This window comes from Mirounga leonina, unplaced genomic scaffold, assembly GCF_011800145.1.
Source record: "Mirounga leonina isolate KUSES-001 unplaced genomic scaffold, KU_Mleo_1.0 Mir_165, whole genome shotgun sequence".
Lineage (NCBI taxonomy): Eukaryota > Metazoa > Chordata > Mammalia > Carnivora > Phocidae > Mirounga > Mirounga leonina.
In genome coordinates, this window is record NW_023270415.1 from 65,777,247 (window position 1) to 65,921,425 (window position 144,179).

Here is a 144,179-nt window from a genome sequence, read left to right on the forward strand (position 1 = left end):
TGTCAACACTATCTCTGAAAAAAAAAAAATGGTGCCAGTCTTATCTTTTTTGACCTAAAATCTTAGGACATACGTAACCCTAGAGGAATACCCAACTAAAAAGCAATACTAGAGTGAGAAGATGAAACACTTCACTGTATTTCAAAGTCTTAGCAGAGGGAGTCTACAGCGGCAGCTCTTAAACTTTAATGTGTGTGAAAATGACTGGGAACTTTGTTTAAAATGTAGATTCTCAGACTCTGCTCCTGGGACAGTCGAATTCCGTTGGTCTGGGATGAGGCCATGACTCTGCCAGGCAGCTGGTGACGCTCAGGTAAGTGACCTGTAGGCTTCACTTTGAGAAACCGTGATCTAGAAAAATGCTTATAATCGAGAAAAAAGTGATTGCATTCTTGTAGAACTAAGGGTTACAAGCCATCAAAGGTCATTATCTCTGAGATATCTGTTCCTGAAACTGTCGGTTGGTTGGACATCAACACTGAAAGGGAAATTCTACTTCAGTGTTCCAAGAACTTTTGGACCCATTGCAGACGTCCATCTTCCAGGGAAACTCACATGGTACACTAAATACTGGGCCCTTTAGATATACTGTCTCGTCTTACCGTCCTGGCGTCTCTGTGAAGTAGTTGGTATATGTGCTGCTGAAGTGAGCATTCTGTGAAGTAGTTGGTATCACTTGAAGTTAACATGATGAGGACGCCAAGGTTTGGTTGATCTTGGCTGGACTCACTCATGCATCGTGGTCAGCAGGTGGGTCGTCCGGAGGCTGCCTAGTCCCAGGATAGATTCCTTCGTGTAGCTGGCAGTTGGCTGATGGTCAGTGGATTGTCTAGGTGCTGGCTTATCTAGGATGGCCTTGGTCCTACCTCCAGTGGGTGGCTGGCTATTGATCATAGGGGTGACTGAGCCACTTGTCTCATCTTCCAGTAGAATGTAGCCTGGACTCCTTTACATGCACAGAGTTCTAAGAAATTGAGAAGCGGTGTTTAAGACTTCTTACGGCTAGCCTCAGAACCGACACACTGTCATTCTTGCCACATTCTACTAGTCAAAGCAAGTCACAGGGCTCGCCCAGATGCTGCCTTTTGATGGGAGCAGCTGCAAAGCCACACTGCAAAGGATGAGGATACAGGAAGGGTAAACAATTGTGGCCATTTTTGGTAATCGATTTTCCACAGTAACTATATGACCCAAGGCAGGTTTCTTAACTTCTATTTCTACTCATCTTCAAAATGAAGATAAGATTACAAATGTTGTGCCCTGTCTCCAAGGGTGGATAGTTCATGCAAAGGGCCTGGCTTACCTTAATTTTTCGGAAAATATTGGCCAAGATAATGCTGATGCTGCCCTCTAGGGTCTTCCTAGCCTGAAAGGCTTATGAATCTGCATGACAGAGAGAGGAGGCGGATTTTTTTGGTGACCTGTAGGGCAGGACTTTGGCCCTGATTTTCTCTGTTGATTTCATGCTGTTCCACTTAGCACTCTTCTGGTTGTGGTACAGAAACCCATTCAAGCTAGCTCAATAAAAGAAGCCAAAGCTACTGTTTGTTCCTGCATGTTCACGCCATCCTCTCCTCCTTTGACTCTCCATTTAAGACTCCTCTAGAACATGTCCCAGCCAAGTGGCCTTAGCCCTGGAGTCCAATATGACTGTTCAGCTTTGTTCATTAGAGCTAAATGGCCTGGTTCTCAGTGTCCCAATTCCAAAATCTAAAGAGAGAATCTGCTTGGTCCAACACATCTCTTCTTAAAAGATCAGTTTAGTCTAATCTGCTATGGCAGGAGGGGTGGACAGTCTTGGGGGGAAGGGGCAGCTCTATGTGGGCAACAGAAGCTGTGAGCAAAAGCAGTTCCTTCAGGAGATGGCCGTGAGCCAGCAGACACAATGATTCACATTTCCTGGACACAGGCAGCCTTCTCTAATATTTTAAATTACCTTCCCATCAAACAGTCGAAGTACACAACTTCAAGGACTTTATAAAAATCCACCTCATCTCTGAACAGCTCTTAATGAAGTGGAGGTAGGTGGCTATTTCTCCCACCCACTCACCAAAAACCTACCACAAGTTTTTGCTGTAAGCAGATGTGTATTAGTTTGCTAGCGCTTAATCACGAAGTACCACAGACCATAAAGGACACTGATGTGGCTTACACAACAGAAGTATATTTTTCTCACAGTTGCAGGGGCTACAGATCCAGAGGTCAAGGCAGGATTAGTTCCTTCTGAGGGTTGGAAGAGAGAGATCTGTTCCAGGTTTCCCTTTTCGACTTGTGGATGGCTGTCTTCTCCCAGGGTCTTCACATCATCTTCCCTTTGTACTTGTCTGTGTTCAAATTCCTCTCTTATAAGGACAACAATCATATAGGATGAGGGTCCACCCTAATGCCCTCATTTTACCTAATTCCCTCTGCACAGACTCTATCTCCAAATACAGTCACATTCTGAGTAGGTTAGAACTTCCAACACATGAGTTCTGAGGGAGACAGTAATTCAGCCCATAACAGTGTGAAAACAGTCATTTCTATAAACAATGTAAATGGTATCTGAGCCTGTTCTTTCCATTGCAACATCACTGGGCTTATCTACAGTTCTGCTGATCAGAATGCTCTTCAGTCCCTGAGAGCATCCAGTAACTACTTATTGACTCTTTGTCTGTCATTAAAAATGAGCCTTCTTTAAAACTCCAGCTCTGTGAAAAAGTGGTCATACTGTGTACTTTTTGAAGGTGCTTTTGAAAAAATTCTGTTATCAAATAGCATTTTGTTTATATGTTGCCTAAGAAAATGGTTCTCAACCCTGGGTAGACAATAGAATCATCTGGTGCTTTTATTTTTTATTTATTTATTTATTTTTAAAAGATTTTATTTATTTGACAGAGAGAGACACAGCGAGAGAGGGAACACAAGCAGGGGGCGTGGGAGAGGGAGAAGCAGGCTTCCTGCGGAGCAGGGAGCCCGATGTGGGGCTCAATCCCAGGACCCTGGGATCATGACCTGAGCTGAAGGCAGATGCTTAACGACTGAGCCACCCAGGCGCCCCTCATCTGGTGCTTTTAAAAAACAGACCCCCACCCCTTCACCAGTCCTACCTCTAAAGATTCTGATTATTTGGTTTAGTTTGGGATACAGGCACTGATTTTTTTTTTTTTTAAAGCTTCCCAAATGATTCTAAAGTAAAGTGAGTTTTGAGAACCACTGGCTTCAGATAAAACATAGGGGAGGCAGACAACTCTTATAAAGCACCTCAACCTGCCAGGCCCTGAGCTAGGTGCTTTGCTATGTAATTTAATTTTCAAAAAATCCTATGAATATTAGTACTATGTCCTCCATTTTTCTAGACAAGAAAAATGAGCCTCAAGAAGATTGCCTTACTCAAGTCCCACAAGCTGTAGAGGCAGAAGGTTTATTCAGGTTTAAATATGGGGAAGGAGGAGCCTAAATAGAGCTGGAGGTTGGTCAGGACTTTTCTATTGCGGAGACAATCAGCACAGAAAAACACAACAATTTTTGGCCACTTTTAAAAAAAACAGATCTGGGGGCACCTGGGTGGCTCAGTCAGTTAAGCATCTGCCTTCGGCTCAGGTCATGATCTCAGGGTCCTGAGATCAAGTTCCACTTCGGGCTCCCTGCTCAGCAGGGAGTCTGCTTCTCCCTCTCCCTCCGCCCCCCCCCCATTGTGCTCTCTCTCTCTCAAATAAATAAAAATCTTAAAAAAATAAAATAAAAATTAAAAAAACAGATCTTACTTTCACACTGATTCTTCCATCACAAGCCTCAACAACCATCAAGGGAATATATTCTGTTTGTCAGGACAGACGAGGCTTTGCTGCTGTAACAAACCCACATAAATCTCGGTTTAACATTTCATGATTTATTTCTCATTCAGCAAGTTTTCTCATAGCTCTCAGTGACTCTCTGGGTCAACTCCTACCAAACGGTTACTCGAGGTTCCAGGCTGCTCCCTCATTTTGGCTATACTTTTTGGAATACATGTCTTCTAGGTTGCTCAGGTGGGGTTGTGGGGGGGGGAGATTTCTACCAGCTATCAAATGTTTTGGTTTACGAGTGACACATGGCACTTCTGCGTAGAGCTCTTTGATCAGCCCTAATCACAGGAAATGTGGGGGAGCACGAGGACATTTTGGTGAGCAGCAAATGTCTCTGCCACGTTACCTCAACAAAAGGCATCTTTTTTGGAGAACATGTTCAAGAAGATTGAAACCCATGTTTGACTCCACAGGCCCTCCTTTCCCACTGCACAGGGAAGCCTACAGTCCATTCTTCTGTAAAGGCAAACCTAAATTCTTAACTGAGGTATGAGGCACTTTAGGTGTGTTAACATGTAATTTTGCCATATTATACATTCTTAGGAGACAGAGATCATATCTCATTTTTCTCTCTCCTAATGCATTGTATACAGTAGGTCCTCAATAATAGTATGTATGTACACATATACATATTTTCAGCAAATATTAATTGGACAAGATAGACATAGTTTCTGCTTTCATGACTACCATTAAAATACCCTAATAACAACATATTGGTTTTGTGTCTTGTCATTTGTAATGTACTTTATACCATTATCTTGTTTTAATTATGAATGTCATAAATTAAAAATATAGACACAATTAGCTTGGGCTTCTCATTAATTTCTCAGCTGTTTTGTAGGTCAGATATTTTATTATCTACCTCCTTACACATTTCTTTTCCCCCCGCTTCATAGCTGGATGAGAGGTATGTCATTTATAGCCGGCAAGGTGATACAATGCTATGCTTATGTTATTATGCATGTACTCAGAGGTTACACATCTCTTTTCTGATCATGCAGAGATATGCAGACTCTTAACAACTTTTTTGAGATATACTTGCCCAAAGACAGTTGAGGGACAATATAAAAATTTTTCAGTTTAGATACACAAGAATATTTTTTTTCTGATTTGTGCCTTCCTTTAGATACTTCACAGTTCATAATTAAGAATTATATCTTAAAAGCAACTTAAAAATTTTTATAACATATTTTCATCACCAAAGGAATATAATCACTTTGCAGAAACTTAAAAAAAACCCCAAAATCTGCGGTAGGAACGCATCTACAGGTCTCCCTAACTACTATTAGCATTTTGGTGTATTTCCAGATTAGCTATTTTTAGATGAAAGGAAATATGTTATCTTTGTTTTTTCTCCTGCAAGGTTATTTCATGTAAGAATATTAGAAAACTGTCATTTTGGATAGATATTTCCATTTAGCTAGTATTTTAGTGATTATTATTTCATGCAACAGCTGTGAGGTGAAGGTTTGGAAGAAACCAGGGAATTCATTTGAGTGATGATGGTAAATTACATTTTCTCCCTAGTGGGGTGGGGACGGAGACTTAGGAAAAATTTGAGGAAGAAACAGAAAAGAGACATATGCTGTGGTCCTAAATATAAAACATGTAAATTGAATGAAAAAAATAATTACAGAACATAAGATTAGGGTAACTTATTTTTCTTCCTAAATAATTAAAGCAAAAGCTTGTGTCTTTTTTTAAGACCCTGATTTTCCTAAATATTCACCACAGTAAATAGCTATAATTAAGATTCATCACACGTAATCAGTTTCCAAATTATTTCACGAATACATTATCTCCTGCAACAGGCCCCTCCTTTTCTCCCCCAAGTCAATCTTTAAGCAAGCTGAAGTTTCACAATGGTCCTTTAAACCAATATTTGTAGCTCACAATGTCTGCATGTCCAGAGTGCCCAATGTTTGGCACGCTTTGATCCAGTAAATGTTTTAGTCCCATATATTTTGGATGTTTAAATCACTTTGATTTGGCATGTGGTCTGAAGGTAGTGGTATTCCAAGAGCCCTCTCACTGCATGTTAAGTGCTGTTCTCTGACTCTCAGCCAGAGCTCGGATGTTGGCAGGGTTGATTGCTCAAATGTAGTGATTTCATTTCCAACCTTTGCATACTAAAATTACGTAGCCCAAACATGAAGCTTCCAGATTTTTCCTCTTGAAAACAGAATAAAGACATCATTTAACATTGCTACAAAATAATTAAGACAATCTTTGAAATGGTAATGCATTTGAAAATTGTTAAGCTGTCACAATACTGAGGAACTTAATGCTGGTTTGTGAGGTTCAATAACAGCTGAGAAACCAAACAAAAAAAAGTATAGTTGTTTAGGGAATTTCCTATTTTCCTACTTTTACCTTATAAAGGGAGTGTCATAGATTCGGTTCTCCCTAAAGCAGACCCCGAATACAGGATGTAAGAGCAAGCAGTCATTTGAGACCTGATGCCGAGCAGTACAGGCAGGGGAGAGAAGCGAGACAGGGAAGGAAGCTACTAGCAGAGAGGGAAGTTTCAGGATCGAGGGCCCAACCCCAGCGGAGACTAGAGACAAAGTGTAGAACACACCTCAGGTGCCAGGGAGCTGGGGTGTTATTATCCATCGATGTCACTGGCAGCTATGGGATGTTGTCCTTTGTCACTCCCAGCCTGCATCCAGCATGGCCCACGAAGACACCCTCGGTGGGGTCACGGATACCGGCAGGAGGCTGCCAATGGCACATACCAGAATGTGGAGTGCCAAGACCGAATAAGTAGGGCACCACGGTGTCTGGTTGGGGGAGGTGGTTAAGAACATAGGTTTCAATCACACACACCTAGTAGAGTCCTGCTTTTGCCACTTACGTGTGAAATTGAGTAAATTACTTCATCTATCCGTTTAATTTGTAAAGTGAAAATAATACAGATTTTTACCTCCTAGGGTCTTTGTAAGGATTAAATCAGATACTGGGTATATACTACATACAAGGTGAGAGTTCACCATACGTATCAAAGAACTGACTCAATATGTCAGTCAACTGTGACTTTTTTAACCTCTATGACAGACAGCTCTTGGGGTGGCTTCTTTCGCCCTTCCTTGTAATGGTGATTTTCTTTAACAATGTCTGAATTATGTGACTCTGGCCTCTGGCCATAGCTAGGGGGAACATCAAAACCAATCCAATTCTTTGATGAGGGGGGGACACTTTGTATATGTGCTGTGGAAGCAAGCACGGCGGGGGGTAGGGGGGACACTTTGAAATCTGAAATGGAATTGGGGCACCTGGGTGGCTCAGTCAGTTGAGCATCCGACTCCTGATTTTGGCTCAGGTCATGATCTCAGGGTTGTGGGCTGGGCTCTACACTCAGCAGGGAGTATGCTTCTCCCTCTCCCCCTGCTCATGTTCTCTCTCTTTCTAAAAAATAAGTAAATCTTAAAAAAAAAAAAAAATGGAATCAATGAGCATGGGTGTCATTGTTGTGTTACATTAATAGCAACTATTTTAAAAACTCCTGCAAGAGCTTGGTGCAGCCGTGGTTCTCTCCACTGACTGTTTTTCTGACCATCCATGAGGTAACTTACATCCTTTCAAAAATATGCCCTTTGCTAAAGTTAGCCAAAGAGAATTTCTGTTGCTTGCAACCAAAAGAATCTCAACCAGTAAAATCCATCTGTTTTTTTTTTAAAGATTTTATTTATTTATTTGAGAGAGAGAGAATGAGAGAGAGCACATGAGAGGGGGGAGGGTCAGAGGGAGAAGCAGACTCCCCGCCGAGCAGGGAGCCCGATGTGGGACTCGATCCAGGGACTCCAGGATCATGACCTGAGCCGAAGGCAGTCGCTTAACCAACTGAGCCACCCAGGCACCCTAAAATCCATCTGTTCTTAATTCAACACTTTAACTGATGACTGCTCTCTCATCAATATTTATATATAAACATAATTTAAAAATACATATGAAACAATTTAATTACATATAAATTATATATTTATATTTTATGCATAAACATAACTTTTATTAAATATGTAAATATTATTTTATATATGTAAATATTCCAGAGCTAGTGAAAAACAAAAATGAAAAACCCCACAACCTTCCAGTCTTTCCACAGTCATTGTACTGATGACCTGTATCATCAGTTGCAAAGCTAAGAAACACTCATTAGATGGGTTTCAATTTCATGACAATGCCCAATATATGGACAATTAACTGTTAGCAAACTGAAGTGAAAATCTGTTTTTTTAAAAAACATTTATTTATTCTTGGGGTGCCTGGGTGGCTCATTCAGTTAATCATCTGCCTTCTGCTCAGGTCATGATCCTCGGGGCCCTGGGATTGAGCCTGCATCGGGCTTCCTGCTCCGTGAGGAGTCTGCTTCTCCCTCTCCTCTTGCTCTCTCTTGCTCTCTCTCTCTCAAATAAATAAATAAAATCTTTCAAAGAGAGAGAAAGAGAACCTGTGCAAGTGATGGAGGGGTGGCGGGGGGCGGGGCAGAGGGAGAATGAGAGAATCCTTAAGGAGACTCCCCACCCAGCGGAGAGCCCTACTTGGGCTTGATCCCATGGCCCTGCGATTATGACCCGAGCCAAGAGTCGGGATGTTCAACCAACTGAGCCACGCAGGCACCCCGAAAATCTGTTCTTTTACAGCCTTGGAGCTGTATAAATCTAACAGAAGCAGCTTCTAAAAATATAATCAAGATAATTTTGTATCTTTTTAAAAATTAGATGCTGTTAGCTAGATCCTACTCTTTTTCTGAGGTATGGGCTTCCCTTCACTATAACCCCCATGGACCTCCATTTTCTAAAGTCAACTTTATATCTTCCTATTCTGTTTCTTATCTTCTGATTTCCTTATCTATTACCAGTCATTCGGTCAACTGATATTTATCGTCAACTATGGACATTATGTAAGTGTTGGATCTGTAAACATAAAACAAAACAAAATAGTTCCTGACCTATAATCTCATGGTGAGACAAATGTTAAGTAATCACTATAAAATATATAGTTACAAATTATGAAAAATGTCATGTACGAATATTGGGGATCAAATGAAAGATTAAAATAGGAAATCTCATTTAGATTGAGGGGGCATCAGGAAAACTTCTCTAAAATGATGACTTTTATGCTGAGAAATGGAGGATATAAGTAGGAGTTAGACATGCACTGGTGGAGGGAAGGGCATTCTAGACAAAGGAAATAGCATGTGAAAAAGCACAGAGGTAGGAAAAAATAACTGAAACAAGGCTAAGAGTGGCTGGAGTGTTGTAGGCCAAAAGAGTGGGGAGATGAAGCTGAGGTTGGTAGGAGCCATGAGCATCTGCAAAGGAAGCACTAGGCAGTAAATGGTATCACAGATCTAAGATCCTTAAAGGAATATTTTGACTACTAAATGGAGAATGGATGGTAAAGGAAAGAGGAGAAGGCCAATCAGGAAGCTCTTGCAGTAGTATAGGCATGTGATTGTGCTGAGGTGAGAGAGCTAGTGGAAGAAGGAGAGAGAACTGAGAGGTATGTGGGAGGCAGAAAATCAGGACTTGGTGACAGACTGGAAGTTGAAGGAGAAGGAAGCTTTAGGTTTCTGGCTTCAGCATTTGGATGGATGGTAGTGGCATTTTATTGATAAGAGGAATTCTGAAGGAACAGAAGGTTTCAGGGAAAGATAAAGATATGTTGTTAGTCTGTAGTTCAGGAAAGTGATTATGGACTGGAGACATAAACTTGGGAGTTGCTGAAATACAGGTAGTATTTAAAGCCTTGAGAGCAGGGAACACCATGTAGAGAAAGAGTGTAGAGTGAGAAGAGAGCTCAGGACCAAGCTCTGGAGAACAATATGAAGGTTAAGGATAGAGAAAGACCATCAAAAAGGCAAAAGACAAAATAAATAAAAAAGCAGTCCTGGAATCTGGAGTGCAGGGTTATAGCAGGCAGGGGAAAAAAAAAAACTTACGAGAAAGATATGCTCTATGATAGGAAATGATGCCAAGGGGTAGAGTATGAAGATGACTAAGAAGTCCATATTTGAGTCAGTGAAATGGCAATCATTGGTCCCCTCAGTAAGAGCAGTTAAGTATTTTTGCAACCTGCTATGCCCTATTCCAAATATGCCCTAACCCCTGACCAAAAACCAAAAGAAAACAAAAACTACTCTTTGCTTTGAAACTTATAGCACTCCTCCAAGGCGAGAAATTCCTCTTCCTATAAAATTGATTCAGAACTCCTATTATTTCCTTCCCCATCTTACTTTCATGTGACAGCCTCATTTCCGGAGTAAAACTCCTCTCAAGGAAAGGTTCTTCTCACCACCATTACTTATAGACAATATGTCACCCCTCCAATTCTGAAGGCCAGAAACCCAAAGTCAGTATCATCAGGCCCAAATCAAAATGTTGGCAGGTCTGTATTCCTCTGAAGGAACTAGTGGAGAACCTGTTCCTTGCTTCTTCCAGCTCCTGGAGGTGGGCTGCGAGCATTTCCTTGGCTTGTGGCCGCATGACGCCAATCTTTGACTTGATGGTCATGTTGCCTTCTAAGATCTTCTAAAATCTCCCTCTGTTCTCCCTTCCATACATGATTGCATTTAGGGCTCAACCCAAATGATCCAGGACAATCTCCACATCTCAAGATCCTTAATTACATCTAAAGACCCTCTCCTTTTCTGTTTCAGAGAAGGAAATATTCACAGATTCCACTGATTAGGATGAAGATATCTTTTGGGTGGCTACTTTTCATAAAAGTTATATGACAAGGGTGGACTATAAAGGCTGTATTCCTTTCTGCCTCCTGGCATCCCTATATTACCGGAAAATCAAGATATTTCCAACTGTATTCAACTCATCCCTAAAATCGACAACTCTTCTTTATTATTGTCAATATCCTCAAAAATCCCCTGGGAGTTCATCTTTACAACTACGGAATTATCTTTAATGTGCGCTCTATTAACAAATAAGGTCTATCTGAAAAACAAACTGAGGGTTCTAGAGGGGAGGGGGGTGGGAGGATGGGTTAGCCTGGTGGTGGGTATTGAGGAGGGCACATTCTGCATGGAGCACTGGGTGTTATGCATAAACAATGAATCATGGAACACTTCATCTAAAACTAATGATGTAATGTATGGGGATTAACATAAGAATAAAAAAATTAAAAAAACAAACAAACAAAAACAAATAAGGTCTAAGCCTTCCTTTGCAAAAATGCCTCTGAGGGCTTCTTTTAGACTCTCTTGCCTCTAGGCTGTCACTTTTCTAGACCATCCAAGAAAATCTTTCAAATCCATTTGATCACGCCACCTGTGTATACTCAATGACTCGGTGGCTCTATTTTTTTAGCTTTTACTTCCTATGAACAGCAAGTCCCGAGTAAGACCTTTCAAGACCCTAAGCATTGAAAATATTAATGTCCCTGATTCTCTATGTATCCTATATGCCTTTGTTGGCTAAGAATTGCATTCCATTATCAGTAATAGAGATCCACCTAACAGCAGTTTAAACAAGGAAGTTTCCCTTTGAGTTAAGAAGTCCAGATGTAGTTAAGCATTGGACTCTCAATTCCCTGAAGTTATTAGGAGCCAGGTTCTTTCTTCTTATACTTGTGTGAAGTAGGGCATGGGTTCTATCTTTAAGGTCACCTCATAGTCCAAGACAGCTCTGGAGTTCCAGCCATTATATATATATATATATTCTAGGCAGCAGGTAAAAGAAGCACAGAAAGGCAGAAAGTGTTCTCACCCCCTTCCTTCCCAGCGGGTTTCCTAGAAATTGTGCACACTTCCCTTTGTATCTCCTGTGGTCACACAGTCACATTTTGCTGCAATGGAAGGAAACATAATTTTCCAGGACAGATTGCTCAGGGTATTGTTTTAAGGAATGAGAGAATGGATATTAGGAGTTAAACTGGCTATCTTTTCCTCTATGTCCTAATATAGAGTGAGTTTTTATCCCCCTAATATCCCTCAGCAAGTAGTTGTTACTCAAGGGGTGCCTGGGTGGCTCAGTTGGTTAAGCGACTGCCTTTGGCTCAGGTCATGATCCTGGAGTCCCGGGATCGAGTCCCGCATCAGGCTCCCTGCTCGGCGGGGAGTCTGCTTCTCCCTCTGACCCTCCCCCCTCTCATGCTCTCTCTCTCTCAAATAAATAAATAAAATCTTAAAAAAAAAAAAAGTAGTTACTCAAGTTCTAATAAAGTCCCTTATATTATGGGGCAATCTCTCAATTGCAAAAAAGTACTGTATATGTGTGAGTGGGAGGGTAGTGGGGAGAAGACAAGTAAATCTGAAATACCCTCAATTAATCCCACGGTGCATACCTATCAGGATCCCTGATAAAATAAGATTTAAAAAAAGACAGAAGAGGGAGTAGAAGAGCTTCCCCATGCTTATAAGTAGGCTGTGCATGGTGATCTTCCAAAGTACAGTATTGAAAGCGAAGGAAAAGTGATTTTACAGTGGAGAAACCTGAGAAACGCTATTTCCACCATGTGATCAAGGTCAATCAACAGCCATAAATCACACTGATAGTATGTAATCTGATATAATCACTTTACTTCTGTGATCTTCCTCCCCCAAATCCATAATCTCAGTCGAATCATGAGAAAAACAGACTAATTCCAACAGAGGGCTATCTTCCAAATATCTCAAAGTTGTTCAGTCATCAAAAACATCCCTATCTATTACTGAATTATCTTTTGGTTGTTGAGCTTATTTTTATTTTTTAAAAGATTTTATTTATTTATTTGAGAGAGAGAGACAGTGAGAGAGGGAACACAAGCAGGGGGAGTGGGAGAGGGAGAAACAGGCTCCCGGCTGAGGAGGATCCCGGAACCCTGGGATCATGACCTGAGCCGAAGGCAGACACTTAAGGACTGAGCCACCCAGGCACGCCTGGTTGTTGAGCTTTACTAGCCCTTTGAGATGATAGTATTTATAGAAGAGACATGAGGGGTTTTCATTTTGATGAAGTCTTATTTATCTAATTTTCCTTTTGTTGTTAGTGTTTCTGCCACATTTAAGAAATCATTGCCAAATTCAAGGTCAGAAAGATTTGTTCTCGTTCTAAGAATTTTATAGCTTTAGCTCTTAAATTTAGGTCTTTGATCCATTTGTGTTAATTTTTGTATGTGGTGTGAGGCAGAGGTCCAACCTCATTCTTTCGCATGTAGATATCCAGCTTTCCTAGCACACAATTTGTTGAAGAGACTATTCTTTTCCCATTGAATGGTCTTGGACATTATTTTAGAAAATCAATTGACCACAGATTAATGGATTTATTTCTGGACTCTCTATGCTATTGATCTTATATCTATCCTCTATGCCAATACTACATGGGTTTATTGATGTAACTTTGTGTAACTTTTAGAATTGGGAAGTATGAGTCTTCCAACTTTCTCTTCTTTTTCAAGATTGTTTTGGCTATTCAGGGTCCCTTGCAATTCCATTGTGAATTTTGGGCTGACTTTCCCATTTCTGCAAAAAAAGCCATTGGGATTTTGATAGGTATTACACTGAATCTGTAGATTGCTTTGGTGGATATTACCATTTTGACAACATTAAGTCTTCTAATACATGAATACAGGATGTCTTTTCATTTATTTAGGTCTTTCTTAATTTCTTTCAGCAACATTTTGTACTATCAGTGTATAAGTCCTGTACTTCCTTGGTTAAATTTACTCTAAGATGTTTTATTATCTTAGATGCTATTGTAAATGGAATTGCTCTCTTAATTTTTTTTTTTTTTTAAGATTTTTATTTATTTATTTGACAGAGAGAGACACAGCGAGAGAGGGAACACAAGCAGGGGGGTGGGGGAGAGGGAGAAGCAGGCTTCCCGCAGAGCAGGGAGCCCGATGCGGGGCTCGATCCCAGGACCCTGGGATCATGACCTGAGCCGAAGGCAGACGCTTAACGACTGAGCCACCCAGGCGCCCTGCTCTCTTAATTTTCTTTTTGGATTGTTCATTGCTATTATATAGAAATACAATTGATTTTTATGCTGATTTTATATCCTGCCACTTTGTTGAATTCATTAGTTCTAGCAGATATTTTGTGAATTCTTTAGGATTTTGTACATATAAAATCATGCCATTTGTGATAGCTTTACTTCATCCTTTCCAATCTGGATGCCTTTTATTTCTTCTTCTTGTCTTAATTACTATAGACTGATTGCACTTTTAAGCAAAAAATTATAATGCAATTTCAGCATGATTTTGAAAGTCTACATAGAAAATGTATACATACTACTTCCCATGTCTGTAGACCGTATATCATGAAAAGGACAGGAAGCACACTAGCCTTTGTAGCTAACGAACATATACCATATCAACATTCCAGTGTCAATAGCATTTTAAATTATGCATGGTAATAAAACAGATTTCATACTTGTTTTGCACTGGATTATCTTTAGGATATTTTAAATAATGAAGAAATAGAAACAAGTTTGAGAAGCAATTTTTACCTTTAAAATTTATTACAGAAGCTATACATACAAAATGAAATCCTCTAGATACAAAAGATGTATCTGGAGTTATAATAAGCTTCAATAAAAATGAGTATGTGTGTATACATAAGTGCAAAAACATATACTGCTTTACATTTTTTCAGTGACTGGCATTGCTTTGTGCCTTATATAAGAGGATATCTATTTGTTAAGGGATCTAAATTCCTGGGTTTTATAAGGCTTTAAATACAATATCCAGATAAATCAACAACAAAAGGCAACTCAACTCAGAAACTGTTTTAGAATCCAGAATCTCTCATATGAGATTGTTATCTCCTATTCCCTTGAAGGAAGTTTCCAACTATTTTACAAACTATTATTAGAATGTCTTTGTAAAAAAACAAAACAAGAGAATATGCATGGCAGTGAATGATTTTATTGCTTTAAGAAAGAAATGTATTTTTGGTATCATTAATACAAAATTTATAATATTTATATTTATATAATTGTATATAAAAACTATCTATAGAATATAACCTAATCACAAATTTAGAAAGATATAGAGTTTTCAAATATAAAACCTTTGTGCTATTAAAAAGATATTGAACAAAGTAGATATTAATACATCTGCTGTGTGTATTATCATAAAAATAAACCAAAAAAATATTTAAAATCTTTATTAACCCAAATTAGAATTATAAAAATGTTTATCTAAATTTTGGCATTCAAGTACAGAAGTTGTTCAGGGCCTTCCCACAAATGACCTGAACCCTGGCTTTTAAGTAAATGGGGAGAGAAAGCTAAAGGCAAATAGGAGACAGGCATTGAAAAAAACAAAGAACAAAAGGATGGCAAAGACACGATGGTGAAGTAAGTTTCTAGTCTGATACAAGAAAATATTTTTAGGAAGGAAAAACGTTAAAAGTGCTTAAAACAAAAAAATGTCAATGTCACTAATTACTCTTAAGTGCCATAAAACATTAGTTATCAAAATAACTTTTATTAAGAGTTGGCCATACTTCAACTACTGATACACTACAGAATTACTACTACTACAGTGCCTTGTTCAAATTTCAAATATTTATCAGTTATCTCTGTAATTTATCTTACACATGTACATAAATACCAGAAAAGTTTAAATATTTTTATTTACTATTTTAATCTTTTCCTTAAAGATGCAGGATTTCATCTTGTATCACTTATATGGACATGACAAAAGTGAATTAAATAGCAACTGAATATAAAGAATACTTGATACCATGGCATCATGATCTGGAACAACTGAAGTTTTCTACCTCTTGCTCCATTTTCTAGATAAAGGGTAAAAAGGAAAAATAGTAACTTTCAGTATGAAAAAAGTTAAAGAAACATTACTCTATTGCTATTGTTTTACATCAACCACCTCAAGAATATTATTAACTCATGTATACATCTGAGAGAGAAAATAGGAATTTAGTTCAGTATTAAGACTATCACCTAAACTGATATCACCAATGGGACTTCATTATTTAAATCCCTCTGAAATAAGTCTGAGATGCAGTCATCTTATGTTAAGTTCAAACAGTTATAATCAAGGCACTAGTGTATTTGTAGATACTAATATTCTGTATTTTATAGGTACTAATATTACATACCTATCATACTATGTAGGTACCACAGTATACTTAGTAGATATACTAATTACTATGTGTATTATATATTAGTAGGTACATCAGTATGTACCTCCTAATACATACATTATACTGTAGATACATGGTAAATAGATTTATTATAGATATACTATGTTGTTATAGATATATACTATATTGTTATCATCCAGTATCTATTTTTAAAAATTAGTACTAATGCCCACTATAAAGCAAGATTAAGTAAAGACACATAGGTCTATCTTAAGGCTATCTTGAAAAAGAGCTATGTATCTTCATTAATACACACACAAAATAGAGATTTTTCAATCTACTGATACTACAGTTCCAATGTTTATTGAAGAAACACAAACTAGTGAAGTGCTAGATTTCAAAAAGTACAGAACTCAGTTGTATATAGAAATAATCCATAGTCCATATATTTAAAAATGGTCTTTAAAAATTCTTATAATCTTATAATTTCTTATATAGATTAGCTTACCTGAATAAGTGTTGTTTTGTCATAGTCCATGCGATGCTGATAAATACACTGGCTGATTACTGCATATAAATTTTCCAACTGAAAAATATTGTATTCTTGACTTTTTTTAACAACAGTCTTCAAAAGATTCTAAAAGAAAACATGAGTGTTTACATATGTGAGAGATAAATTCCGTGAGATATTTTAATTTTGAAGATTTGGGGAATTTTTAGCATATAAACCAGAAGAGGGCAGACCAATTACTTGATGAGACATGGTGGCCTCTGAAAGTGGCTCTGATACTTACCGGTGGTTCACTTCACCATCGTTCTAGGATCCTGGCCTCTGCCCTGGGTAACTCCCAACCTAAAAACTATAGCTGAGGAGGTGGCCAATTTTAATTTTAGCCATAAATCTCTATAGACAAATTAAAATATAACCTCAAACTAAATTAATAAGAAAAAAAGCAACATTTTTGCAGGGTATTTTATGGCAATGCAAGTACATTATAATGTGAAACAAGAGATAGTACATAAATGATGAACCACCTCACTACTTCAGTTCTTTTTTTTTTTTTTACGATTTATTTATCTATTTTAGAGGAAGAGAGTGAGAGAGAGAGCGAGTGAGCGAGGGGCACAAGGCAGAGGGAGAGAGTCTTAAGCAGACGCCCCGCTGAGCGCAGAGCCCAATGTGGGGCTCGACGTGGAGCTCGATCTCACAACCCTGAGATCATGTCCTGAGCCGAAACAGAGAGTGGGACACTTAACAGACTGTGCCACCCAGGCATCCCAGTTCTTTTTCTTAATGACTGAAGTGGACTCACTAGATTTCTGTGATTCTTTAAGTCTGGCCCTACAAGGATATGCCATTACCTCTCAGTTAACAAAAACAAACAAACAAACAAACAAAAAGCCATTATGGTTGAATAAAAACCAAATAAATTGGTCACTGATGATGGTCAGAAAACAATGTATATGGGCACCTGGGTGGCTCAGTTGGTTGAGCATCTGACTCCTGGTTTTGGCTCAGGTCAGGATCTCATGGATTGTGAGACTGAGCCCTGTGACGGGCTCCATGCTCAGCGGGGAGTCTGCTTGAGATTCTCTCCCTCTCCCTACCCCCCATGCTTGCCCTCTGTCTCTAAATAAATAAATAAATCTTAAAAAAACCCCAAAATAATGTATAGGATCAATAATGCAGACAAGTATGTTACAAACCAGAATATCAACACATTAGCCATCTCCAAACACTGCTTTTATGAAAGTTATTCTATACCAAGTTCACCCTTTTATAAAAGATCATTATTTATTGCATGAAGTCCATTTTTGGTGGGTTCTGTTACTAATCTGCATACTGAAAGCATTATGATTTCAATTTACATACTTTTAATCGTTCATGGTCCACGACAAGTGAGGGTGTAGGCTGGGAAAGAATTGCCAAAGCCTTTTCAACACTGATGAGCTGCTGTTGTTCTACTTGGGAACGTCTAGCTCGAGTCATTCGCAGAACACACATTTCTAGAATGAAAAGTTAAATAACTATTATGTGGTTCACAGACATTATGTTTAAAAGAAATATTAGGCAGATTAAATAGCAGGACATATTTACTAAAACACAAACACCAACTCTGGTTTATTGGCTCTGCTGTAAGATTAAGATGCTGCCACTCCTACTCTCAAAAAAGAAAGAGAAATACTTCTCAAATGGAGTATTTCAAAGGACCCTCAGCAGGATCCTTTGCACAAGATTACTTCGGCATGAGAGTCCTAGAATGTAAAAGCTGGAAGGGACCTCAGTAATCTAGGAGTTGCAAACTACCACCCATAGGCCCAATCTGCCCTACTGATATAAATAAAGTCTTATTAGAACACAACCATGCCCATTTTACATATGTGTGTCAATGTGGCTTTTCTAACAGAGTTGAGTAGTTGGGACAGAGATTGTACCACTAAATATTTACTTAAGTTCCTTTACAGAAAAAGTTTGCCTATCTCTGATCTAGAATAATCTACTCACTGATAAATAAGAAAAATGAGGCCAAGAGAGGTGAAGGGACTTTTTTCTAAGGTCAACTACCTAACTGTTAAGAGCCAGAACAAGAACCCAAATCTGTTGATATGTAAACAAGTACCTATCCCCCATTAAATAGTGTTCTTTAAAAAAAGATGATAAAAGAAAAATAAAACAATTCTGAACCCAAACAAAACATACTACATTATATAGCCAGAGATTAACATTTAAAATATCCACATTGAAAAGGCTATATCCTAGTCTATCCTGCTATGATTACTCAAACACACTAGAACTCATTTCAAGGAAGTCCTTGAAAAAGATTTGCCTACAGTTTATGACACTGAAAAAACAAAAAACAAAACAAAACAAAAAAGTCTCATGAACATCCTCATTACTTGTTTTTGACCAAAATGAATTTTTTAACTGTTATCCCTCTTTTTGCTTTGTAAGACTAAATAATGTTTGACTTTTCCAAAACCCAAACAAATCTACTGCTAAAGATCCAAGAAGATCCAGATAGAAGACAATTCTAAATGAAAAACTTTGGTGAAAGGATCATTAGAATAAATATAAATAATCTTGGACTTAACCCCTAAGAGAAATAGTGCAATGATAGTAACATTTGTTCTGTATCACTCAGCCAGAATTACAGAAAACTGCTGATTTTGCTTAAAAAGAAGAGGGTATCCTGCCAGTTTCTGAAAACTGTATAGCCAAGCACTTTGCTACGTGCTTTAGATGGATTATTTTATTCAAGTTTCAAAATATTTCATTACCCGACCACTACCTACCCCAATATTGCAGAAGAGAAAAGGGAGACTGACTGGTCAAGACCTTGCCCAAGCTCACAAGTTACTAAGGAGAAGGCTAGGGTTCAAATCCAGGTCTATTTGATGCCACTCTGCTTTTAACAACAGTGATTTACAAGATCAAGTTATTAAGTAAAGAAATTGCTATTTTTCCTAATTAACACCTGCATTCTGAAAGACAAGGAAATGGAATTAAATGAGATGGTAATTAGTCATTTAAAAACTTTGAGTGAGGGCGCCTGGGTGGCTCAGTCGTTAAGCGTTTGCCTTCGGCTCAGGTCATGGTCCCAGGGTCCTGGGATCGAGTCCCGCATCGAGCTCCCTGTTCCGCGGGAAGCCTGCTTCTCCCTCTCCCACTCCCCCTGCTTGTGTTCCCTCTCTCGCTATGTCTCTCTCTGTCAAATAAATAAATAAAATCTTAAAAAAAAAAAAAACAAAAAACTTTGAGTGAAACATTTTTAAACAATGAAGCATGGAACACTACATCAAAAACTAATGTACTGTATGGTGACTAACATAACATACTAATTAATTAATTAATTAAAGATTTATTTATTTGAAGGAGAGAGAGAGAATGCGCAGGGAGGGGCACAGGTAAAGGGAAAGAGAATCCCAAACAGACTTTGAGCTGAGTGCGGAGCCCGATGTGGGGTTCCATCCCACGACCCTGAGATTGCCACCTGGGCTGAAACCAAGAGTCGGACACCCAACCGACTGTGCCACCCAAGTGCCCCAAAACATCTTTTAAAATTAAAATTAGTAAGTTGCTTTAATTGAGAAAGACTTACCTTTTGCTTCATTTTCATCAGAAATATCTATTATCTGACAGCCAGAAGCATCTCCATCGCAAACAATTTTATCTTTCTTCACTTCTGTACATGCTGTGGTCTTCCCAGATTCTTCAAGTTCATTTTCAATACCACAAATACTTGAATTATTATGCCCCAATTCTATTTTGCTTTCAGAGGCATTTTGGTGCTTCTCATTTTCTTCCACTGAGGACTCTCCTGTGTTTCCAGTCTCATTGTGGTCTACACTTGTATCTTGATTTTCCTCTGTATCACTCTCAATTTTGTCATCTGTGACATTCTGGCTCTCATCTTTCACCTGTGAAATCTTCCTTCGTTTTGTTATGGTGCCTAAGTACCACTTTGACTTTTTGCGGATTTTTCTCTTCAACTGAGCTTCAAAGAATTTAAAGAAAAAGGATTAAAAGAACATTCAACAATTTTCTAAAGTCTAAGTGAGTGAAAAATACCTCCTGAGATATAAGAGGGTAGAGAGTTTGAGAAACTGCTGTAGTTTTTTATGGTTGGAACACAGAAACAAGGGTAGAGAGTACTGTGAGAAGAAGCTAGAAAGTGGGCAATAACGTGTCCTTCTAAAGAGTTTGGATTTTATCTTGAATAATTTTAAGGAGGGCAATGGTATGAACTGTATGATGACCCCATAACAACAATCGCTGTGGTGATGAACTGGAGAAAATGGCCTACACTTACTGAGTGCTCACCACGTGGTGGGGACTCTTCTAAGCTCTTTGTGTACTGACCCCCTGAAATTTCACTTTCACCTGATCAGGGTTGCTACCATTATCAACGTTGTTTTACAGATGAAGAAAACTAAGCTATACAGAGCTGAAACATTCTGCCTGGATCAGATACAGAATAACTACACTGTGATATTCTGTTTGGGAGATTCGTCCATACCTTTGCATGTGCTTGAATTTTAGTCATTCTCACTGTTGTATAATAATCCATATTTTCCCATTCTATTGTCGGTGGGCATTTGGGTTGCTCCCAGTTTTGGGCTATTATAAATACTGGTTCTAACAACATTCTTGTTCATGTCTTTCAGTGAACATAATGTATGCAATCCTGCTGGGTGTATAGCTAGGGATGGACTGTTTTAAAGGAGACATTGTCCATGTCCTCAATTTCCATATATATACTTGCCCAAAGCTGATTTGACCAAGAGCCGCTGGTAGTACAGATCTCTTGCTCGTCTGCCTTCTCATCCTCCCTTTCCCAGCTGCCATCTCCCATTTTTACAAAAGAAGGGCTTACTCTACCTATCTCAAATCACTTACCCCAGGATGGACAAGCATGCAATACAATAAGGTAATGTTCCAACCCCCGCAACAAACACACGCACACGCACACAGAATTTTAAAAATTCTGTTTAAAAGCATCTGACATCTAACAAGACACCGAGGAATTATGATACCAGAATCTGGAAAAACAAATGAATAACTGAGAGTCTAAGAAGCTGAGGAGAGTTGGGACATTCATAGGGCTTAAAGAACAAAAACTGGAATTAAGAGCCTGCCAAGGATGGGAGGCCTTGGGAAAACCCATGCGCTCTGGGTTAGTACCCTCTGGAGTTACACCCTAAGAATAAGGAGGAACAGGAAATAGACTAGAATTTATAGAAATGAAAATCAATTTCAAATCAGTCAATCTGCAGTTAGATGAAGGTGAGCTGGGACTGCAAGTGGCATATCATTATAAACCTGGATTTATTTCAAGAATGCAAACTTGCCTTAACATTAACAAAATCAAGGTAATTTACCACATCGATATAGAGGAAACTAAGGAGAAAGTAACTGGCATCAGTAGAAAATAAAGGCTAGTTTTATAAGTAAAAGTTACCCAAGGGCACTTACCAGGAGTACTACAAGCCACAGGAGTACTAGTTGTCTTGAGTTTTTCATTCTGCTCCGGATCTGATCTTTTATCACCAGCAGAGGTGGAATTTTGCTTTGGCATCACATGATAGTAAGATGGGGCATATTTGGACGAGCTACAACCTTATAAATAGACATGGGATATCAAGTCAAATGTCCAGATTTCAAAATTACATGGAGGGTTAATGAAAAGGACTCAATACACTACATCAGAGGCATCTTTTTTCTGATGCTAAATCATTTTCCTACCTCTCTTCTTTCTAGATTCCCGAATTTCTTCACAAAGCTGCTCAAAGTCTTCATCAAGTTCTTCTTTAATTATTGCATAGGCCGTATCTCTTAAAGCACAGGCTCTATGCCTAATAAGACGATCTGAGAAATGAATAAAGAATTCAGTTTTAAAATCTCTCCTTTCAATAATTTACCAAAAATAAGCTCAACATGTTGGGCTAAGATTATAGTCATTAAAATTCCTTTTTTACTTTTACCATGAATAGTAAATGTTACTGGAATTGTATTATTCTGTTTTTGCTATTAATCTAATGTTCTGGACATCCGATTCAATACAGCAGGCTAAACCCAAACAATTTTGTTGCTCTGCCCTATCTAGCTCCCCTTGAAATATCAGGGAAAAAAAAAAAAAATCAATCAATCAACAGCAAGACCATACAACAACATGACAACAACAAAAACAGCAAGGAAGGCTATTGGTGTCGTTAGTGAGCCAGAGATGTAAAAGAATTTTAGAAGATAGAGAGGATGTTATTGCATTGACAGAGAAACTAAACAGACAATTAAATAGCAACATTACACAGGAAACACTGGAAAAGTCCCTATACTCAGAGTCCAAGCACTGTAAACTGGAATATTCTCTGAGGCAGAGGGCAGATAATAAGTGAATGTAAAACTGCTTGAACAACTGGATCAGTTCCCTCACAGGGAGGTAGGCTATAATATTCACACCCAGGTGGGAGTTGGTAGCAATAGCTAGAATATCAGAAGGATTCTTCAGGGGATTTCTAACATGGCATTTGGGCCCAAAGAAGGGCAAAGGCAAAAGCCTAAGCACTGGTTCCCCAAGTGTGGTAGCATCAGTGTCACCTGGAAACTGGTCAGAAATGTAAATTCTCACGTCCTCCCCTACATCTACAGAATCAGGAACCATGGAAACGGGGCCCTGCAAGCGGCATCTTAACAAGCGCTTTAGGAGATGCTGACTGCCCGCTGCAGGCATACCACTGGTCTAAAGTAGTTTTAGATTGTCACCGTGGACAGGAGACGTGGCAGCAGCCTGACTGTAGTGATACAGAAAAAGCCCTCAGCATCCAGGGTAAATGCTTCCTTCTTTCTACAATTAGGGGTGTTCTCAGGTTGGCAGCCTGCTCCCCATGGTTAACCTACAGAACCCTGAACTACAGGTTAAAGGCTAGGGGAGGAGAGGGCAGAGGACTGGAAGCAGAACAGTGAGCTTTTCAATTGTTGAAGAAACTCTCAGTAGGTCCCTATGCTAATCGGTCTAATTTATAAACACTACCAACTAGAAAACAGAAAGCCAGTGTACTGGGGGAGAGAGTTAACATAGCAAACAGGACTATTAAAAAAAATTATCCACTGAGAGAGTTAAGGACACTATCCACAAAACAAAAATAGGAAGCTAGGAAAAAGAAGCACTGAAGGAAAATATTTTTGGGTAAGAGTAAGTTTATATCAAGTTGAATATCATTATATATATGAACAAATATATTATTAAAAAAATCCTTACTTTATAAATTTTATTTTTTATAATAGATTGCATAGGTGAGGACACAATAGGTGTATGTATAGAAAAGGTCTAAAAAGATCCCCAAACTTAACAATGTCCACCTCTGGAGAGAGGAAATGGGGGACTTAGTTTTCATTTTTATTGAAGTGTAGTTGACTTATATTAGTTTCAAGTGGACAACACAGTGATTCAACATTTATATACATTATGAATTGATCACCATAATAAATCTAGAGGGCTTAGTTTTTAAAATATTATTAGCAAGTCGGGGTGCTGGGGTGGCTCAGTTAGTTAAGTGTCCAACTTGGTTTTGGCTCAGGTCATGATCTCAGGGTCCTGGGATGGAACCCCACGTCAGGCTCCAGGCTCTGAGAAAATGTTTTCAAACCTTTTTTATTACAGAATGTTTATTTTCCACTTGGAGAAAGAGCACTGATAAACAAAGGAAAGAAGCTAAGTTGTTATGCAATTCTGTGTCTCGTTAGAGGATACACCAAGGAATTGTAAATACAGGTACGCTGCAGTCAAAGAAACCTGCATTCCAATTCTGCTTCTGCCACTTCCTGGCAGTATGACCCCGAGTATGTTTTTTAACCTCTCTAACTTCATTTTGTTCTAAATGGCCCTGTGAATGTAAAATGTTTATATCACCTGGCATAAAGTCAACCCTCACTAAATGTTAGCAGTCCCTGTCCCCCCCGCCCCCGGGGAGGAAAACAAACCCACTAATGCTCACCTCCAGGATCTCTATCTGGATTGTATTCTAAAGCATTACTACAGATTAGATCAATATCACTCAAATAGTCTTTCACAGTCAGATACTTGTGGAGATCAATTTTACTGATTATAGATGAAAGGTCCATTGGTTGCTTTATCACAGTGACATAATCAGGAACCTAAAATTCAAGCAAATGACCAAATCACTAAATTAACTCTGAACATAAAAAAAATCTGAGTCCAGTTGCTCTGCCAGGCAATATAGGGGAGAGAGAATAAATATATAAGAGATAACGATAATGTATTAATATGAAACCTTTGACTCTGTTTAAAGCTGGTTTTGTTTTGTATTTACTCCTGTTCTTGGGCACCTGTATCTCCAGTAATATCTTAGACCTCTTTCCTTATCCAAATGTCACCCATCCTTCAATGTCAACTTAAGACTTCACACTTCACTCTCCAGGTCACTTTAAACCGTGTAGGTCACAGTATTATGTAGCCTTAAGTCAATCTTAAATTATGTCTAGAATGTCTGGGTTGGCAGACAAAGTTAACTGGCTACTCTTTGGAGGAAAGGAAAATGCATTACATGGCTTTTAAGTCTCCATGTGCTTAGGACACTACTCGGTATATTCTACATAAAGAAAATAAGCTCAGAGTATAGACAGGGAACCACATAAACAATTCAAATATTCTCTAATTCATTATAGTTTAGAACAAATTTGAGCCAAAGATTAAATCAATACCTCATCAGGGTCAACAGGTTTAGTAAATACTCTGAATCGCTTGTCAATAGCAAGCCTATGTGTAACATTTCTCAAGAAAATCCTCAGTTCTCTAAATGTATCTTCTTCTTGTTCTTCTAGTCGTTTCACTTCTTCTACTGTCAGTGGTCTTGGCTCAGGTGGTGGTGCTACAGGGAGGACCTCCAAGGCCTGCAAAACTTCACACGAACGGAAGATTTTAGTTACTACTCTCCCATCATAGCAAGGGTGACAAATGATTCAAGGGCCAGGCTTTCAGGGGTTATCCTCCTTACATCTGCCGGGAATTAGAGGATTTGAAATACTCAAGTGCTACCATAATTTCTATCGCTAGCTCCCCTCCAGCAACAATTGGTAATTTATTTGTAATGTTAATTCCTAAGTCACTACCTCTGTTCCATTTTAAGATCAATTAAGAGGCTATTAAAACTTTCAAAATGCATTATTTCCAGCACAAGAATATTCTATTAAAAAAAGCTTTTTACGAGTTAATTTCTGAACTAATAAAAAACTGTGGTATGTTTCAAATATAATAAGTTTAATTTTGTTTAAACAGATATGCACTGAGTATTCAGGATAAAAAAGGAGTATGAGAGGGCGCCTGGGTGGCTCAGTTGGTTAAGCGACTGCCTTCGGCTCAGGTCATGATCCTGGAGTCCCTGGATTGAGTCCCGCATCGGGTTCCCTGCTCAGCAGGGAGCCTGCTTCTCCCTCTGACCCTCCCCCATCTCATGTGCTCTCTCTCTCATTCTCTCTGTCTCAAATAAATAAATAAAATCTTAAAAAAAAAAAAAAAGGAGTATGAGAGTGATGCCCCAATAAAATGGCAATCTATTAAAGGAGTAAGGGACAATTATCACATCGTTGTAATGTTATATTAGTAGTATGAAAAAAGTACACTGGGTCATAATGGTAGAAAATTAATTTTGCCTAGATATGTTAAGGAGGAAAAAAATGAATTATAGAAGGACAAGTGGTTCCTTAGGCAGAGATAGGCAATGAGGATAGAAGCGTTACTGACAGAGAGCAAGCATAAATGAAATTATGAAAAGACAGGAATATGATGCATGTGGTGTAAAAACAGAGTGTTTGCAAGGAAAGAGATGGGGGAAGGAGGGGAGAACAAAAGTGCCAAAAATGGGCTTGGGAAGACAGGCTGGAGCTTTACAATGAATTCCAGCTGAAATTCTCCATGGACTGGGTCTACAGTAGGAAAGTCCTTGTATGCTTTAAGATCTTTAGTCTACTTTAATGGGAAGCACAGAGATTTGTAAGCAAACCTAACAACTGAGGTTTTGAGTTTGTGTTATTAGAAGATGACAATGCCATTAATATTTTATTCCCACTTTCTCGAAATTATTATATGTTAAACTTTGATAGAGAAACTAACCTGCTTTCTTTTTTGATAAAGGAGGCTTAGCAGCTTGCTTTAGAATTAAATCTTCAAAAAATTTTGTTCGTTCTTCTTTACCAGGTAACTGGACATTGAAAATTTCTCCATAATCACGGATAAATAATTCTTGCACCTTAAAAAAGAAAATACATGCATTATATATGTGTATACATAATACTATGCATATATACCATTCAATGCAACAGTGGGTTATTACACACATATTTTTAATGACCTGAACTGTGTACTAAAGAGATGTTTTTATTAAAACACAGATCTTTTATGTATGCTGGAGTTAGATATAAATCATATATGCAAAAGAGTAGGAGTTAAAAAGTAGGGGATCTTCTTTAAAACTCAAGACTCCAAAGTATAATTCGTGTGGCAAGTGACATGGCAATATTTGATTTCAAGGGTTTTTGGGGATCAATTAACTCATATTCACAACCCAAAGTGAGATAGGATAAGAATAAAGGCTAGGGGGCGCCTGGCTGGCTCAGTTGATAGATCATGCAACTCTTGATCTCGGGGTTGTGAGTTTGAGCCTCACTCTGGGTGTAGAAATTACTTAAAAATGAAATCTTTAAAAAGAAATTAAAAAAATAATAATAAAGGCTAGAAAATAACAGGTGCTGGTGAGGATGTAGAGAAATTAGAACCCCTGAGCTGATAGGAATGTTAAAATGGTACAGCGGCTATGGAAAACACAGAATTACCGTGTAATCTAGTATACAGATCTGAAGAGCTGAAAAAAAACAAAAAACAAACCACCACTCAAACACATACTTGTATACCAATGATCATAGCAGGATTATTCATAGTAGGCAAGAGGTAGAGACAATCCAAATGTTCATCACTAGATGAATGGATAAAAATGTGATATATACATAAAATGGAATATTATTTAACCTTAAAAAGGAGTGAAATTCTAATGCATGCTACAACATGGATGAACTCTGAAAACATGCTAAGAGAAATAAGCCAGTCATAAAAGGACAAATACCATATGAATCCACTTATACAAGGTATGTAAAATAGGTGAATTCACAGAGACAGAAATTTATTGTAACAGAGGTTACTAGAGGTTAGATAAAGGAGGGAATGGGGAGTAATTGTTTAATGGGTATAAAGTTTCTGTTTGGGATGATGAAAAAGTTCTGGAAACAGATAGTGGTGATGGCTGCACAACACTGTGAATATACTCAATGCAATGTACTTGACATCACTGAATCGTACACTTAAAAATGGTTAAAATGGTAAATTTTATGTTATGCATATTTTACTGCCAAAAGAATGGCAAAAGAGATCCCAAAAGGATGTTTCTAAACAACCTCTTAACCTTTTCCACTATTTTTTTAAAAGATTTTATTTATTTGACAGAGAGAGAGAGAGCATGAGCGTACAAGCGGGGGGAGGGGCAGAGGGTGAGGGACAAGCAGACTCCTTGCTGAGCAGTGAGCCGGATGTGGGATGATCCCAGGACCCTGAGATCATGACCTGAGCCGAAAGCAGACTTTTAACCGACTGAGCTACCCAGGTGCCCCTCCCCCCACCCAGTATTATTATTAGAGGATAATAATGTTTATTCCTTGTGTGATGCTTACATACTTTGATTTGGGTATCTTTGATATATAGAAGGTTACATTCATAGCTTCTGCATAACCTGATTTACAGGGTCTTCCATGCTCCCATATATGAAAATGTTCCTAGTATGTTATATGAAGCTTTTCCTATTGCCTCAACATCATTTATGAAATGTCTCTATCTTTGCTAATTCATTTACTAAATTACTATGTAAATAAGAGTCTAATGGATTTTATTATATTAATTTCTCTATGCTGGCCCAAATTCCAGTTTTATTTCTAATTTTGTGGTATGCTTTAATATTTGGTGGGCCAAGAACCTCCTCATAGCTTTTTCAACATTTTTTTGGGAAATTCAAGCACTTTTTCCTTTGACACTGATTTTTAGGATCCTACCTATTTTGCTGGGATTTATACTGGAATTTGTGCCTTTTCCCCCTTCCTGGTGGCCTGGAAGTTATATGCTGTAATTTTTTTATGTTATAAGTTTTAACAGATATATCTAAGCTTTTTCTAGCAAACTGTAACGTTAGTCAATATCTACATATCAGACAAAAATCTGAATGTGCGTTTACTTCCTTATTCTCCTTTGCTATGTCCTTCCTGCCATTATTAAATTCAGACCAAGACCAACTTAGTTTCACATTCCTTAAAAAATTTTTTCTATCACAATTTTGTGACAATAAGTTTACTGTTTTCTTTGTTCACTGCTTCTTATATGCCACTTCTACAAAATAAAAATCCAAGAGAAATAATCGTTTAATAATCAATTCTTTCAGTCAAGGGTTTATGGGTAATAGTTTCTTAGGCATGGCATATTCAAAACTGTCTTTGGGGTGCCTGGGTGGCTCAGTTGGTTAAGCATCTGACTCTTGATTTCGGCTCAGGTCATGATCTCAGGGTTGTGAGATTGAGCCCTGAATCAGACTCTGCGCTAGGCATGGAGCCTGCTTAGGATTCTCTCTTTCCCTCTTCCCCAGCCTCTCTCCCTAAAAATCTTTGTTTTGTTCTCTCACTCAAATGCTTACTTTGTTGAGAAGAAAATCAAAAGTCTAAAATTATTTTCCTTCAAAACTCTGGAAATAGGGGCGCCTGGGTGGCTCAGTCTTTGGGCGTCTGCCTTCGGCTCAGGTCATGGTCCCAGGGTCATGGGATCGAGCCCCGCATTGGGCTCCCTGCTCCGCGGGAGGCCTGCTTCTCCCTCTCCCTCTGCTTGTGTTCCCTCTTTCATTGTGTCTCTCTCTGTCAAATAAATAAATAAAATCTTTAAAAAAAAAAGATTCTCTCCCTCTCCCTCTGCCACTCCCCTCCTCTAAAATAAATGAATAAATCTTAAAAAAAAAAAACAACTCTGAAAATAAATATTGCTCACTTGTCTCCTTAGTAGCTAGTGTTAACAATGGGAAGGTAGAAGCAATTTGATTTTCAGTCCTTCCTGGTAGTATTCTTTCTCTCAGTAGATTTTAAAATTTTCCTCTGTACTTCCGACATCCTGAAATTTTATCTGGATGTGGGCCTTTTTATTTTTTTTAATTTAATTTAATTATGTTATGTTAGTCACCATACATCATTAGTTTTTGATGTAGTGATCCACGATTCATTGTTCTTGTATAACACCCAGTGCTCCATGCAGTACGTGCCCTCCTTAATACCCTTCACTGGGCCAACCCATCCCTCCGCCCCCCTCCCCTCTAAAACTCTGTTTGTTTCTCGGAGTCCATAGTCTCTCATGGTTCATCTCCCCCTCCGATTCCCCCCGCTTCATTCTCTTAATGTCCTCCTTGCGATTCCTTATGTTCCACAAGTAAGTGAAACCATATGATAATTGACTTTCTCTGCTTGACTTATTTCACTTAGCATAATCTCCTCCAGTCCCATCCATGTTGATGTAAAAGCTGGGTACTCATCCTTTCTGATGGCTGAGTAATATTGCATTGTATATATGGACCACATCTTTATCCATTCATCTGTTGAGGGTATCTCGGCTCTTTCCAAGTTTGGCTATTGCAGACATTGCTATGAACATTGGGGTGCATATGGCCCTTCTTTTCACTACATCTGTGTCTTTGGGGTAAATACCCAGGAGTGCAATTGCTGGGTCACAGGGTACCTCTATTTTTAATTTTTTGAGGAAACCCCACACTGTTTTCCAAAGTGGCTGTACCAACAGTGTAAGAGTGTTCCCCTTTCTCCAACCTCTCCAACATTTGTTGTTTCTTGCCTTGTCAATTTTTGCCATTCTAACTGGTGTAAGGTGGTATCTCAATCTAGTTTTGATTTGAATATCCCTGATGTCTAATGATGAACATTTTTTCATGTGTCTGTTAGCCATTTGTATGTCTTCTTTGGAGAAGTGTCTGTTCATGTCTTCTGCCCATTTTTTGACTTATGTTTTTTGGGTGTTGAGTTTGAGTTCTTTATAGATCTTGGAAATCAGCGCTTTGTCTGTAGTGTCATTTGCAAATATCTTCTCCCATTCTGTGGGTTGCCTCTTTGTTTTGTTGACTGTTTCCTTTGCTGTGCAGAAGCTTTTTATCTTGATCAAGTCCCAAGAGTTCATATTTGCTTTTGCTTCACTAGCCTTTGGAGATGTATCTTGAAAGAAGTTGCTGTGGCTGATGTCAAAGAGGTTACTGCTTATGTTCTCCTCTAGGATTTTGATGGATTCCTCTGTCACATTGAGGTCTTTCATCCATTTTGAGTTTATCTCTGCGTGTGGTGTTAGAGAATAGTTGAGTTTCATTCTTCTGTGTATAGCTGTCCAATTTTCCCAGCACCATTTATTGAAGAGACTGTCTTTGTTCCATTGCATATTTTTTCCTGCTTTGTTGAAGATTGTTTGACCACAGAGTTGAGGGTCCATATCTGGGATCTCTATTCTGTTCCATTGGTCTATATGTCTGTTTTTGCGCCAGTACCATGCTGTCTTGGTGATCACTGCTTTGTAATATAGCTTGAAATCAGGTAACGTGATGCCCCCAGCTTTGTTTTTCTTTTTCAACGTTTCCTTGGTGATTCAGGGTCTTTTCTGATTCCATACAAATTTTAGGATTGTTTGTTCCAGCACTTTGAAAAATGTCATTGGAATTTTGATTAGGATGGCATTGGAGGTATAGATTGCTCTGGGTAGCATAGACATTTTAACAATGTTTATTCTTTCGATCCATGAGAATGGAATGTTTTCCCATCTTTTTGTGTCTTCTTCAATTTCTTTCATGAGTGTTCTGTAGTTCCTAGAGTACAGATCCTTTACCTCTTTGGTTAGGCTTATTCCGAGGTATCTTATGGTTTTTGGTGCTATTGTAAATGGAATCGTTTCTCTAATTTCTCTTTCTACAATTGCATTGTTAGTGTATAAGAAAGCAACTGATTTCTGTGCATTGATTTTGTATCCTGCCACATTACTGAATTGCTGGATGAGTTCTAGTAATTTGGGGGTGGAGTCTTTTGGGTTTTCCACCTAAAGTATCATGTCATCTGTGAAGAGAGAGTGTTTGACTTCTTCTTTGCCAATCTGAATACCTTTTATTTCTTTTTGTTGTCTGATTGCTGTTGCTAGGACTTCTAGTACTATGTTGAACAACAGTGGCAAGAGTGGGCATCCTTGACGTGCTCCTGATCTTAAGAGAAAGGCTCTCAGCTTTTCCCCATTAAGGATGATATTCGCTGTGGGTTTTTCATAGATGGATTTTATGAACTTGAGGAATGTTCCCTCTATGCCTATACTCTGAAGAGTTTTAATCAGGAAAGGACGCTGTGTTTTGTCAAATGCTTTTTCTGCATCAATTCAGAGGACCATATGGTTCTTCTCTCTCCTCTTATTAACGTGTTCTATCACACTGATGGATGATCCTTTTAATGTATTGTTGGATCCTATTAGCTAGGATTTTGTTGAGAATTTTGGAATCCATATTCATCAGGGATATTGGTCTGAAATTCTCCTTTTTGATGGGGTCTTTGCCTGGTTTAGGGATTAAGGTAATGCTGGCATCATAGAATGAGTCTGGAAGCTTTCTGTCTGTTTCTGTTTTTTGAAACAGCCTCAGGAGAATAGGTATTATTTCTTCTTTGAATATTTGGTAGAATTCCTCAGGGAATCCATCAGGCCCTGGACTCTTTTTTGGGGGAGGTTTTGGTCACTGCTTCAATCTTGTTACTGGTTATTGGCCTATTCAGGGTGTCAATTTCTTCCTGTTTCAGTCTTGACAGGTTATAGGTTTCCAGGAAGGCATCCATTTCTTCCAGGTTGCTTAATTTATTGGCATATAGTTGTTGATAATAATTTCTAATAATTGTTTCTATTTCCTTGGTGTTAGTTGTGATCTCCCCCCTTTCATTCATAATTTTATTGATTTGGGTCCTTTCTCTTTTCTTTTGGGTAAGTCTGGCCAGTGGTTTATTGATCTTATTCTTTCAAAGAACCAGCTTCTAGTTTCGTTGATCTGATTTACTGTGTTTCTGGTTTCTAATTCATTGATCTCTGCTCTAATCTTAATTATTTCTCTTCTAATGCGTGGCTTAGGCATCATCTGTTGCTTTTTCTCTAGTTCTCTAAGGTGTAAAGTTAGTTGGTGAATTCTGGATTTTTCTATCTTTTTGAGTGAGGCTTGGATGGCTATGTATTTCCCCCTTAGGACCGCCTTTGCAGTATCCCATAGGTTTTGGACCAATATGTTTTCATTCTCATTGGTTTCCATGAATTGTTTAAGTTCTTCTTTGATTTCCTGGTTGACCCAAACATTCTTGAGCAGAGTGGTCTTTAGTTTCCAAGTGTTTGAATTTCTTCCAAATTTTTTCTTGTGATTGAGTTCCAGTTTTTTTTTTAAGATTTTTATTTATTTATTGAGAGAAAGAATAATAGCACGAGAGGGGTGAGAGTCAGAGGGAGAAGGAGACTCCCTGCTGAGCAGGGAGCCCAATGTGGGACTCGATCCCAGGACTCCAGGACCATGAGCCAAAGGCAGTCGCTTAACCAGCTGAGCCACCCAGGCGCCCTGAGTTCTAGTTTTAAAGCATTATGGTCTGAGAATACACAGGGAATAATCTCAATCTTTTGGTATCGTTTGAGACCTGATTTGTGACCCAGTATGTGGTCTATTCTGGAGAAAGTTCCGTGTGCCCGCGAGAAGAATGAGTATTCTGTTGTTTTAGGGCAGAATGTTCTGTATATATATGAGGTCCAGCTGCTCCAGTGTGTCATTCAAAACTCTTGTTTCTTTGTTGATTTTCTGCTTAGATGATCTGTCTATCGCTGAGAGTATTAAGGTCTCCTACAATTAATGTATTATTATCAATATGCTATTTTGGTTAGCAATTGGCTTATGTAGATGGCTGCTCCCATGTTGGGGGCATAGATACTTACAGTTGTTAGATCTTCTTGTTGGATAGACCCTTTAAGAATGATATAGTGTCCTTCTGTGTCTCTAACTACAGTCTTTTTTTTTTTTTTTTTTTTAAGATTTTATTTATTTATTTGACACAGAGAGAGAAAGCACAAGTAGGCAGAGAGGCAGGCAGAGAGAGAGGGAGAAGCAGACTCCCCACTGAGCAGGGAGCCCGATGCGGGGCTTGATCCCAGGACCCAGGGATCATGACCTGAGCCGAAGGCAGCCGCTTAACCGAATGAGCCACCCAGGCGCCCCTCTAACTACAGTCTTTAGCTTAAAATCTAATTTGTCTGATATAAGAATTGCTACCCCAGCTTTCTTTTGAGGTCCGTTGGCATAGAAGATGGGTCTCCATCCCTTCAGTTTCAGTCTGGACCTATCTTCAGGTTCAAAATGAGTCTCTTGTAAACAGCATATGGATGGGCCCTGTCTTTTTATCCAATCTGCAACACTGTGCCGTTTTATGGGAGCATTTAGGCCGTCCACGTTGAGACTGATTATTGAAAGATGAATTTACTGTCATCATGTTGCCTGTTAAGTCCTTGTTATAGTTCTATAGATTGTCTCTGTAGATTTCTGTTCTATATCACTCTTGGGGTCTTTCTCCTTTTATAGAACCCCCCCTTAATGTTTCTTGCAGGGCCGACTTAGGGGTCACATATTCTTTCAGTTTCTGCCGCTCTTGGAAGCTCTGCATCTCTCCATTCTAAATGAGAGCCTTGCTGGATAAAGTATTCTTGGCTGCATGTTCTTCTCGTTTAGTACCCTGAATATGTCTTGCCAGCACCTTCTGGCTTGCCAGGTCTCTGTGGATAGGTTTGACGTTATTCTGATGTTCCTCACTCTGTACGTAAGGAATCTCTTCCCCCTAACTGCCCTTAAAATGGCTTCCTTGGTTCTAAGATTTGTGAGTTTTACTATTACATGCTGGGGCGTTGGCCTGTTTTCCTTGATCTTGGAAGGGGTCCTCTGCCTCTAAGACATGAATGTTTGTTTCATTCCCCAGATTAGGGAAGTTCTCAGCTATGATTTGCTCACTAGTCCTCTCTCTCTCTCCACCTCTTCAGGGATCCCAATAATTCTTACATTGGAATGTTTCATGGTGTCACTTTTTTCTCTGATTCTCTTTTCATGGATCTTGAGTTGTTTCTCCCTGGCCTCCTCTTTATCCTTTTTTTCTATCAATTGGTCTTCTAATTCATTCTTCTGCCTCGCTTACCCTGTTAGATTATCTAGATTAGACTGGATCTCATTGATAGCATTTTTAAGTTCTGCCAGTTCAGCTTTCATTTCTGCCCTTAGAGACTCTTATGTTGCCATTAATCGATTTCTCCATTCTAGCTATTGTCTTCACAACTGCTACTCTGAATTCCATCTCTGACATCTTGGTTATATCTGTAACCATTTGTAAATCTGTGGCAGAAATCACAGTCTCTGAGTCTTTCCTATTTTGTTCCTCCTCCTAGTCATTCTGTTGAGGGGTGGTTGAAGGAATGTACAGAGTCCAAATTATTGACCACAACCCAAGATGCATCTGTTTTATAGGGATCTTAGGGTTGTTGACCTCTTGTTCTCCCAGCCTGTCTTCTGGGGGAGGGGCCTGCGCACTGTTACTCAGGCAACCTTGTTTGGGCAAGAGTTGCCCTGCCCCCTGTGTGGGGGGGGAATGGGCTCAGTGAAAACCGGTTTGGGGGGGCTTTTGTTCTCTGGCAGCTTTCCGCGTCTCTTCTGAGAGAGCAGAAGAGATCGTTTCCAACCCTCTGCCTCAGAGGAGAGATCGCAGTCAGTTCTTCAGTGAGCTCTCCAGGCCACACTATCTCCGTTTCTGTGCAGCCGTCCTGGGTTGGGAGACCCTCAGCAGCGCTTCCAGTCCTTGCCTCCAGGTTGGAGCACTTCTCTGCCCTTTGTGCTTCTAAAACTGCCAGCCACCCCCAGTTGGCATGCATGTCCCCCGCCGCTCCAGGTTTCATTCCGGGGGAGTTGCCCTAAAGTCCTTTCCCCGCCACTACCTGTCTGCGAGTCTCTGCCCCGTTCCCAACACAGGAGGCTTTCACTCACCGGTGTTGCAAGATCCCAACGGCTCCCTCCCCTTTCCGTTTATCTTCCGATATCTGCCCGCAGAATCACAGCTCCCTGCTTCATACCTCGAAACCAAACACCTGCGATATTCTGTTTGTAGGGATCCAGATACATCTTACATCTCAGGCTGATTTCGTGGGTTTTCGGAGTGGTCTGGTAGATATCCAGCTCAATTCTGGGGACCAGCTGGAATAGGGTTCCCTACTCCTCGCCATATTTTCCTCCCTGCTGGGCCTTTTTATATCCATCAATTAGAACACAGAAACTTTTACATCTGAACTTAAGGTATTCTTTAACTCTACAAAAGGTTTTAGAGTATGTGACTATTTTCTCTTCTACATTTATTTTCTCTTCCCATAAGCCCATTAAATAGGTGTTAGACCTGAATTGATCACCTCTATTTTAGCTTTTTTTCCTCCCTTTTCAAATCTCTGTCCTTTTGTATCATATATCATAAGAATTCCTGGTCTCATGATGTTCCATCTCACTAATTGCTCTTCATCTGTGTCTGCTCCTTTTCAAAAGCCTCATGGAGTTTTTTTTTATTGGGGGGGGGGTTATTTCATTCATAGTCTCTCCAATTGGTTCTTTTCTACAACAGTCTGTTGGTAATGCATGAATATAATTATTCATTGAGCAGTCTTTCTCAAATACTTATTTATAAGCTCATCTTTGCCTTTGAATTCTTGACTGCCCATAGATGCTTTTTCTGTTTATTCTAGCTTCTACTTCCAGTGATTATGAAGAAGCTAGTCTATCCTGGAAATAGAATGTACCTGTAATTTGCTTTCTGGGCAACAGGGTCTCCCCATTCTTCCTGATATTGGCAGCCATAGCTAGTTACTGCTCTGACACATTAATCTTTGGGCCCACCCTCACTGCTCTAGCTAAGGATGAACAACTCTGCTGATTGCTGCTTGGCACGGCCAGAAGTGAAGAAAGCCAGTTAACTCAAAGTTGTCCAAGGGCTCTTTCAATTCCTTTCTCGCACTGACTCAGAGCTAGAAACTATTCCCATCTTTCAAAGCAGTCCTCTCATGCACATGCTTTGAACTGCGGTTACCCTCATCAATCTAGTCCCCATTGCTTTTCTTCCATGGATTCATGAAAGTTTCTAATCTATTCATGACCTTCTTTCTCATTTTTCCCATACTGCTGAATTGTTAAGTGCTCATGCATGTAGGTACTCTGATTGCAGTTCTGATATGGACAAACTTTAATGCAGCTAAAAATGGTACACAATGTTCTCATTTATTATATAGAACAATGCTACCTAGACAGTGTCACTGAACCACTAAAAGGCTCAAAGTGGACTTGTTTATTTTTATCCATATAAATTAGATTATTCATTTTTTAAAATAAACAATTCCTGGTCCTGTGCCCCCTCCTCCCTACCATGCAGTATGGTACTGGGATACTTTACCCAATTTACAATTATATGCTTAGGAAATATTACCCTAAGAAAACAGAGAAGCTATTCTTTAAAAAAAGATCTTTGAGTGCAGAATTCCCACATTCTTGATAAAGTTATCTTACATTAAACTGACTGGTTTTTCAACCTCCCTACTTCCATATAAAGAATGCTCAGCTAGGGGCACCTGGGTGGCTCAGTCAGTTAAGCATCCGACTCTTGATTTCAGCTCAACTCATGGTCTCAGGATTGTGAGATGGAGCCCTGTGTCGGGCTCATGTTGGGTGTGAAGCCTGCTTGAGATTCTCTCTCCCCCTTCCCTTTTGCCCTTAGTCCCGACTCACACGTGCTCTCAAAAAAACAAAACAAAACCAGAAAACAAAAAAAACCTCAGCTGGTTTGTCTTGTTATCAAGAGTATAAACTTATTATCTTTGTTTCAAACTTCAGAATGATTAACAAAGTTTTAACTGACTAGGAGTACAATAAGCCCAATGGTATAATGTGGCTACTAAATAGTAATTCTTCTTTACTCTGTTAACCAGAACACTGCTAGAGTAATTTATCCCGAGTACAACTTTTCAAAAGGAATATAAAGACATTCAGGAGAGTGACTAGAATTTTGAAGAAACTAAAAATATGTGTTGTGTGGCAGAGCTTGCTATTATCAAGCCCACGTTCTCTTCTTGGGCACACTGCTCTGTTACACTTCCTAGTCTCCCTTGCTATTAGGTAGAGCCAAAGAGAACGGGACAGGAAATGATACACATCTTTCAGATCAGGCACATGAATGGGCCACTCCTTTCAGTGAGGTGTAATGAAAGCAAGCTGAAAGCTACATGATGAAAACGAGAAAGCTCTCTCAGCCCAAGTGTCTGAAACGACTACATGGGGGAGGACAGACCTGAATGTAGTCACCTGCGTAGTATAGTTAAGTGAGCGAGAAATAAACTTCTGTTTTATTATAACACTAAGGAATATACCGTATCATAGAAGAAATGTTTAGTGTGAAGAAGCCTGGGTCCAAGTGGGGAGATACAAAAAAACATAACAGAGGATTCAAATATACAAAGAGTTGTCGTGATGAAAATAGATTTGACAGGTTCTATATAGTACCTGGAAAACAGAGATTAAGATAAGGAAGCCCTTAAAAATAAGTTGATTTTTTAGGAATCAGGGCTAACAATGAACAGTGAAGAAAGTGTCTCAACAAAGCTGAAATATCCACATAGAGAAGTCAATATAAAGGAAGAGTCCAGAACTAGATTAACTAAACTAGAAGCCTTTGAGTCTGTAACATACACATAATGTTTATTTCCCAGCTTATTCAATGTTCAGTTGAATAATTCACAATCAACTATTAAAACAGAGCCATCAGGGACAACCTGATCTCATTTCCTTCATTCTGCTCTTCACTCACTGTGCTCTGGCCACCCTGGTCTTGCTGTTTCTTCCAACACACCAAACATACTTTTGCTTCACGGTCTTTGCACTTGCTTTTCTTCTGCCAGGAAATTTTGCCCCTCAAATGCCCAACTGGGCTACTCACTGTCTTACTTTTTTCAGGTCTTTCCTTAAAAGTCATCATCTTCTTCTTTTTTTTTTTTTTAAGATTTTATTCATTTATTTGACAGAGACACAGCGAGAGCAGGAACACAAGCAGGGGGAGTGGGAGAGGGAGAAGCAGGCTTCCCGTGGAGCAGGGAGCCCGATGCGGGGCTCGATCCCAGGACCCTGGGATCATGACCTGAGCCGAAGGCAGATGCTTAACGACTGAGCCACAAAAGGCGCCCCAAAGTCATCTTCTTAGTGAGGCCTTACCTAAGACTACTTAACATTGTGACCCTAACACACTCTTTTGGTATTGCTTAGCTAAATTTTTATCCATAGCAATAGGTTATTATGTATTTTATTTAGTTTTCGCTCCCCCCCCCCCAATTAAAATGTATGCCCCTAGGAAGACAGAAATTTTTGTCTATATTTTTCAATGCTATATTCCCAGTATCTAGAACTATGCCTGTCAAAGAATAAGTACCCATTAAATATTTAATAAAATATCTGAATTTATCTTCCTACTCACATTCTTAAAAAAATGCAAACCAATTTTGTCAAAGGTATAGAAAAACTTATTCACACATGGAAGCCGATAATATGCTTATTATGTACTCTGAAAACTGAAAGGTAGGAAAAAAAGTCTTACTTCATGTACTTTATATTCTGCTAGGAGAGAGAAAGGCAAACAAATAATGGAAGGTGGTGATAAGAACAAAGTAGAGTAAGGGAAAAGAGAGTGATGGGCAGAGGAGCTGATCGCTGTAATTGAGAAACTGATCAGGGAAGGCGTCTGAGAGGTGATACCTGGGTAGAGACCTGAGAAAAATAAAGAATCATGCCAGGCAAATATCTAGAAGAGTATTCCAGGCAGAAAAAACATGAACTTCTGTCACTGGTAGTTGCCTAAACAGGCACAAACTTGAAAGACAGTGATTTAGTGCCATTAAAAATTTTAAATGTGCATATTCTTTGATTAAGCTAAGGTTATTATACTTTTAGGAATGGATGCTAGAAAAATACACGAAGTAATGCTCATGTAAAATAAAACTCAAGGATGCTTACTCTAACAGTTCAACAGATAAAAACTAAAACACCACCAAAAGATCTATGAACAAGAATCTGGATAAAGTTTTGGTACATCAAGACAATGGAAAAAGCCATGCTACTTTTTAAAAGGAATGAGACTGTGTCCTGAAAAATACATTATATATATATATAAATACATTTTATATACACACACATAAAGCAAACTGCAAAGTAGTATGCAATAGTATGTGTATATATATATATATACACACACATTATATACACACACACACACACAAAGCAAATTGCAGAATAGTATGCAACACATAACTCCTATTTTTGTAAGAGGAAAAAAAATTTATAATGTAGCCCTACTATACACATACATATATATACATACCATCCTGCCCAACAGGTCTATATACCAGATAGTTAACATGACATTTCTGATAAGAAAACTTTTCCATATCCTATTATTCACCTCTGTAGCATTTGAAATTTTTATAATAAATTCTTAATAAGTCTCTTTCTAAGTATACTGATTTCTCCCCCTCAAATTACCTCTTCTGGGAGAGCAGAATGGGGTTTGTCAGAAGTTGCAAGTAATAAAACTGGAGCAAATGAAGGAATATTCTGTAACAACGTAGTAAATGTGGCTTTGAGTGTTGGTCCAACTATTTCCCACCACAAGTGGATATGAGGAACATACACTATACTTGGTGCTGTTCTCTTAGCTTCACGAATCATCTAGTAGAGAGGAAGAAAAAATATTTAGTTAAAGTCAGTACATTAGTAATGCTCACTTTATCAGTCTGGAACAACATTTAACTTCCTATAATTATCATATAAAGCCCTCAAGTTTTTAAAATGCTTCGCCCAGTCTCACAATCTTATTTTTAAATGTTTTATGAAATTCTCATTTGTAGGAAAACATGGTTGCTTCAAGCAATTAGAAAGAAAACAGCTTAATCAATCTAGAAGACTTGTGTTAAATATAAAAATATAAAACTTCTACATTTGAAAGATTTTAACATGGAAATAGCAAAAACAGAAGCAGCAGAAAATCTGAGCACAAACCACATAGCATTTAGTGTTTTAAGTACTTTATTCACTTAATTCTCACACCAGCTACACAATGTAAGTACTATTATTACTTCCATTTTGCACATGGGAAAACAAAGTAGAGATCTAACAACTTCCCTAAGGTCACACAGATATTAAATGGTGGAAATGTGATTTAAATCCATACTCTTTAATGACTAGGCAATTACATATAGTTCTATTTCATAAACCTGGAGGTAGAAATCAGAACGACAAGAAAAAAATTCAAAAACAATAAGGCAGTTGTAGATTGTGCCTCTGGAAGACTGTGTTCTCTTACAGCTTATTTGGGCAACAATGAATTACCTGGGCACACGTTTCTTCAGGAGATGTAGCACTGACTCCAAAAAGAACAGGAATGTCTAATGTATATACTGCAAATTTTTCCAAAGCATGGATAACAGCTGGTGCCAAATGAGAACCTTGCCCAAAGCCTGGTTCTCCCACTATCAATATTCTTGGTCGAAAAGACATAGGTTGATAACATGCATTTCTGAAAGAAATTAGCTTTATTTTAGAAAAAGCAAAAATTTAAATTTTCCTCCCAAATTATCCATTTTTAACTCTCTTAAGGTAAAAGTTTTGACTATGTGGGTGGTCAATCCATAACAGCATGGTTCACATGGTTTTTGGAAAGTATCGACCTCCATAGATTTTAGGAATACTTCATATATAGTGAAATTTCTACTACAGTGACAACTGTAATGATAAAAATATTTGATGTTTTAACTTAAAAAAAGATCAGTTAGCATCTTTTATCTTTTTCAACCACCATCTTTTAGTTTTAGGGAATTCACACACCAAAAAATTATATATATTCATTTGCAGGAGAAATATATACCTATTCAAATGAAGAAAATTAAAATTTTCTTTTGTCTTAAAGGATTTTTGAGAAAGCCCATTCTCATATACAGATGGAATATCATCATCACTGTATGCCAAGTCACTTTCTAGCAGAGGACATGAAATATCTATAAAACAAAAAAATTGCACATTAGTAACTTTTCTGGATTGCAAAGCAAATGTTTACCTAATGCTTTGGTTAGCAAATCAATGTAAATGAAATGTACAAGAGAATTTTTAAGAATCAAAAATATCTATGTAGATATGAGTAACAAGTAAATATAAAAAGGCCATTTCAAACTTAAAACAGATTTAACTGAAGGCGATCTGTGAATCTGCGAAGTAAATTTCCTTCAAATATCCAGGCAAAGCATGACTAGATTCCTTTCAAGAGGCTCTCTGTATTATTATTATTTACAAGTTTTATTTGCTTATTTTGAGAGAGAGAAAAAAAGAGCGCACGTGGGAGCAGGGTGTAGGCAGAGAGAGAGGGAGAGAAAAACTCAAGCAGACTCCGTGCTGAGTGCGCAGAGCCTGACACAGGACTTGATCCCAAGAACCACCACAAGATCACAACCTAAGCTGCAACCAAGAGTCAGATGCTCAACCGACCACGTCACCCAGGCGCCCTGAAGAGGCTCTTTTCTAAAGAAACATTTCTGGGATGTATAAAACATTTAGCTTTACTGATTATGAAAACTGACTTTAAATGGCCAATCCAGTTGCATACCTGAGTCTAATGATTTATTTGTTCTGATTTCTGCATGTGGAAATACTCTCTGCAGGGCTTCTAAGATCTTGTGAACGGTGCTTTGCAGGAGAGGTTTCACAACAGTGGACAATGCCTGCCCAGGTGATGTCACAGCTCTTTGGGCAGCTGGTATCATCTTTTGCATAGCTACCTCAAAATCCTTAGCCGAGATGTTAATTGAAGAGAGATCCAACTGTAGTTTCTCACTAGTAGTATAGATTTGTGGGTAGCGTCGACGCAGAGCACATAAAGCAGCCTCAGAGCATATCGACTTAATATCTGCACCACAGTATCCTATCCAAGGCAACCAAAACATTTTTAAAATGTAAATCATCACCCTAATAGCATGACCATGGTTGAAAGAAAATTAGAACTTAACCTAGCAATATAGTAGGAAAATATTTAAAATAAGGCTAAAAATCTCTCATTCACCCAGTGAACTTATAATGGTAGTAATAACTATCAACTCTTGCAAGTGAAATGTACAAACACTAAGTATAGCATAGCATTCAAGAACAAGAGTTTTAAAATCAGACTAGGGTCAAATTCTACTTTATCATTTACTACATGTATGACTTTTGGAGAATCATTTATGCTCTCTCAGCCATTTCTACATCTGTAAAATAGGGTTATAATGCTACCTACTTCACAGGACTGATGTGAGAATTTCTTGAAGTGATATATGTAGAATGCTTAACAGAATGACTAGAAAAATGTGATCAGCAAAAGCTGGCTATTATTATTATTGTCTAACTTTGCTTTCAAATTCTGCAACAGCCAATTCATCAAATATCTCTAATATCCAGGATTTTGTAAGAAGAAAACACGCCACAAATAAGAGATTAGAAACAAATATAACCTGTATTTCTTTAAACATAACGTTGCAAGACTACAACTTGCTTCATCTCTGAAATGCATGCATTTTATCTTTTAATGCCTAAAGCAATGTTTACCAACACAGTTTTCTGCTAGTTCTTCTAGAAATACATCCAGTGGTTTAGGATTCCAATCCCTTGTGTGAATCTTAAGAATTTCTTTTCGAGCCTACAAGTAAGAACAATTTAACTTTTTTAATAATAAAGTGTTATTCAGATTTGAATAATTTCAATTTAAAATAATTTTATCTAAAATTATAAAGAAATCAATACCTATTATAATAAAAATATGAAACACTAAAAAAGAAAAGAAAAAGATGTATTTGTAAGCATTTAAGTTTATGTTAAAGAAGATTTGCATTTATAGTGCTCAAGTTCTAGTGCTCACCATAAATGTGTATGAAATTAAATAATAATGAGACTAGTGTTCATTCTGGTACGTATTAAAAATTGTGCTTTTTTTAAAGATTTATTTATTTATTCCAGAGAGAGAGAAGCTGACTCCCCGCTGAGCGCAGAGCCTGATCTCACAACCCTGAGATCATGATCTGAGCTGAAATCGAGTTGGATGCTTAACCAGCAGAGCCACCCAGGCGCCCCAAGAATTGTTTTTAAGAGTACTGACAGCTCTACTCATATTTCCCTGCTTGGTTCTCAAAAGATTAAGCGGCTTTAAAATAACTGGGTAGGATTATAAGGTAGTATCCATGAAAAAACCAATGTTAATAAATTGACTAAGGACTGACTATTCATTAGGCCACATGTTCTGAAGCAAAATAAAGTTGTATGGTAACAACCAAAGGCTATGGTCAAATTGAGAATTTTTTTTTTTTTTTTTTTTTAAAGATTGACTGATTTTAGAAAGAGAGCACAAGAGCACATGAGTGGGGGAAGGCGTAGAGGGAAAAGGGATGAGAGAATATCAAGTTGACTCTGAACTGAGCCCGGAGTCCGTTGCAGGGCTTGATCTCACGACCCTGAGATCATGACCTTAGCCAGAATCAAGAGTCGGATGCTTAACTGACTCTGACTGAGCCACCCAGGTGCCCCTCAAATTGAGAAAATTTTAAGAGTATTTTTAGGGAAAGCATTATTTTATTTAAAAAAAAAAGAATAAAAAAAATCCAACTTCTTTTCTTTAAATAAAATAATGCTTCCCTAAAAATACACACATATATATTTGGATGTTAATCACGTATGACTTTTGCTTCAGAACATACAAAACTCAATCTTCAAATTTTCACTGTGCCAAGATTTGTCTATGATATGGGCAACATATTCTGTCAAAATCTGAATAATGTTAAATTCCTACATCTTTGTCAGGTAGGCTGAAAAGGAATTCTCGGTCAAAGCGACCAGGCCTTCGCAAAGCAGGATCGATAGAATCCAGTCTGTTGGTTGCACCAATGACCACAATTTCTCCTCTGCTGTCCAATCCATCCATAAGAGCTAGCAGGGTGGAAACAATGGAACTAAATGTAAAGATAAGAGAGAAGAGATTAAACATATGATGCTAAATATATATTTTTTCTTCTTTTGCTAAGATTTAATAAACATGTGAATAAATTTTCTCAGAGCATGCCATTACTTCCAATAGATTTAAAAACTGTAAAATAACACACTAAATGGCATAGAGATTAAAATCAATGAAAAACATAAATGGCCTTTAGAATGCCACAAATGGATCCTGGAAGACATTTCGTAAAGCATAACTTCACATAGGAACTTGAGAGTTCCCAAAAAAGGATACAACATTAAAAAAAAAAAAATAGTAGACAAACTGTATCTAAAAAATGGTCCATTGTATACACATTATCAAAGAACTCCCAAATAAAATAGAATATACATAAAGCATAAAAAACAGAACTTTAATTACATTTTAATTATGGATAGAGAATAAAACAATCTCCACATCTTCATCACCCACTTTCTTTCCTTTTTTTTATTTATTTATTTGTCTCTACACCCAACATGGAGCTCGAACTCATGACCCCAAAATCAAGAGTCATGTGCTCTTCCGACTCAGTGTCCTTTTTTCTAACTTAATCCAATAGTTTTTTGAGAAAGAAAACCCAAAAAACCTCATACAGATCATTTAATCCATACACATTTCATATTAAATACTTAATGTATTTATATCTGAGATAAGGGCTTTGCAAAACTCCACAGTACTAGGACATCAATGGAAATGACAATAATCCCTTAATATCACCTAATACTTAATTTTCCTGATTGTTTCAGAATATCTTTTTCCATTTCATTCTTTTTTTTTTAGAAGATTTTATTTATTTATTTATTTGACAGAGAGAGAGACAGCGAGAGAGGGAACACAAGCAGGGGGAGTGGGAGTGGGAGAGGGAGAGGCAGGCTTCCCACAGAGCAGGGAACCTGATGCGGGGCTCGATCCCAGGACCCTGGGATCATGACCTGAGCCGAAGGCAGACGCTTAACAACTGAGCCACACAGGTGCCCCATTTTACATTTCATTTTTTAAGCCAAGACCCACACACTGCACTTGGTCAAATGTCGCTCAAATCCTTAACGGTTCCCATCGAATCTTCCTTTCTTTTTATTCCTTCATGCCATTTATTTGTTGAAGAAACTGGGTCATTTGCCTTGTAAAATCTCCTTTCTACATTCTGGATTGGGCTGCTTGCTTCCTGATAGGATCCTTTAACCTGTCCTCTATCTCTCCTATTTCCTATGAACTGGCAGTTAGATCTAGAAGCTTAACAGATGCAGGCTGAACTACTTGGGATAGCATATATCATAGGAATATATCATGTACTTGCAATATTGTATATGCAAGAGGCACATAATGCCAGTTTTTCCTTTAAGATTAGGGGACTGGGTTTAGGTGAGGTGTTATCAGTTTATTACATTCATCATTAACTTCACTATCAACCTTTTTACCAGTTTTTGCAGCTGCTGATAATTATTGCTTAGATCAGGGTTTCTCAATCTTGGCACAATTAACATTTGGGTCAGATAACTCTCTTTGTTGTACACAGCTGTCCTTGGCACCGTAGGATGTTTAACAGCGCCTGTGGTCCTCACCTACTAGATGCCAGTAGTGGATGGCCCACCTCCTCTAATTTGTGACAATCAAAAATGGCTCCAGACATTTGTCCCATGTGGGGGGAGGGGCAAAATCCACTCCCAGTTGGAAACCACAGGTCTAGATCCACTATTTGCGAAATGGTGATTTTTCTATTTCAATAATTTTCCTTGCATTTATAAACTATGATTTTCCTATAAAGAACAATGTTATTCCTTCAATTATTAAATTACTCTGAATCATGGCCTGAATCATAGTTACAGGACAGGAAAAAGAAATGCTTGATGCATTTTCTTTATCAATTTTCAGAGTAATGAGTCACTGTTTTAGCATCCTCTCTAGTGACCAATTAGGTTTTTATTTAAAAAAAATCATTAAAAACTGACAGTTTTTATGTATTTGATGCATTTCACTCTGTTGTAGTCATTATTTTTGATGCTCAAATTACCCCATCTTGGCCAACAGAAACTCCTTCAAAACTGACTGTCATTCTGATGCGACTCCGGCAGTTTCTGATTGCTCCCTTGCTTCCAGGCATTACACGATATTCCAGGCTTGTCTTGCTTATTTCCAGACTTATTTCCACTATCCACCATCTCTCCTAAGAGCCCTAGTATTTAGAGAACACATTTTGGTTGCCAGGGGTATGAATTTAATTGGATTGTAATAGCTTCTAGGCCTTTTAAAGTATCCAGAGCTAGAAACTATTTTTTCTTTAAAAAAATTCATTGTGAGTTCATACTGATACTACCAATTCAAAGTAAAGATTTTAAGGTTTTGATATATTTTTTAAGATTTTATTTATTTATTTGACAGAGAGAGAAATAGCGACAGCAGGAATATAAGCAGGGGGAGTGGGAGAGGGAGAAGCAGGCTTCCCTTGGAGCAGGGAGCCCAATGCGGGGCTCGATCCCAGGACCCTGGGATCATGACCTGAGCCGAAGGCAGATGCTTAACAACTGAGCCACCCAGGACCCCCAAGATTTTAAGGTTTTAATTTAACTTATTTTATATTTATATCCTCTTTCTCTTAGGCTAAAAATCGTATTTCTAAGGCATTCACAAACTTGCTTATTTGCATTATCTTACCGTATTATTACTAACAAATAAAAAACACAGTTTAATCATGTAACTTTTAAAAATGCTTAATTTAACAAAAATGTTTATGCTCAGATTGTTTAAGTCTTTGGTTAAAAAAAACCCAAACCAAAACTTGCATACACTAAGTTTCACACATACATACATATATATATATATATGTATATATGAATGAAAGTAGCAACCTGGTTTTCCTAATACCATTTATTGAAGAGACTGTCTATCCTATATTCTTACATACAGTTAGTCTCCACTGCATATTTCTGCCTCCTCTGTCACAGATTAATTGACCCTATAGCGTGGGTTTATTTCTGGGCTCTCTATCCTGTTCTGTTCATCTATTTTTGTGCCAGTGCCATACTGTTCTGATTACCATAGCTTTGTAGCATATTCTGAAATCTGGGACTGTGATACCTCCAAACTTTGCTCTTTCTCAGGACTGCTTTGGCAAACTTTGAAACTGGACCACTTTCTTACACCATTCACAAAAATAAACTCAAATGGAAAAAAGACCTAAGTGTGAAACCAGAAACCATAAAACTCCTTAAAGAAAACATAGGGAGTAATTTCTTGGATGTCAGCCTTAGCAATATTTTTCTAGATTTGTCTCCTCAGCCGAAAGAAACCAAAGCAAAATTGAACTATTGGGAATACACCAAAATAAAAAGATTTGGAAAGCAAAGGAAGCCATCAACAAAACAAAAAGGCAACCCACTGAATAGAAAAACGATATTTCCAAATGATATATCTGATAAGGTGTTAATATCCAAAACATATAAAGAACTATACAACTCAACACCAAAAAAATCCAAATAATCTGGTTAAAAAATGGGAAGAGCACATTCTTTTGAAAGAATAGACATTTTCCCTAAGAAGACATACAGATAGCCGACACATGAAAATATGGTCAACATCACTAATCATCAGGGAAATGCAAATCAAAACCACAATGAGATATCATCTTATTCCTGTCAGAATGGCTAATATCAAAAGACAAGAAATAGTAAGTGTTGGCAAGGATGTGGAGAAAAGAAAACCCTCATGCACTGTAACTTAGAATGTAAACTGGTTCAGCCACTATGGAAAACAGTACAGAGGTTCCACAAAAAGTTAAAAAATAGGGGCGCCTGGGTGGCTCAGTCATTAAGCATCTGCCTTCAGCTCAGGTCATGATCCCGGGGTCCTGGGATCGAGCCCCGCATCGGGCTCCCTGCTTGGCGGGAAGCTTGTTTCTCCCCCTCTCACTCCGTCTGCTTGTGTTCCCTCTCTCGCTGTGTCTCTGTCAAATAAATAAAATCTTTAAAAAAAAAAAAAAGGTTAAAAAATAAAAATACCCCCCCATTTAATCCAATAATTCCACTATTGGTTATTTACCCTCCCCAAAATCCCACTAATTCAAAAATATATATGTACCTCTATGTTTATTACAGCATTATTTACAATAGCCAAAGTATGAAAGCAACCTAACTGTGCATCAATAGATGATGGACGGGTAAAGAAGAGGTGCTATATACGTATACAATGGAGTATTACTCAGCCATAAAAAAGAATGGGATCTTGCCACTTGCCACAACATAGATTGACCTAGAGAAGTAAGTCAGATAAAGGCAACTACCATGATTTCAGTTATATGTGGAATCTAAAAACAAAACAAACAAAAAACCAGAAACGGAACCATAAATACAGAGAATAAACTGGTCGTTGCCAGAGGGAAGGGGGTTGGGCGATGAGCAAGATGGGTGAAGGAGATTAAGAGGCACAAACTTACAGTTATAAAATAAGTCATGAGGATGAAAAGTACAGCATGGGGAATATAGTCAATATTGTAATAATGTTGTATGGTGACAGATGGTAAATACACTTATCCTGGTATGAGCACAGCTTAATGTACAGAATTGCTGAATCATTATGTTTTACACCTTAAACAAATAACACTGTATGTCAACCATCCTTCAATAAAAAATATATGTATGTATTTAAGATGGCGTGTGCTTCCCAAATTGTGCTATCATTTTCTCCAATTCCTTTTAGAACTATTCCAAAACACAGTCAGCACTCAATTAGTTTAACACAATGAATACAGTATGGCTGATGATGACATGTGCCATGTATAAAAAGTTTGTATGATTACTGGTAGGGTATTACAGACGCAACTATTTTTACCATAGCATTTAACATCTTAATTTACTGAGAGCAACAAATGAAATTGCGTAGCATCAAGTCAAAGAAGGCCACCAGACTACAGTAAATATTGTTAGGTATTAGAAAAATAAAAACCTATCTATCACTCACATTATTATGTCTTGTTTCTCTTTATATTATTCACAATAAAAAAACTATACTGGCATATATGAAGGCATGTAAACATCTGCTTTAGGGTATCCCAATTAAGCAATTATGGATAATACATGAGACCAACTGAAAAGAAGTTTTGAAAAACTGAAGAGGAATGAGGATTAAAAGTAATTTAGATTCAAGCTGAGGCAGCGGCAAGTGCCCCACCTTGGGCAGTCAGCTTGTCACAGAGGAGGTGCAAATTTCCCATCTTAAAAATGGAAAAGTTGGCCTAATCTTTGAATCTCAAACTAGTAGTCATGCACTAAGACATATTTTGTTTGGTCAAGGCAGTGTCTTAAAAATACCTGAATTAGTTGGCAACGTTTAAAAGATACTTAACACAAAAATTTGAACATAACATTTAAGAAAGAGAACAAATTCATTTTTCAAGTCTGAGTCAGCTTCTGCACTTCAGTTAACAGGTTGGGGCTAAAAACAACTGGCTGCACTCTTAGGATTAGCCGCTCAACCACATTCCCAACCTTGGCCCCACTCTACCTATAGGCCTGCCTCACTCATTTCATTTGCCTTATACCTCATTGGCCAGTGGGCTTTTAAGTTTGTTTCATGAATTAAACCTGTAACCAATATTTTGATACTGTGCTTGTGAACACCTTGCCATGCAGAACAGGTCCATTTTTTCTTTTTGTACTATATATTAGGGTTCTACCAAAATAAGGAAACTATTGGTTTGTAAAGTATCTTTCACTATTTAACATTCTATTCCTCATGCCATATCAATACAGCTCAGAGTACAAGAAGAAAGGCAGAAGTGCCATCAAGCAAGGTTTACCTGTGAATTTGATCCTGCCTGCTTGATCGTACTGGTGCCAGACCATCGATTTCATCGAAAAAAATAATGGATGGGCGCATCTGATAAGCCTAGAAAACAGGTCCAGTGTTTGTATGTTATCATGAGTAACTTCAAATATATAGACTTAATATGAGCCATTTTAATACATTTTCATTCCAACTTGCTTACAAGAATTTATTAATAATTTATAAATCTAAATGTAAATCCAAGAACTATATTTTGAGGATCCAAACTAAAATATTAATATAAACAATTTAATTTTATTTGCATTCTCAATTGGAAATATTCAAAATGCTGGTCATATACCTTAGGTTTCATGTAACTATAGTTATTGGGACACATAAAATTATCTATTCAAGACCAACTGTTGAAACAAGAGGAAGACCAGAAGACAATGACATAGCCTTCCTCCCGGTCAGGATGGGAAAACATTTAGCAAGATGCCATAGTTTTGTTTTTTTTTAAAAAGTCTATTTCAATAAAGTCAAAGAAACTCAGTGAGTTCTATAAAGCGATTTAAAAGCATTTGCAGCAATATGCCTCAGTAGATCAGAATGTATTATCTCACAATGTGCTGTCAATACAATCTGGGATATGAAAATGAAAGTCACTCTAGGGCAGAACTTATTTTCAACTCACATAATGAGACAATTCACTACTGCTAAGTATGAGAGTTCAGTCTCTCTCTAGATATGAGACCTACGACTCCAAAGAACTTAGATCCAATTATTCCTTTGTCTTTTTCCTATAAAACTGTTCATCATAGGTCAGTATTATCTTGACATACAAAGGAAAATAATCCATAAAGAGTATGTATTTGTTCTAATTCTTCAGAGTTTATTTCTATGAAACATGATTAAATACAAGACTTATCTAATCCTTACATACTTACATCTACATTGATTATAGGTCTGTATAGGTAATTTTAATATCATACCTGATCAAATAGTAATCGTAGTTGTCTTTCAGACTCTCCTACCCATTTACTCAGACAATCAGCACCTTTCCTCATGAAGAATGCTACTCTTTTATCCCCTTGACTGCACTCATTGGCAAGTGCTCTGGCAACCAGAGTTTTTCCAGTTCCAGGTGGACCATAAAACAAACAACCTCTATAAAAGAATAAGTATTATTTTAGACTACATTAAAAAGTAGACTATTTAAACAAAATTAGAAACCAATTTCATGAATGCAGTTAATTAGTGAATAAAAAAGTAAATAAGACAACTGAAATATCGTTTCAATCCAGAGTACAATTTAAAACCTGAAAATATCAATACTACAAAACTGAAACTAATAAAACCCTTTATTTGAAACCTATTTTCTTTTATTCACTCATCATGCTCATCATATTACTTTACCTTGCATAAAAATAAGTCACTCTTAAAAACCCTTGATAGTTTACTTTTGTAACATATCAGGGGGAAGAATAGCAGATTTCATCTACAACCTCTGGTTTCACTGCCAGTAACACAGCACCAGAAGTTTTGTAAGAAAACATGACGGGAATGAATAGAAAAGAAAGTTAAGATAAGAGAGCTTAAATAACTGGTGTTTGGGTGGCAGGGACTAGGACAATGTAAATAATTTGAAATCATTCTTGGTGACATCACTGTAATGGGGTAATCTATAGTTTTATACATATTTCCCAAGTTATTCATTGCTCTTTGGCTAGAATTCCAAAAAAAAAAAAAAAAAGGACTGTACTCATCATTTTTATTAGAAATGTAAAAAGGGTACAGAAACAGAACACGTCAGGGATTAAGTGCTACCAAAGTAACATGAAATAATCAATTTCAGATCATCATATAAAAGTAACATTAAAGAAGATTCCAGAAAAGCAAAAATGACAAAATAAGAATTGTGGGAAAAAATTCACAGTAATAGATGAAATCTATCAAAAGAATAATATATAAAAGAAAAATTAGAAATGGACATGATCAAATGCAGATAGAAAAAAACAAAGCAACTGCTACAATAACAATACACTAATGGAATAAATAAATGAAAATTTCAACCTACAAAGGCCAAGGCAGGAAGAGATTTTTAAAAATGTATCTATTGAGCCAACAATGTCATTTGTGAGGCTACATCCTAAAGAAGGAATTAAGGAAGGATTCACACAAAGAGGAAGCAATGAGATATTCATTGTGATAATAATTTAAAAAAACCTAAATAGCCAGAAATAGCAGAATTGATTTAAAAAAAAAGGGATACATCCATATAATGGTATATTATTCAGCCATTAAAACAGAAAGAAAACACACCATATGAAACCAGTAGGTTAACACAATCATATATTTGATTTATTGTAAGGGGGAAATGTATGTTATAAGGAAGAGGAGATGAGAAAAAATCGGGAGTTCTTTTTAAATTTACTAATTACTTTTTTTTACAGTAATGTAGTATTTTATTCTGTCCATTAATAACTAATATTTGAGAACATTTATAATATTCATGGAACTTTAAGAGAAATTCTACTTTTTTTACATTTCAGTATTGGGTATTATAAAAAAGTCAAAATATAGGGGTGCCTTGGTGGCGCAGTTGGTTGAGAGTCCAACTCTTGGTTTTGGCTCAGGTTGTGTCCTCAGGTTTGTGAGATTGAGCCCTGTGTCAGGCTCCATGCTCAGGGTAGAGTCTGCTTAAAACTCTCTCTCCCTCTGCCCCTCCCTCCTGCTCTCACTCTTTCTCCCTCAAATAAATAAATCTGTAAAACAAAAACAAAATATGGCCAAAATTATTAGGTTAAAAACCTTATAATTAATGCTTGGTGTTAGTCTACATACTGTTCAGTTTTTGGCATAAAGTTCTTTCGCTACAAGAAAGAACATTTTGGTTTACTTCACTAATAAATAAAACAGGAATATCTGTTTAATGCTGGGATGGCCTCTTTTTGGTATCTCTTCTGCTACTGATTTTTAGCATAATTATGTGTGGTTGTATGAATGGACTTGAGTGGACAGAGGTACTCACCATGTTTATTCCAAATAAGAGTAAATGACTGATCACGTTAGTAATGAGGAGATAGAGAGGCAATGCAACTGCCCTATATTTTTGAGGCCCATAGGTTTAGCCTAAGGAGGTTAGCCAAAACTCAGGAATAAAAGCCCACACAAAAATGTAGTATGGAGCCAAATTGGGAGCTTAAGAAAAGAACAAAGCCATAGCTTCTTCTGCTGCTCCTGGTGCTGCTTGTGTGCTCATTCAGTGTGGACCTGGTACCTCTTTTGTGAAGCGGCAGCTGAGGGACTCCAGCGCTCGCCGCGGCCGATGAAAAACCCAAGGAAGGCATCAAGACTGAGAACAACGATCATATTAATTTTAAGGCGGCGGGGCAGGATGGTTCTGCGGTGCAGTTTATGATTAAGAGGCACACACCACTTAGTAATCTAATGAAAGCCTATTGTGAACGACAGGGTTTGTCAATGAGTCAGATCAGATTCCGATTTGATGGGCAGCCAATCAATGAAACAGACACACCTGCACAGTTGGAAATGGAGGATGAAGATATAATTGATGTGTCCCAGCAGCAGATAGGTGTCTACTAAAAGGGGAACCTGCTACTTTATTCCAGAACTCTGTTCCTCCAGACCAAGAAGACATTCTCAATTAGAAAGCAGCTATTTGGTTCCACCACATCCTGACTACTGCAGTATAGTTTCCTCTATTCTTTCATTTTCCCCTTCCCCATTCCTTTATTGTACATAAAGTAACTGTGTACGTGCACAAGCATATCGCATTTTTTTTTTTTTAACTAAATGGCCAATGGTATGTTTTGATCAACATCAAATGGAGATGGGATGGGGGAAAATACTGCTTCTGTGAAAATATCCCCTCTCTTCGTTAGTGGCATGCTCAGTCAGCTCTTATCTTCATATTCCAGTAAGTTATTTTCCTCTGTTTAACAAAAAAAAGAACATAAAAATCCTTGCATACCTTGTTTGATTGGAAAATTTTAATGTTTTTCATTTATCATTGTAAAACCAAGGACAATTTTATTTTGTATGTAGCTGTTACATGTAGGGCAATCTGTCTTTAAGTAGGGATAAATTACTCTAAAAGAAATGAATCCTAGATAGTTTTCCCTTCAAGTTAAGCGTTTTGTTGTTTAAATAAACTTGTTTAAAAAAAAAAAAAAGAACAAAGCCATAAATTGCTTTTTGAGGCAATGAGGATGGTGAATTTTCCACCATTTTCTTTGTGGCTTTGGGCAATCTTGGGTCCTTGAAATGCCCACTTGTGCCCCTCCTGACAGCTCTGCCACCTCAGCAGCAAACCACAGCAGGGGCAGAGAGGGAAAACTGAGGGAAAGACCAGGTCGTGACGGCAACGCCCCCGACCCAATTTACTAAATTACTTTAACTAAGACTTCTAATACTTCTTATAAGCAGCAAGGGTCATTATGTAATATTAATATCTTTCTAGGTAAAGAAATTAATTCACCAATGTCTAACTGTGATTGAGGTATGGTATATAACTTTTTTATAATGGAAAAGGGAAAAAGCTTACTAATTTAAAAAGTTTACTTAAATCTAAGTTTCTATACAGGATGACTCAGGAAGAAAAGTTTCAGAAGGAAAAAGGAATCAGGGACTAGGGTTTAAATATGGGTTAATAAGGTATAAAAACTAGAAGAAAAAGGAAAAAGATAAAAAAGTGTGGTGATATGACAGCTAAAATAAAGCTCCCAATAAGAAAGCTAATTTGTGGGGTGTCTGGGTGGCTCAGTCCATTAAGCGTCCGGCTCTTGATTTTGGCTCAGGTCATGATCTTGGTCGTGACATTGAGCCTGGGGTCGGGCTCCATGCCAGGCATGGAGACTGCTTAAGATTCTCTCTCTTCCTCTCCCTCCGCACGGCTCCCCCCACCGCCCCCTCTCTTTAAAAAAAAAAAAAAAAAAAAAAGCTAATTTGCAAAACACCTCTTGAAATTTAGAGGTAATATATCTCAAGGCAGGAGAGAAGGGTTGGGTTGAAAATTGAGGAGGATGGCATAAGACATTATTAAAAAACAGTGAGACCACCCCTTTTTACTACTCTGTGCAGGCAAACTGCTTGGATAGTTTACTTTCTGATACAGGACAAGATGAGATGTGCTGCAGAAGTTAATTTCAAAACTCCATGCTCAACAGTGTAGACTACTGACCCTTGTTCAGGCCTACTGCTAAAATGCTGGCAGCCAGGCTCATAAGCTTCAGACAGAAAACTGGAGGATTTGTCTCCAGTGGGGAAAAACACGCCTAGATACTGACTTTGTGGATTTCTGGTAAAAGAATCACCACCCACCAATCACCCTAAGGTGAGGCCTACAAATTAACAACTCTACAAGTGAGCTTTTAAAAACATGCTCCATTCTTGGGGCACCTGATTGGCTCAGTCAGTTGAATTCCTGAGAGGAGACGAAATCCAGGTCTCCTACTCCTCCGCCATCTTGCTCTGCCGTGGCTCAGTCAGTTGAGCGACTTGACTTTTGATTTCGGCTCAGGTCATGGTCTCAGGGTTGGAGATTAAGCCCCATGGGGGTGCTCAGCATTCTGCTGGAGATCATCTCCCTCTGTCCCTGTGCATGCCTGTGTGTGCACTCTCGCTCTCAAATAAATAAATAAATCTTTTAAAAAAAACCACCTTCACCCTTGAATATTAATAGAGAGCCAAGGATCAGTAGACACTTAAGGAAATCCCCACTAGACACTTAAGGAAAAAAGATCAAAAGAGATAAAAACAAGAAAAAAAAGTAGATTAATCTAGAAAGTCCAACATTCAATTGACATGAATTGAGGGAAAAGAAAACATGGAGTGGAAAAATTACTGAAGAAGTGACACAAAAAAACTTTCCCAGAAATCAAAGGACACATTTCCACATTGTAAAGGCAGAGGTCACATACTGCATGGAGCACTGGGTGTTATACGAAAACAATGAATCATGGATCACTGCATCAAAAACTAATGATATATTGTATAGTGACTAACATAACGTAATAAAATTAAATTAAATTAAAAAAAAGTGGGAGGGGAAAAAGACACATCAATAGACTGTGGTTCAATGACCATTCTCAAAAAGAAAATAAAAACCTCTCGTGCATTCTTTATTCTCGGGATATTGCTAGAATGTACTCCATCAAAACACAGCTGTAAAAAAAGATCTTAGGGGCACCTGGCTGGCTCAGTTGGTTGAGCGTGAGACTCCTGATCTTGGGGTTGTGGGTTCAAGCCCTATGTCAGGTGTGGAGATTACTTAAAAAACAAAAAAGGTCTTAGTCGATTCCAGGAAGCAGGGAATCCAGCACTGAAAGATGAAGGAAATCCCACTGAGGGTGATGAGAAGTCCCAAAGCTTAGTTGTGCTTCAAGACTAAGAAGAGCCAATCTGGATGGAAGCAAGAGAACAAAGCTTCAAGATGTGTCTAGAAAAATAAGGAGGAGTCAATAAATTATTCGGTATGTTTAACTGTACTGAAGAGTTTTATCTCTAGCAAAGACTCTGTGCATGAACTGAAAAGTACACATAAAACTAATTACAAAAAAATCCTAAAGAACAACAACAACAAAAAACCCCACCCACAGGCAAACAGTATTAAAGCTGAGGGGAAAGAGCAGAGTTGTAAAAGAGAGAAAATGTAGTCATAATATACTTTATATGGCTCAGCTGTAAAAAATATTTACATAACCATAAAGCACACACTGAAAATTGATTCAACAATTTTATATGTGCATAAAGAAGCTACCAGGAGCATATAAGGACGGGGAAGAAAATGTATATATGGGGGGTGGGGAAAGCAAAAGAGCCTGTTCATGTTAGAAGTCAATTGATTCTAAAACAGACCAAAAATTACAGTATGAGCATATTTTTTTTCTTTTTAAAGATTTTATTTATTTATTTTTATTTATTTATTTATTTATTTAAAGATTTTATTTATTTATTTGAGAGAGAGAATGAGAGAGAGCCCATGAGAGGGGGGAGGGTCAGAGGGAAAAGCAGACCCCCTGCTGAGCAGGGAGCCCGATGCGGGACTTGATCCCGGGACTCCAGGATCATGACCTGAGCCAAAGGCAGTCGCTTAACCAACTGAGCCACCCAGGCGCCCAAGATTTTATTTATTTGACAGAGAGAGAGTTAGCGAGAGCAGGAACACAATCAGGGGGAGTGGGAGAGGGAGAAGCAGGCTTCCCGCTGAGCAGGGAGCCGATGCGGGCCGATCCGGACCCTGGGATCAAGACCTGAGGAGAAGGCAGATGCTTAACGACTGAGCCACCCAGGCGCCCCCAGTATAAGCATATTATATAAATATGTATTTAAGTAGATAAACAGGAGTTAGAAGTAGCTGGCTCTGGAAAGTGGGAGGAGGAAGAGTAGAGAAGAGACTACTATCATTTTTTCCTTTGTGAGACTGATAGTACAATGTGACTTTTAAAATTATGTACATGGTATAAATCTGAAACTAAATTATGAAAGTGAAAAAAAGTAAACAATATGTATGGGAAGAATTTCACTAAATGTAGGAAAAGCCTTGGAAATTATTTTTCTTTTCATAATCCATTTTGAAACCATTTTTCAAGCTAAACATTAAGAAGGTAAAAATATTCAAAGTACCCAAAGCATAATAAATTACTATAGGCCTGAAAAATTTCAACAGAAAAGTGTTATCTTTCTGGACAATAGTAGCATAGCCTCGATTCTGGCTAAAATAAAATGTACAATTAAATTACCTTGGAGGTTGAATTTTGAATTTTTCAAAGACTTCTGGATAAAGTAATGGAAACACCACCATCTCTTTTAGAGCTGCAATATGATTAGACAGGCCACCAACGCTATCAAATCGTACCTGATAATGGAAGGGAAACACGGATATTCTCAGATTTGGAGTCAAAGTTAAAATGTCATTCCATCCCTAAACTATACTCAACCCATACACAGTCAAATGAGTAACAGCATTTTAGTCGTAGCCTGAAGATTTGAAAAAAAGAAAAAAAAAAAGTCTGTAAAATTTCTGATTTATAGAAAATTGGTTTATTTAACTTTAATTAAAGCAAACAGTATGTATGTTCAAGCATACATTTCAAGATAGTACTCACTGAAGAATCTAGTTGCATTGGATCAACATCTGCAAGACTTGCTCCAATCTTCATTCTATCTTTATAAATTCCTTTTAATTCATCTTTCCGAAAATTTAGCGGGAGGCACCTATTTAGAAAAGATTTAAAAAAAACACCCCATTAGTTCACTTTTCTCCCCCAAATTCCATGTTAAAATATGGATATTTTCCTTTTTAAAAAGGTTAAATTTCAATCACAGCCACTGTGAAAATATGTATTTCAACTTCCTCATTTTCTTTGTAGGTTGAGAACTTCAATGTTAGAAATCTCTGAAGTTTTATTATTAAAGATATACAGTCAAATGAAATACCACTGTTCAAGATGCCACAGCACCATAAAACAATTCATGTTTGGGAATCCAGTCTGTATCAATATACCTTATAATGACTGTGCTTAACATATACAGAATATTTACTATTTGCCAAGCTGTTTTAGGGGGCTTTACAGGCAATTATTCATTAAGTCCTCATAACAGTCTTATGGAGTAGGCATTATTATTTCCCCTATTTTAAAAGAAAACTGAGGCATAAAAAGGTTAACTAAAATGCCCAAAGTCACACAAAGTGGCAGATCCAGGACTCAGACCAAAGCAGTGTGTCTCCAGACCTGCAACAACTCTGCTACAATACCTCTCAGCAAAACATTCACAGTCCACCGAGCATTTGGATCCACATCAATCCTCTCAAGCAAGAATGAATCACTGCTTTCCTAACTACTTTCAAAAACAGTTATGGTAGATTACACAGAATACACCTAGAAGAACCTGCTTGTTTCATAGATGGAGAATGCAAACTGCTCATGCTCGAGGCTGAGAGCACCTAAGCAAAGAAAGATGCTGCAGCTGAACACAAGTAAGAGCACTCCAGACCCACCCTGAGTGCCAGGTCCTGCTAGCACCAGACTCCACAAGGAATTTACGCTGTGAAATCAGAGATGGACACGTTTTAACTGTGGCTTTGTAATAAAAGGTATTTCCTAAATAATCCTTAACAGAAATATAACTGCATGCTATAAAATCCACAGGATTAGATGCACATTTCTAGGAATGAAGGCAAAGAAAAATCCAAGTAGTCTAAATAATACAAGTTGTGGATGATCTAACACATTGCTGCCAACAGAAATGAAATGCAAGTCAAAATGTAATTTAAAATTTTGTTTAGACACACTAAAACAAAAAAGTAAAACTAATTTTAACAATATATTTTACTTATCTAAAACATACCATTTCAATATGCAAAATAAATATTTACAAAATTGGGATATTTTACATTCTTTCTTGTACTAAATCTTTGAAATCCAAGAGTATATTTTTTACAAAAATTTATATTTCTCAATTCAAATTAGCTACATTTCAAGTGCCTAATAGCCACACGTAACGAGTGACTACCACATTAGGGCAGATCTAATGTTATAAAAGAACAGAGTTTAGGATACAAAGAATGGTTGGTTTGCAAATCCCTTCAATTATTATATTCTGTTTCATCAAACATTACTTTCTACTCTATAAAAATATTATTTTATTAGGATACAAGCACTGCATTTTTCACTCACCCACCCACATCTGTAAAATGGGAATAATCCTTGCTGTGAACTTACATACGAACTTACGAACGTACATGAACTTACACTACAGAATAATGAAATGAGTAAACTCCTTAATTTTCCTAAAGAGTTCTACAATAAGAATGTACTATTGAATTATTATAAACAGAAAATACATTTAAAATGAAAAAAAAAACTTTATTTCTTCACGTCAGTGTTTACCAAGCACCATTTTGAGCTATACAATGGTTGTGTCAGAAAACATATGTTCTAATCTATTACTAGTTTCACATACAGGTATTTCAAACAAGATGGCATTCCGGTTTATACATTAACCTCTTACTTAATTCTTAAATTTGATCAAGCTGTACCTATTCCCAAATTATTCAGCCTTCTCAGCACTTAAAAAAAAATAGCTTGTAGTTTTAAAAGGCATCAGTATGACACTTACCTGTTGATAGCTCTATTACGGCTCCTTTTTCTTCGCCTCTCAAAGTGTTGTTCATCTTCAGAAGAGGAAGATGAAGTAGAGTCACTACTGTGGATTGCATGCCTTCGCCTAAAGTAAAGAGGAAAACTGAAATGATGATGAAGGAGGGCAGGAAAAACAGAGGCGTAAGATGCAAACATCAGAAATACCTAAGGATCCAAAAAGGTTTATCATAAAATCAATGTTTGCTGAACCAATGAAGTAGGCTTTGTTGGTTGAATTTTTTTGAAAGGAATAAAAGAGTTGGATAACAAGAGGAAGGGAAAAAAAAAGATAGGAAGCTGGGGTAAAGCTGACAACCATATGTTCGTTATGATAGGACATGGTTCAGGCAGAATGACTTCTTAGTCTTGATATAAATCAGTTTTCCTCAAAGAGAAAGGTGGGAAAAAGAGGGTTTTAGACTCTTTGGGACTGTAATTTCAGAAAGTATTTTCAATATTATACTATATATAATTTCACATCTGGAAGGGAATCACCTTTTGAAATGTCAACCTTAAAAGGAAAACACTCGGGCGCCTGGGTGGCTCAGTTGGTTAAGCGACTGCCTTCGGCTCAGGTCATGATCCTGGAGTCCCGGGATCGAGTCCCGCATCGAGTCCCGCATCGGGCTCCCTGCTCGGCAGGGAGTCTGCTTCTCCCTCTGACCCTCCTCCCTCTCATGCTCTCTGTCTCTCATGCTCTCTCTCTCAAATAAATAAATAAAATCTTTTAAAAAAAAAAAAAAGGAGGACACTAGAGTTTTTATGTAAACCAGAAAGGATCAAGAAGTTCAAATACAAGGAAACCAGTGAGAAATAAGATGGCCTTTTCTCTACAGATCATCAACTATAAATTCACAACTGCCACTTAACAGCTGTGTAAATGTGGATGAGTTACCTAAACCATATAAGCCTTAATTTTCTCACTTACAAAAATGGGATAAGAATATAATCAAATTCTTAGGCTAGTTGGTAGTATTAAATAAGATGCCAAGTGCTACAAATACTGAAAAAAGTTTTAAATCACTTATACCTTTGCATTGTTGCAAAAGACCCACAGGAAAGACAAAGAATCTAGCTGGGAAAGCCTTAATTGTTCTATTGCCTCAGGGTTTAGAGCTTTTCCTGAATTAGAGTGCAATCATAGTAAGTAGGTATTTCCAAAAATATAAAAGGTTCACAATCTATTATCTGCATAATGTAGGTCCAGCATCTTGTACATGGAAAACAAGTTTCTCCACTATTCACATAGCAGGATCTGACATGTCATAAAGGCAATTCATAGTCTCTATTTGTCCCACTTACAATGATTATTCTTATGTTCTGCTATAGAACACATCTGACTAGGCGTTACTGGCTCAGACACTCCTAGAGATGTTAATGTTGCACATTACCTTTGTGACTCCCCCCTGCCCTCCAACCTGAATTCTGAAACACAAATGGCCCCAAGAGTTTTGGCTAGGGGTTACAGAAACACAGACATAAATGAGAAAGTGATCCTCCACTGTCCACCTTTCAAACATGCCCAAGACCATTTTTGTGATCAGCCTGAAACTAAAACTATCTAGCACAAGTCTGCAATTTTATATGAAAGACGAATTTAATATTCCCATTAATATTACAAAAAGACTAACTTGTAAGCACATAATTCATATAACTGTGTGAATTCAGTATATATTCACATAATTAAGACCAACTTCACAATTAATAAAAAGGACTAACGATTATTAAGTGCTTCTTGTACCAGTTAGTAGACATATTATCTCATTTAATCTTAATCTTTGGACAAGTACATATGGCATGCTCATTTAGAGTTGAGGCCAATGTGGCTGGCTCACAGTTTAGACAACTTGCTCAAAATGAACGAATGAGACGATGATGGTGTCTGAATTCAAACCGTTGTCTTTCTATTCCAAAAATCCACATTCTATATATACTGATTTCCAGTTGTTGATTTCACAAACCAAAAGAGTTAAAGTATTGTTAAAATAACAAAAACATACAGCAATCAATGAGCCAAATAGTATCTTAAATGCTTTACATGCATTAACTCATCTAATTCTCACAATACTGTGAGAGAGATAATATTGTCCTCCTCATTCTATGGGTCCAAAAACTGACACAAGAGACGGTAAGTAACTTGCTAAAGGTCACTAATAAATGGAACAACTGGGCTTGCAATCTGGGCAGTCATAGTCATGGGTCCAGGTTCTTCATAACTATACTGTAGAAAGGCCATTATTTCAGTTTTAAAAAGATTCTAAACACACATTCACTTATTTTTTTTTCCACTTTGCTTTTTAAAAACATCTGAACTTCTGGCATGGATAAACACTGGGTCAGCGCTGTGAGTCTAACCAGTGTCTAGAGCTGCCAGTCCCGGCACCTTGACAACAGGTAAGGAATACTCTGGAATACTATTATGTTACCTTCGCGTTCAAAGGGACTAGGCTTGTTCCAGAAACTGCAGACTGAAGCTAAAGAATAAACCTTAGATGAGTAGAGGTTAGCAATCATAAGAAAGAAAATCCTGCTTAGAGGCAGCATTCCTGAAGCTCGGCTATTAAGTATGCCAAAGACCCTTGGAAGGTCCTCCTCTGTGGGTGCAAGGTTTCTGGACCACTTGCCATGGATACTAAGAGCAATGTTCAAACGATTCTTTGGATGTGTGCTTTGTTTCCATGCCTAAGTAGGTGAAGTAGGACATGAACTATAAACAAGCTGGTCTCTTTAATAAAAAGTAAAAAGGCTGAGCAAAATTACCATGAAGGTTGTTAAAGGGGGAAGAGATGTTTACACAGCCTTGGCAAGAGTGTTACAAAAAAAGGGGGGGCTTAAAGGGCTACATTCAAAAGGTCAGATAATAATAAGTGTTAGTTAAGATGTGGAGAAATTGGAACTCTCATACATTCCTTGTGGGAATGTAAAATAAAGCAGCCATTCTGGAAAATAATCTGATAATTCCTTGAAACAGTAAATATAGTTAGCATTTGATCTAGCAATTCCACTTCTAGGTACATACTTAAGAGAAGTGAAAACATAAGTCCACACAAAAAGTTGTTCACAAATGTTCATGATAGTATTCACAGTAGCCAAAAAGTAGAAACAACCCAAATGTTTATCAACTGATAAATGGATAAACTAAATATGGTATATTTATACAATGGAATCTTATTTGGTATTAAAAAAAAGTAGTACTATACATGCTAAATGTGGATGAACCTTGAAAATGTTGTACCAAGTGAAAGAAGCCACTCACAAAAGAGTGCACATAAACGGAATACCCAGAATAGGCAAATCTTGAGAGACAGAAAATATATTACTGGTTGCTTAGGGTTGGGGGTGGGGGCTGGAGGGATTGGAGATAACTAAAGAATACAGGGTTTCTTTCTGAGACAAGAAAAATGTTCTAAAATTGTGGTGAGAGCTGCACAACTGTGAAAATACTAAAAGTCCTTGAATTGTACACTTTAAATGGGTGACCTATATGGTATGTGAATTATATCTCAATAAAACTGTTATCAAAAAGCAAAAATCTTTACAAAGCTATCAAAACCAAAACCAAAATCATTAAGTCAAATAATGTTGACTCAGGGTCAACATTTTAAATCTCTTAGTTCATACTTTAAATGTGTCAGGATGGATAAACAAACATAAAGCAGATCAGACCTATAAATACAGAGAACTGCTGGTTGCGAGACAGGGGGTTGTGAGGGGCGGTGGGCAAAATGGGTGACCAGGAGTGGGAGATACAGGCTTCCAATAATGGAATGATGAAATTACAGGAGTTAAAGGTACAGCATAGGGAATACTGTCAATAGTATTTTAATAGCATTGTTATAGTGACAGATGATAGCTCCACTTGTAGTGACCACTGCATAACATACAGTTGCTGAATCACTATGTTGTATAACTGAAACTCATGTAACACGTGTGTCAACTACAGTCAAATAATAAATAAATAAAATACACAAATAAAAAATATAAAATAAATGTGTCAGAATCTTCCACTAGTCAATGTGATCCAAGGGCAGGAATCCTGACTTAGTCATTTTTATATCCATAGTGCTTAGCACATGGTAGTACTCAAACATTTGTTAAATAATTGTAGTGGGAAAAAAAAATCCCGTACCCAAAGAGCTATGAGACACTTTCCATAAAGGGTAGACTCTGTAAACCAGATATGGGAACTTGAGCACCAAACAGGCAAAAAAACCCAAAAAAACATCCTACCTGTTGCAAGATAACATAGTAGGTGGTGATTATAGAGGCAGTCAGTCATTAAGTAAGTTACTTTCAGAAACATATATCCATTAAAAGAAAAGAAACTAAATCTCAAAGTAAGTGCCAGCCTTTCACTTCTGTTGGATCTAATAGAGGTTTGTCCTTTGAGTCAGGCAACCAAGACAGCTGCCCTGGGCCTTATGCTTGGTGGGATTCCAGGGAACATTATGCCTTATCCTGATTTTCTGAAGATCATTAGATTTCACCACCAAAATACTGGTCTTTAACATTTTTAGAGGCCTATGAAAAGTAATGACAGTGTGGCCTCCTTTCAGTGCAACTTATCTTGGGCAGCCCTGACAGGTTACCCTCCTGGTCCTCCATCCTTCTGGGCTCTGATTGTATGAAAAGGGATGACGAAACAGGAAATCTAGAATGTACACTTTTGATTTTTGACACTCTGATAATGAAATTAAAAGAGCCAGGGACACAAGTAGTATTTCATATTTTTCCTAGAAGAGAAGAATTTGTCAGCACCTATGAAAGTGTTGCTTTCTGTGATTAGATAGTTTGCTTCTATGAGGAGACTTTCAAGAACTGTGTGAATAGTTGAAGTCTTGAAGGATTTGTCTCACCTCTGAGAAAATTAGTATTAGGAAAAAGTACCATTTCCCTATCAATGTGCTTTTTTTTTTTTTTTTTTTGCCTTCTTTAGTCTTCACCAACAAACTCTCTCATTCATGAATTACTATAATGTTACTATTACCCAAAAAGTTCTAGTGAATCAGAAAACCTTTTATTACTTGGGAGAATGAGAAAATAACAAGAATTACCTCTTTGGACTTAATTATGACATACAACCAACAAATGTTAGGATGTAGAAGGGGAAAAAAACCTACAAGTAATTTGAAATGTCAAAGAAAAAATGCTTCCTACTATATGAAAGAAATGAATTTTTAAAAAGTGGAAATAAAACCTGGAAAAAAGGGGCGCCTGGGTGGCTCAGTTGGTTAAGCGACTGCCTTCGGCTCAGGTCATGATCCCAAGGTCCTGGGATCGAGTCCCACATCGGGCTCCCTGCTCTGCGGGAAGCCTGCTTCTCCCTCTCCCACTCCCCCTGCTTGTGTTCCCTCTCTCGCTGTGTCTCTCTCTGTCAAATAAATAAAAAAAATAAAAAATAAAATAAAATAAAAAAACACCTGGAAAAAAAACAGATCTAGAAAAGGATGGTATCATGAAAAGTCTAGAAAGTTATGTAACCTAGAATGTTTGTCATAGTGAGAAAATATGTCTGTGATACTATGAGAAGACAAGACTACACCTATACTCAAACAATGTGAAGATTAAATGAAACAGCCTATGTAAGATGCTTAACACCAAGCCAGGAATACAGTAAACACTGAAGCAAAGGTAGCCTCTATTATTAAAGTGTGGAACAATGGAATAAACTACTTTACCATGGTAGTTATTAACAATTCCTATTAATGGAAGCAAAAGCAAAAACCAGTCAGTGGTAGTAAGGGTAAGAGCATTATAGGAAAAGAGCTAACTCTCCCAAATATATGGTTCTAGAATTCTATTTGGATACACTCAATCCTAAGACTCTAGAATCCTACCCTAACATAGCCATAATTATGTTGTCATAAATCAATCACTACTTCAGAACCAAACCTGTTCATTCGTTTACAATAAGGACTTCTTGGTCCAGCAGAAGATAATCTGTATCTTGGTCTTGCAGGAGAAGCTGGGCCACTATAAAATATGTTGGGCTTTCTCTGGTGACGAGGTTCTAAAAAGAAGAATTATAAGTATGTAATATATAAATACGTATGAAAATAATTTTGCTCTTCATTTAAATACTCAAAAAGGTGCTGCCTTCCGTGAAAATACTAGTACATACCTTCTACAGACTGTTTTACTGTTCACATTTTAAATCTTTTATATCTGCAGGGTTGCTTTTGAAAATATGTATAGCACAGACACCAACCAACCAAAACATACACTGGCCATAAACAACCATTACGATTATACTGATGCATAACAGCTGGTTATCAGCCCTGCATATATATATGCTCATAAGTACTGAGGTATAACTTTAAAATAAATCAAAAAAGGTCCTATTTACACAAAGTGGCAAAATAACCTAAGTAGAAAGCTGTAAAATCTAAATAAATAAATAAATCTAAAATAATTAAACACAGACATGAAATTTCAAAACGGCCCATTTGCTTTGGTCAAGGCTAATATCTAACTTTCTTGAAGAAATGATTTCTTGCACATTTAGCACAGTTTATGAAAGACAACAGCCATGAGTATTCTGTAAAATGAAAACATGAAAAATAAGAGAGAAAAGGCAGTAAAGATAAAGGTAATATAATTACAGCTTCTCCTGGAAAAAATATATATAGCACTTACTTTCCAGTGGAGCCTGGTAGTACACAGTAGCTTTTCTCTGTCTAAGATAATATCGTTTCTGATTATCTTCTTCCCCATCCTCTTCATCTTCATCATCATCATCATCATCATCTTCATCATCTTCACCATCATCTTCATCTTCTTGGTCTTCACCCTCTTCAGATGATTCTACAGTTAAGAAACATTTACTTTCAAGATAGTCACTAAAATGTTAATGATTTTTAACACAGTGGAATTCAGGGAGAAAGAGACCCTCCTCTAAAAATTTATTTGCTTCTAAATTGTTCATAGAAATGATCTGTAATTCTTTTGCAGCCTATAAATGAAGATTTTTACAAATGAAGTAAATTGTAGAATTAAAAATAACTAGGGGAAGGAAAAAGGAAGCAGGGAAAGAAGTTTAAAGGCTATTGTCAGTAGTACCAAACTAAAGGTTATGGTATTGCTGCTAATTTTATTAATATAAGTGACTATACTTAAGTTTCTAAGTTAATTTAACATGTTGACAAATTAGAGTATCTTCTCACTTAGCTTTTGCCTTTCATATTTAAGTTTTAAATTCCATCCAGCCCTTCTGGCTGTCACTGAATTACATGGAGTGTTAACTCAAATAATCTGCTTGTGAAATTGTGAAACACCCTCACCAAATATTTAAAATGCATTTCAGAAAACCGGTTTTCACTCAAGAGAAGTTCTAATAAATTATAGCAGCAATTTCTAAACAGAAGAGCTAAACTTAATTTTTATCATCTTTTAACAGAGACGTGTTGTCTGCAGATATACTATACAAGCAAACCGGGTTTATTTGCTTTAGATTTGTTGATTTCAAGTATTTTCCCAAATAAGACATACTATTCTTTTAAGCTCTTCCCTGTCCTCACTTTTCAATCATGACCAATCCTTTGATCTCTCACAAACTACCATAAATGTCACAACTTCTGAATAAAAAAGCTATCTTCTACTAAATAAAAAGTGCTGAAATTCAAACCCAGGAGTAGAACAAAAGACTAACCCACACTGCCTTCTTGATTGTCAGTTGTTTCCTCATCCGTTCTTTGAATACCTTTTTGTTTTCCTCTTGTGTACATATTAAGATTCTCCTAAAAATGTTTAAACAAAAGCCATTAACATTGAGTATATTAAAAAAATTCAGTAGGATCTTCCTATCCTGCTTAAAATGCAGGTATTTACAGCTATAAACTCTTAAACTATAGCAGTAACTAGTGACTGATCAAACAAATGCTGGACAGTTTAAAAATGTTGAAAATGATGAATAATTTAACCAAAAAATGGATAGGTACCATAGAAAAAAGGTATCATTAAATTATCCCCTAAATGGATCATTAAATTATCATTAAATTATCCCCTAAATGGAAGGAGATCATTAAATTATCCCCTAAATTATCCCCTAAATGGAAGGAGATATATGTACATATTCTTTTTTATTGAAGTGTAGTTGACACACAATGTTACACTAGTTTCAGGGCTGAGGAAGGATATATTTACTTCTTCTGTTTCATTGAACACTCCCAAGTCTTCAAGTTCCCTCATTCGCTGTCTACGCATCTTCTTCATGTCATCCATTTTCTGAAGTACAGCTTCGGCAGTGCTTTAAGAAAATTGACATAATATAAGCTAAAATTGTAAAAGAGTAGCACATTATTAAAAACTTTATTTTTTTTTCCACTGTATTTTTTGAGTGCTGGGATTTTAAATATCTCTATACAAGGCGTTGATTCACTTGTGCAACAATATTCTAAAATTTCTTTCCAAGAATTTATTTTTTTAAGATTTTATTTATTTATTTGACAGAAAGAGAGACCAAAGCAGGGGGAGTGGCAGGCAGAAGGAGAGGCTCAAACCCAGGACCACAGGATCATGACCTGAGCCGAAGGAAGACGCTTAACTGACTGAGCCACCCAGGTGCCCCTCTTTCCAAGAATTTAAATACATATATAGGACCATTACAAAGCCCTCTAATAATCATTCTCTTTTATGCTTTACACAGCTTAACATATTAAATATTTAAGCTAGTTGAAATTTATGATCCTTCCCCAACAAAAAATTTTGCCAGCTAAATCATCTTGATCTAAATAATTTTTACTTACTTTGTTATAAGTTTGTCAAACAGCACAGACTGGTTCACACTACTATAGCGACTTCTAATCCTGCAACTGCGGCGAACTTCAACGTCACCATTCTCTTCATGCAAGTGTTCTTTAGTTTGAACAATGTTTCTAGTCCTCAATGACCGAGTAACTGGAATCACTTTGTCTTCAAGATGTGTACATAAAAATGGAATGATTTTAAATAACGGCATTTATAAAACAATTCTAAAATGAACAACTGAATAGCTATACTTTCATAGAACAAAATCACAGTATCTTGAACTTACCGTTCTTAAAAATAATAGAAAACAAAAATAAAGTTACAACATACACTTACCATATGACTTAGCCATTCTGCTTTCCAGAGAAAAGGAAAGATATGTAATACAAAAATTTGTATACAAACGTTCAAATGTGATAGCCCCAAACTGGAAACAACCCAAATGTCCACCAAAAGAGGAATAAACAAATTATGGGAAACAACCTAAGTATCCCTCAATGGATGAATGGATGAAGATGTAAAATATACATACACAACAGAATACCATTCAGCCATGAGAAAGAATATCCTGCCGTTTGCAATAACATGGATGGACCTTGAGGGCATTATGCTAAGTGAAAGAAGTCTGAGAAAGACAAATATTGTGTAATATCATTTAAATGTGGAATCTAAAAAAAGCCAAACTCATAGAAACAGACTAGGATGTTAGTTACCAAGGACTGGCTGGTGAGGGAAAAGGAGAGCTGTTGGTCAGAATATAAATTTCCAGCTATAAGACATATAAATTCTGAGGATTTAATGTACAGCATAGAGATTATAGTTAGTAATACTGTATTACACACTTCAAAGTTGCTAAGAGAGTGTATCTTAAATGTTCTCACCACGAAAAAGAAATGGAAATTATGTGACAGGATGCTGGTGTTAGCTAAAGCTATGATAATCATTTTGCAATATATAAATGTACCAAATCAACATTTATTGTACACTTTAAACATGCACAATGTTATATGTCAATTATATCAATAGAACTGGGCGGGGGACAAACTGTGGTATATCCATATAATGGAATACTTGGCAAGAATATGAAACAATGTGGATGATACTGAAAGTAATTATGCTGAGAGAAAGAAAGCCAGACAAAAAGAATGCGACTGCATAATTTCATTTACATAAAACTCTAAAAAATGAAAACTAAATTATAGTGATAGAAAGCAGATTGGTGATTGCTCAGGAATCTTGGTGTGTGGAAGGCCTGGAGAGGAGTAGGGGGAGTGATTATAAAGAGGTCTGAGGGAGTTTCTGGCAGTGATAGTTATCTTCACTATCTTATTGCAGTGGTGGCTTCACGGCATACACTTAAAACAAACCAAACAAATTGTAAACTTTAAATATGTACAGTTTATTTTATGTACCTCAATACATCTGTAAACAAAATATGAATTACATGTTTTCAATCTGAAATGCCTTTAACATTACTTACCTTCTTTGCACTCTTCTTTTTTCTTATCAGCCTGCTGTCTGGCCAACTGCCTATATGAAAAAATATATTATTCAAAATAATTGACATAATTTTAAATCCTATATTTCATAATACTACAAAGTAGGGTAAAAAGGTGTATCAGCTTAGAGAGTAAATACTCATAGGTACCTAAAAGCCTAAAAACCACTGAAAAATAAAAAGCTTTAGAATATCTATGCTTATGTCAGTTATGGCTAAACAAAGTCTGAGAATCCTGTTGTGAAATGCAATGATATATGTATTAACTCTTAAACAGAATTAATCAAATCAAAGTGTTACTTAAAACAAGAAATTATATCCTTAGCCTAAGTATTTAGGTATAGTTGAACTGTAATTATTGAGCATAAGACAGTGTGTTTTATACCACAGGGATATAGTGATCCCACATCCTTGAGATATTTATAACTATAAACAGAACTAATGTCCCTTAGCAATATGTTAATTTCCTTCTAAAAACATTTGCTGGCTACAATCTCTATATGACATGCATTATCATTCACATGCAGAAACAGTCCCATTTGTGAATCAGATATTTCACTTAAAAAACTGGCAGGCAGTACTGAAATTGGAAAGAATACTTTCCAAGGTTTTAAAAACACAAGTACCCTCCCCCCATATTTTTTCAAAAGCCACTGAGCAAACAAAACAGTATGTCTCATTAACTTATTTTTAGGGACTCAATTTTCCATACTTGGATAGCTACATCTATTAATCAACCTATGTGTCAAGCTATTTCCAAGTGGGCTGGTTATACACATGGGATTTCAAATGTGACACTTTAAAATAAAATGGAACCATCTTATCCAGAAGAGTCAAATCATGTATTCTCACAATGTAAGTCATCATTAATTCATTATCTCTTTTGTTAAGAACCAAGAACAAAATAAAAACATTTGAGCAATCTATCCACAGGTCAAGGCCTAGTTTGTTCATAGGCTCATAGACATTCCTCATAAAGGATCCCCTCCCTCCATACCATGTAGGTCTATACTTCTATAAACAAGGCCCCTATTAAATGCTAGGGACATAATGATTAAAGCAATGTTCGTTCTTTCTTTCTCTCTTTTTCTTTCTCTCTCTCTCTGCCCTTCCTTCTTTTTCTCTCTTTCCTTCTTGCCTGTAGGGGAATGGGAGCACCTTTCCCCTTACAGGGGTTGATAAACTTTTCCTTAAACGGGTGGGTAGCAAACACTTAGGCTTGTGAGTCATACAGTCTCTGGTCACACACAGCTTTAACACTGAAGCAGGGAAACAGCCATAGGCAGAATGATGGGTATGGCTGTGCTCCAGGGAAACTATTTACAAAAACAGGTGCCTGGACTTTTGTCAACCTCTGCAAATCTGATAAAAGCTATGGATCTTTTCTACCTAGAAAACTGCATACAGGGCGCCTGGGTGGCTCAGACGGTTAAGCGTCTGCCTTCGGCTCAGGTCATGATCCCAGGATCCTGGGATCGAGTCCCGCATCGGGCTCCCTGCTCCTTGGGAGCCTGCTTCTCCCTCTGCCTCTCTCTCTCTCTCTCTCTGTCTCTCATGAATAAATAAAATCTTAAAAAAAAAAAAAAAAGAAAACTGCATACACACATACAAGTTTATACGTTATTTCAGAGGTTTCATGAGCTCCCTGAAAACTATGATTACTGGACCCTAGTTAGGAACTCCAGAACCAAAGAAATATAGATCCTGCCCTCAGGTACAGTTACTCAGATCTTTCTGTATTATTCTAACAGTTTTGATCTCCTGGTCTTTGAGCCTCAGATAGAAAACAAAACGGATGGAGGGACACAGAAAGGAAGTAAGTAGAGATTACTATAGTCAGGCAAACTAGCAACGGCGAAAAGGGTCACCCTGATAAGTAGCAGGAAACTACGTCAAGCAAAATTCAATAATACTGAGGGCTAGTTTATCTAAGTCTTATACAAACAGATCCTAATGTCATCACTATGTAAAATAAGTCTTTGTAATAATGATCTGAATACACAGATTATTTTTTAAGATAGAAGTTCTTCTCCACAGAAGACATATAAATGGCCAATAAGCACACGAAAAGATATTCTATGCTATTAACCATCAAGGAAATGTAAATCAGAACCACAAGGGATACTCTTACACCCATTAAATGGCTAAAACCAAAAAGACTATGACAAGTGTTGATGAGGATGTGGAGAAATAGGAACCCTCATGAGCTGCTAATGGGAATGTAAAATGGTACAGCTGCCTTAGCCAACTATTCAGCAGTTCCTCAATGTTAAAAGTTACCATCTGACCCAGCAATTCACTCCTAGGTATATACCCCCAATCAAAACCCTATGTCCACACAAAATTTGAACACCAATGTTCACAATATCATTCAAAATAGCCACAAAGTAGAAACAATCCAAATGTCCATCAACTAATGAGTGGATAAACAAAACATGATATATTTATGCAATGGATTCTTATTCAGCAAAAAAAGAATGAAGTGCTGATAGGTACTACAATAAAATGAACCTTCAAAACATCACACTGAGTGAAAGAAGCCAGATACAAAAGGCCATAAATGTGATTCCATTTATATAAAATGTCCAGAATAGCCAAATCCATAGAGACAGAAAGTAGATTAGTGGTTTCCAAGGGGCCAGTGGGGAGGGAGAAGGAGGTGGGAGATAATATAACAAGGTTTCTTTCTGGGGTGATGAAAATGTTCTGAAATTGGATAGTAGTGATGGTAGCACAATACTGTGAATATTCTAAAACCACTGTTCACCACTGTGAACTATTCTAAAATTGTGAATCTTATGGTATGTGAATTATATCTCTGTAAAGTTATTTAAAAACAACTGGGTGAATCAGTTGGTTAAGTATCTGACTATTGATTTCAGCTCAGGTCATGATCTCAGGGTTGTGAGATCAAGCCTGGTGTCAGGCTCCTCACTCAGGGTGGAGTCTGCTTAAGATCCTCTTTCTCCCTCTCCTTCTAATAAAAATAAAAATTAAAAAAAAATTTTAAAAGACAGCAATGCAATGTATTTTATTTTTTTTTAATGTTTTATTTATTTATTCATGAGTCAGAGAGAGAGAGAGAGAGGCAGAGGGAGAAGCAGGCTTCCCGCCCAGCAGGGAACCCGATGCGGGACTCGATCCCAGAACCCTGGGATCATGACCTGAGCTGAAGGCAGACGCTTGACCGACTGAGCCACCCAGGCGCCCCGCAACTCAATATATTTTAAAAGGAATCAAATTTAAAAATACCATGTCACTCATCTTTAATTCTAGATTGAAAAAGCACTTAACACTCCTCTAATAGCTTTTGAGCATAAAGGCCAACACAATGTTTCATAAACTTAAGGTACATATACTTTTAAAGGTAAAGACTTGAAGGACTTCCAACATTAAATTTTTAACAGTTCTTTTTTAAAAAAAGATTTATTTATTTGAGAGAGAGAGTGCATGTGAGAGTGAAAAGGGGGAAGAGCTGAGGGAGAGAATCCTTAAGGAGACTACCTGCTGAGTGCAGAGCCCAACATGGTGCTTAGATACCAGGACCCCAGATCATGACCTGAGCGGAGATCAAGAGTCCAATGCTTAACTGAATGAGCCACCCAGGTGCCCCCCCAAACATTAAACTTCTTATGACTATGTACAAGCCAAACTAGAGAGAGATTCATTTACATTTTATACAAATAAAATAAACCCAACAAAACCACTAACAAAAATATTAACATATGAGGTTTTGCTGAAATAAAATAGCCATTTGCTGTGTGAATGTGGTACAGACTGCTATCAGTTTCTCTTCAGTTTGGTATATTGTACATCATGTTTGTTGTGTATCATGACTTAATTCATCCATTTCTCTGTATTTCAAGTGCTTCAAACCTTCATTTGAACAGCATGTCATGACATCACATCCATGGCTTCCTCTTCAAAGCATCATTTATGTATCCAGGTCAGACTCAGTTTTTATCTCATGAACCTGAGCTAACTCAAGCAGTACTAGCTGGGACCAACTTAGTTGTAAACACCAATGTAGGGCCTGAAATTTTATGACTGTTCTCTAGAAGGTAGCAATTTAGATGATCCAGAATGTTTACTTTTTCTTGAGATCATGAAATAAAGTTTAAAATTCTCACAGAGAATCCATAGGCCACTTTCCCCACCCCAAAAAGACTTCAAGTTTCAGAAATATTGGGGTAGCTTAAATTATATTTCATCAATTCTGTAAGTTGTACATTTCCCTCCATCTTAACATCTCTAATATTGGGATGTTTTAAAACTGATGGAATGTCTTAGTTTAACTTTCAGTGGTTTTTTTTTACCGTCTCATAAAACAATGAGTGTTTCAATTGCTGCTATCTTGGATCCCATGAAATACAGTAGTAAACACACCATAAATAATGGATGAAATGATGCAAATTTTAAAATATATAATGAAAGACTATTTAAATAACAAAAAACAAACTTAAAAGGGCATGATGTCACTTATCTGGAAAACCTGCTACACAAAATAATCAAAGTCTACTTAAGAATAGGAGGGCCCTAGGGGTTTTTGGCTGGCTTGGACAGTGAAGCGTGTGACTCTTGATCTTGGGGTCATGAGTTTGAGCCCCACACTGGGTGTAGAGATTACTTAAATAAGTCTTTAAAAAAAAAAAGAGGAGGGTTCTAGTCTTGTTACTATGATGAGAAGAATTAATGTATAGAGCAATTATTTCATCAAAGAAATTTTATTCTAATTGGCACCCCCCGCATTTATGTCAGGCCCACCAAAGTGGGTGGAAAAGTCAAGGTTTTTTGCTAATTAGATTTAAATCTGCCCCAAACCAAAGAAATCCAAGTTCCCTGAGTTATCTAACTACCTAATTCACTAAAAATAATTCCTGGAGTATTAAAGTGGAATTCTGAGGGTTCTTGAGAAATGAAATTTAAATATGTATAAATCATCTAGTCCCCTTAGACAAGTAAAAAAAAAAACCCATGTTCCACTTCCTATGTGAAGACTGCTTTTAGAAGTGCACCAACACACAAATTCATAAATGACTCAGAATTGATGAAATACTTGATAATGAGAATACTTGAAAATGATGAGAAAAATAACTATTTTGAATAAAGGCTTTGTATTAAGTATGAAGCAGAACCACATATCACAAGCAAGTTAAAATCACAAAGTCACACACTCAAGTAGTTACCAAGCAGCTTTGTCAGCTGCACTCACACATACCACAAATATTGTCTTTGAACAAGAAAATAAAAACAAACTGGATACATATTAAAATTTTAATTCAATAATATTTATTTGTGGCAATTTCATTTCAAATTACATTTTGCGACCCTGGAATCTTGATGATTGGGCAAGAATACACTTAAAAATTAAATGCAAATCCTAAATTACTTTAAAACTATTTTAAATTAGCATTCAACCATCTTGTTTTACCTTGTAAAATGCCTTCCATTAGCATGTTTTTCTGTTATTTCCATATTCTTATCAAAACTAGAATCTGAAGAATTCTGTGCATTTTTTCTCAAAGACCTTAAAGCACGTGTCCGGTGGTAGGTTTCAACTTCTTTAACTGAAGACCCATCCTTTAAGAAAAATGAGAAAGTGATCTAAGTTTTTCTTCAGTTAAAATCCCCAAGTTAAACTCCTCCTGAGAGTTTTCTTTGATTACAAGTTTGTAATAACTGCTTTTTGGGCAGCATCATTCTGTATCTCCCCAAGAAACAACAACAGTATTGAAACTAAATAATCATTTTATGATAAACACATTATCAGCAATGTCTATGAAATGGCTAATGTAAGATTTATTGATGTTTTATAGCTCTATTTCATAGCAAGTGGTCTAGTAAAGTTTTCCACCAATGACAAAAACTTGTAACAGTTCATAATACTAAATACTCCTTTATTTTAAGGCTACAGAAATTAGAAAAATACACAAACCATTGCCTGCCATGCAACCACTGGCAGCAACTGTAAAATAACTGGACCATCAGAATTGTAATTTGGGCTTGGATGATACAAAGGAATTACTACCATCTATTTCACAGTTTCACCCAGATGATGCAACACTTGAATTCAAAGGTTGTTTATGTATGTTAATCTGTAAAAACCACAGTGCTCTATGTGACTTTATTATTGCTCAACAGACTAGAGTTTCTGTTAGTGGCTTCTTTACGAGCTACAGAGGTTCTGTCATAAAGTATCTAAAAGTTCATACACATCTCTCTGAAATCATATAAAGGCTACTTTCACATAAAAAGAGAAGGTAAAAGTACCTAACAACTCTCTAATTACATGTCAAACTACTCTGAAAATTGACAATTTTTGAAAAACAGGGAGTATTTTTAAAAACCTGCCACATTAGTATACCCTCCCCCTAACTTAGTCTGGCTTTATACATTCATTTCATTTTGTGTTATCAGGACATTTTGTCATTTAATTTTGCTTTGAGCAGAATATTTCACTGGTTCACAAGTAAAATAAGGATATTTAATCCACAAGGATTTGTGTTAAGAATTGGAGAGGTATTTCATAAAATATCAGTGATATGTATGGTTTGTTAATCACTTTTATCAGTGTACCTATATGTAAGGATATTTGAAAAGGGATTATCTACACTTTTAGGTAGGTGTATTATTTTTAAAATGAACACCTACATCTTAGATAGGTGTAGTATAACAAGACTTTCCAAGAAAAATTTTATGGGAATCTATTTCCAGATTCTTAACTTCCCTATGTACTTTTTCTTAAAACTGATTTGCCTGAGAAGGCATCCTCATTCATTTACCTTTCTCTTATTTTACAAAAGAAAGTCACCTCTCCCACCCATTCTGAATCTTACTATTGTGGACTGACTCAAGGCTTTAAAAACCTTCCTAAAGCCAAACAAAGAAAAACACTAGTGTTAGGTGTTAAGAAACTGAATGACAAAGCTAGGCAACAAATCCTTTCCTTTGTGAGGTGGTTTCTAATTCTCTGCTTTCAACAAAATTGAAAGGAGACCTAATCAAGCAAAGAGACCATGAAAAATAATTTTGGCAAGTGTTTTTTGGCATATAACCCAGAAAAACTGAGTGGCACTGCTAAACTCCTTTCATTACTGTCTACTTATTTATATGAACAATGTTTCTTGGTGCTTACATTTATAAAACAATGGAACTGATGCCAAACACTGTCTTCAGCAATAAGATTCTTCCACAGATATATGAACTAATTGGGTGGGGGTGGGGGATTTCAATCACATGAAATCCCAATGAAATCTTACTGTTTCAGCATTTTTAATCAAAATAAGTATGCTTTTGTTGTTTGCATCAATTGAACATTATGTTATATTTTCTTAGAGCCTTGTGATCACAGAAAAGTGTAAAAAAAATCAAATTTTGTTTTACAAGTATGAAAGGATACTTAATAAATTACTTTTAAGTATAAAAATATATCAAGATAAAATGCTGAGGTTTACGTGATTTGGAAATACAAAGTAAAAGAGGAAAAAAAAGAACCAAGATAAAATTTCTGACTGCTAAAGGAGCATGTTTGTGTATTATGTTTTTAATGTTCCAAGACAGGTATCAAGTAACTATGGCTTTTCAATTCCAGGGGATAAAAAGACTGATGCAATAGTTTTATTTTTTAATGTCAACACTAAAGGATGACTGAAATGATCTCTTTTCTAACTATTTAAACCAATGGGGATGGGGTAAACCTTAGATAGCAAAATCGTTTTAAGGAAAACCTTAAAAATGTACCAGAGAATACAGAGCTAAAAATTTAGACACTCTTAGAAGAAAACATAGGGGAAAACTTTCATTACATTGGATTTGGCAAAGATTTCTTAGATATGATACTGAAAGCACAGATAATGAAAGAAAAAATAGATAAGCTGGACTTTATCAAAATTATAAACTTTTGTGCCAGGGACACTATTCACAGAGTGAAATGGAAACCCATGGAATAGAAAACATTTACAAATCATATATCTGACAAAGGATTGATATCCATAATATATAAAGAACTCCTATATTTTAGCAACAAAAAATGGGCAGAAGACTTGAATAGACACTTCTTCAAATAATATATACAAATGGCCAATAAACACACGAAAAGATGCCCAACATAACTAGTCATAGAGAAATACAAAATCAAACCCACAAATGAGATGTCACTTCACACTGTTAGGATGGCTATTATAAAAAAGAGAAAATAAGCGTTGGCCAAGGGTGTGGAGAAACTGGAACCCTTGTACATTGCTGGTGGGAATGCAAAATGGTACAGCCACTATGAAAAATGATATGGCAATTCCTCAAAAAATTAAACAGAATTACCGTATGATCCAGCAAACCTACTTTTGGGTATATACTCAAAAGAAATGAAAGCAGACATTTGTATACTCCTATTCATAGCAGCATTATTTACAATGGCCAAAGGCAGATGCAATCCCAATATTCGATAGATGAATGGATTAAAAAACTGTGGTACTTACAGTAGAGTATTATCCAGCCTTAAAAAGGAAGTAAATTTTAACACACTAATACAACAAATATGAAACTGAAGACATTATGCTAAGTGAAATAAGCCAGTTATAAAAGGACAAATATTGTATGTTTCCTCTTATATGAGGGTCGAGGGTAGTCAAATTCATAAAGACAGAAAGAAAGGTAGTTGTTAGGTGCTAGGAGGAGGGAAAAATGGGGAATTATTTAATGGGTACAGAGTTTCAGTTTTGGAACATAAAAATTCTGGAGATGGACAGTGATGATGGTTGCAGAACAAAATGAATGTACTTCATGCTATAGAACTGTACACTTAAAAATGGTTAAAATGGTACATTTTATATTATCTACAATTAATTATTACAATAAAAAAAGAAAGTAAATGTCACCATATTCCTGGGGATAATAAAAAAGGTTTGTCTACAAGGGAAAAAAAAAGGGGTGCTAACTATCGGGAAAAAAAATTCCCTGGAAAATCTTGGAAGATTTAATTATATAAGTGGTATGAGTGAATCTTTGATTTGCATAGTGAGTGGCTTCGTTCATACTCTCTAAATTAGTACTAGGCATCAAGAAAAGCTTTCCTTAACTGTGTGGACAAAAAACAAAACAAAACAGGTTTGTTGGGAATCACCTATATAGAGGTACACAATGGGAAGTTTTAAAATAACAACTTTCAAAAATATTTCTTATAAATGCAATATAAAAATAAAAGCAATACATACCCATTATAATTGGAAAAATGAAGAAATGCACAACGATGAAAATGTCACTCTTAACTCCAGCTACCCATGACAACCACTGTTAACCTTTTGGTACATAAACTATTCTTTTCCTATGCAATCATATTCCCATGACTTTTAAATTGGGATATTATTTATGTTTTGTAACTTTTTTCTAGTAATACAAAACATTTCCCCATGCCATCAAATCTTCTAAAAATCTTTTAAAATGAATGACTAGGGGTGTCTGAGTGGCTCAGTCGGTTAAGTGGCTGACTCTTGGTTTAGGCTCAGGTCATGATCTCAGGGTTGTGGGATTAAGCCCCACCCCCCATGGGCTCTACACTCAGCAGGGAGTCTGCTTGGGATTCTCTCTCTCTCTCTCCCTCTGCCCCTCCCCCTGCCCACTCACTCTCTCAAAATAAGTAAATGAATTGTTTTAAAAATAAAATGAGGGGCGCGTGGATGGCTCAGTCGTTAAGCATCTGCCTTCGGCTTTAAGAATAAATTAAATTTATTATTAATTTAATAAATTAAAAAATAAATAAATAAATAAATAAAATGAATGGCTACTATTCGTTACTACATGAATCAATTTAATAAATTGCTTAATGTATATTTAAATTATCTGTAATTTTTTTGTGTTATAATACCTCTAGATGAATTATCCTGTATACATCTGATTTCGTAAGGAAACTAGCACAGTTATTAAAACAAAGTCACATTTTAATAGCTTTTCTTTTTTTTTTTTTTAAAGATTTTATTTATTTATTTGACAGAGAGACAGCGAGAGAGGGTACACAAACAGGGGGAGTGGGAAAGGGAGAAGCAGGCTTCCTGCTGAGCAGGGAGCCCAATGCGGGGCTTAATCCCAGGACCCTGAGACCATAACCTGAGCCGAAGGCAGTCGCTTAACCGACTGAGCCACCCAGGCGCCCCTTAATATAGCTTTTCAAAATAATTCTCAAGAGGTTAAGTTAAATGTCAACTGGTAACAGTAATTAACACTGGATGACAGAAATGAGGACTTTCACTTTCTATTTTTTACATTTTTTCAACATGCATTACTAGAAAGAATTTTCCTAAGAAGTAAAAAACAAAAGAGAAAAGATACTTAATCTGAAAACTAAACCTGGAGATGTAGTGTCCTCATTTATTCTTTTGCTAAAATCTACTTAAATATTGAGAGCACTGACAGTTCTTCAAAAGTGGAGTTTTAAAAGAGGAAAAAATATATTTTGTTAGATTTTTAAGTCTCTTATAATCTTTCAGAATCAGTAAGTTAGTAGACAAGAAGCAACTAGAGTACAAAAGCTTTTCCCCAAAGTAGACACAATTATATAATAGAAATATACTAATACATTGTTTTCCCACAAAAAACCAAGCTTATCGGGCACCTGGGTGGCTCAGTTGGTTAAGCAACTGCCTTCAGCTCAGGTCATGATCCTGGAGTCCCTGGATCGAGTCCCGCATCAGGCTCCCTGCTCGGCAGGGAGTCTGCTTCTCCCTCTGACCCTCCCCCCTCTCATGTGCTTGCTCTCTCTCAAATAAATAAATAAATAAATCTTTAAAAAAACAAAACAAACAAACAAAAAACCCACCAAGCTTATCGAAGCTTTAAATTCATTAAAAAAAAATATGTATGTGGGTCAACTGGTTGAATCAATTCAAGTATCAATCCAACATATGAGGTGTAAACAGGATATTTTAAATCACAGTTAAATATGCATCCAGACATACGGTTCCTTGAAAACTTGATCAGAATATTCTAACCCAGTATAAGCTGTGATACCTCTCCTTAGCTTCATCTTTAAACATAGGTGAGGTCAAGTCTTCACCATGGATCTATTCCACAAGCTTCAGCAATTTGATTTGTACCTCTACAGCTCTTACAATAGCCCCAAAACTATCTCCCAAAAGTGAAATCCAACGGCCTCTGCTCTACCTCATTGATTGCTATGCAGCTGATCACTCCCTTCTTTAAATGCTTTGATCCTTTGGTTCACATGATACTTTGATACTTTTTTTTTTTTGGTTTGGGCATTTTATTTGGAAGTAGTGTTTCAAAACAACTCCCCAAAACTTATTTAACTCATGTGATAACATGGTAGAGTTTTGTATAAAAAGGAGAGAACCACCATGTCATACTTACTAAGGCTTGCACACAGCTCAGTGTTGATGCAAGCATACTGGGCATAGTGATGTGAGATACGCATTTTCCTTTCAAATACTCACATGATACTTTTTAAAAAACATAATTCATCCTTAAAATATAGCCATTACATCAGATCTTTTTTTTTCTTTTTGTTTAAAGATTTTATTTATTTGACAGAGAGAGACACAGCGAGAGAGGGAACACAAGCAGGGGGAGTGGGAGAGGGAGAAGCAGGCCTCCCGCTGAGCAGGGAGCCTGATGCAGGGCTTGATCTCAGGACCCAGGGATCATGACCTGAGCCAAAGGCAGACGCTTAACACCTGAGCCACCCAGGCACCCCTACCTCTGATCTTCTTAAATATATTTGTGTTATGTTTTCTATTCACCTTCAAGAATTCACCTACCAGTTTTATATAGGTGACTCCCAAAGATATATAGTCCTAATCTCTCACCAAACTCTGGCATATTCCTAATGGTCTACTGCTCACCTCTTTAGCTGGAAACAACACTGCCTTCCCTCTCTCGTATCTAAACAACTCTCAGACCCCTTGCAATATTATTTGGCATTTTTTTCTCTGTTCCTTCTAGAATCACTTTAAGTTAGCCTCTAGTTTTCTCTACTTTGGTCTATTGAGATAATAGTGTACCAATTAAGAGCCCAAACTCTTAACGACAGACTGCCTTGGATTGATTCTTGGCATGTCAAGAATCATGTAGAGCTGTACAATCCTGTCCAAGTTACATAAAGTCTCTGTGCCTTGACTTCCATATCTGCAGTGAGGATAATAATAATAGTTACTTAAGGGGTGCCTGGGTGGCTCAGTCATTGAGAATCTGCCTTCAGCTCAGGTCATGATCCCAGGTTCCAGGGACTGAGCCCCACATCGGGCTCCCTGCTCAGCAGGAAGTCTGCTTCTCCCTCTCCCACTCCCCCTGCTTGTGTTCCTGCTCTCGCTAACTCTCTCTCTCTGTCAAATAAATAAATAAAATCTTAAAAAAAAAAAACAATAGTTACTTAATAAGGCAAATGTGTTATGTGTACATTAGGTACCATGCCTGGTACACAGCAAGTGCTATATAATTGGTAGCTATCAATATTATAATCTTTTAACTGGTCTTCCAAGCTCTACATTTGTTGACTATAATCCATTTTAAACACTATTTCGTCAGATCCCTATTCTAAAAGTTGCAACTTCTAAGCATAAAATCAACGGCCGGTCTTTAACACAAACTGACAAAAATGGACTACTTATTATTACATAAAAACAAGTACACACTTGAATTCAGAGCAGCCATGTCACTCAACTTCGGATGCAACAGTCACAGCAATATGTCAAAATATCCCTATTTATGCTTTGTGATAATTTACTAAGTTGGACACTTCTCATTTTTCTGTGTTGTGTTACACACCAAGTTTTAAAGAATCTCCCATATGTTGTACATTTCAGTGTCATTTACAGTACTTTTCAAACTTTTAAAGTAGACAACTTAAAAAAGTACCTTCTACATACCACAGCATATTTTATTTTACCTAATATATAGAAAAGTAAAAATGTATGTAAACACAACGTAAAAGTAATGTACACTCATCATCCCACTACTATCCATGAGACACTATTCCGTACTATTAGCATGAGAACAACCCTAAATTTAATGAATCAAAGAACAGCACAGAAATAGGCAATGGCTAGTCTGACTCTCGAAGAAAAAGAACCACAGAAGAGGCATCTGAATGGATGAAAATGCTAGATCTTGTGATCCAATTAGGATGAAAATAAAAGTTTAAGAAACAAACAAACAAAAAACAAATTTAAAACAAAACTTCAGGGAACCCATACAAATTAGGAGGAAAAAACAAAAAACAAAAACAAGTAAATCCTTAAGCCCAGCTGATTGAGAACATATTCAAAATGTAAAGGTAGAAAGAGGTTAATAAATACGTGACTATAAGTACCTTCAGAAATCGAATATAGGGTCAGCTTCCCAGATGAGATAAAGAAAAATCCAAGTTAACAAATTAATATGAATAAATTTAACCATCTTTAAAAGTAACTTACCCTAAAAAATTATCTGTCAATAAATATATAGCTGAGGAGATAAGAATACCTAAATACAATCAGGGTGATGAGGAGTTAAGTTTCTGAAGTGCATGACTGATGTAAAAAGCAAGCTGTAATTAAATCAAATGTATTGAATGTAAGTCCCCAAATTAGAAAATATTCCAATCACAAAGGTATGTTTCATTTTTGGTATTGGTGGGCTTTGACAGCATGAATACATTACCCCTCAGGGCTATCCGTTTCTTTTGATCCAATCCAATGCTAAGTAACCCTTTGATTATAATTTGGTCTATGGAGAATTTATAGAAGACAGAAGTACTAGGTCTCAAAAAGTTATAATCCCTACTGGAAATCCTAGCCTGGGGAAAAAAAAAAATCCCTTTCACCCTACAAAATCCATCTTAGTGCTAACTGCTCAGCCACCACATACCCCTGATATGGCAAGAATGGCAACTAGTCTCAGTATTTTGACATGTTAATTCTCTGCTAGACTAAGTCCCTTTCGCGCAAGAATAGTTAACAACGAATATTTATTATACACCTATTAAACTCTAGGCTCTATTCTAGGTCCTAGAAATACAATACCGAACAAAAGGTCAAAATCCAGAATAGAGAGTTACATTCTGACTTAGGGAGAGAGAAAATATTTAAAAAGTAGGAATTTAATAGAACATGTAAGAAGGTGATAAGTAATAAGGAAGCACAAAGCAGAGTAAAGAGGCATGTCAATGAGAATGATCTGTAATTTTAAATAAGGTGGTTAGGGTAAGCATCACTGAAAAGGTGAAGTTTTAGCAGACTTGAAAGAGACAGATTCCTAGGTTCTCCTAGGTAGAACCTGGAGCTCTATCACTTATTATAAAGGTAAATTTGAGCACGTTATTTAGGTCTCCATGTCTCAGTTCCCTCACCTGCAAAACAAAGATGATCATATCTACCTCATAAGATTAGGAGGATTAATAATTATGAAATTCTCGGAAAATGTTACATACTATGAGTTCTGAGATTTTATAAAACTTAAAAATGTAGGGGCGCCTGGGTGGCTCAGTCGTTAAGTGTCTGCCTTCGGCTCAGGTCATGGTCCCAGGGTCCTTGGATCGAGCCCCACATCGGGCTCCCTGCTCGTCGGAGAGCCTGCTTCTCCCTCTCCTACTCCCCCTGTTTGTGTTCCCTCTCTCAGTCAAATAAATAAAATCTTTAAAAAAAAAATTTTAAATGTAAAAGGTAAATAGGAATGAATCATGCAGATATTCAGGGGAAGAGTATTCCCAACAGAGGGGAGAAAAGTACAAAGGCCCTGGTATTCAAGCAGCAGCTAGACCAATACAGCTGGAATAGACTAGGTTTTGCAAAAGGGAAAATGGAAGAGGATGTCATCATAAAGAGAAAGGGGCATAGGGCTACTCCCAAACTTTTCAACTTTTACTCAGAGATTTTTGAGCAGAGGAGTGATCAACTGTTCCTGACTTTTATAAAGATCTCTGTAAGCTATACTGAAAACTGACGGTTGTGGGAGGGGATCATTATATAGAAGGGTGGAAAACCAGGAGGCCAGTCAAGAATCCGTTTTAACAACCTAGGGAAGAGATTATGGCTTAGACCAGCATGGCAACAATGGAGGATCTGAAAAGTGGTCAGATTCCAAATATACTTTGAAAGTAGAGCCAAGAGGGGCGCCTGGGAGCCAAGAGGGGCGCCTGGGTGGCTCAGTTGGTTAGGCGGCTGCCTTCCGCTCAGGTCATCATCCCAGGGTCCTGGGATCGAGCCCCGTGTCAGGCTCCCTGCTCAGTGGAGAGCCTGCTTCTCCCTCTGCCTGCTGCTCTGCCTACTTGTGCGCGCTCTCTCTCTCTGTCAAATAAATAAATAAATAAATAAATAAATCTTAAAAAAAAAAAAAAGGTAGAGCCAACAGAATTTGCTAATACGAAATGAGAGAAGAGTCAGGACGACTCTCAGGTTTTTGGCCTGAAGAAATGGAAAGATGCGACTGGGCATTAAAACTGACTGTGGTCTTAACTGCTGACAATGACTGAGTCCTAACTATATGCCAAGTGTTCAGGTCATCTCCTTACATGCATGATCACATTTAATCCTCACTACACATGTGGTATCACCTCTTTTAACAACTGTAGATTATTGGTAAGCTGAGATTCAAAACTAAGAGTTGTTTTAAGCGCCTATGTTACTTAATCAGTGCTCAATACATCATTATAGTCATAGGATCTAGCACTGTCCAGAAGGTAATAAATATTCAATAAATATTTATTGACATAATTAGATTTTCTGAACATAGGTTGTTAGTAAGTCAAGGGACCTGAGTTCAGTGCAGAAGTGTCTGGCCTCCTCAGATCTCAATCTCAACATGTGATCCTGAAAGTCAGGAAATTATTATTTTTTCAATTCAGAATCACAATTGCAGAGATCAAACAGACTTTTTCACTCCCTTCAGTAGAAGAGCAACTAGTACAGGGTGCCTACAAAAGATACATACAACTAATTTCATATAGTGATCACTCCCTGAACTGTTTCGTCACTCTTTCCCCCTTGGCCTCTCATTCTGACTTCCCACTTCCTAACCCTCTCCCCGGTCCTATTTTTCTCAGCCCCATGCCTACCCTCAAAGAGAACTAGACTACTTCCTGCTGCCTTAACTTTTCTAGTGTTGCTTCAACTTCTCCAGCCTTTTGTTAACGCTGTCTCCTCCACCTGTGCCCCTTTCAGCAGCTGCGGTAGGGAGGTGGAGGGACTCCCCCCGCCCCGCCCGCCAACCTCCCGGCCTTAACTATACAATCAAAAAATCCAATCTGTACTTCAGACCTAGAAAGAGAAGCAATTCTTTCAAGACTTTACTGCTCCACCCCCTTGGAAACTTCCCCTATAGACATTGTTTATAATTAAAGCATGATATAAGAGAAAGGGAAAGGTTTTGGAGGCAGAGGATCCAAGTTCCAATTTTAGATCTAGCCCTCACTGGCTACTTTGAGTCCATTTTTTCGTCTGTAACATAGATATCATAACTATCTACTCTCATGGAACTATTAACGAGGCTTAAGTGAAGAAGGTGTACGTGAAATGTTAGTCTCCATCTCTCCACATTATGCAACCTGGTATTATTCACGGCGCTCTTATTACCGAACCTCTCTGGATCGCAAATGAAGGTCAGGGAACCTGAATTACAACCTTTCTATTCCCGTGGCTCCTAAAACATCTATCTCGCATCCAGTAGGGAGTCAGTAAACGTGGGCTGCTCTCGATAGATGCGAACCTAGGACAGGAGCCTGGGAGATAGGGAGGTGTGTGAGATGGGGGTGGGGCAGCCGACAAACCAAGATTCCAGAGGGCTTCGGTTTGCTCTTGCGTGAAACGAGGTAGTAACGAACTGCCTAGCCCTCTTCCAGACTGACTACCTGATCTCTTGCCCCCACCCACACCCCTTTGGGCTCCGATCTTAGGAAACCTTCCATCTTACTTGTCCTCGACAACACTCCTCCCAACCTCCCCCCACCCCCACCCCCCACCAACTGTCACCCGGACCGCACCGCCCACCCTCAGGCCCCACCCGGCCAACACGCCGCGGGCAGTCCCGCAGGCCCGGCCCGAGGGGCCCGCCCCAGGCCGGTACTCACGCCCGCGGCGGCTACGGTGACGGCGGACTGCTCAGCGACACGGGCCGAGCGGAGCCGCCTCCGGCCGATCTGCTCCAGGCTGAGGAACTCGTTGGACAGGTCCAGAGGGTCCGTGGCCGAGGAGGCGGAGTGGCTGTGTAGCTCCAGGCTGCTGCGGAGGACCACCATCTTCCCTGCCTCCTCGCCCGGCGTCCGCGGCGGGAGACGGGCTCGAGTACGACCGACAGCCGCTCAGGCTCTTCCGCGCTCCGAATTCTGGCGCCACTAGCTCCGCGCCAGCGGCCGCAGCGCGCGCACCCGGAATCCCTCCGCCGCCTGTCCCGCCCACGCCGCGTCCCTACAACGGCCGGCTCGAAACTTTTCGCCCTTCTGCCGGGCGAAGGACTTCGGGTTGAAGTTGACGAGGACCTGCATCGACAGTGACCAGGACCTGAGCGGACAGTGGCGGGAGAACGCTGACTTCTTTTTCTTATATAGTTCCGGCTCGCTGAACTCGGCGGAGGGAGACGATGGGTAGCGAGAAGAGGTCCCGTTTGGAATTTTGGCGCGTGGCTGTCGGGGGGGGGGGGGCAGGGAGGCTCCTGCCTGCTCTGATTGGCTGGCGGGGGCCTGGCGCCTCCTCCCAGCCCCGCCCGTCACCTGCCTTCAGCTTCCCGCCACGCAGGATTCAAATGCAAAATGCTGAGTCCTTGACTGGAGCGGGATAAAGCACTTGGCTTTAGGCAGGTTTTGACTTTGATCCTTAAGAGCTTTTCACGGATAGCTTAACCAAAACAATTTACCTATCAAAAGAAAACAGAAAGGGACCTAAAAGTGACCCTGCAGAGTACCATAGTTAAGGGTTCTGTACCCATCGCTGCCGTATCCGTGTATACGATCCTGAGCAAATTACTCACCTTACCCGGTCTTAATTTCCTCATCTGTAAATTAACTGTAATAATAATAATAATCCGAATACCTACGGCTCCAAGATATTATACCTTAGAACCGTGTCTGCACATAGTAAGAGCTCAATAAGTGTTTGCTACTATTAAAGAATTACAGGAAATGGCTTCTCTAAGATACAGCAGTTACTTGACTACTTTGAAATAGATAACATGCTGAATGATCAGAATGTGAGGGGAGTTCTAGTGAAACTGAAATAAGCTTTATTGATTTGGATAACTACATTTCCTTAATTCGACATTTATTAAATATTTATTGAGCATCTATTATGTGCCAGGCAGTATTCTCAACACTGGGGATACAGCAGTGAATAAGAACAAAGTGCCCTTATGGAACTTAAATTCTGGTGGAAGGAAAAAGACAATAAATGAAAGAAATGTTTATTATCATAAGTGTTGAAGAGAAATATAAAGTAGGGAAGGGGAGAGGGAAGCCTGCAATTTTAAACAGGATGATTAGGGAAGGTCTCTCAGATAAATGTAAGCAAAGACCTAAAGATGTTAGGTATATATGGGATAAGAAAGAAGCAAGCAGAGGGAAGGGGAGGACAGGGAGGCTAATGAGACCAACAAGGAAAGAGCTTCTAGGAGTAGATCCTGCAGGGCTGTGGGCCTCAGCTTTAAGGTTTTCTGCTTTTTAAAAAAATTTAAATTCAATTAATTAACATATAGTGTATTATTAGTTTCAGAGGTAGAGTTTACTGATTCATTAGTTGCATATCACACTCGGTGCTCATTACCAAGTGCCCTCCTTAATGCCCATCACCCAGTTACCCCATCCCCCTACCCACCTTCCTTCCAGCAACCCTGTTTGTTTCCTAGAGTTAAGTCTCTGATGTTTTGTCTCCCTCTCTGATTTCCTCTTATTTTTCTCACCCTTCCCCTATGATCCTCTGTTTTGTTTCTTAAATTCCACATATGAGTGAGATCATATGATAATTGTCTTTCTCTGATTTACTTATTTGGTTAGCATAATCCCCCTATTTCCATCCAGACCGTTACAAATGGTTAAGATTTCATTCTTTTCTTTCTTTTTTTTAAAGATTTTATTTATTCATTAGAGAGAGACAGAGAGAGCACAAGTTGGGGAGAGGCAGAGCTCAAGGGAGAAGCAGGCTCCCTGCTGAGCAGGGAGATGGATGCGGAGCTCGATCCCAGGACCCTGGGATCATGACCTGAGCCGAAGGCAGATGCTTAACCAACTGAGCCACCCAGGCGCCCCAGATTTCATTCTTTTCGATGGCTTGAATAATATTCATTATTCATTTTATATATATATGGTCATCTCGGCTCTTTCCATATTTGGCTATTGTGGACATTGCTGCTATAAACATTGGGGTGCAGGTGCCCCTTCGAATCACTATGTTTGTATCCTTTGGTTAAATACCTAGGAGTGCAATTGCTGGGTTGTAGGGTAGCTCTATTTTTAACTTTTTGAGGAACCACCACACTGTTTTCCAGAGGGGCTGCACCAGCTTGCGTTCCTGCCAACAGTGTAGGATTCTTCCCCTTTCTCCTCAACATGTTGTTTCCTGACTTGTTAATTTCAGCCATTCTGACTACTTTTTATTAGAACTGAGGTGAAAAGACAGCACAGGGTTTTGAATAGACGAGTGACTCTTTCTGGGTGACTTCTTCAAAGAATCCCTCTGGCCGCTTCATGGAGAATGCAGTATTTGGGCTTATATATACTAAAAAATAATCTTGTTTATCTTAACTTCAATTTCAACTGGGTGTCTTTGTATTTTTATTTGCTAAATTTGGCAACCCTAGTTAGGAGGCCACTGCTGTTGTTCAGGCAATAGATGATGGTGACATGGGCCAGTGTTCGAGCACTGGAGGAAATAAATGGTTGAATTCTGGATGTATTTGGAAGAAAGAGCCAAGTGAATTTGCTGATTATTTGGATTAGGTGTGAAAGAAAGAGAGCATCAAGGATGACTCTATTTTATTTTACTTTTTTTTTTTTTTTTTTTGCTTGAGCTAATGGAAAGGGACGCTGCATTTAACTGGGATGGAGAAGGTTATGGCCATAGCAAGTTTGGAGGGAATGTGAGGAATTCTTTTCGACACACATTTAAGATACACAAGTTATTATATGTGTCTGTACTTCAAATTTGGCCTTTTAAAAGGTTTTCAAACATGTATGCAGTATTGTATTACCGCAGTGGTATTTGTAATATCAAAAAACTGAAAACAACTTGAATGTTCCTCAGTGAGGCTTCACTTAAGAAGGATACTATACAGGGGCGCCTGGCTGGCTCAGGCGATGGAGCATGCAACTCTTGATCTCAGTTCGAGCCCCACATTGGGTGTAGAGATGACTTAAAAAAATAAAATCTTAAAAGAAGGATGCTATACAGTCATTAAAAATTATGATGTAACTGTGTTAATTTAATTATATAAAAAATTGGGCCCAATGCATCATAACTTAAGAAACTACAAAGAAATAAGTATCATACCATTCCATCTTTGTTTTTAAAAAAATACATGTGTATACTCATATTGGAAAAAACCCAGACTAGACTATAACAAAACGTTGATGGTTAATTTCTAGCTGGTAATACTATGGTTGTTGTGTCATTTCTTTGTACTTGTCTCAATTTTTCTGATTTTTTTTGCATTAAATATGTGTCATGTTTACAGTAGGAAAAAAAAAGCTTTAAAGTGATTGTTTACCTAATATAAGTGGAAAAGGAAAGAACAATATTTAGGTTAGCATAGTCTACCCTTATGATATGTGCACTTTTCTTTATGCATGTTATACTTCAAAAAAATTATAAAAAGAACTTCTACCCAAAAGGCATATGCATTTGTGATTTTGTTAGATATTACCAGATTGACCTCCACAGAAGTTATAGCAGTCATTTTAGTTCTTTTAAAATAAGAAAAGACAAAGAAATTTTAGACCACCAAGGGACAGAGACAGCCAAAGGGTTTTCTTTGTTCCTTTATTCTCTCTCCAACAATATTAAGAATAACCACACTGGCTTCAGCCTTTGGTTGATATGGTGGGTTGAATTGTGTATCCTGACGGGATATGTCCAAGTCCTAAACTCTGACACCTGTAAATGTGACCTTATTTGGAAACAGGGTCTTTGCAGGTGTAATTAAAGACTTTGAAATGAGATCATCCTGGATTTATGGTAGACCCTAAACACAATGACTAGTGTCCATATAAGAGAAAGGAGAGGGGTGTTTGACACATAAAGAGATACAGAGAAGAAGGGAATGTGAAGATGGAGGCAGAAATTGGAATGATGCATCTCTAAGCCAATGAATGCCAAGGATTGCTGGCAACCTCCAGAAGCTAGGAGAAAGATACAGAACAGATTCCCTCAGAGCCTCTGGAAGGAACCAACCCTGCTGACACCTTGATTTCAGACTTCTGGCCTCCTGAGAATAAATTCCTGGGTTTTCTTTCTTTCTTTTTTATTTTTAAAGTCGCTTAGTTTGTAGTAATTTGTTACAGCAGCCTTAGGAAACATGGGTTGGTGTGGAATTGGTCTTTGGCAGGTATTTCTTTCCTTTTAGTTTTAGCTATTGTAGATAGGAATTACTTGATTTAGGAAAAAAGGAGCAGAGGAAACTGAGGTTCTTTCCCATAGTCCCAGACTGCTTACAGAGGATCAAGTGTTTTTACCTCAGGTGTGACAGAAAAGAGGGCTGAGGTAAGAGTTAAGCGTAATTCCATTACCTCATTTGAATGAGGTTATAGGTGGGTCCCTTTCTGTTCTTTGGTAACAAGTATAGAAAGTAAACATCAACTTGGACAGGGATTTCTTTCAGGAATGTTGTAATTGTGACCTTACTTAAATACAATAGCTAATCTCATTGATCTCTGTCAAAAGAAAAAAAACCCCTTAATCACATGGAAGTTGGGGGGGTCATAGTTGCCATTTGCCGTTTTTTTAACTACTCTGAATTTAAACAGACACCTCTCCTATTTGAGAGATTTTCTTTTTGACTGGGTTTGGGTTAAGCAGGGTCCTACCTCCTTTGATGGAGTCCTACAGGGACAGACTTTATTTCCCTGTTAACATGGTAACCAGGACTCAGGCACGTGACCTCAGCTCAGTCAGTGGACTGCTCCCACCTCAAACATTCATTGCCTCTTGAAGGAGTGACCCAAAGATGCAGGGGCAGAGGTTATTCATGGAGGCAGCAGCAGATGGTACAGAGGTAGTGGGTGGCATCGATGGTGAAATTCTAGCCAGCTGATTCTTGGAATTTTGGAGAATTAGATCAGTGTGACCTGGCTGTGCTTCCTCTCCTCCAAGCCCTGCCCAACCTTCCTCCTTCCTCTCCGTCCAGTAAATTTGATTTCCTGTTTAAGTTAGTCAGAGATGGTTTCAGTTGTTTGCAACCAAGAATTCTGCCTGGTATAGAGGCTTCAGGTCAGAGGGAAAATTTTACCGATGGCTTCCTAGAATGGACATTGACAAAAAGAATGTTGGGGGGCATGTGAGACAGATACCCCTCTCAGATCAGGATGGAGGGTTGGGAGAGAGGGTATGTGGGCACAGGAAGTGAGCTGGGAAGAGATGCCATAATTTTGTGATGTGGTTTTCAGACTTTCTCTCTTTATCAGCCTCCCCTGAATATACTTCAATTTCTCAGTTCTTCCATGTAAGGTATGGTACACAGCCCTGAGTCTAATACCACAGATACAGGGTCTCCCATACAGAGGGCCCACCCCATTCTAAGTAAGATGAGTAATAACATTATTACATTCCAACCTAGCCCAGCTTCTCACCTCTAATGGCAAGGTGCCCCCCTGCAACCAGTTCCCATTGTATATTGCTATCTTAGCACTTTATATTGAAATTATCCCTTTAGGGGCACCTGGGGAGCTCAGTCTGTTGAGCATCTGACTCTTGATTTCAGCTCCGGTCATGATCTCAGGGTCCTGGCATTGAGCCCCACATCAGGCTCCATGCTCCCTGCACCCTCCCCCCCCCCCATGCTCTTTCTCTCTCTCTCTCAAATAAATAAATTAATAAATAAATCTTTTTAAAAAAGAAGTTATCCTTTTAACACAGGAAAGTAGTAATCAGACAAATGCAAATTAAAATAATAATGGGAATGCTAGAGTGGGTTTTTTTTTGCCTAGTTTTTGTTTTTTAATAATAACAATGTGATATTGAGGTATAGGCCCATTTCTTTTTTTTTTTTAAGATTTTATTTATTTGACAGAGAGAGAGACAGCAAGAGAGGGAACACAAGCAGGGAGAGTGGGAAAGGAAGAAGCAGGCTTCCCGCCAAGCAGGGAGCCCGATGCGGGGCTCCATCCCAGGACCCCGGGGTCATGACCTGAGCCGAAGGCAGACGATTAACGACTGAGCCACCCAGGCACCCCTAGGCCCATTTCTTAAAAGCAATATAGCAACAAGTATCAAGAGACCTGGAAAATATTTAAAACAATTGGCTCAGGAATTCCACTTCTAGGACTCTACCCTAACATAATAATCAGCAGCATGGACCAAGATTTACATACAAAATGTTAACTGCAGCTTTATTTATAATAGTAGGATCTGAAAACTAAATATACAAAAGTAGGGGAAAAGTTAAGTGAACCATAGTCTGTCCATGCAGCTCTTTATATTAGTGTTGACAAATTTGATTTTTAAAGAATTTTTTTATTTAAAAAATTTGTTATTAGAAAGTCATACAGTTGACCCTTGAATAACATGGAGCTCTGGGACGCTAATACCCGTGCTGTCTAAAACCTGCATATAATTTTTGACTCCCCCAAAATATAACTACTAATAGCCTAGTATTGACCGGACACCTTACTGATAACATTAACAGTCAATTAACACTTATTTTGTACGTTGTATGTATTATATACTATACACCATATTCTTACAATAAAATAAGCTAGAGAAAAGAAAATGTTATTAAGAAAACCAGAAGAGAAAATGCATTTATAGTACTGTAAAAAAAAAAATGTGTGTAAGTAGACCCACGCAGTTCAAACCTGTGCTGTTCAAGGGTCAACTGTAAGTGTAAAAAAGGCAGTACAGAAACATAAAAAATAAAGGTACAAGTTGCTCTGTGTGATTGCTATAGAAAAGGGAGTTTTCTCTTTCCACTGGGGTTGCCAAGCCTGGAAAATATGAATATGGGGCTGCCAACGGCCATCCTCCCCACAGCAGGAAGTGAAGTCATCTCTGGATGAAGCCAAGCACTGAGAAGCAGTCTGAGAGCTGGGGAGAAAGAAGGCCTGGGGAAGTGGGTTCTGCTTCTGGTCCCTTGAGATCCCGGGTTCTGCAGCTCATCTTTTGATTCTGAGAGCCACTTCAGCGTCTTTCCCATTAAACGAGCTAATAAACAGCCTTTCTGCCTTGACTTCTAATTGAATGAGTCATGACTAATACCAGGCCAGCTGCTTTGTTGGAATCAAATTATAGTGCTTGTGCTATAATTCTATTCTAATGATCAATTAATTCTTCCAACAACATGAAATGAGGTCCATGTGGCATGAAATGGGTTTGGTAAACCGCTAAAGGTCCCTAAATAATCACCTTTCTTCATGGCCACAAATCATCCTGGGAATAGGCATCAAGTTCACAGAGTATAGTGTCTGGAATACATATTTTTCGTTTTTATGAAACTCAAGACAGCAAGTATTCATATTTAGTCTTAAGTCATCTCCTCCAACATATTTTCTCAAAGATCCATAATAAAGGCTTTGGGGTCATAATCTACAGCACTTTCAGTATGTTGGGATATAACTCATCTGGGTCTGAAGATTTTTAACCCGTTTAAGGAAAATTGGTGCTTTCTAGCACTGCACCTATTTTGGCTTTAATTCCCTCTCCCTGCTGTTTCCCTTATTCTTTACAGCCTGAGGATCATTTTCTTTGATAGAGAAAAGAGAAAACACAATCAAAATAGACATCGGGTATTTGTTTCTTTCACTTATATAGTCCCTTACCACATATCATATGGTCCCAAGCGATGGGATTATCTCTTTCTTTTTTCTTCCAGCTCTTAACACTGAGCATTAAAAATACCTCCTCCCCCAATTAAAAAAAAAAAAACCCTTTTGTGGTTAAACCTCAGTGTATTACGTGCTGCCTACTTCTTGATCTCCCCTTTCACATCTGTGATCCTCTTTTATACTTTCTTTGTTCTGTGCCCTTTAACATCCTGATTTCATTGGGTTTGGGGTTCTTTGAGTGCACTCTTATTTCTTCCTCAACCAGATCTTTGGAGTTTATAGGTCAGAATCTGTTTCTAAGCATTAGAACCTTATTCCTCTGAAACCATATCCCTTTTTATAGTCTCTACTATGAAATCACATGAATGTAAAAAATACAATCTATTTTTGTTTGTTAAAAAAATTCCTACTTATGAGAAAGTCTGAAGCATAAAGAAGCATAAAGAAAGTACATAATGGCAGAGACTGCTGGCCCTCCTCTACCCCCGTCTCTGTTGTTTGCCCAGCAACTTCAGACCACCTCTAGACTGGGTAAACCAGTGAACTTCTCTGGGGTCGGGTAGGCAACTCATGCCTTCTCCAACCAGGTGCAAACTCCTTTCAAATTTATCCTTGAGTACTTGTCCTCAGCCCTAGATGTATCTTTTGGTTACACTTTTATCAGAGCTAATTCTTGACATTCAACTTCCCTTAAGCAAGGTAGAGAAGGGGGCAGAGGGGAGCAATCACCAACCAGTGGCATGGGGATGCCTTAGTAGTCTAGGAGCCAGCTGGAGTAGAAGGCTCTCGGAATGCCAAGGGGAGAATGGTGGGGTTGGGGGAGGAGGGGAAGGCTTGGTGAGGGAATGACTGCTCAGTGTGTGTGACCCTGCTGGCCACAGGTAACTGCCTGCCACTGAAGGGCTTGCCAAAGAAGTATGGGCAGGTGGCTGCCTGCTGGCCTCACAAGACTCTGGTTTCTGGGTTAAGAGGGCTGCAGGAAGGTTATTGCCAAACAAAAGCTGTACGGTCACAGAGGAATTGGGTTTGAGCCTGTGGCTGGAGCAGACCCCACTGGATGTTCTCAGGACCAGACTCCCAACTCTTGTACCACCCCAGAAACTGCAGGAAGCTTTTTCTTCCAGCACACTTTACTGAGAAGGCTTAACTTGGTGCCCACTTTGAAGGAGAAATGCTTAAAGGAATTCTGTTATTTATCATAGAGCCTATATTGAAGTGTGTGTCAGAGCCGAGAGGCAATACATTGATAACTGACACAAGGACTTATGTTTGAAGTCTTTAGGATTTACAAAGAGGGTTTCCAACTCCTGACTGCAGATGGCCTATAAACCAACTAAGAATTTCAGTTTTTATAATGGGAAGTACCCCGATCAGTTATATATGTTCATTACAAATACAAGACAATTCAGAAGGCTAATAAGTATAAAGTGAAAGTCCTTCATACCATTCATTCATCAGAGATAAACAGTTTTAATAATTTGGTTCCTTCCAGACTGCTGGCAAATATATGATTAACACAAAACGGATGCCATGGGGACTCTTTTTAAACTTTTTTAAAACTTACTCTATCAAGGGAGCCTGGGTGGCTCAGTCGTTAAGCATCTGCCTTCGGCTCAGGTCATGATCCCAGGGTCCTGGGATCCAGTCCTGCATCGGGCTCCCTGCTCAGCGGGGAGCCTGCTTGTCCCTCTACCTCTCTGTCTCTTATAAATAAATAAATAAAATCTTAAAAAAAACCCCTTACTCTATCAAGGAATCACTGTATCTTTCTGAGTCAACACACACAATTCTATTAAAGACATGTTACAACATGGTGAGATTTGGGGTTGCTATCCCTCTATAAAACCGTCCGATGCGGACGTATTTGGAATTAACTCCCCCCTTGCCCTGGGTTCTAGGGGCCTCTAGGATAAAACTGCTAAAGCTTCTTTTTTCACATACAAGATTCTCTCATTTCACTTGCACAAGTCGAGTCTTCCGCGTCCCGTCTGGTTCCTCCACAGCCAGCAACCCCAGCCCTGGCTTTGAAGAGGGTCTCAGACGCCTCCGGGAGACTCCCGAAGCGCCGTTCAGGGTCGGGCGGTTTACCAATTCCACGCCCTCCCGGGACTCCTTTAAGCCACCTGCGGGTGACCTCTGCCCTCCCCACCCTAACCCCGTCCTCGCGCTTACCGCCGCCCAGAGCATGCCCGGCCCCGCCCCAGCGGACTCGAGCTCCGCCAACACCGCCCCGCCATGGCCCCACCCACCTGCCTGGGTCCCGCCTACCCGGAATTACGCAATCCCCCTCGTCCAAGGCTCCGCCCGCTGGAAGCCCACGACGCTCACCGCTCCTCCCCCCCACACCACCCGCCCCCTTCGCCCTGGCTCCGGAACCCGCACGGCGCTTCCCGCCCGGGCTCCGCCCACCGGAATCTGCCAAAGCCGCGCAGCCCGGGCTCCATCCAGCCGGAACTTGCACCGCCCTCCTGGGCTCCGCGCGCCCGGAACCTGCGTCGTTCGCTCCGCCCAGACCCCGCCTACCCGGTCCCTGGCTCCAGCGCCCGGGAACTGCACCCGCTGCCCGGGCTCCGCCCCGAGGACCCTCGCGGCCCGCCGAGCGCCGGCTCCTCCCCCGAAGCCTGCCCGCGGGACTGGTGCAGTCGCTTCGCCTCAGGCCCGTGCCCTGGCCCAAGCCAGCCCGCCATGGAGGGGGATGCCCCCGCCGCTGCAGCCGCCCGCTACCAGCCGGCCAGCCCCCCGCGGGACGCCTGTGTCTACAACAGCTGCTACTGGTGAGGGGCGCGGGTGCAGCCCCCGGCATCTCCCTGGCTCCCTGGGTCTCGGCGTCGCAGCCGGGCCCCGCCTCTTCTCAGCCCCTCCCTGGGGGCGCTCTGGGCCTCCACTGGCGGGTTTTCCCGCTTGTGGGATGAGGGAGCGGGAATGGCAGCCCTCGTCTCTTGAGTGGAGCGTAGGCATTTGGAGAGGGGGGGGAGGGGCGGAATTCCCAGGAATGCTAGGGTCGGTGGTGCATTACTAATGCCCGGCGCTTTTCGCTTGGACATTTCTCAGCAGATCTCAGTGCTTGGGGGCCGGGAAGGGGAGTTGGAGGCGGAGGGTGGAGCGCGGAGAACCTCTGCAAATTACTCTGCTGGAGCCTTTGCGGTTTCACACTCATTTTAATTTTGAAAGAGAATGGAGGAACGGAGATTTTGCAAATAACTTTCCCAAGGTCATCAGCTAATAGCGACCAGGAATCCATTTCAGGCCTTCTTGTACCAGAAACCATCTTGAACCACCATGTTGTCATTATCATGCCCATTACATTTACATAGCACTTGCTGTGTGCCAAACATTGTTTTGATTCGCTTGTGTAAACGAATTCATTTGAGCCCCACAATTACCCTAGGAGGTAGGTGTTTTTGTTATCCCCGTTTTTAAAGATGAGAACACTGAGGCACAGAGGGGTGCAACTAAGGCCCTGTGTTGGGCTCCACGCTGGGCATGGAGCCTACTTAAAAGGGGGGGGTGGGGGGCGCTTATACTTGGAAATGCTGGCCTTAAGGCCACATATCTTGTGAATGAAGAAATGGGGATTTACCTGTAGAGAGTTTGGCTCTGAAGTCTACACACTATACCCCTGTCCCAGGCCACCTGTGTGGCCAAATCACCCCTTCTGGAACCTTGGTCTTTTTCACTCCCACACCCGAGTAATGACTTCTTCCCCAACTTCCAGTTGCAAAAGAAACCTCAGGCCCATCTAAAACTTCCTCCTTTAGCTGGTCATCAAACCAGTGTCACCAAGAATTTAACATTTGTTCAGCTCTGCCTGCCTGTTAGGGCAAGTGCCGAGTGTTTCCATCCATGGCTCGGAGATAGGTTCTATCATTTACCTCATTTTATTAGTGAAAAGAGGGAGCCACAGAGAGGCTGCATTTAAGATCACACATCTAGCAAGAGGTGGTGCTGAAATTGGAACTTCTGTAGTATAGGAGTCCATGATTCTTAATGACTGCACTTTATTTCTGTCTTACCTCTCAAGTAAATCCCCTTAGTTCTTGTCCCTAATGTCCATTCATTGTTTTATTTATTCATTCGATAAATGTTTATGAGGCACTTGGACTGTGTGGTGCAAATTGTAGGCACTTTGGGATACAACACAGGGTAGACAAATTCCCTATAAGATCTCGTGGTTCATATGTTTTGGTTCAGGGAAAACAGGCAAAACCAAGTAAACCATGTTTGGTGTTAAGTGTTATGAGAAAATAAAGCAAGGTAAGGGATGGTGACTCATTTTTTCATGATGGATATTTAAGGAAGGCATGGTTGATAAAGTGGTAGTTGAGCAGAGATCTGAATAAAAAAGGGTGGGAGCCTTGTAGATATTGGAGGAAGATCATTCTAGGCAGGGGAGCAGTGGTGCAAAGGCTCTGAGAAGGAAGTGTGCAGGAGTATTCTAGGAACAAGGTAGCTGGGAGAGCTAGAGTGGAGTCATCTGGTGGAAGCATGGTAGGGAATAGACATCTCTTCAATAGATGGTCTCCTTTAAGTTCCTTCAGCCATGGGCCAGGCCCTCCTTGGCTGTCAGTGGCCTGTTGCAGTCCTTCCTTACAGGCCTCTGCCCAGATCTCTCCTATCCCCTCAGGTCCTGAACCTTAGCTGGCTTCACACTGCTGAAAGCCGTTCTAAATTCAAATGAGCCCTAGAATCACCTGGGAGCTTGTAAAGCATGCAGATCTTAGGGTCCCACTCCACAGAGTCTGGATGTGTGAACAGTGCAGTGGAGGAGTCTTAGGCTCGTCCATTTATCACATTTTCAGGAATACAGTCACAGACAGTGAAGTCTGTCTCCTGAGCATAGCAGGTCCTTTCAGATCTGGTCACCATGTGTTTCTCCAATCTCATTCTGAACCTGCCTTCTGTTCTAACCCAGGGCTTCTCCAGCCATGGCTTTGTTGACATTTTGAGCATGCTAATGTTGTGGGAGGCTGTCCTGTGTATTGTAGGGCGTGTAGCAGCATCCCTTGCCTCTACTCACTAGATGCCTGTAGCATCCTCACCCAATTTGTGACAACCAAAAATGTCACCAGATAGTGCCAAATGTTCCCTGGGGGGCAAAATCGCCTCTAGTTGAGAACCAGTGTTCTGCCCTGTCTTAATCTATCAGGTACGTGCACCTTACTACGCTTGCTCCTGCAGGTTCTTATAACTTGAAATAAATGCCTCTTTTCTGCTTCTTTAGTCGGATGTTATTTATCTGTTCAGATCTAGCTGAAAGATAATAGTGGTAACCGGTATTTGTGTGGCACTAGGTGGTTTGCAGAGCATGTCTAATTCAATTGTAATTGTTTGTATTCTTTGAACAGTTGAGCACCTGCTGTGTGTCAGGGATCCTTCCTTTCTGCATGCTTCTCTGACCTCAGCCCATCACCAGTAACCCTTGCAGAATCTTGACCTTAATGCTGCTTTGTTAGTCTTTCTGCTACAAAATAATCAACCAGTAGGTTGGAACATTATTATTACAATCCCCCTCTTTTTTAAAGAGGTGCTAGGACTCACACCAAATCTGAGGGTCTTCCTATCCCAACAGTAACTCCCAGCATTTCCAAGTATAAGCGCCCCCCACCTCCCCTTTTAAGTAGGCTCCATGCCCAGCGTGGAGCCCAACACAGGGCTTGAACCTCACGATCCTGAGATCAAGACCTGAGCTGAGATCAAGATTTGGATGCTTAACTGAGTCACCCAGGTGCCCCAAGGCCCCCCTTTTTTAAACATCAAATGTTTCTTGAGATCCTCCTATATGATATTAATTGTACTTGTAAAAAATTGATAAAAAAGGACTACAGATTCAGTGACGCCTATGTTTAAGTTTTTTTTTTCTCTTTGTAACATTCACACATACTTGAAAAATAATAGACAAAGTTTGTCCATCCACATATGTACTCAGCTTGCCAACAGTATTTGTGGTACACTCGGATTCTCAAACTCTTCGTTAACTCTGTGCTCATCCTTGGGACTGGAGGAGGGGAACAAACAATGAGAAGCCACTGACCTATACCTCCTCCATCCTCCTGTGTCCTTCAAAATTAATGGCTCTCTCTTCTATGCATCTTTTATGGCCTTCTCTGATGCTTGCTTATTTATGGATCTGTATGTCTCCTCTCACTGTCTGTGAACTCTAATTTATCATTACATCCTCCGAGCACTTAGCATAGTGCTTTTACATCATAAGCTCTTGAAGATGTCTTCGATCAACTCCAGAATGTCTGCAGGCTGGACAGAAAAATGTCTTCTGAAAACTTGGTCTTAGAACATCCAGGTTCCATGTTTGGAAATTAGGCTTTGACAGATTGAGTCACGAGTACGAGCAGAGTGTTGATGCAGCTCATTTTGAACAAAGGTGAGGTGTGGCTCTTTAGAAAAAGATAAGAATCCAGAAGCTGAGCTATGAATACTGCCAGCAATGGTTGATTTTGCCTGTGTGGGACTGTGCCTGTGGCTACCAGTGTGGCTTGGTTTGATGCACTGGGCATTGCTTTGCTTAGGTGATTCTGACTACTGCTTTAAATACCTAAAGGCATGTCATAGAGAAAAGGAGATTCATCTGGGGTAGAAGTATAGGAAGATGGATTTCAGTTCAGTATGAGAAAGGACTTCCTAAAAGTCAGAACCTCTTTTGTACCAGAGGGATGCAGGGAATCCTACTTAGAGTCTCCCTCCAAAAGAATTCCTCGGCATATCATGTAACTGCTCCCCGGTCCTTTCCAGCCAGAAGCCCTGCTCCCCAACACACTCATCCTGCCCCATTCCTAAGGGGAGCAGTGAACCAATATTAACTAAGATTTGTCAAGTATTTGATTATCCCCATTTTACGCATTGATTATCCCCATTGATTTGTCAAGTATATGATTATCCCCATTTTACGCATGAGAAAAGCAGATAATCAGGTCAGGATGTTCAAAGCTTCTTACCTCGTAAGTGGCTGAGTTGGAATTCCAGCTGTATCTCAAGTCCCTGGATCCAAAACTTAGGGAGTATTGATGTAGCATCTTATCAGTTATAAAATGCCTCCATGTGCAAGCACTGCTGGGGCAGGTAGCGAGCATTCTGTTTGGAGAGAGGTCGGCACACAGTATAAATTGGGTCACACCTTGTTGGGGATGTTTTAGAAGAGGGTCAAACATCAGTCAGTTATTCGATGAGGTGGTGTTTAAAATCTCTTCCAACTTTTTTATGTCTTCATCAGTCTTCTGTTCAAATTTGAAAGACACAGAGCACTATTGCTTAATTGTGCTGATTAAACTATTATTTTATTTCAGTGAAGAAAATATTTGGAAGCTCTGTGAATACATCAAAAACCATGATCAGTATCCTTTAGAAGAGTGTTATGCTGTCTTCATATCTAATGAGAGGAAGATGGTAAGTTGGTGAGTGATTGCAGAAAGAGAACGAGACTTATGGTGACAATAGGAACTAAATATAGTATGGGGTCAGCACTGTCCCAAAATGTGCTTTATAAAATACAGCAACATTTTAAAGTTTATTTTTGAATGAGTTTTTTTTTTTTTTTTTTTTTTCCTTTCAGGGCACAGTTGGGTTAGAAAAGTTTAGTCCCTTATTTGTAGGTCAAGAAATAGATGACGGGGAGCGCCTGGGTGGCTCAGTCGTTAAGCGTCTGCCTTCGGCTCAGGTCATGATCCCAGAGTCCTGGGATCGAGTCCCTCATCGGGCTCCCTGCTCCACGGGAAGCCTGCCTCCCTCTCCCACTCCCCCTGCTTGCCTTTCCTCTCTCGCTGTGTCTCTCTATGTCAAATAAATAAATAAAATCTTTAAAAAAAAAAAAAAAGAAATAGATGACGGTATACACAGATTAAGTCCCCTCTCTTTAGGTATTAAGTTAGAGCTTTTTAAATTGCTTAGGCTAGAGCCACATACTCTCAGGTTTGAAGTAAAGATGTTTTTGTCTCTGGAGTTTAAATAAAATTATGGTAAATTTACATGAAGTATTAAAAAAGCAAGCCTTTAAAAAAAAGTAAGCCCTTAATATTTTGTAAAGCACTTTAAAAAAATATTTAAAGATTCATATTTTTAAGTAATCCCTACATCCAGTGTGGGGCTTGAACTCACAACCCCAAGGTCAAGAGTCACATATGCTACCAAATGAGCCAGCCTGGCACCCTGGGAAGCACTTTTGTAAGCATCATTTCATTTGATGCTAATGGAAACACAGTAAAGTAGGCAGGCTTCAGACAACTATCTCCATTTTATAGATGAATAGAGGCTCAGGGAGGTCCCACAAATAATGTAGGAAAGCAAGACTTGAACCTTCCAGGCCTTCTGATTCCCTGTTGAGCTCTCTGTCTACTCTCCAAAGAACATCAGATAATTTTTGCATTTTCATTGTTAAGAACACTTCGAAGGATTTAGATTTCTTCTTCATTCACCTGATTGTTGGTTGCTTAGAAATATTTTATATTTTTGTATTGCTTTAAAGAATGTAGTAGTGGTATAACTGAAGTTGTGTCTTATGAAATTGATTATATTTTGTAGATACCTATCTGGAAACAACAGGCAAGACCTGGAGATGGACCTGTGATCTGGGTAAGTTGGTCAATTCAGAGAGCTTCTGGTGCATTAGTACTTGTAATTCCTGAGTAGTCTCTATGTTTTGTTAAAGCAGAAGTGGTTAGAGCAGTAGAGAAAGGCTATGATAATTATTGATAATTGACCTCTTGGGAATAGATGTTATTTTGTCTAGGGTAGTACTTACAGACACGTTTTCATTTAATTTTATTATTACAGGAGAGATTTTATTTTTTTAATTATTATTTTTTTTTAGTGAGCTCTACGCCCAATGTGGGGTTCGAACTCATGACCCCAGAATCAAGCTTTACATGCTCTACCGACTGATCCAGCCAGGTGCCCCATATAGGAAAGATTTTAAATAGCTGATGTGGCAGATATATTTGTGATCTCCTAGGCTGTTATCCATTTAACACTGGAAGGAACTTCAGCAATATCTAGTCCAGCTGCAATTAGAATTATCTGGATATCATGTTAAAAGTATAGGTTTCTGATTTAGTTGATTTAGAGAAGGTTCAGGAGTTAGTGTTCTTAGCACACTTGTGAGTGACCATGACTAGCATTTGAAAAACCTGGATCTACTGCAGCCCTTCCATTTTTCAGGTGAAGAAACAAGCCCTGAAGAAGAGTGAGAAGCTCGAAGTTATCTAGCAGATCAGTGGCAGGACTGGGTCTCAGCCTGGGGTCCTTTCTAGTACACATCTAGGTGTCGCCTTAACCTGTCCCCCTGAAGAACTGTTTATGCTAATAACATGAAGATAAAGTAAAAGAAAAACTCCATACCAGCATCTATTTCTGATACTTGTTTAAAATAAGGTATCATTTGAATTGGTTTCATCCATTTATTTAACCTATATTTAAATAGACTAAAATCCCTGGCCTCACAGAGCTCACATTCTTGCCTCCTTTACCAGCAGGTGATTTGCTGTGCTAATATTAAAGCCCAAACCCAGTTTTGGAGTTAAGTCCCAGTCCCCCCATTGGTGGCTTTATGAACTGGACATGTTATTTATCTTCTTACCTTCAGTGTCCTCCTCTGGCCAGTTGCGAGTCTTAAGTGACATAATGCGTGGGAGGCATTATTCTGGTACCTGGTACATTGTTTGGTACTGGTGCTCAAGCTTTTCTTGTTAGCAACAATTGCTACGTAACCCTTGTTGCAGACTGTCCACGTGCCCTAGAAGTCATCCCTGTTGCTGAACCACTCAGCTGACTTTGAGTCATGGTCTTTCTTCTCGTTTTAGAGAAACTTGCAGGGAAAGGACCTGTAGTCATGTCCCCCTTAAACAGCATCTCATGGCACCCCAGAATGAGATTCCTGTTACGAGAAGTCCCCCCACACCCTCCGGCAAATGTATCTTTGCCTCACTGCTGTCCTGTTGTAGGAAATCAGTACCCCGAGTGGGTAGAGACACCCAGTCCCAAGAAGCTGATCGCCTTCTAGGTGGGTTTCCCTCCCCTAGCCCAGCTTGGTCTCGTCCAGGCATCTGGGCAGGTGCTGAACCCAACTCAGAGAGCGAGGCTGCCGTTGATCTGTATTCCCTGACTCCACATCTGTGCTATAAAGGCGCCTTGGAGTGGAGGCCTGCTTTCCCTCTCCAGTTCGCCAGCCATCTGGGATGTGGGGGTATGGACCCAAACTAACTGGGAGGTTGTGGGTATTCATTACTTACGCGTTTTCCACAAGTTGTGCTTTCTTCCCAGAACACACTCCCCTCAGGCAGGACTCAGCCGTGGCAGCCTTTCCTCAGTGACATGTTCCTTGGCTTTTGGGCCCCACTCCCCTCCCTTTCTGGGTTGGCTTTTAAAAAGTGTTTCCGTAGGTAATCTCCTTAATTGTCCCAGCAGCAGTCTGCGGGAAGGGGAGGGGCCGAGGTTTGACCTGAAGGCCCTCACCTGTAGCCTCCTGCTCTTTGCCACCCTCACGCTGTCCGCAGCACTTGACTGGTTCCCACTCTCTGCTCCGCGAGCTCCTCGAGGGTCAGGACTTTCCTTTCTCATCTTTGCATCTTTACTTCAGTTACACAGTTTCTCACAGACAATAGAGAATATGCACTTCAAAGCCACTGGAATAGGAGGGAGATGATGTCAAGAGAGAAACAGGTTTTGGATGAGGCAGAGACTGGAGACTCCTGGAGAGAGCCAGCACGCAAGGGATGGTTGCGGCGGGGGGAGAGGTGGAAAGCTTGCTGCGGAAGGACGGGAATAACACGGACGCACCCAGTGGAAGGGGGGCCGCTCTCACTTTATTTATCTGGAGGGTAGCATGCATTAAGGGAAGTGCAGGGCATAACCATCCATTTCTGATGCTATTTCTGCCTTACGAAGATAGCACTGGAGCCAAACGAAGCTCTTTAGGCTTTGATGGCAGAGCATCTCCAGTCTTAATTAATCACCTTCCTCCCATCGTAGGGTCGATGAAACAACGTTTGAGAAAGTGCTCTATAAGCCCTGAAGTACTAGAACTATAACGTGGTGGGACTAATGCGGTACTATGAGCCTTTTATCTCCCAGTCCTGTTCTCTGTGAGAGCGCCTTTCTTCCGAGGGACTCAGAGCATTTGACTGCCCTCATGCCCCTTCATAACTTCCCTCCCGTCCCTTCTAGCCATTAGCTGGTGTTGGGCAGTGCCCAGCGTCGGGGACTGAGTGGTGCGTCCCAGCCGAGCCGCACAGGGGACACTGTCTTCATCTTTCCTCCTTAATGGCTACAGACTGGGGTTGGCCTGTTTAACAGCAACAACACTTTAAAGTTCTTCTTTCACATTGCAGGCTCGCCCAAGCAATCCCCTTTGTTAATACTTGGAGGGTATCCTTGCACCTTTTGCTCTGTATTCATATGCATGCATGTGTACTTTAGAATGCACATGTGTGTCTTTGTATACACATAGCTTTTAAAAAACTAATGTACATATTTTGCAATTTACTTTTCCCATCTGACTATGTAACATATCCATTTTCCCATTTTCTGCATAAATTTACCTAAGTTTTTTTTTTTTTTTTTTGGTGGCTGCATTGTGGTTTATTTCTCTCATGGTGGGCTTTTGGTTGTTTCTGAATTTTCACTATTGTAACCAGTGCTGCAGAGATTTTCTTTGTATATATATATACCTTTACATGCGTATGGCCATTTTTTTTCTGTAGGATGGGTTCCTAGAGGTAAGATTGCTAGGTCAAAGGGTATACATTTAATGTATATGAACATTTCCACTACTTATTTAAGTGTTCCCTGTCACTGGACATTTAGTCTTTTTGGGGGGTTTTGTGTTTGCTTTGTTTTATTTTGCTATTTTAAGAAGGGTTGTATTAGTCTTGTATTCATTGTTAATGATTATATATGAGTTATTACTGTGACCTTGGAATTCACCATCATGAAGTAACTTGGTTAACCTCAGCAACTTTTACTTCTAGGATTACCATGTTGTCCTGCTTCATGTTTCAAGTGGAGGACAGAGCTTCATTTATGATCTTGACACTGTGCTGCCATTTCCCTGTCCATTTGACACTTACGTGGAAGATGCCTTTAAGTCTGACGAGGACATCCATCCACAGTTTAGAAGGTGAGGAGATTCAGGATGGATTTACCTACTTTCTGAAGTTAGACCTTGACAGTTATACAGAGAGTTTGTGTGAGTGTGTCTGTATGTGATTTTCTATTTCTTTGGCATTTGTTTTGCAAAGATCACTTGATTTGGCATCGCCATTGAGTTGATATTTAAAAATGATGTGCTATACAGAAGATTCAAAATGTTTTGAAGTTTTAAGAGTTGTCCAACATATAAAAGGTTGGCATTCTTTTAAAAATGTGTGTGATGAGATCCCAAATGTTTTCTGAAAGCCATTTTGGGGATTTCTGTCATACATGTGTATGTGGGTGGGTGGGTGGGTGTGTGGGTTGTGACCTTAATGATGAGAAAATTGAGGGGTCTGTGATGGCAGGACCTGAACATTATGCCCTTTACGCTTGAAACACAATTGAGTAAAGAAAGGCACCTGGATATATTTCTGTTCCTGTGTAGTTTTGGATTTCAGCTGATCCTTTCTCAAGGTTTCTTTAACAGGTGATAAAGCTCCATAGATATTTGTGTATTACTAATAGTACAAAAATGCCTGGGTACTTTTGTGTATGTCATAGAAAATGAGTCTGTATAAAAATTGAGTGGGAATTTTACTATGAAACCTTCCTAATGTAAATGAATGTTGCCTTATCTGCAGGAAATTTAGAGTGATCCGTGCAGATTCGTATTTGAAGAACTTTGCTTCTGACCGATCTCACATGAAAGATTCCAGTGGGAACTGGAGAGAACCTCCTCCATCATATCCCTGCATTGAAACTGGAGGTGAGCCAAAGATGCCTTCTCATAGAGGTTTCTGATCACCGTGCAGATCAGCATTGCCTCTTAACCAGGGACAAGAAGTGTGTGTTATTCTTTGTATGAAACTCCCTGAGTCGTAAGAGGGTAAGAGGGAGCACAGATGTGCATATTTATTAGGTTCAGAAATTGAGGCACAGAGAACAGGACTGGAAAGCGTAAGAGCTTGCAGGGAGGGGAGGTGTTCAGGAGCAGACCCACGAGAGCTGCACGCCGCCTTGCACCCTGCCGGGGTGTTGTGCCTCCTGCTGGGACACGGCCTCAGGAGGTCTGCGCGCTTGGGTCATTTAACAGTGGGACAAGTAGCACCTTGCCATGGTGGGGTTTCACGTGAGGGTGAAAGTCCCTAGGGCATCCTTGCGATATGTGAAATATCATTTCCCTGGCTCTGTGATAAAATCTGCATTAGAAGGAAGTGAGATCTAGCAGGTTTTATTGTACCACTCATCACATTTATGTGCTTTTAGATATCAGTCCAATTAATTTCTGAGATTTAAGTAGATAAAGAGTTCTTCACCCTATTACTATTGTTTGGCATTCACACGAGCTTGAAACGTTATTGATGATTGTAAGTAATTCTCAACGTTTGCCATTTCTTGGTGAGGTCATCCCGTCGTGGGGATGGGACCTTCTGTATGAAAGTGCTCTGTAAGCTATACAACATACCAGAAAAATAGGACAGTGGCATTCAGAGTTGAGCAAGGAAGAAAATAAATATATTTGGTGTATTTGAAAACTGAAAGAGGATTCAAACTGATTTTTGAGGCTCTCTCTGAAAAACTGTCTCTCATGATTTTAAACATTTATATTGGAGTTGCTTTTGGGTCTGCCAGCCTGCTTGCTAGCCTCAGCGTTAGCACTGGGGACAGCTCCTAGGTTAGGAGGGGGTGTCATAGATCTTCCTTTTAGTCTCAGGCAACCTGCCGTATAGGGTGTGGCCTGGGACAGTGTGCCTTCAGCCACCCGCCATTTCTCTTTCAGACGTGAGCACCCAGCACAGAGCCTAGCACGTAGTAAGCACTCAGTAAACACCAGCCTGTCAGCCCGGATCCTCTTTGAGTCATTCCTTTTGGTTTTGATGACTAATGCCCAGTAGATGCTATTTTGTGCCAGGCTTTGGTGCCAGCCACTTTACATAGTAGTTTAATAGAATTTTTACCACAGCTCAGGCAAGCGTTATTTTCCACATTTGATAGATGTGTAAAGTGAGGTGCATGAAGGTTAAGCCCTTTGCCTCGGATGCACAGCTAGGCAGGATGAAGAGGGGGCATGGTGGTGGTGGTTTCTGCCTTGTGTGTGGTTTAGTTCATCAGGGACCTCCTGAACTTAGATCGAAACTAAAAGGAATCTGCTCTGAAGTGTGGGGTGAACATATGGGTCTCCCATGTCATAATTTAACGACACTGTAATGTTCTCTCATGTGGTAAACTCAGTACTTCAAATGCTGTGTTTATCAAAGGAATGTATTTGAAGTTAGGATAAGTGAGAGTTACTTTTAGCTAATTAGTAGTGTTTTACAAAAAAATAAAAAAGGTTAAAAAAAAATGGTTCAAGAAAAATATTGAACCCTAATGCCTGTTTCAGGTACTTTAATAGCACTTCCCTCCATCCCCTGCATTCAGTGGTGGGATTGACTCTTAGGGCTTGAATTTAGTACATTTGATATGTTGACCATTAGGATTATATGATTAATAATTTTGGTGGCCATATGTCTGCAAGACCACTCTTTTCAGTTCAGCATTTAGTGTATTTTATTTTTATTTTTTTAAAGATTTTATTTATTTATTTGACAGAGAGAATGAGAGAGAGAGCACATGAGAGGGGGGAGGGTCAGAGGGAGAAGCAGACTCCCTGCCGAGCAGGGAGCCCGATGCGGGACTCGATCCAGGGACTCCAGGATCATGACCTGAGCCGAAGGCAGTCGCTTAACCAACTGAGCCACCCAGGCGCTCAGCATTTAATGTATTTTAAAGAAAGGAACTATTTTTTTTCCCCCAATGAGAAGGAAACTGAAATTTATAGTCGTATCACCTTGCCCTGAAGAGTCAGTTCCAGCACTAGCCACTGATGGCTCAGTTTTTAAAGACACTTCCTAAGTCTTGGGCTGAATTATAGAGCACACCAAATTTCCCCCTCTTTCTGAGTCCTTTCCTGCCTCTTGTCCGCATATACCTCCGATCTTCTTGCTTCCTAATGTCTAGTAACACTGGCTAATTTGAGCCAAGCTGGAGGATCAGTGTTAGGTAAACAGAAATGTTATAGTGCCTCATGGGGGAGATTAGAAGAGACAGATGTTTATTTATTATACCTTGATCTCTAAAAAAAATTTTCTTTATATTTTGTGTTTAATACATTGATCTTTTTACATAATGAATGGCTACAGATAGTAATCAGTTTTTATTTAATTACATTAAAGAGTCTTAACAAAACAGAAAAGGGGGGTGCCTTAGAAAACAAATATTGTTACTTCAAAAGCTGAGATTTCTTTTAAAAGCAGTTTGTTAAAAATTTTTGCAGACTTTTACTGGCCTCTGTAGAGTCTGGCATCCACCCACCCAGGTCAGTAGGAACTGCCACCCCATCTTTCCTGACAGGTGCCTGTCTTCCCTTTATTTCCGGTTATGTGGTAATCCAGCATTCCCAGCTCTCTGATGACTTCAACTAAAGTTCTGTGTTTGCTGATTACCTAGCCTTTTTGTTAGAAGGGTGTTAGCAACTCTGTTTCTAGTTTTCTACATTTTCTGTGCTTATCTGCATTTTTGAAAGATACAGTTGTGGGGTCACGGTCTCGGAAGCTAGGCTTACGTGGTTTTGCTTTCAGTTGTTTAAAGGCGTCTCTCGTTTTCTGCTTGGGTGGGCTCTGATCTTGTATTTGTTTCTCTGAATGCTTTCCACTCTCAATATTTTTAAAGGTTTTTTTCTTTGTCACTAGTTCTTAGCATTTTGATTAGGATGGATTGTAGTGTAGTTTCCTTTAGGTTTATTCCACTTGAGGCTTGTTAAGATCCTGAGATTGGTGGATTTATAGTTTTCATCAAATTTGAAAACTTTTGGCCATTATTTCCTTGCACATTTTTTTCTGACCACCAACCCTCTTTTAAATTCTTGTCCTTCAGCTACACATGTGTTAGATGGCTTGATATTATTCCTGTAGGTCAGTGATGTTCTTCTTTTTTTTCAGACTTTTTCTGTACATGCTTAATTTTGAATAATTTTTTTTTTTTTTAAGATTGTATTTCTTTATTTGACAGAGAGAGAGACAGCGAGAGAGGGAACACAAGCAGGGGAGTGGGAGAGGGAGAAGCAGGCTTCCCACGGAGCAGGGAGCCCGATGTGGGGTTTGATCCCAGGACCCTGGGATCATGACCTGAGCCGAAGGCAGACGCTTAATGACTGAGCCACCCAGGCACCCTGAATAATTCTTTTATCTTGTCTGTAAATTCCATCGCTTTCGTCTTCTGCATTCACTAATTTGTTGTTAATCTCATCCAGCACATTTTTTTAAATTTTATATATTTTATTTTTTATGTCTAGAAATTCCATTTTGGACTGATTTAATGTCTTTCATTTCTCTCTCTCTTCATCATGCTCATGTTTTTCTCTACCCTTTTGAACATATGGGGCGTGTTTATAATAGCTGCTCCTTGTCTGCTAGTTCCATTATTTCTGTCATTTTAGTCCATTTCTGTTGATTGAAATTTCCCCTGGTTTTGGGTCATATTTCCTGTTTCTTTGTGTGATTTGTAAAATTTGGTTGGAGGCTGGACTTTGAATTTATGTTGTCAGTTGCTGGGTCTTGAGGTGCTTTTTAAAAACAGTGTTGGCATGCAGTTAAATTACTGGGAGTCAGCTGGGTCCTTTCAGGGCTTGTTTTTAAGCTTTTTTAGTGCAGGTCCAGAGCAGCCTTTCATCTAGTGTTAATTTAGCCACAGTGCTCTGGTGCAGCCCTTCTAAGGACTCTACCAAATGCTCGTGCCTTACAAGTTCTCCCTCCCTTGGCTGGGGGGTGGGGGGGGGACTGTGGAAGTTCTGGCAGTTATTAGATCGACTACATTCTGGTGCTTCTTTCCTGGCCCCGGGAGGTCAGTCCCAGCCAAAGACTTGGGTGTGTGTTGTGGTCAGGGTGGGTGGGGAAAGGTGTGGGGGGGTCCGCTCTGCACCCCCCTCTCCTGTACTCTGCCTCCTAGGTCCAGCTGCCCGGGCCCTCCCGAACTTAGATGTTTGTCTTCTCACCTCAGGAAGACTGCCACGCTGGGTGTGTTCCCCTCTGTGTGCTGGGCTCTGGACACAGCCCCCGAGGCCAGTAAGCTGGAGGGATCCAAGGGCTTCCCTTATTTGTTTCTGCTTTCTTAGGAATCCCAGGTGTGTGCTGCTTATTGTCCCAACGTCTGGAAAGAGTTGCTAAATATATTTGCACGGTTTTCTATAGGTTTATGGTGGAAGTGCAGTTTCTGTAACAATTTTTTGATGGGCAGATACAACAATATGTACATACTTAAAAATTTTTTTTAGTGTGGAGAATTTAAATCATATACCAAACTAGACAAAATAGTATGTCAGACTTTCAACAGTTATCAGTTCATGGCCAGTCAATTCATTTGTATCCCATCCACTTTCCCCCTTCTCTTATTATTATTATTATTTTTAAAGATTTTATTTATTTATTTGACAGAGAGACACAGCGAGAGAGGGAACACAAGCAGGGGGAGTGGGAGAGGGAGAAGCAGGCTTCCAGCTGAGCAGGGAGCCTGATGCAGGGCTTGATCCCAGGACCCTGGGATCATGACCTGAGCCGAAGGCAGACACTTAACGACTGAGCCACCCAGGCGCCCCTTGTATTATTTTGAAGCCAATCCCAGATACTATGTTATTTCAACTCTTAATATTTCAGTATGGATCTCCAAAATATAAGGCTTTCTTTTTTTTTTTTTTTTTTAAAATATGACCATTGTACCATTATTACATCTAAAAAAAGTTAACAGTAATTCTTTAAAATCATCATATAGCTCTCTAGCCAGTGTTCACATTCACAGTTGTAAAGTCATAAAGTCGGGGCACCTGGGTGGCTCAGTTGTTAAGCGTCTGCCTTTGGCTCAGGTCATGATCCCAGCGTCCTGGGATCGAGCCCCACATCGGGCTCCTTGCTCAGCGGGAAGCCTGCTTCTCCCTCTCCCACTCCCCCTGCTTGTGTTCCTGCTTTCACTGTGTCTCTCTCTGTCAAATAAATAAATAAAATCTTAAAAAAAGAAAAAAAGTCATAAAGTCATCATGCTTTTTTTTTTAAAAGACTTTATTTTTAAGTAATCTCTACACCCAGCATGGGGCTCGAACTCATGACCCTGAGATCAAGAGCCACATGCTCTACTGACTGAGCCAGCCAGGTGCCCCCATATCATCTTTTTTTTTTGTACAGTTTGTTTTTTTGAGTCGGTGTCCAAATGAAAGCCCTACATTGTGTTTGGTTATGTCTCCTAAGAGTCTTTTTTAATATATAGATTCCTTGCCCAACTCTTTTTTTCTTATGTATTTGTTGAAGAAACTGGGTCTGGGAGAAGCAGTCTGGATTTTGCTGATTGTATCTCTTTTGTAGCCTCTGAATTTCCTGTAATTGGCAGTTGAATCCAATAAATTGGCAGTTTGATTATTCATGCTTTTTTTTTGTTTTTAAAAATTTTATTTAGAATCAATTAATTAACATATAATGTATTATTAGGTTCAGAGGTAGAGTTTAGTGATTCATTAGTTGCATATAATACCCACTGCTCATTCCATCAAGTGCCCTCCTTCATGCATTTTTAAGTTTTTATTTTGAAATAATTTTAGACTTCTGAGAAATTCGCTAAAACACTATTGAGCATTCCCATATACCTTTTACTCAGATTCCACTAATGTTGAATTTTATATAACCATAGTGTAATTATTGAAACCAAGAAAATGCTGTACTTGATATAAATATATTGATCCAGGGCACCTGGGTGGCTCAATCAGTTAAGCGTCTGCCTTCGGCTCGGTCATGATCCCAGGGTCCTGGGATCGAGTCCTGCATCGGGCTCCCTGCTTGGCGGGGAGTCTGCTTCTCCCTCTGCCTGCCGGTCCCCCTGCTTGTGCTCTGTCTGTGTCAAATAAATAAATAAATATTAAAAAAATATATATATTGATCCAGTACTGTTGACTTACAGACCTTACTTAACTTTTCCAAGTCTTCCCACTAATTTCTTTTCTCTGGTCCAGAATCTACCCCACGACATTACATTTAGTTGTCCTGTCTCCTCAGTCCCCCTGCAATCTCTGACAATTTCTTTTTTTTCCCTTTTCTTTTATAACTTTTACAGTTTTGAAGAGTACCGGTCAGTTATTTTGTAGAGTGTCCCCCCCAGTTTGGGTTTGTGTGATGTTTTGTCATGATTAGATTGAGTTACATGTTTGAGACAAGAACACTGCAGAAGTGATATTGAACCCTTCTCCACTTGAATACTTTTCCCTACTTTTGGTCTCTGGGTTGTTTTATTGTGTTTTCAATGGACATTTCTTTCATGAATTTTTTAGATTCCAAAATGAACCTGAATGATTTTATCAGTATGGATCCTGAGGTAGGATGGGGAGCTGTCTACTCCCTATCTGAATTCGTACATCGGTTTGGCAGTCAAAACTACTGAACTTGACATCTGGATGTAGAACCATGGAGAAATTCTAGGACACGAACAGTTCATCCCTTCACTGGGGACAGCAAACACTATGGTACATTTGGCTTGGAATTATATTTTCCTCTTTTAATTCAGTTGAGTTGAAACATGAGTGAACAAAAAAATTAAAAAAAAAAAACCCATGGTTTTTTTTTTTGGATATGTTAGGTTGAAACTTGATGTAGTGTATATTTGCTAAGATATTTCCAACACTCATTTGTTAAAACATGTGATAACTTATGCCAGTAATTGCTTTTGTTATGATAAATGTGTGGACTTTGTGTCTGTTCTGGATGTTTTGTTTTTCTCCAGCTACACTGTAAGCTCCTTGAGGGCAAGGCTGTGGCTCATTTCTCTGTGACTCATGCGCCTCAAAGTTGCCCATAAAATGCGTGCTGGTGATTGTACTGCTGCTTGAAGAGGGCTGGTACTGTGAGCTGAATCAGCAATAAGTATTAGTCTTTCTGGACTATTATGTTCTTAAGAAAAGATTGCAGCCCTCTCAGGCTTGAGTGTTATTTGGCCTATTTATATATGTTTTTTAAATAAAATTGATTTAAAAGTAATTTTGTTTTGAAGATTTTGTGTCACCCTTGATGATCTGAGATACCCAAGAATATCTTACTTGTAGATGGGAACATTACTTTAAAATACATGTATCGATCTTCCTTCTTGAAGATGTTTTGGAAATTTGGCTTTCGTCATATAATTCCAAATAAAAGATGTTTGGCACGAAACCGGCATATACAGCGTTAACTCTCACGCATGTCTTCATGATTCTCCTGTAACAGCAATTTCTGAAAGCAAGGTTGTCCAGGCTTTTGATCTTAGATGAGTTTTCAGCTTATTGAGAAACTTTCATTTAATGTAGATACTCTGTCTTGTGCTATGGAGGGACACCTGCAGTCATTACTCAAGAATCAAGGGAGATGTCATATATCCGTTTGGTTCAGCTGACCAGGAGACTTCTGGGAGAAAGTGAATGAACCTTTGGTAAGAGGAACACAAACACCACCTCTTAAGTTATTTTATAATTTAGAACTAATTATAGAACTCATACTTGCATATCTTTGTTGACTTTTAGATAGTCATTTAAAAAGCATGCGGCTAAAATGAAGAAGATAAATTTTGGCAGGCTGTAGTACGGAAATGCTTTGTCTTGAGCAGAAAGTTTCAGAGGGACCAAAAGATTGTAATCTGATTTACAAACTGCATTTTTGGAGAGTCTTTTTTTGTTTTGCCAATTTATGAGCAGGTTTCCAATCTGGTATTCATAATTGTGTCTAGTACAGAGGAATCAGACAGTGTGTGTGTGTAAGTTTGAACTTTGCAGCCAACTTGTCTTGAAATTGAAGACCCCTTCTTGCCAGTGTAGGGAGCAAGGTTTAAAGTTTTAAGCCTGTTAAAATGTCCAGTGGTCACAATCTTGAGTTAGAAGCAAAAGAGGCCATTTGTTGTTTTTTTCTACCTACCAGTCCCCACTCCTACAGCTCCTTCTGGGAACCTCTTCTTTGCACATTTCGTGTAGTCCTGGTGGCCTGTATGGAAAGGCATTTGGCCTAAGCTGGGCCAGGCTTGGAGCCAGCCCCTGGACAAGTCTAAGAATGACCTGTCACAAAGTCCTCTGGATTTGCTGTATTGACATTTAAGGAGAAAAAAAAAAAATCTCGGGCGCCTGGGTGGCTCAGTTGGTTAAGCGACTGCCTTCGGCTCAGGTCATGATCCTGGAGTCCCTGGATCGAGTCCCGCGTCGGGCTTCCTGCTCGGCAGGGAGTCTGCCTCTCTCTCTGACCTTCCCCCCCTCTCATGCTCTCTATCTCATTCTCTCTCTCAAATAAAAAAAAAAAAAAAAAATCTCTCCATGAGGAATGCTAAACTAGGGTCCTGGGAGTTCGGGGCTCATGGTGGGCATCCTGACTGCCACGGAAGGGCCCATTGCAGAATGCCGCCTGGCAGAGCTGAGAGCAGAGCAAAAACCCTGAAGGCATTTCTGAGAGCCTGGATCTTTTTGTAGCTTCAAGCCAGCAGCAACTTTGGAACTTCCCAGTTACATAAACCAGTGGATTCCTTTTTCTCTGCAGCTTGTGTGAGTTGGATTGCTGTCATTTTTAACTGAAAGGTAGGTTCCCTTGCAAGATTTTTCTTGAAAGTTGTTTATTAGGAACTGTACTTTTGTCTTTTTTTTTTTTTTTAAGATTTTTTTTATTTATTTGACACAGAGAGAACAAGCACAAGCAGGGGGAACAGCAGGCAGAGGGAGAGGGAGAGGCAGACTCCCCGCCGAGCAGGGAGCCCGATGCGGGACTCGATCCTGGGACTCCGGGATCATGACCTGAGCCGAAGGCAGTCGCTTAACCAACTGAGCCACCCAGGCGCCCTGTACTTTTGTCTTTCTATGCTTAATTTTTCTCTGGGGTCAGAGTTGCTTCTCTTTATACTCAACATGCGTGAGAGAACTGAATAAATACTGATAAATGCTGTCTGTTTGGAAAGAGGAACTTTCAAGAAAAGCAGGGGACTAAAATAGAATTTGTAAGTTGACTATGAAAATAAGAGAAATGAGGTATCTCTGAGAATCTGACACATGATGGAGTGGGGAAGCAAATTCCACAGTGTAAAATGGTTCCCAGGTCAGTAGAACTGACTATCTGATGGGAGATACTACCATGGCTTGTAAGAAGGGTTATGTCTTTCAGAAGAGGGGTTGGTTAGCAATGAAAGTAAAGGCAAACTGTTTTGTGTACATGGTTTTTTGAGTTTAATTTTTAATTATTTTAAAAATAGGTGGTACATGCAGAGTATGCAAATTCAAAATACATAAAAGTATATGGTAAAAAGTCCTCCGTCCTTCCATTTTTTGATTTCTCTATCCAGAAACAATCTGTCTTCAGTTTCTTTTATGTCCTTCCAGGAATTTTTATGCCCATGTTAGCATATAGGTATTATATATTAAGTTCTGTTTTTTTTTTTCACCCCCACAAGTGGTAACATTCTAAACATTGTTCTGCATTTTACTTTTTAAAGTTAAAATACTTGGATATTTTCTAATCAGTACATGTTGAACTTCCTCATTCTTTTTAAGGGTTACATTGTATTCTGTGGTATGCATGGTCCATAATTTCACAGTCCTTTTTAAGTTGTTTTTAGTCTTTCGGTATGACAAAACTGCTTGAAGGAACATTTTTGTCTATGTGTCTTTCTAACAGTTTCCGAGATAAATTTTGAAAGTATAGACTGCCAGTTGTCCCATCGAATGCATGCTTTTTTTTTTCCTAAAAAAGGGAATCGCAGATGTTCTCTATAAAGGGCCAGATAGTAAATACTTTAGGCTTTGCATGCCATAAGGTCTTTGCCATAACTGCTCAACTCTGCATGAATGTATGGCTGTGCTCCTGGAAAACTTTGTTTATAAAATCCGGGGACTCGAGGTTTGACCGTGAGGCTATAATTTGCTGTCCCTTGTTCTAGAGTAAGAGTTGTAGCTGATGTGTGGCTGTTCTGCCAGGGACTACAGTTCCCAGCCTCCAGCGAGGTGTGACCATGTGACCAGGTTCTCACCGTTGGAATGTAAGGGGCTGACGGTGAAACACAGCCTACCCAGTCCTTTACACCCCCTTGCCTACTGATGGAGCAGTTGAGGACTAGAATGACCTCGGAAGCTGCCCACTGAAGATAGCAGAGCCACCATCAGCCTAGACTCCCGAATGACCCTATGGAGCCGAGTCTTATATGTGGAACTGATCCTCAGAGACAACCTTGTGTATTTCTTTAAGTCACAGAATTATTGGGTGAGTCTTGACTTAGCAGCTTGGCCCTCCCTAAATAATAATAGTGCCCATTCAGGCTCTTGTGACAGGGTATTTTTGGACTGGGTCAGAAATTGTGATATTCCTTGTGGAGTCAAATCCTCTGTGTGCTTGTGCAAGCCACCCCCTCGGTGTCCTACAATGTTGGTGGAATTATTGCCCTTCACAGAATGTTCAGGAACACTGAAAAACAGATGCCCATTATGCCCATTAATACCTCTTGTTTTGCATGAGGTGAGGAGCCTTGTGGGAAAGATGCCAAATGAGCCCTGTTTTCATTTATGGTTCATACATGTTCAGGCCTATCTGATGGCCTAGGAGTCCTGAAAGCAGTCCTTGCTAGATGAGAGAAAAACACGTTCCTGAGAGAAAATGACACCCGAGTTGGGGAGACGTGGCCGAGTGGTTCAGGCCAATCGATGACTGGAGATTAGAGGGACTGCAGGTGGCAGTTACAGTGTGAGGTGTGCCTCCCCGTTGCTCCCCCTTCGCAGTGCACTCTGGCCTCACCTCCTCCACGTTCGTGAAAGCCCCGTCTTCCGGGAATGAAAGGAAGGAACTGTCAGTCAGGGCTCAGCATGGCTCTGTGGGAACCTTGGAGGGAGCTGGTCTTGGGCAGGAGGAGATCAGCATTCTGACAAAGGTTGGAGTTCTGGTGGTGGAGATCGGCATTCTGACAAAGGCTGGAGTTCTGGTGGTGGAGTGGTTGACTCAGAGCAACAGAGCAGGAGCGTGATGAAGCCTGAAGGCTGTGGCTCTGATTCTCTGTGAACCCATTTCATCACGACTTTGAAGTAGAAAATGACCTTTAATGGGACGCGCAAGCTGGTGGGAACTTGAGTACAGTCAGCTTGTAGTAATGAGCACCCCTGATGCTTCGCAGAAACTTTTGGTGGAGAATGCTTTTCTAAAAAGCTGGACTTGGTGAAGGTGTGCTTAAATCATCAAGATTTGGGATTACTATAAATGTGATAGGTTTGTACTTACTAGTGGCTGGAAGCCTGGGACATACCAGATACATACCATTAAGGGAAGAGGAAGCCGTACTCATTTGCCTTGAATAAATTTTGGAGAACAGAGGTAGAAGTTACAAGGAGGTAATTTTCCTACTTCTGTCCCTCCCTCCTCCTCCCCATCTTCCCTTCCTCCATCATCCATCCACCCTATGTCTATTGCATGCCTACCACTTGCAGAGTTAGGCCATGATGAGCAAGGCAGAACTGTATAAAAGAAGGTAGATGCAGAGTGCTCAGGTTTAAGGGACAGCGGGCTGCCACATCACTCTCATTAGCAAGTAAGCAGAAAGCTAGCCTTGGCAGAGCCTGCTCTACAGAAATCTTTTGATAAAAAATTGGCACTTAAAAGAGTACACTTTGAACAAACATGTAAGCCCAACTGAAGAACTGTCCTGTAATTATTTAAAAAGGCCTTGGAGGAAGGAAGTGACTATTGTAGTACAGAAGGTATAGAACCAGAAAATGGGGAAATATATGAAGATCCCGAGGAACAGAAAGGAAAGTCCAGCCTGAACCAGAATTACTCACTTAGCTGCCCTGTTCAGGGGTGACCATCAGCTCTCTAGTGAGGGCTTGCTGGAGACTCATATCGGCACCTGCTGCCTGCGTGTGTTGGTGCAGGTGAACATGTTGGAGTTAATGACAGTCTCTGCAACAAGTCCTGTCACCTTCACAGAACACTGAGGTAAAGAGGCTGTCCAGTTACAATGGCAGTGAGTATCCAGGCCGAGTGCTGGAGCAATTACAGTCCAGCATCCGATGCTCGCAGGGACAAAAGGGGCTGAGTCGTCCCCCATAGGACATTCTCTTGCAGTGTGAGGTGCATGGAGGATGCTCAATAAACATTTGCTGAAGGAATGAATGTATGTTGATGAGGTTCTCTAGATGCGCTTCTGTTAGCGGTGTTAATTATAAAATCAATGAAATGGTTTGTGGCTGTGCGCCTAAGGGCTGTAGCCGGTTGATGGGATTGAATTTGGTTGTGGGACACACGACTGACATCACCAGAGTCATTTTGCTCTTGGTGAAGAAATGACAAGAATGCTCTGTGGGAGGACTTCTCTTTGGGTCTTCTTTTGCCCCTTGTCTCACTGTGCTCCCTCCCAGTCTTGTTGACACATTGTCTGTGCCAGTTCCGAGAGCATTCACACGTATCTCCAACTAATTAGAAAATTCTGTCAAGAGATCTACTTCCATGTGTGCCATGGCTGAAGACCACGGAGGGGACGATATCCCCGTGTTTCATACTTGTAGAAACCACAGTGTAGGTTTAGCCTGTTGTAATATAGCAAGGATGCTGTGGTCTGAATGTTTGTGTCCCTCTCCCTCTCCCAAATCCATATGTCGAAATCCTAACCCACAGAGGTGATGGTATTAGGAGGTGGGGGCCTTTGGCAGGTGATTAGTTCCTGAGGGTGGCGCCCTCATGGATGGGGTTAACACTGTCCTGAAAGAGATCCCAGAAGTCTCCCTAGCCCCTTCCCATGTGAGGACACAATGATAAGTGTGCAGCCCACGACCTCAGCTGGCCATGTGGGTGCCCTGACTGGACTTTCAGCATCGAGAACTGTGAGCAATAACTTCCTGTTGTTTTTAAGCCACTCAGTCTGTGGTATTTTGTTAGGGCAGCCTGAAAGGTTTAAGACCAAGAATTCCTAACCTGCAGTCCCAGCACACATTGTGTATGGTGATATGAGCACATTTTTCTGGAGCAAGGACCCATCATAGCTTGTATTATCTATTTATTCATTTTAAAATATTACTATTTTTATTTACGGAAGGGCTCCTCTGTGCCAGGCTCCAGGTTAGATGCTGGTAACCAGAGTAGCACCTGCCCTCCTGTGGGTTACGGGCTGACGGTAGAGACTGACGTCAATCAAAGAATCATGCCAATGACCACACAATGGCACTGTGCACCCTGCTATCAAGGAGAGGTAACAACTCCGTGAGGCGGAAGGACAATCTGGTTAAAGGGGTGGGGAGGCTTCCTGGAGGAGGTGTTTCATCTGTCCGACAGCTCCCACTCTGTGCCAAGCACTGTTCCTGCCCCAGTGATTGAGCGGTGGAGAAAACAAAGCCCCTGTGCTCATAGAGCCTACATTCTGGTGGAGTGGATGGACAGTGAACATGTACGATGTGTAAAAAGGTGATTGCTATTTACTGAGTTGGGGAAAGATTGTGGGTGGAGCCTTTTGGGGGAGGAAGAGCAGGAGTTTCATTCTGGACATGTTAAATCTGAGATGCCAGTTGCATGTCTTAGATGAGATGTCCAATGGGAGTTGGATAAAGGAGTCTGGGATTCAGGGATGAGGTTCAGGCTGGGAATATACAATGGGGGACATCAGCTAGTGTTTGAAGGCACAGGGCTCTAGGAGATTACGGGGATGCTGGGTGTAGATGGGGAAGAGGTCTGGGGAGGAAGCATACTGCTTGCTCTGGCTTGCCCCTCGCTTCCCGTATCTTCTCTGGGCTGACCGCTCCCTGACATTTAGGTCCCAGCTCCAAGTCCGCTAATCCAAGATGCCCGACCAGGCGAGGTCACGTCACTTCGTCACTTCTTTCCTTCATAGCAGTTGTCACTGATGGAAATGACCTTGTGTATGGATTTATTTAAGAGCCTGTTTGCTGTCTCCCTTCACCAGACCAAGGGCACTGGCTCTGCCTTACGCTAGCGGTGTCTGGCCCTGTAGGGACTCAGCAAGTATTCCTCGACTGTTTCATGAAGGAACAATTCTGTCGCCAGCAGAGTCTGGAAGATCAAGTCTCCCAACCACTGGATCTCTGGATAATGCCGGAAAAATGCTGTTCAATTCTTGCCCCTTGGATTCCTCGCTCCGATGAGGTTCTGTTCCGTTTTAGATCGTGCTGGCCTTGCCCACGCAGCTTTCTTCCACAGACTCTCAGGCCTCTGCTCTTTCACCTCTCGGTCTGGAGGGCACATCACAGATGAATTCTGCAGATGGCCAGGATCGTCGCAAGGTGATTTTATTAGCGTCACCCACACTCTCAGTGGGCTCCCCACTCCACAAACGTACCCGGAAAACACCTTGTCCTGTGTCGAACTGTGACGGTGGGGCTCAGGGGATGTCCCCCTTTCCTCCAAGCGGACCACATAGCCTGGCACCGAATGGACTATCTCTTGCCTTCTCAGCCATGGAGAGCGTGGCTTTGGCCGTGAGTTACAGCAGGCGTCTGCTGGGGCCAGGCTTTTAATAACACCCATTTGTTAACAAGCGAGCAGTCAGCTGAATTTCGCTTAGAGTCAACAGGCAGGCTTTCCTGAGGTTTCCATGGGGACCTAGAGTTTTAGAGCAATTTCTGGGAAGACATTGGAAAGAAATTGAGGGGCAAAATGTTAATACAGTCACACCGTGCTGGCACACACTGTTTCTAGAATCGTGGGTGATGGATGAGTCACTTCCCACTCAAGGTCCATAGGGTGCAGAGCTGTTGTGATCTCTAAGGCCAGGTGTGGAGGAGGCCTAGTTCTGCACTCAGAATACAAGAAAAATCAGGTGTCAGTCCTTAGTCACCATTACAGCTATGCTTTTTGTTCACCACGTGCTGTGTTACCTTGGGGAAATCACCTAACCTCTCTGGGCCTTGGTTGTTTCACTTAAGGTTATTTTGAGATTCTGTGTGTGTGTGTGTGTGTGTGTGTGTGTGTGTGTGTGAGAGAGAGAGAGAGAGAGAGAGAGAGAGGTTTTCATACTCTGAAAGGTAAAGTGTTTTAAATTGTTAACACTCATTTCATGCATAATATGTGCCATATCTTTTTTATTTTATTTTATTTTTTTATTTTTTTTATTTTTATTTTTTTATTTTTTAAAGATTTTATTTATTTATTTGAACCGGAGAGAATGAGAGAGAGCACATGAGAGGGGGGAGGGTCAGAGGGAGAAGCAGGCTCCCTGCCGAGCAGGGAGCCGGATGCGGGACTCGATCCCGGGACTCCAGGATCATGACCTGAGCCGAAGGCAGTCGCTTAACCAACTGAGCCACCCAGGCGCCCTGCCATATCTTTTTTAAATGTCATTTTAAAGTGATCCTTTTGCTTTCCCATCCTCTTAGTTCTGTCACTTAAATGACTTTGTCACCTGTTGGACTTCTAGGCATCTTGGAAACTTAAAAACAAACCAATTTGGCTCAACCTCTATGGAGGGTAACCCAGATATTTTTCTTTTAAAATGACCTATAAAAATACTCTTTGAGGGCGCCTGGGTGGCTCAGTTGGTTAAGCGACTGCCTTCGGCTCAGGTCATGATCCTGGAGTCCCTGGATCGAGTCCCACATCAGGCTCCCTGCTTGGCAGGGAGTCTGCTTCTCCCTCTGACCCTGCCCCCTCTCATGTGCTCTCTCTCATTCTCTCTCTCTCAAATAAATAAATAAAATCTTTAAAAAAAAAAAATACTCTTTGACTTAGTCATTCCCAACGTAGGAATTTGTCTTCCAGATCTACTGCACGTATGTAAGATACAGATAAACAAGTTATTCACTGTAGCATGGGGATAACAACGCAGGATTGGAAACCATGTAGGCCCATTCACTGGGGCCTGATGTGATGAACTGTAATCCACCTGTAGAGGAAAATATTATGAAGCTGTGAAAATAAATGAGCCAGGTTGTTCCTTAAGCTGAGTGGTGATGTTTTCATTCTTTTGTGGTAACTTATGTTATATTCTTTTGTATCAGGTATTTAGTAAAGTTTAAAAAGCATGTGAAACAGTGTGTATTAAAAGAGAAAAATAACATATATATTGGCTTGTATTTGGACAGAATATCTAAAAGAATATCCAATATCCAACAGAAACTGGTAATTTTGGTTGCCTCTGGGGAGGAGAACCAGGTGGCTGGGGTTGGGAAGGGAGGGAAACTTCATTGTGTACCCTTTTCTGTTTTTAAGAGTTGTGATATCTGTGAATATATTACTTGTTAGAAATAGATTTAAAATAAAAAAAAAACCCAAATAAACCACGTTTTCCATCACTTACACATTTACCCACATACCTTTTTTTTTTTTTTTTTTAAACACACAACTTTTAACAGGTCAGCTTCAGGCACGCTGTTGTGAAAATCGCTTTGACCAACAGCAGGAAAAGTCAGGGTGTGTGAGGCACACTTAACAGAACTTTGACATCATGTTCCCGTGGTGAGAGCCTGCGGAATGAGGAAACATGCCCCCAGTTGTTCTTCCATTATACTGCTCTTAGCCTCGTGTTCAACAGCTCTAACCTGTGATTTTGCTGCTGGGAGTGAAGGTGAGACCTCTGAGCAGCAGAGGTATGGTTTGTGTGCTGGTAAAGGATGTGTTCCCGTGCTGCATAGGGCTTTGAGCTGCACTTTGGGTGCAGAAAGGCTCAGGAGGCCCATGAGCTCATGCAAAGAGACTAACCCTTCTTAGTAGATTCCTCTTGTTTTAAGAATCTTTACACCTCGAGGGAACCCGTAATGACAGCTCACATTTATTGGGTACTTGTTTTGTACCCGGCATTGCTCAAAGCTACTTTCTGTGTATAAAATTATTATCCTTGCAACAACCCGATGGAGTAGGAATTAGTATTATCCCCATTTTTCAGATGAGGAAACAGGCCTGGGCAACAGCCAAAGGAGCACAGTTAATACATAGAGGAATGTGATTTGAACCTGGGTCTGACTCCAGAATTAATACTATCTCACAGAATGAAGATGCAGGCATGTTGAAATAAATCCAAAGGCAAAATTAGGGCATTGTTCTCTGAGAGCAGGGTGGATCATAGAAGTGAGAACCTGGGGGAAGTAATGGGGTGGCCTGTCTCGAACCACAAGATGAGATTTAGGGCTTAATCTCGTAGGAGAAAAGGGGCTCTGGTGGCAAGCTCTTAAACAGCGGAGGGCTGTGGGAAGACTAGTACTTTACAGAGTGTCCTTTGACTGGGGTTGGCAGGTTGGGGTCAGCAAAGGGGGAATGGGGGAGACCAGGGGGAAGGGCCTCCACATGCAAACCGATGGGGTCAGGACTAGGGAGGGTGCCATGGACATGGAAGGATGGATCTGGGTGATTTCTCTCCAAGGATTTGGTAGGGTTTGTACCAGTTGAAGGCTGAAAAGGAAGCCAGTAGAGAACAACATGGTTAGCATACTCTGTCATGCAGGGATAGGTCACTGAGGAGGTATTTCATCCTGCTTGTACATTCTGGTGCATTTAATGCTTCTGCCAGCTACTCTGCTCAAGGCTTTCATGTCTGCCAAAACAGTTCTTCCAGAAGGTGCAGCAGATGCTGTCAATCCCCACCTCCCTGATAGTTCCCATCTTCCCTTACTCTTCCTCACCTAAGTGAAGCCGTTGTGTGTCCATGAGAGGCTCTCCCTGGTCTGACGTGCTTGGCTGGACACGTGGAAGAGTTAATCCGCCCTGGAGCTGTCTTCAGCAGCTGATGCTCAGGGACTGGAGGGTGAATGCTTCAGCTTTCTTGTTCCTCAGAGGGTATAACTCTTGAGGGAGGTGCTACAGGTCTCCTGGTATCCCAAGCAGGGTTGGTCCCCCACTGTCCACACGGCACACCTGCTTGGCACCTGCTCAGTAACCTGCTTCCTTGCCTCTCCTGACTCACCCGCCCCCATGCTGGTGCTTCCCAGGATCCCCTCTCAGGTAAACTACCTGTACCCCAGTCCCTGTCTCAAGTCGACTTTGGGGGAACCCAACCTAAGGCAGTTTACAGATGATACTCTCTAGGCCCAGAGAGGTGATTTCACTTGTTCAAGCTCACAAATCCAGTCTGTAGCAAATGTAGGATTTTAATCCAGGTCTCCTGAGCCCAGTGGGTTCCTGATGTTGTTTTCTGCTAGACCATGTTTAGTATCTGTTATAATGCCTCCCTGGGTCTTTTTACATGTCTGGGTTTCCTACAAGAGTCTAACTCTAATATAAGCTCATAAAAGGCAGGAACTATTGTCTTAATAATTTTGTACCCAAGACCAGCAAGAACTGTGTCTTGTTCTCATGAAGAATCGATGCTCCATGAGGATTTGTTGAAAGGAAGAGACAGAGCGAGAGGAAGAGGGCAGAAGGAGGAAGTGTAGGCAGTTGGGTGCATGACCTTGGGGAGCATGAAAGAGATTCTCCAGGCATCTTGACATGGGACATGAGAGTGACTTGCCTTGGAGGAGACCATGATTAGAGTGTCAAAAGCAGACGACCCAGAGGAGGCATAATGGTGAGCAGAAAAATTGGCGGACGACTCAAAATGTCCATTTTCTTGGAAATCACTTATGAGGAAAGATCACTATTGAAATAGTCCTAATATTTAGTGCAAGTACCCCCGAAAGGGAGTTTTTAAAAAAATTATTTCTTGTTTTCAGTATAATATTAGTAAGCATAGTTTTCTAGGAAAAAAAAAATGGGATGGATTCTCACCAAAGATTAAAGTCTATAAATCAGATACTCCAGGGCAGTGTTTTTCAAACTATGCTCTACAAGACAGTAGGACTTCCAAGGAACTCTCTTGGAAGTCTCCTCGAGAAGAGGTTAATAGATCATAATAATGATTAATGTATACTGGACTCTAACTCTTAAGTGGTGAGCCATGCCCTAGGCTATGTCTTGGTCTGCATTATCTCATTTAGTCCTCCCAGTTACCCTTTGATAATAAGTGCTATTATCACCCCTTCTTCACAGACAAGGAAGCTAATGCTCAACAGAGGTCACTCAGCTAGGAAGTGGACAAAGTGGGATTCATTCCCAGGAGTATTTGATTCTAGAGCCCATGCCCTTCACAGACAAGACTATAGGTACCCTCCTACCCCCCTTGCTGACTATGCCTTCCCTCCACCAGAAGTGAAACTCCCAATTTTGACACCATGGAGAGCAAGCTGGGGGACAGGAACTACACTGTTGGTTGCAGGTCGGGAAGGAGTATACTAAAACGTGCCATCCTTTGATTGCCTTCTCTAAAAGTCTTAGGGTCTTGCTTTTCCATTACACAGAGGAGGTTTAAAGTGCATTTTGATGAATGCATTCTGCTCTCTTGGTACACAAGGGGGAGCATTTAGCACAGGAACGGGACTAAGATCACTGCAGAGAGTATTCTTGCTCTTTGCAGGAAAAGAGTCTCTTTCTCTCTCTTGGTCACAATTGTTTGCTGAACCCTTTGAAAGCAAGTTGCAGATATCAAGAGACTGGCTATAAATATAACAGCAGGATTTCCTAAGAAAGTCATTTTTCTGCATAATCACAATATTATTTTCATGTCTAGGATATTTAACAGTGATGCAATGATATTATATAATACACATTCTATATTGAAATTTTTCCAAATATTCCGAAGATGTCCTTTAGTGCCTTTTCCCTCCAAGTCCAGAATTAATATTGTATTCTCTTAATATTAGAATGTGGTCATTTTTCCAGAGTATTTTGCTGCAAAATATTCATAATTTTTACTGGCTATTTAATATTTCATGGAGCTGATTTGCCATGATTTATTAATAAATGTCTCTTTGGTTTTTCCTATGGTGTTAAGTGGGGCTTTTCCTTTTTCACTTTTGACTCAGGCACCAATTCAATAGATAGCAGATTCCAAAGTGAGGGTGAGGCTGACCATCATATATGGAGTTCACCAAGTGTCAAAGGTCAGGTTCCCCAGGAAGGACTCTGTGATGGAGATTTGTGTATAGGAGGTTCACTGGGCAGTGCTTGGGGATCAACGCCTGTGGGGGAATAAAAGAAGCAGGACTGGGCAGAGGGAGTATTTGCTCTTTGATACGATCACTGCAAAGGCCTCAGCTGCCCCTCCACTAGCTCTGAAGCTGAGATGGTCTTGCAGAGGTGTCCCCTGTTGAAGCAAGGAGGCCGGCTCTTTATGCCTCTATGTGGACCAGTCATTGGGTGCAGATTGCCCCTGGGAAGGGGACATGACCTTGGGTGAGATAGCTCTCTTCAACTTAGAGCAGTTTTCAGAGAGACTCAGGGTGGGAATGAGGGCCTTAGTCCTGAGAGGAGGTCTGGGCAGAGGCTAGAGCATCCACTATGCCAGGGGAATTCTCACTGACCTGTAGTCCAAGCCCGTGACCTCTGCAGCCAGACTGAATATGCAAGCAGTCAGCTTAGTGAGGGTGCATGCATGCTGTGACTCCTCCCTCACTCCCCAGGGGAAAGGCTTTCTTCGAAAGTGTATGATGGGGGCTTCCTTAGGACCACATAGAGCTTGAAATATACTTTCTACAGCTGAGGGCAAAGAGAACCCAGAGGGCGAGGTTTGGTCCTGCCCTCCCAGGCTCTGTTGGGGCAAAGGATGAGAGAATGTTTCCTGGGGCTCAAAGGTGGGCCCCCCTGGGAAGAGAAAACTGGGCCAGAGCCATTTAAAAAAACTTAAAATTATTTAAGATTCACAAGTTGCAAAAATAGAGAGTTCCCATGTGCCCTTCACCCTGCTTTCCCCAGTGATACCATCTTATGTAACCATAGTACATTTTCAAAACTAGGGAATTGACATTGACATTGGTATGATATTAAGTTACAGACTTTGTTTGGGTTTCATTAATGTTTACATGTACTTGTGTGTGTGTTACTATGTAATTTTATCACATGTATAGATTTGTGGATTTGTGTAATCATCACCGCAATCAGGGTGCATAATTGCTCCATTACTATGAAGAAACTCCCTAACGGGGGCGCCTGGGTGGCTCGGTCGTTAAGCGTCTGCCTTCAGCTCGGGTCATGATCCCGGGGTCCTGGGATCGAGCCCCGCATCGGGCTCCCTGCTCGGCGGGAAGCCTGCTTCTCCCTCCCCCACTCCCCCTGCTTGTGTTCCCTCTCTCGCTGTGTCTCTGTCTGTCAAATAAAGAAATAAAATGTTAAGAAAAAAAAAGAACTCCGTAATGCCACAGCTATACACCCACCCGCACCGCCCATAACCACCAGTCTATTATTCGCCATCACTATAATCTTATCATTTCAAGGGTGTTATATAATGGCATCGTGCAGTATGTGGCTTTTTGAGATTGACTTTTTCCACTGGGCATAACATCCTTAAGCTCCATCCATGTTGTTGCATGTGTCAGTAGTTCATTCTCTTTTGTATCTTAGGATATGCCCTTGTATACTCACACACAGTTTGTTTATCCGTCATTTAATGGAGTCAGTTAAGTTCTGGCCAAGAGGACCCTCTGGGAGGGTGAGGACTTGCAACGATGAAGTCCGAGTGGAGAGGCATGCTAGGGACCAGGGCGAGGAGGCAGTGACCGCTGGGATGGACTGCTTCTCCGTGGTTCATCACCAGCCAGTTAGAGTGTTTCCAGACCTAACCACTTACCTCTTTGCCTTCCGTCCATTTTGACATGGCATGCAAAACAGCAACTAGTGAGTTGGGGAGGAAATGTGAAGGGGTGCTGGGAGAGAGAAGTTGACTGCCTATGAGCCCCCGCTTTCTCTCGCCGCTCTCACTGAACCGGATGGCTCTAGCGAGAAGTGGGAGAAATCTTTGGAATGAAACCGGAATTGTTGCTTTAACATGATGAACATCATAACACATCGAATATACTCTATTAAGACCACGTTTGTGGGGCGCCTGGGTGGCTCAGTCGTTAAGTGTCTGTCTTTGGCTCTGGTCATGATCCCAGCGTCCTGGGATCGAGCCCCGCATCGGATTCCCTGCTTGGCGGAGAGCCTGCTTCTCCCTCTCCCTCTGCTTGCTGCTCCCCCTGCTTGTGCTCACTCTCTGTCTCTGTCAAATAAATAAATAAAGTCTTTAAAAAAAAAAAGACCATGTTTGTGACTTGATGTGACCATTAGAATGTCATTACCGGAACGTGACCAGAGCAGGGAGCGTCCTGCGATAGTTCTCATCTAGAATCAAGGACAACCTCCTTCTTCCTATTACTCCCCGCCCTCCCCAAACTGAATACATTTTAAAGGGATGGTGGGAGAAAAATGATGATGTGTGTTTTGATAATGTCCACACAGTAGTACAGAAATAACTTGGAAATAAACATCTAACATAAGCCTTTTTTTTTTTCCTTTTATACTGTAATTTCTTTAGAGCAAATTCCTGGCAATGGGGTTAATAGGTCAAAGGGCATTGATATTTTTATGGTTTTCAAAACATATTGCCAAATTGCTTTTCTTTTTTTTTTTTTTAAGATTTTATTTATTTATCTGAGAGAGAGAGAGAGAGAGAGAGCACGAGCAGCGGCAAGGGGCAGAGGGAGAGGGAGAAGCAGCCTCCCTAATGAGCAGAGAGCTGGAAGTGGGGCTCGATCCCAGGACCCTGAGATCATGACCTGAGCTGAAGGCAGACACTTAACTGACTGAGCTACCCAGGTACCCCGCCAAATTGCTTTTCTCAAGGTTCATACCAATTTGTATTTGCACCAGATACTGTATGAAAGTTTTATCACATACTCAGTGGTACAGGATAGTATCATAAGATTGTTTGTTAATGTAATGAGGTTTAAATGCTACTTGATGTTTGGAATAATTTTTAAAGCTTTTATGATATGAAAATTTTTGCATTAGATGTTTTATCAATTTCTTTAAACTTGGCATTAATATCTTGAGTATAGAATATTGCTAAGGGTTCGACTTTATAAATTAATCACTGGCTATTAATATGCAGCTTCTAAGGGCTTTCCCAGAGCACTTAGAAAAAGAACAAATTCTGTAGGATTTGTGGGCAAGGAAGAAAGGGAGAGGTGGGTGAAGCCCAGAGGATCAGTGAACACAAGAGACAGGTTCAGGGCTATAAATGAACGGTAACGCATGAAGCAAGGGACTAGGAACAAGGAGGTGGCCATGAGGTCGGGAGATGAGGTGAGAAAAGACCTTGGGAGACAAAGATTCTGCAATGGCCTCCAAACAAAGCAGTAGGGTAGGAAATATGCCTCTTCCCCTGCCAAGTATCAATGAATTAAAAAATTACATATGCATGTGTTCTATATAACACAAAATTTATTATCTTAACCTGTTTTAAGTGTATGATTCCATGATGTTAGGTATATTCACATTGATTTGAAACAGATCTGCAGACCTTTTTATCTTGCAGAACAGAAATGCTTTACCCATTGAGGAATAATACTTACCTCCCACCCCTGGCCTCTGGTGGTCACCATTTTACGAATTGTTTTTGAGTTTGACTACTTTAGATACCGCATATAAGTGCAAGTGTGTAGTATTTGTCTTTTTGTGCTTGGCTTATTTCACGTAGCATGATGTCTTTGAGGTTCATCCGTATCGTGTAGCACTTGACAGGATTTCCTTTTTTAAGGCCGAATAATAGTCCATTGTATGTATATACCACATTTTGATTATCCATTTATCTGTTGATGAGTATTTGGGTTGCTTTGATTTCTTCGCTATTGTGAATAGTGCTGCTATGAATGTGGATTTGCAAATAACTCTTTGAGACCCTGATTTTAGTTCTTCTGTATATATATATGCAGAAGTAGGATTTCTGGGTTGCATGATATTTCTATTTTTAACTTTTCGGGAACCTCCATACCGTTTTCCATAGTGGTTATGCCATTTTACAGTCCCACCAACACTGTACTAGAGTTCCAGTTTTTCCCATTCTTACCAACACTTGTTATTTTCTGCTTTTTTTGTTTTGTTTTGTTTTTTAATATTGGCCATCTTAATGGATATTAGGTGATATCTCATTGTGGTTTTGTCTTACATTTCCCAGATGATTAGTGATGTTGAGTATCTTTTCATATGTTTGTTGCCATTGGTGTATCATCTTTGGAGTTATGTCTATTCAAGTCCTTTGTCCATTTTATTTATTTATCTATCTATCTATTTATTTATTTATTTATTTATCTTTCTTTTTCTTTTTTTTTTCTTTGCTCCCTGAAGGCTTTCAGCACTGACTTTTGTTCATTTTAAAATCAGGTTATTTGATTTTTTCATTGTTGAATTGTTAGAGTTCTTTATATATTCTGGATACTAACTCCTTATCACATAAATGATTTGCAGACATTTTCTATTCCCTGGGTTGCATTTCACTCTGTTGATTGTGCCTTTTGATGCACAGACATTTTTAAGTTTGATGTAGTCCCATTTGTCTATTTTTGCTTTTGTGACCTATGCTTTTAGTGTTGTATCCAAGAAGTCATTGCTAAGTCCAATGCCATAAAGGTTTTCCCCTTTGTTTTCTTCTAGGAGTTTTATAGTTCAGGTCTTATATTTAAGTCTTTATTCCTTTTTGAGTTACTTTTTGTATATGGTATAAGATAAAGGTCCAACTTCATTCCTCTGCTTGTAGACATCCAGCAGCAACACCAACACCATTTATGAAGAGACTTTTCTTTTCCCATTAAGTGGTATTGGCAACCTTGTCAAAGATCATCAAATATTATTATTTTTTATAGATGGAAAAATGATGAAGTTATAGACATTCTTTGTAAGGTAGATTTGGGGACATATAATGAACTTTTGAATGGGGTAGAGAGGTCAGAGTAAAAATACAAAAATGTGAATAAAACCTTGAGACTATTGGATGGGGACCTAGTAACACCTTTTCTTAAAATGTCATCAATACCTAGGGGCATCTGTTGATTGACAAGCTAATTAATTCACCATGCAAGTGATTACTGAGTGCCTACCATAGTCCCACTAACCAGGCCAAGGGAATCCAGATGTGTATTAGAGACAAGTCCATGCTCTGTGTGTTTCTGTGTGGACTCTCATTTTCTTTTAGCAGCATTAACAAAAATGTGTATGCCTACCTTCACTCTGCTAGGAGTTTGGAGAGGCATAAGGGACTGTGCAGGGCCCATGTGAGCTTATTCTTACCATGACCCCCAGAGACCCTCTGTGTCCACAGCTCTTTGCTACGGGCTAATACCTGATGAGATGGACACATCATCTCATGAAAGGAAGGAGGCCTTAAAGACCGAGGGTTATATCTAGATATCTGAAGGAGTCCGTGTTGCATCTGAAGCTGCCCTCCGGAGGGCTGTTTCTTAGCGCCTCCTCAGGGGCATTCCACTTTGGTTGAAATCAAAGGTTTTGCCATTTCAGTAACCTAAGTGCTCCATTCAAGAAACACAGAAAGTAGGGCGCCTGGGTGGCTCAGTTGGTTAAGCGACTGCCTTTGGCTCAGGTCGTGATCCCAGGGTCCTGGTATCGAACCCCACATCGGGCTCCCGCCTCGGCGGGGAGCCTGCTTCTCCCTCTGACCCTCTCCTCTCTCATGCTGTTTCTCTCTCGCTCGCTCTCTGATAAATAAATAAATAAAATCTTTAAAAAAAAAACAACACAGAAAGTAGGGTAAAAAGAGATACTGCTTTTGCAAGCCACTGAGACATTCAATAGCACCTTCTTTTGGGCTGAACAATGGCAATTGTGTAGGAGTTAAGGTAATGCTTTGTTTTGTAGTTTCTTGGTTGGGTGTTTTATTTCTTCCTAATGGAGTGGGTATGCGTGTGTGACTGGAGTATCTTTTGCATTGACTGTTCTCTCAGCACAACTTCTCCCAGCTCTGTTGGAAGGGTTTTTAATATCCTTGGAGAGGCATATCAAATTTATGTAAGGAACCCAGTTTGTAATATTTCTTGTTGTAAACAAATTATTTATGCTTAAATGAACTGTCCCTTGACCTGCATATAGTTCTTACTCCATAATATAGGGCTAACCATTTTTTGAAATAAAGTTTTTACTTTTGTAATATGTTGGGTTTACAGAAAAATTGTAGGGTTCACATATAACCCTTACCCACTTTCAATTTATCCTGATGTTAACATCTGATATTATCGTGGTACTTTTGTCAAAACCAAGAAACCAACATTGGTGCATTACAATTAACTAAGTTCTAGTCCTTTTTTGGATTTCACCAGTTTTTCTCCACGAATGTCCTTTTTCTGTTCTACAGTTCAATTTAGGATACCACAGTGCATTCAGTTGTCATGTCTCTAGTCTCCTCTGGTCTCTGACAGTTTCTTAATCTTTCTTTGTTTTTTATGACCTTGACAATTGTGAGGAGAATTGGGCATGTGTTTTGTAGAATGTTGGGTTCAATAATTTTTAGTGTATTATTTTGTGGTCTTCCTAGAACCTAGAGTTAAGGCACTTCTTCAGTTATTGTCAAAGGTAGTTTATTGGGTTGGATGGACTTGAATGGACCCTTTCAGTTCATAAACTAATTAATTATTGTAGTTAAGAACCCAGTGTCCAGGAGGGACAACTGCAATTTTGAGTCACCCTTATAGAGTTTAGCCTTGGTCAGGTTTATATGCCTTTGGTTTTGTAACATGGCCACTGTGCTAGTCAGGGTCTTGGAAGGAAATCTAAGGCATATTTACCTGGGATTTTGAAGAGGACTTAATGAAGGGATTATATACCCAGGTGGGACAGTGTTTTAGGTTGAGAGGCTATAAAAAAAAAATACCATAGACTGGGTGGCTTAAACAATAGACATTTATTTCTCACAGTTCTGGAGGCTGGAAAATGCAAGATCAAGGTGTTGGCCAACTGGTTCTTGATGAGGGCTTTCTTCCTGGCTTGTAGATGACTGCCTTCTCTCTTTGTCCTCACATGGAGAAAGATAGCTCTGGTCTCTCTTCTTCTTAAAGGGCACTCATCCCATCATGGGGACTCCACCCTCATGACCTCATCTATACCTATTTACCTCCCAAGTACCCTACCTCCAAATTCCACCACATTGTGGGTTAGAGCTTCAACATAGGAATTTTCGGGGGATACAAACATGCATTCCATAGTAGGCAGGGATAGAGAGAACCAATAGGGATGTTGAGGCTCTCAGGGACTGGTGGCAGAGGGAAGCTCTTTCACCACAAGGGCTGAAGGAGAAAAAGGAGGACAATGTGTCATGGAGCTCAGAGAGAGCTGAAGATGTTGGGTGAGAATGGATAGCGGTGCCCAACGGGAGCTGTAGTGGTAGAGAGATGAAGACGTTGCCAGAACACCGAGGCAGGGAGAGAGCAAGAAGTCTCCAACCTTATATCTTCTACCCTCAAATTCCCAGTTGTTGTCTCTCATTGGCCAAACCCAACCAGAAGCTAAGGACAAGGGAGCCTGGATACTGCAGTCCTTAGGAATCAGCCCTGCAGGCCGCAGAGAAGGGTAGAAAATGGAGAAGGGTATGTGTAAATAAAGAATAACCACTACAGACACTTACAAGGGTACCTAGGCTGACGGTATCCACTTATTTCATAATGTGAACTTTTGGAGAGCAGGGACACCACCTGTCAAAACGTAGCCTTGTTAAAGCAATTATATATGTTTCCCAGGCCTGCAAAACAAAGCACCACAAACTGGCTCAAAACAACAGGGGCGCCTGGGTGCCTCAGTTGGTTAAGCTACTGACTCTTGATTTCAGCTCAGGTCATGATCTGAGTCCTGGGACCAAGCCCTGCGTTGAGACCTGCATCAGGCTCTGTGCTCAGGAGGGAGTCTGCTTGAGATTCTCTCTTTCTCTCTCTCTCTCTCCCTCAGCCTCCCTGCCCCCCGCTCACACACTCTCTCTTTCTCTCTCTCTAAAATAAATAAATACATCTTAAAAATAAAAACAACAAAAATGTATTCTCACAGTTCTGGAAGCGAGAATTCTGAAATCAAGGTATCATCAGGCCATGCTCCCTCTGAAACTGGTGGGAGAGAATCCTTTCTTGCATTTTCTAGCTTCTGATGGTTACATTCCTTGGCTTGTAGATGTATCACTCTGATCTCTGTCTCCACAGTCACATCCTTGTCCTCTCCCTGTGGGTTTCTGCCTCTTCTTTGTATAAGGACACCAGTCATTGGGTTAAGGACCCACCCTACTCCACTGGGATCCCATCTTAAATTAATTAATCATATCTGCAATGACCCTAATTCTACATAAGGTCACATTCGAGGTACTGGAGAGATTAGGGCTTCAACCTATCTTTTTGGGGAGCACAATTCCATAACAGTGACTTCATGTCCAGAGAACATTTTTTAGCTGATGAGATGGAAGGATCAATTCAAATCTGTATGTACTGCTCTGTAGTGTTATTGTTTGATAGGGGTCTTAATCCCACTCCCACTCCTGAAATGGATAGCGGTGGAGGCTGCTTTCCAGAATTTGAGAGTTCCTGGTAGCTGGGCAGTGACTCAGAGTAGTTGTGGGTAGGGAAAAGGCAGGGAGTGTGCCAACTAGTGCTAAAATATCCAAAGTGTAATCAAGCCTGACCTTCCTCCTCCTTCCTCCTGACTAAAGCAGAGCTGTGATGTGGCTCAAAGATGATTAATGGCCCTCTGCTAGCCCCTTTATATACAGCGCCTTCTGTATTGCTTACTCTGTGAGTTTCCTAGGGCTTCCAAAACAAATGATCATAAACTCGATGGCTTATAACAACAGAAAGTTATTCTCTCGCAGTTCTGGAAGCTTGATGTCTGAAATCAAGGTGTCAGCAGGGCCATCTTTCCTCTGAAGGCGCGAGGGAAAAATCCTTCCTTGCCTCTTCCTAGCAGTTGGTGGTTTCTGGTGATCCTTGGTGTTTGTCCCTTGGCTTGCAGTGGGATCACTAAGATCTCTTTCTCTCTTGTCACACAGCCTTCTCTCTGTTTCTCTGTGGGTCCTCTCTTCTTATTAGGACACCAGTCACTGGAGTTAGGGCCCTCCCTAAGCCAGTATGACCTTATCATAATTTATGTGCATCTGCAAAGACCCTATTTCCCAAAAAGGTCACATTCTGAACTTGTGAGGGGACGTGAATTTGGGGGGTACACTCTTCATCCCACTACACTAATTAAAACTCTTTTTTTTTTTTTTTCAGTTGAGAAGAAAGAGAAAGAATAAGTTGCCCAGGTCACTGTTAGAAAATTGCAGAGCTGAGGGTAGGGTACATGCATATTCTTAACCATTAATTAGCCAGAATGTTTTCCTTCTTCCCATCTGCCTGCCTCCCTCTTCGCTGCTACCTTTGTGCTTTTGTAACTTATTTCCTCATTCAAGGATACTTTGGAATTAGTTTATCTTAATTTCAGTGGACGAATATGATTGGAACTATTAGCTGTTGGGCGTGGGGGGATGGGAAGATACTACCGTGATGTTTGCTCATTGGGGATTTTCTATGTCCTCTGCGCCTTCTCCATTTATTAATTGTAATTTCTCTGTCAGGAAGAGTTGTTCCTTCTCACTCATTTATATATTTATATTAGGAGGGGCTTATGCATATTTATTTTAATTTATGGTTATAATCTCATACTATCATTATTTATTTTGTTGCTCAAATTGTCCCCACTTTGCCTATTAGGAGCTTAATTAGGTTGTATCCTGTATCCTTTCAACATGCTCCATCATTCGTGAGTACTTCTTACTTTTTGGCACTTTCCTTTTTCCCCTCGGCTCATCTTGTATTTTCCTTGCCCCAACCCTGCGATCAAACTTTTTTTTGGAAAAGCATTAGTTCCTTTTATCAGAATATCGGTTTTGAAACCAAGATCTTGGTAGTGGGTGTGCTCATTGCTTCTTGGTCCTTTTAGTGGACAGAACAAGGAAATATTTGTACATATACCAACACATACACATCTACATTTATTTCAGTATGTGTCTGTTCCGTTGTTAAAAGCCACGATGGATACAGTCTTTCTAAAGTAAATGCATGTGTGTCTCTAAGACAGGCTTCTATCTCCCAATAATAAAGAGAACAACAGGTCCATCACAACATTGCAGAGTCAATAGTACTAGTTTACTTCCAATGTTATAATTCAGATAGCTGAGATTGTTAGGGAAGAGGTCTAACCTTATGTAATTCTGAAGCCAGAAATAAAGAATCATAGAGGTATCCAGTGCATGTTTCCTAAACTGCTATTCCATGGAATATTGTTTGGGGAGGTGTTAAAAGGCTTATGATAAAAGGGCTCTGTGGTCCAATAAATTTGGGAGACTTGTCATGGTAGATCCCCCACACTTGTGTAACACTGCCCAGGAATTATTACAGGAGTTTAAAAAAAAATGCATTTTCCAGAAAAAATATATTTTCAGAAGAGAACATTTGTCAGACAACTTTATGGAAGGGGAAGATAATAATAATAAGAAAAAGTAAGCACGTCTAACCTGTATGGCTTTTCTGTTGCACAAATTGATTTGGGACGAAATGTTGGTCTCGGCAATAACCTGGAAACTTTGACATGTGACCACATTCCTTGTTAAGAGAAGCTGCTGTAAGTTCGTCTTCAAATGGCTTTTCAAACCTAGAGGGAAAATTGCGTTCACTTTACTGAGGGGCAGATATATTCTGTAGAAAAGGCAGTGTTCTCTACTCCTGCCGTTGAAATACAGCGTCATGGGATTTAGGGGAAAGCTGATGCCAAAGACAAAAAGTCCTGTTTCAAAGTAGTCATTTTGTGGATGAAGGTAGAAACCTACAATCTTTCCCCCACCACAGCATTTCATATTTAAACCTTCTATTTTTAACGTGATGGTGGGATTCATGGCTAATGCTTATGAGATCTGTGTCTAGACAGTTGAGAAAAACAGGAAATGAGTTACACTGTCGTAGCTTAAGAGAATTTAACCTTTTGTCTTCTAGCTCCAAGCTGTGCCTGCTTTGAAAAAACATTCCTACTCTCCTGAGAATTTCAGGGCATTCAAGGGACTATAATAATCCAGGGCCTCTTCAGGGAGCAGAGATAGCTATTTTGGTGAAAGAGGAAATGAGAACATGGGGTTACTGTGCTTTACACCATAAAATGAATGCAGCCACTTGGAGGAACACATTCACTGCCTTCTCCTGGATTCTGAGTATGTGCTCACAGCTGTCTCTGATTCTGTGCTCCCAAAGGGCAGGGGATCAGCCCGGATCATTCGTTCTCCCTCTGTGTTCGATGCAGAGTTGGATGCTGCAGGCCATAAAGTGTCCCGCAGACGAGCAAGTTAAGAAGAAGCATCTGGCATTTATGGAACGCTTTCTGTGTGCCACACACCGAGCGAAGCACCTCACAGAACCATCCCATTTACTCCTCTTGATGACGCTAAGATTCGGTAACAACTGGTCCCCCCATTTCACCCGTGAAGAAACGGAAGCACAGAGATGTTAAGGAACCTCACAAGAGTAGCAGAACTGGCATTTGAACCCAAATCAGTATGATTCTAGAACCTGTGTTCTTTGTTGGTGACCCACAGCATTGTGGGGCTGTTGTGAAGATTAATGGGATGATGCGTGTAACAGACTTATCACAGTTCCTGGCCTATAACAAGGATCACAGTGAATTCCTGCTGTTATTTGCATGTATAAGTATCCTAGTGCTGTTCTTCAGTATTAAGTAGGTGATGCTACTCATCTCTGCCATGTAAGACGCACAGTGCTTAGTGTTCCTAAGTAGCTAGTGAGTCGAAATGAATAGTGGTGGTGAGGATTTCTACTCAGTGCATGTAGTACATATTGGTGCTCTAGTGGGACTGGAGGTACAGTGATCGGACAGCGGATCAGGGTAGAGGGTTGGTAAACAAGTGAAGGGAACTGGCCCACCCTGCAGTAAAGTCTACAGTCATGGCCTGATTATGCAGCCTCCTAGAGTCTAAGAAATGGCCGTATGCACATATAACAAATATTACACTAAGGGCCTGCTTTGTCAGACTCCGTAGGGAGACAATATTAGACTAGACATAAGCCTTGTGCTCGTGGAATTTGCAATCTAGTAGGAAATACATTAAAACCCAAAGAATGTAATGGAATAATTACAAATTGTAATAAAGTGCCCCCAAGGAAATAATCAGAGGGCTGAGATATAGAATAATGGGATTGGGACAGGAAAGGGGAGGTCAGATCCTACTTTGCTTGGGGTAGGAAAGGAGGGCTTCCTTGAGTAGGTGGCATTTAAGACCCGATGATAAGAAGAGCCTAGCAAGGGGAACAATACAGACAAAGGCTTTGAGGTGGGAAAGAGCTTGACAAGTTGGAGGGGCTCAAAGAGGAGGGGTATGGCTGGAGCATAACAAGGAAGGGGGGATGAGGTGGGACCAGAAGGATAGGCAGGGGCAGACCATGGAGGGTCTTATCTGCTCTTCGTAAGAAACTGGGTTTTATTTGAAGTGTAATGGAAACCCACCAAAGGGTCCTAAATAGATGAGTGATGTGATCTGATTTGCTGCTATGGACTAGACAGGATAAAAATTCTGTTGAGGTGGTCTGGACCAAAGACCGTGGTGGCTGGGACCAAGCAGTCCTTACAAGAGGGAGGCCGGATGGTCAGAGACCATTGGATGATGGGAGCTGTGTGGGGCCAAGATCCAAGGAATGTGGGTAGCCCCTAGACACTGGAAAAGGCAAAGAAATGGATTCTCTCCAAGGCCTCTGGAAGGAACGCAGCCCTGCCAACCCATTTTAAACTCCTGACTTACAAAACTATAATATAATAAATGTTTTGCTTTAAGCCACTAGATCGGTGGTAGGTAGTTACAGCAGCAATAGGAAAACTTTACAGCCCCTACGCCCTAAAGGAGTGAAGGGAGGGAGGGCGTGACCAGACCCAGGGAGAAAGCTACAGGAAAGGGTCCACTGACAGCCGCCATGGCCTGGCAGGAAGGTGTCGGTGGGCATAAGGGCTCTCCCTTCACCCTGTCTCACCACCCAGAACTCTCTCTTTCTTCCACTGGCCTCATCGAACCAGAGCTACAGGCAGGGGACCCATGATGCAGTTCACATGGGTCATCCTCTCGTGCGACAAAGAGGATGGAGAAGGGTGGAGAGCAGATCTCGAGCAGCAAATGGAAAATATCCAGGCCAGTGTCGGTTGAGCGGTTTGCCCCTTATCTGGAACTTACGATAAAGCAGGAAGTTTGGAGTGGTTCCCTCACTTACCTGTGCCTTCTCTTTTGTGAGTTCTCTCTAGCAGAGCGTTCGACCCAACTTCTTTGGGTTTTCCTCATATTTTTATAGTTTCTAATGTCTATTCACTCCTCAGTGTGATGCAGCAAGTTCTCAAAGCAAATGATCTGTTAAAGTTAGTCTATCATTTACTGTAAATATAAGACCCCAAAACAGGCTGACATCACAGTATCATGAATGAATTGACCTAAACTTTTTCGTATTTTTCCCTAAAACAGGGGTCCCAAAACTTCTGTCCTTGGACTGACGACATCAGCATTCTCAGGGATGTTTTAAGATTTTAGAGATCTGGGGATTCTGTCCTTGGAGATTCTCATTCAGTAAGCCTGGCTGAGGACTGTGAATCTGTTTTCTTTTTAAAATGTGCCCCCACAGAGGTGCCTGGGTGGCGCAGTCAGTTAAGCACCCGACTTTGGTTTTGGCTCAGGTGCTGATCTCATGGGTTGTGGGATCGAGCCCTGTGTTGGACTCCACGCTCAGCGGGTGTCTGCTCGGATATTCTCTCCCTCTGCCCCCCACCTCTCAATAAGTAAATAAATCTTTAAAAAAATGTGTCCCCAGAGAGTATTGTGAAAAACAGGTGCCTGAGATCTAGACTATTTTTTAGAGCGAAATGACTACAGACTTAGTTATATGTTGTGGTTCAGTCTGCTTCAGTGTTAGACCAGTATCAAGAGATGCCTTGAAGTGATTGGAAAAATTATTATAAAAACGACAAAAGCAACTCTTGCCAAACTTGCATACAACCCAGAGTCATTTAACAGTTGAAGAGTGAAAGTCCCCTTTCATGGCTCTCCTCTGTGTCCATCCAAATCAGCCTACCCCCCGGCCCCCGCAATGGAGAGGTAACCTTTGTTAATAGTCTGGGGCATCGGGCGCCTGGGTGGCTCAGTTGGTTAAGCGACTGCCTTCGGCTCAGGTCATGATCCTGGAGTCCCGGGATCGAGTCCCGCATCGGGCTCCCTGCTCGGCAGGGAGTCTGCTTCTCCCTCTGACCCTCCTCCCTCTCATGCTCCCTGTCTCTCATTCTCTCTGTCTCAAATAAAGAAATAAAATCTTTAAAAAAAAAAAAATAGTCTGGGGCATCCTCACTGGTGTGTTACATATTTTATTATATATATTTTCCTTTTTTTTTTTTAAAGTAGGCTCCATGCCCAGCATGGAGCCCAACATGGGGCTTGAACTCATGACCCTGAGATTAAGACTCAGATGCTCAACTGACTGAGCCACTAAGGTGCCCCTATTATGTATATTTTCAAACCTACTGCTGTAGATTGAATTGCGTTCCCCTGAAATTCATGTTGAAGCCGTTATTAACCTCCAAGGTGACTGTTTGGAGATGGGAGGAAGTTCAGATGTGAGATTAGGTGTCTGCTGTGTGAGGCCAGAAGGAGAAGGAGGCTCTCTGCAAGTCCGGAAGAGAGCTCTCACCAGAAACCGGACACCGCCAGACCTTGATCTTGGACTTCCCGGCCACCAGAACTGTGGAAGAATGCATTTCTATTGTTTAAGGTCCCAGTCCAGGGGATTTTGTTATAGCAGCCTGAGACCACAATACCTGCCAAAAATAGAAAAAAAAAAAAATAGTGAAAAGAATCTTCATTTACCTATCCCCCAGATCCAACAATTAGATATGATTAGATATGCATTCTAGAAGCAGTAAGATGGATGTGTTGGAGGGGTTCAAGCTGGAGATGGGGTGGGCATGTTAAATACCTTCTGCAGACTTCCAGGCAAGCAATGTTGACAGCTCTAGTTGGGAGAGGCAGTGGAGAAGGAGGGGAACCATCAGGGAGGGATTGAAGAGTAGAATTGATGGGGTACATGAGTTTCAGTCATGAGTCTGTGCTTCATTGAATCTAAGATGCCAGTGGTTATAAGATGCAGCTTGAATTCAAAGATATTAAGAATGAAAAGGATGTTCATCTTGGAATTGGTGAAATGCAGTAGAATTAAAAGCTGGGACCGCCAACTCCACATGGGAATACTGGACACCAGCTCACAGTTTAGTGGTTTGTAAAAGAGAAGCAAGATTTTGATATCTGGAATCCTGATACATGATATGGATTAATGAGTGTGTCTTTTTTATGCTTCCCAAGTTGAACTCTTGCTGTTCTTGATTAAAGAACGTGTTGGGGGGGTGGTGTTTATGTGGTTGGGAACTTAAAGGAGCTCTCAATTTATCAAAATGCTACCCAGATGTGATGATGTCATTTGCAAGGCCACAGTCATGCTCAGTTTAGAAGCAG

General features: G+C 39.8%; 3 protein-coding genes and 1 pseudogene across 10 annotated transcripts; 2 read left to right on the forward strand and 2 right to left on the reverse strand.

Annotated features, from left to right (window-relative positions):
- Positions 1-14,421: 14,421 nt before the first annotated feature.
- Positions 14,422-88,113, reverse strand: ATAD2 (ATPase family AAA domain containing 2). The gene is made up of 28 exons (XM_035011861.1): positions 87,819-88,113; positions 76,203-76,351; positions 70,754-70,803; positions 69,273-69,438; positions 68,671-68,773; positions 68,177-68,264; positions 67,165-67,332; positions 66,421-66,538; positions 60,506-60,613; positions 58,492-58,600; positions 58,126-58,241; positions 51,355-51,529; positions 50,397-50,485; positions 44,423-44,582; positions 43,189-43,279; positions 42,215-42,529; positions 41,483-41,612; positions 40,948-41,134; positions 40,102-40,287; positions 26,499-26,634; positions 25,091-25,287; positions 24,364-24,523; positions 22,115-22,237; positions 21,845-21,988; positions 19,971-20,366; positions 17,744-17,877; positions 16,379-16,507; positions 14,422-15,561 (listed from the first exon to the last, which is right to left on the reverse strand). The coding sequence occupies exons 1-28, from the start codon at positions 87,984-87,986 to the stop codon at positions 15,517-15,519; spliced, it is 4,140 nt and encodes a 1,379-aa protein (XP_034867752.1). The 5' UTR covers positions 87,987-88,113; the 3' UTR covers positions 14,422-15,516.
- LOC118015357 lies at positions 53,210-53,624 on the reverse strand (annotated as a pseudogene).
- Positions 53,669-53,968, forward strand: LOC118015358 (small ubiquitin-related modifier 2-like; the record flags this gene model as incomplete). Its single annotated transcript, XM_035012254.1, has 1 exon — positions 53,669-53,968. A coding segment is annotated over one exon (300 nt), but the record flags the coding sequence as incomplete, so codon positions are not given.
- Positions 88,114-98,237: 10,124 nt separating the features above from the next.
- Positions 98,238-141,024, forward strand: NTAQ1 (N-terminal glutamine amidase 1). 8 transcript variants are annotated; one of them, XM_035011863.1, is made up of 7 exons: positions 98,238-98,482; positions 103,007-103,106; positions 104,238-104,288; positions 107,681-107,829; positions 108,485-108,609; positions 112,830-112,941; positions 115,189-115,310. In XM_035011863.1, the coding sequence occupies exons 1-7, from the start codon at positions 98,394-98,396 to the stop codon at positions 115,208-115,210; spliced, it is 648 nt and encodes a 215-aa protein (XP_034867754.1). In that variant the 5' UTR covers positions 98,238-98,393; the 3' UTR covers positions 115,211-115,310. The 8 variants fall into 8 exon arrangements, with proteins under 8 accessions (XP_034867754.1, XP_034867753.1, XP_034867757.1 ...); XM_035011862.1 differs by having other exon boundaries at positions 112,881-113,004; XM_035011866.1 differs by having other exon boundaries at positions 112,881-112,941.
- The last annotated feature ends 3,155 nt before the right edge of the window (positions 141,025-144,179 follow it).

Coding starts and splice junctions, on each gene's coding strand:
- NTAQ1 (XM_035011862.1), top strand. CDS start 98,394: ATGGAGGGGGATGCCCCCGCCGCTGCAGCCGCCCGCTACCAGCCGGCC. Junction 104,289..107,680: donor GAGATGGACCTGTGATCTGG/GTAAGTTGGTCA, acceptor TTTTACTTCTAG/GATTACCATGTTGTCCTGCT. Junction 107,830..108,484: donor ATCCATCCACAGTTTAGAAG/GTGAGGAGATTC, acceptor CCTTATCTGCAG/GAAATTTAGAGTGATCCGTG.
- ATAD2 (XM_035011861.1), bottom strand. CDS start 87,986: ATGGTGGTCCTCCGCAGCAGCCTGGAGCTACACAGCCACTCCGCCTCC. Junction 44,583..50,396: donor AGGCAGGATCAAATTCACAG/GTAAACCTTGCT, acceptor CTTTACATTTAG/TTCCATTGTTTCCACCCTGC. Junction 17,878..19,970: donor TGATGAAAATGAAGCAAAAG/GTAAGTCTTTCT, acceptor TTTTCATTCTAG/AAATGTGTGTTCTGCGAATG.